General features: G+C 39.6%; 1 protein-coding gene across 2 annotated transcripts; it reads right to left on the bottom strand.

The window, feature by feature from the left end:
- Positions 1-29,756: 29,756 nt before the first annotated feature.
- Positions 29,757-133,434, bottom strand: LOC127572270 (transducin-like enhancer protein 1). Of its 2 annotated transcripts, none has more exons than XM_052019291.1 (21): positions 133,377-133,434; positions 132,934-133,008; positions 132,348-132,448; positions 131,703-131,766; positions 131,491-131,535; positions 105,099-105,161; positions 103,660-103,764; positions 85,999-86,203; positions 82,563-82,579; positions 59,348-59,467; positions 57,854-57,907; positions 53,948-54,100; positions 50,479-50,611; positions 49,984-50,162; positions 45,029-45,105; positions 43,876-44,125; positions 42,040-42,287; positions 40,228-40,375; positions 36,232-36,382; positions 33,112-33,188; positions 29,757-30,359 (listed from the first exon to the last, which is right to left on the bottom strand). In XM_052019291.1, the coding sequence occupies exons 2-21, from the start codon at positions 132,955-132,957 to the stop codon at positions 30,252-30,254; spliced, it is 2,322 nt and encodes a 773-aa protein (XP_051875251.1). In that variant the 5' UTR covers positions 132,958-133,008; positions 133,377-133,434; the 3' UTR covers positions 29,757-30,251. The 2 variants fall into 2 exon arrangements, with proteins under 2 accessions (XP_051875251.1, XP_051875252.1); XM_052019292.1 differs by having other exon boundaries at positions 29,761-30,359; positions 103,690-103,764.
- Between the last annotated feature and the right edge of the window lie 10,745 nt (positions 133,435-144,179).

Here is a 144,179-nt window from a genome sequence, read left to right as displayed (position 1 = left end):
TTCAGTACAATTTCTATATTATCCTTGGATATTTCTTGTAATTAAACTGCTGCAAAATGTTTGGTGCACCATCGGAAGGATTAAAGCCTCTTCAAACTGAAATTATCCTCTTAAGGTAATACTCCTCCAATTTATCAAGTTTATAAAGTGCTTAAACTTTACATAAACAATGAAAGCAGAGAAAAGATATAAGCTATTTTGCTAAGATATTCTCTTCTTAAGAGACACTGTTACTACATGAGTGGAGGTGCAACCTTGCAGTTTTAGGGTTTGATACAATCTACAATTTAATGCAAGCTGCCAACTGCTGAATGTGTCAAATAATTTCCCTGCTGAAGTAACAAGAAGCACACTTAGGCAATAACAAATTTGAGAATCTTAGTCCCTTTGCTCATTCAGTTGAATGAAGCTTCAGTATGTCACATTTGTTTCACACAACAGATCCTTAGAAATAATAATCAATCTCTCTTTTGTGTAGCAGATTTGGCACATGTTCAGTTTAGTCCATTTCTGTTAAAAGAAACTGTTTAGCAGTTAAGCTGAAGATTATGTGCTCCATACATGCTCAGGACCAAAGGAATTAGTGACTAATTGTGAGCAATGACATAATGAATCTGGAGATTTCAGAAAAGAAAAAATCAGGAGTATTAAAGGTTCAGAACTGTTTGTGACTGCCACCTCATACTGATGCACTTCAGCACAAGGCACAGCTCTGTGTGAGCTGGAGTTTACTGGAAAGTGGTGTCAGTAAAGCAAAGAAGCTGTCACTGAATTGTGCTACTTGATGTAGGACAATCTGTAACAGAGGTCAACAAGAGCAACAACACTCTCAGAGGAGATCAGGAACAGTGCTGGTCTGAATGCTGATGCCCAGTACCTTTAAGGAGCTCACCAACCCCGAATGAAATCAGTTGCTATAAACCATGAGCATGGGTTCATTTCTGTGCAGGAAGTATACACTACTCATTCAAGTCAGCATAGACAATGTGATAAATTTGTGTACATCCCATCCAAAGCAAAATATGGCAGATGCTGGAATGTGAAATAAACAGTAAGTGTTGGAAATGCTCAGCTTCAGTGGAGAGAGAAAAACAGTGGTAATGTTCCAGTCTTTCTCAAAAGCACCTCCCAAACTTTCAACTTCTACTCCCTAGAAGGAAAAGGTCAGCAGGCACATGGGCTTGTATCACCTACACTTTCCCCTCCCATCGCACATTGGAATCCTATTGCCATCTTACTACTGGTTGAAATTCTGGAATGCCATATCTGAATACTTTCAGAATATGTCCAATACTTGAGCAGAAGTTATTCAAAAAGCTGTCTAACTCTCTTCCAAAGGGCAAGTAGGAATGGGCCATACATGCCGACCTTGCTCATATTGAATAGCGGGACAGGCTTAAGGGGTATGGCGGCCTACTCCTGCTCCTACTTTGAGTTCTTGAGTCCCCCATTGTCAATTGGATAAACTCACAGAGCCATCAAGAGAGAACGTTTTGCTTATTGCTTACGTTTAATGAGATTTACTGAAGTAGGATAGGAATCATGTTTTAATGAAGGTATCAGGAAACTGATGTCAGAATGTTCAGCAGCGTAAAGAAAAAAAGGGCATAATAGATCTATTACAGTTTTCTTGCCTCTATTATTTTTCTAAAATTCAGCTTTCATAAAGAACAATTATTTACTGGACGAGAAATAAGGTGGAGACTGCCACCCAACACCCAATCCTTCATGACTCTGGCTCATAAACATGTCTTGTTCATTTGCTAACCTCACCAGCATTGGTGCTACTGGGAAGGTTATAGAAGGGGAGGCCAAAGTGTGAAATAGCCAAAGATTATGCTGCTTCCCTTTGCCTTGTCTCCATTGATGCAGCACGGACTGGATGGAAATCTGATAAAGATGGATTCCACCCCAGTGGCTTTCTTTGCCACACAAGAGGTATCTGAAGTATTCCTTAATGCATGTTTCTACATACTAATGGGCTGAGATCATGTGTCAAACAGAGCAAAGTTAATGTTTTGCATTGCTTCAATATACTGTGTAATCACAATGTCTTTACTATTAATTCTGAAAATCCTTTACACCTTATCTTTTGATTCATCTAACAGCACATATTAGTCATTTAACACGGAGGTACTGAGGTAAAGATTAATTTTAATGTGCTGTACTAATAGTTTCAGTGCAAGGGTGTCACACTCAGGAGAGTTTTTAAAAGTGTGCAGATACCATTTCCTGCAATCTGAAGGCAATTTTCCACCAATCATCCTGGGTACCTAATAGGCTGTGACAAGAGATAGAGCAAAGGAGCAGAAGTAGCAAGCAGCAGGCAGTCGTCAGAAAGAAAAATTAGTTGCCTGCCACCTGACTGGTCATGAATAGATAACACATACAGCCTCAGAGGACACTGCCATCCCACCCCACAGCACATTATTCACCAGCATGGCCCATGCAATGCACATATTCTGATATACTCTGTAATTGTTAGCACTGTATCACTTTACCATCAACACTAAAATCAGCAGCTGTGACATACATATTATGAATCTAACTCATAAGGAGATGTTGTAATAATTACACAAAAAAATCATGGATTAAGAGGAAACCATGGAGCATATAAAAACAAATATATTTGCCAATTTAACCATCTTACAAAATAACCTGGTAGCTTGATGCTTAGCTTCATTTTACTTTGTGAAACTGAAATCAAACAACTCATTTCTTTGATTTCATGTGAATTGAAAGAGAAAGGTCTGCACTTCTTTGGCCAAACTACAATAAACAAAGATCTAAGGTAACAATAATCAAACAATGATACTGGTCTCTTTCACAAATTTCCAGAGAAGAGGATAAATGATGCTGAACCAGAACATTGAAAAAAAAGTGGGTGATAGGGGACTGTATAACCCACAAGACCCAAAGTGTTGAGGACGTTTTGTCACACAGATATTCAAAGTAGTTAGCCGTCATTTATTCAGTTTATACCCTACACTTTGGCAACATTAATGGGCCAGAGAATTTTAATTTTACCAGAGAAATAATCCATCTGATTAAAGTGCTCATGGATGCGAGTTGAGACAAGATGAAGAGGAAGAGTAGAGTCTGGCTGTAATAAGAATCAGATACTCTGTAGTTTGAGTTCAACATGAACTTGTGCTATTGTGCACAAAGTTCACATGATGTCTGGTTTGCAGCAAGTACATCCAGATCTTTATCTGAATTGACCTTAGGTATTCGCATATGAAAGCTATTGCTAGAAACTAAGAAACAATATTATAATTTCCTGTGCTAGAAACTATGCAATTCTGTTGCTGGGAATTTTCAAAGGGTTTTTATGGTGTTACTAAAAAGGTTGTTTCCGAATAAACTAAATTGTGTTCCTTCTTAGAGCACACACTCACTCATACCTTGTTTAGTTTAAACCATTGGCTTACTTACCATCAATTCTGTAACTACAAAGAAAAATGATGCAAGTGGTCATTGGAAGGAAGAATCCTTGGGTGCCTCCGAACATTAGACCCCATTTGCAGATTAATGGAGTGCCTGGGCATCAGCTGTCTGAATCTGGCACATGTGTGGAATGCACACTGCTGCAGATTTCACCAGGCAGAGTAAACAGGAAACAGGTAATATTATTGACCTATGTTAGATTCTGTGGCATCAAGGAAAGAGAGTATTACACATCACAGTCAAGAAAGGAGGCTTATGATTATCTATTGTGATCATCCTATTCCTGTGGGTATGGCAACAGTGTTCATTTGTTTGTTTCCATGTGAGCGGATGACAGAGTGTGAGATATTGCATTCTAAATGCATTGTTGCATGAGTGGCAACAAGAGATAAACAGAATCCCTAGTCCAAAAAGAAAAAAAATAATTCGAGAGTTGTTCTGCCTTGGCTCCATCCAATGACCTCCCTTGAGGAAGTGGTTTTACAGATTGTGGAGGGTGTTGTCCTCTTTGGAGCAGACCCACACTCTCACAGGGGTAACTCAGATCTTCATTAACTCTGCTGGTGCAAAACACCTCAGGGGTACATGAAAGCCACGGTAGAGGGGCATCTCCAGACCCTCACCTGTGGAGGGGAACATTGCTGCATTCCTGCATTCCTGGAGCAAGGTAAAATATAGTCAGAACAATGAGCCCACGATCTGTCTCATTGTCTGAATTATCCTTCTTTGCTCATCTATAATAAATTACTGGAGTGCAACAAATGACAGAAATCAGACTCCAATAATCCCGTCAGGTTTAGAAGAAAATAAACTGGGGGTGAGGGTGGTGTGGGGAAATGTGTCAGTGTTGAGGGAAAGAGTAAGTCACTCATGAGAATGGAGTGTTGAATATCTAAGAGACTTAAATAAAGTTTCCTCATGTGCACACAGTTTGCAGAAAGAAAACCACTTTAATGTTAGCTTGATCTTTTCCACTGAATGGTAAATGGGCAAGGATCTACATTTATGTAAAGAGTTATTTCACTCCAAGGACATGAAAGATCATTTCACTGCTCAAGGTCCAGAATGTAATAATTCGGTTCAGTGAAATTAAAAATGATAATTCACTACAGTTCACTGCACTACAATTACCAGTAGATAGATTATCCTGGAAGAGACATCGGAGCATTAATGTATGACAAAAGCTTGCATTCCTAGGACGAGCTCAACTGCCACAGCTTAGTGGTCATGACACAATTAATTGCAACTGTCTACTAATGATTGGAATAGATGCGGCAGCCAGGCAAAAAGGGATCTCCAGCAAATTAAAGCACTTGGCTGAGCCTCATGCTTCAATTATTTCCCTGTCCCCAATTCTAGCGCAGAACACACTTCAGCTTTCATTATTCGCACGATGGTCTGATTCAAGAACATGTGGAAAACTTAATAAAACTGAATAAATAGAGTGTTATTTCTTTGGTAGCCAGCAATTCTTCAGGTCATGACATTCACACTCCTGCAGAACTGAGCTCCAATGAAATTGTATTTTCTTTCTGCAATATTTATTTATTCATTAATAGTGTAATTTCCATATGATCTGCCTGTGATGTTGCAATTGTGAAATTAACCAATGGCATGAGTACAAAACAGCCTGGTAATGAGCATCTAGTTTTAGCAGAAATGGCAGCAATGAATGAGCCACTCCTTTGCCCAATATTGGTCAAAAGTTGCATGGCATAATGAATGGACAGCCAAATAAAATTCACTCCACTTAGGTGCTTTTGTATTGTTGAGTGCAGCAACTTTCTGAAGCACAGCCATCTGCAAACCAGTAACAACACTGTTGTTCTTAATGAGCCCAACTCTAACTTTTGGCTTGTAGTTGATGCATGCACCAGGAACCAACAGCAGCACAAAAAAGCACACACTATATAAACAGGCAACAATATAATTCATTGAGGAAGTGTTTTTACAGATTGTAGGGGGTGTCATCTCGTCTTTTACAGGCAACAATATAGTTCATTGGATCATGTAGTGGTAATGTACAGGTTCATTCCCAAGCGTCTCCTACTGGTATACTACAAACTTCAATGGCCACAGGAGGAGCAAAGAACCCTTTATTCGGCTGCTGTCAAAAGGTAGCTGAAGGCAAGAGAGGAGACATACCAGGAAAGGAAGAATTTCATCCCAACAAGAAATGAAGATCACCAGACAATTGGGAGGTCATTAGCCTGCAAATCAGGGTTAGGAGTGGGTAGGGGAGTTGCGTGTGGCTGGCTGTGATCACACACTGGAGATCATGCCTCAAGATCAAGAGGGAGGGCTCAATTTGCAGGAGAAATAGTAAGTTTCCTTCAGGAACTGAGGGAGAACTCAGCTCCTCTTAATCCTCAAAGTATATGACCCACAATCATAAAATTGGCAGCAGGCTCAGATATATTTGTGGGCAGTGAGCTTCTCGTTTTCGTGAAATCAACACCCCCATGACCTGCTCTTGCCCACTCTGGGGCAGTTATATCAAACCATTCAGTAAGAAATGGAAAACCTTCCATGGTGTACCTTCCATTAATCTGGGATGGTTGTCCACTTATCTTACATATTGTGCTCCATGACAGATTCAAATACAAAACAAATTACCGGATATGCATCTACATACCAATATATTCCCCTCTTCACAGAATTTTTATTTCTGTTCTCTCACTCCACCTTCTCCCATAATCCTGATTTCCTCATAACAGTCCTGCTTTTCCCCTTTTAGGCACAGTAGTGTAGCGGTTAACGTAACGCTATTACAGTGCCACTGACCCAGGTTCAATTCCCGCTGCTGTCTGTAAGGAGTTTGTACGTTCTCCCCATGACTGCGTGGGTTAGCTCTGGGTGCTCCAGTTTCCTCCCACATTCCAAAGACGTACAGGTTAGGAAGTTGTGGGCATGCCACGTTGGCACCGGAAGCCTGGTAACAATTGCAGGCTGCCTCCAGAACATCCTAAACAAAGGTGCATTTCACAGTGTGTTTCAATGTACATGTGACTAATAAAGAAATCTTAATCCTATCTTAATGTTAAACCATTACAGATCATTATAATTATAACAAAATCAGATTATGAAACAACGCCTTTTGGTACTAGTCATGTTGATGTGACATTAGAAGTTTATTTGCAAGGTCCACTGATAGTTTTACCACTGGAAATTTTAACTTTACAAAACTTGTAAGAAACAATACAATCAAAATAAATCCTAAATCTTTTGTTTTTGTACAGACAAACAAGAGCCATTTTTTAAACAGAGATTTAGGTCTTGTTTGCTTGGAGCTCCCAATGCTTCAGTGGGTAAATACAATCCAAAGCGAATGCCAGAATTGGACTTAGCAATGTCCAGTTAAGGAAGGGTACACTGAACAGGGTTTTTGATCACTACCCATTTAGCTCTACTGCAGTTACAAATGCCAAGAGGTCATGATGACTTTAGAGCAAACAATGGTCAGGACACATCTAAGCCCTTGGAAGAGAATCTGATATAACCTACCAGGTGAAAGCACCCCAAAAATGGTAGGTATCGATTTAACGCCCCATTCACAATTACAAATGAGGAGGGCACACTGTGTACACGAAAAGTACTTTTAAGTCTTGATCTTCCAATAGCCACTAAACCAGGCAAACACCTTGACACTTTTCCAGAAGGCGAGGTGCCAATGAGCAATACTGCCTGTTTCTGATATAAAATCAACCTGCTTTATAAGGGGAAATGGCAAAGACCTAGAAATTGCTCCACACCATTTTTTGGATCTTGAAGCAATATTGCAGGTTATTGTAACACTGTTTGCATAAAGAGTTTGAATTTCGCATACAGGATTTGCAGAACACTATTGATGGTTTTCCTGTAATAACATGACACAGGAACTGACATTTTTTCAGCATAATGTTCTCTGCTGATGTATTGCAAGGTCTCACAATCAGTACAATGTGACACAGTAGGTGTCATCTTTCCCACCAGCTCTTAAATAGACACATTATGTGCTACACTCTTCCAACTTAAAGAGATGGGTGCCAATGAAAGGATGGATGTTTCAGTGATGGGCAGGAGGTTGGAGAATGCTCCCAGGGGATATGAGGAACCTGGATAAACTGATAAACACTACCCACAAGAACTATGGAGAACGTCTAAGGCTACAGCCAGCTGCTCCTAGTAGAGAAACTGCAAAAAACTACAGATGCTGGAAATCTGAAAAAAAGACAGAAACTGCTGGAAATATTCAGCAGGTCAGACAACAAATGCGGTGTGGGAAAGAAGGTTAACATTTCATGGCAACAATGCACAAGATGTTGTACAAGACATTGGTGAGACCACACTTGGATTATTGTGTACAGTTTTGGTCACCCTGTTACAGGAAAGACATCATTAAACTGGAAAGAGTGTAAAGAAGATTTACCAGGATGTTGCCTGGACTTGAGTTATAGGGAGAGACTGGGCAGGCTAGGACTTTATTCCTTGGAGCACAGGAGTTTGAGGAGTGACCTCAGAGGTGTACAAGTCATGAGGGGTATCAATAGGGTGAATGCACATAGTCTTTTTCTCAGGGAAGGGGAATGAATAACTACAGGGCATAGGTTTAGGGTGAATAGGTGAAATATTTAAAAGGGACCTGAGGGGCATCTTCTTCAATGTAGAGGGTTGGTGCATACATAGAATGAGCTGCCAGAGGAAGTGGTTCAGGCAGGTACAATAACAACACTTAAAAGACAATTGGATAAGTACATGGATAGGAGGGGCTTTGAGAGATATGGGCCAAATGTAGGCAAATGGGACTAGCTTGGTGGGCACCATGGTTGGTAAGGACAAGTTGGGTCAAAGGGCCTGTTTCTATGCTGCATTACTCTGTGACTCTATTGCTTCATCAACAATGGAAAAGTGAGAAAGTCTCATTTTCCTTACTTTTTCATTTCTGATGAAGGGTAATTGACCTGAAAGATCAAATCTGCTTTTCTCTCCACAGATACTGCCTGGCCTGTTGAGTATCTTTGATATTTTCTGTTCTTACGTTGCCTGGGAGGTCCCTTTAAGGATATAAGTGGAGTGTCTGAACATCAGTGCTTTAAAAAGCCTGCAATGGAGCAGAAGCCTTGCTTCTGTGGCCAGAAGGATAAGGAAATGAAGTCTCCTCTCCTTGAGTATCAGGTTTGAATGATCTTTCTAATGCAGTAGTGAGCAGCAAATAGTGTGATGTGTCAGCAACAGAGCCTGGACTGATCTTGAAACTAGAAGGCAAGAATGATCTCCATAGGCAAAACAGTTAAGGCACAATTGTGAGGTTCTGTTTGAAGCTTTTGGAAGTCACAGACCTCAGTGACAACAAAAAATACAGTTTGAGTACTGGCTCTTTAAGTAGCACAAGGAAACAATGTCAGTAACCTGAACCATTAATTCTGTTTCTCTTTCCACCTGACCTGCTGAATATTTTCAACATTTTCTGTTTTTACATTAGTAAAACGGGTTTTCTGTGAATAAACAAGAACAGCCATTTTTCAGATCAGAGAGGTTTAGAATTTCACAGTAGGGGAATTTTCTGCTTTTTACACTAGTGCTGATGCCATTTGGAGGAGCTTTACGCTGGAAAAAAAAGTGCTGGAGAGCACATACATCCTGCTTATATACGAGGAAGTGAATTTCCCAACAGACACCAAGGCACCCAGATGTGTGCACAGAGTTGCTCTACTGCAGGTTTACATTTTCAATAGTTTTATATATCTATATATACTGTATCTATCTATATCTATATATATATTTTGGGTTGTGGAATGAATTTCTAGAAGATGTTTCAACGGTAACAACATTAATATATTTACAAATTAAAGATTTTCCAAAATGGACACTGCCTGAAGACATTCTGGTCCAAATGTTTCACAAAATGCCAGACTTGATTTCTCAAATATCAAGATCAGAAACGGAACAAGGGCAAGGTTCAAATAACTTGCATCAGTGAATCCGTGGAACAGAGAAATCAGCAAAGTTGCCAGCCCCTAATTACCATGAGTAACTCCTGCTGCATAAAAGGCAAGAGTAAATGTCAGCCAAGAAAGGGATTAGACTTGGCCGTGGTGTTACTACAGCTAAATAGCCTGCTTACCTGGTGATGCAAAGGTTGCCAAATTTGGTCATGCAGTATTGTGCTATTTCCCAATCTGGAAGTTACCCAATACTATCACCTGATGGAAATATGCAGAATGGGCAGATCACACAATGATGTTGACTTAATGCTCAGTGAGGGACCTAAAATACAAGTAACAAGCAATAATGCTAACCTTTTATTTCTTTTATTTAAGCCATCCTCCTATCCTTTCTCTTCCTGTCCTCTTAATCTATACACGTACTTCATCTGTTCTTAAATCATGTGCCTGAACATTTGCAACATGCTTTCTATGAAATATCATATTGGATGCCTTCATAACGTATCAGAAAGGAGTTCTCAAGCTCATTGAAATGGTTAAAAAATATTTCATATACACTTACACATTTTTTTACACACATAATACAACTACAATCCTCAATGTTTGCAGTTAAGGTTTTTCATGATATGACACATTTTAATGCAATTGAGTTAATATCAATAAACCAATCAGATATAAAAGCAATCAGTTTTGCAAAATGTATCAAGCTTAATTTATATGCAGTTAATTCTGTAATAAACACTTTTCAAGTCATAATATAGGAAATTATATATGGTAGGTATCTGGATGTATTTAACCACAAAACACAGAGTGACTAGGCTCATCATAATTGCAGCTGTTTTTCAAACTAATAGAGTAGTCCTCTGGGGCAATCAGAAGGAAATGGAAGGAAGACATTGAAATATAGCAGATGGATTTTATTTTAAGCCAATTAGGCCTTTGGCCACTGCTGTAACAGACAAGTATTGGTTTTCCTGATACTGCAGCCCAGCATTGACCCTTAATCTTCTGTACATGTTGGACAGTTTCCTCCTGACCCAGCCACAATTCCTGAAGGAATTCTGATGAACCTCCTGTTTTATTTTAAATCTGCCTCACGTGTTTCCTGAAGTACCTGGAGCATAAGCATCATTCCTGCTGTTATATAAACACATTTCATGGACAAGATGACAAGAGGGAGATTTTTGGAAAGTTAATTATCTCATTGATTTATGGATTGCTAAATAAAGCTCCAAAGTTGGCCAAACAAACATATGTGTTTTTATCCTTTGGAGTTTGGGGAAAGTCATATTATGTTAAACTAGCTGACTTACTTTCTGCTCCCACATTCCAGTTTATATTTACTATTGCATTGATTAAGCACAAGCATCAGACAAAGAGTTATTATTGAAATAATAAGCAGAAAATAATAAGTTATGAACCTTAACCACAATTCCATACTGTCACCAACATTCCTGGCCCGTGGAAAAAAAATCAACCAGGCTTTCTATTAAAGTTCATAATCCAGAGATTTTACACAAAATATACCTATGTCTGTGTGTGCACGTGTTGCGAGCATGTTTGTGCATGTTGAATGAGAAAATTAATCAGCTACACTATTGTACTGCTTCACACCCTTCAGCACAATCCCTCATAATTCCTGTCATACTTTAAGTCCCAAAAAAGAATGGATCGTCAAAATTTGTGCCCACATGAAAAACTCACGCAAGAGCCAAATAGACTCCAAAAGTTTAAGTTGCCCATTTGTATCTTTAGGATGGGATGGGGTTGGGGGAGGGAGCAGAGAGAAAAAAAGTTCAAACAGACTAAACTTTATTTTAATGTATGTTCATAAGTATTTTCTGAATAGTTCATTTCAGGTACTGGGATGGTTACTTTGCTCAAAAAAGAAGTATTTTTGAAAAAAGTCTTCTGGACACAAAATTAGCTTGGTGGTAGGAGGCAAAGGGTGGTAGTGGAGGATTGTTTTTCAGATTGGAGACCTGTAATCATTTATGTGCTGCAGGGATTGGTGTTGGGTCCTTTATTGTTAGTAACACATATTTATGATTTGGAAGAGAACATAAAGTTATATGATTAGTAAGTTTGCAGATGGCACCGAAACTGGTGGCATAGTGGACAGAGAAGAAGGTTACCTAAGATTGCAACAGGATCTAGATCAACTGAGCTTACCTACTTACACAGTAGCGTAGCGGTTAGCGCGACGCTATTATAGCGCCAGCGATCGTGGTTCAATTCCCATCGTTGTCTGTAAGGAGTTTGTACATTCTCCCGTGTCTGCGTGGGTTTCCTCCGGGTGCTCCGGTTTCCTCCCACGTTCTAAAGATGTACAGGTAGGTCAATTTGGGGTTTAAAATGGGCGGCGCGGACTCATTGGGCCGAAAGGGCCTGTTACCACGCTGTAAATAAAATTTAATTTAATTTTAAACAATTTAATTTAAAATGGGCAAGGGAATGGCTCTTGGAATTTAACAGACTCAAGTACAAAGTAGGATAAACCAGACCATTTTGGGAAGTTAAACCAGGCCAGGACATACACAATAAATGGCAGAACCCTGGGGAGTGTTACTGAACAGCTAGATCTTGGGGTACAAGTACATAGCTCCCAGGAAGTGGCAACACATGCAGTCAGAGTAGTGAAGGTGGTGTATGCTATGCTTGCTTTTATCAGCGGAGACATTGAGTACAGTTGTACTATTGCACTATTACAGTTACACTATTACAGTTGTACAAGATGTTGGTTAGGCCACACTTGGAGCATTGTGTGCAGTTTTGGTCGCCACGCTATAGGAAGGATGTGGTTAAGCTAGAGAGGGTGCAGAAAAGATCCATAGGAATGTTGCCTGTACTGAAGGGCTTGAGTTATAAGGAGAGATTTAAAGACCGGCAGAATTTTCCTTGTGTCAAAGGAGGCTGAGGGATGACCTTATAGAGATTTATAAAATTATGAGGGGCATAGATAGAGTAAATAGTCACCATCTTTTTCCCAGGTTAGCAGAGTCTAAAACTAGAGGGCATACATTTAAGGTGAAGGGTGAAAGATTTAAAGGGGACTTGAGGGCAAGCTTTTCTACACAGAAGGTGGTGGGTGTATGGAATGAGATGACAGAGGGGTGGTAAAGGCAGGTACAAATACAATGTTTAATAGAAATTTGTACAGATACATGGATAGGAAAGGTTTAGAGGATTAATGTAGATAGGCATTAATCTACATTAATCCTCTAGACCTTGGTTGGCATAGAGAAGGTGGGCTGAAGGGCCTGTTTCCATGCTGTATTGCTCTATGAATCTAAAATGTCTGCTCAATATACATAAGAAGAAAAACACATTAGTTTACAAAAGCCCAAAACCGTTATAAGCCAATAAACATTAAGATATTTTTCACAACAAAGTTCTTTGGACCAATTTTCCTCTTTGTTGTATCCAGGAGACATTCATTTCCTGGAGAAAATTCCCAGGTAAGACCTACTTATGTTTTCCTTATTTTTTCATGATGTAATAGGAGACCATTTAACCCCTTGAGTTTATTCTGGGTTTCAAAGCAATCCTACCAATTCCATTCCACCACTTGTTTCCCTGTAAACTATTCTATATCTCATGCCCCTTAACACCACTCTCCGCTCTTAATTTTCCTACCACCTACTAACACAGTGGGTAATTTACAGCAGATAATTAACCCCCCAACCAGAATGCCTTTGGGATGTTGGAGGAAACCGGAGCATCTAGGGCAAACCCACCTGTCCACAAGAAGAACATGCAGACTCCACACAAACAGAAACAGAGGTTAGAATCAAGCTCTACCCATCCCTAGACATATGTTTGTATGTGTCCATCTCCTTTGCAAAGCCTGGGGTTTCCAGCTCTACACCAAGCAACATCTCCTATGCAAATGACGTATAAAGCACAGGGCAAAACCTCCTACCTCTTTTTGCTTATACTATACTGGGAAGAAGCCATATATAAGGAATGCCAGTAAGGCCAGTTGGTCTTTAGTCACTGACCCGAGCCCCAGTGCAATTTGAAGTTGGAGGTGGGGAAAGCCAAGTTGCAGGTATACCTTCAGTAGTAAGAAAGTTCCAATTACCATTTTTGCACAGTATCCCAATGTTTGCAGGCATTTGCCAATACTGTTTGATTGCTCCCCATGTTTCTAGGTATAATGTCCTGATAATTGGTAGGCCTCCATCAGCTGAATGCTGAACAAGAAGATACAACTATGGGGAACTTAGATCAGTTAAAGCATACATCAGGTGGAACGGTGAGTGAGAAGAGATATTGGTCAGCAAGAAGGCCAAGTAGGTAACAAGGTACAAAAGCATTTGGGGGCAATTTCAGATGCAATGTCCGATGCAACGTCATCCCAGTCTCTGCAGTCAAGCAGCAGGGTGCAGGGGACAGTTGTGTTTGTTTGTGCCTGGAGGCCGAGCTCTAAGCCGCAGTGAACTCATTCACTGAAGTGTATGGGAGGATGCTTACACTAAACATCTGCAAGACAAAGGTCCTCACCAACCTAATCCTGCAGTACGACACCCTCCATAAATAAAGACCCTGGAAAACTTGGACCACTTCCCACATCACAGAAGCCAACTCTCAACAAAGGCAAATCCACCTTCATTACAGCAGCATAGCCTTTCGTCGATTGAGGAAAAGGGTATTTGAAGACCAAGGTCTCAGATCTGGCACAGAACTAATAGTCTACTGGGCAACAGTGATTTCTGCCCTCCTGTACACTTGTGAGACTTAAGACTAGCTACAGCATTAAGACTAGCAAGGCACTGAAAAGAGAACACCAGTGCTATCGCCATGAAAACCTCCACTGAAAGGAAAAGTAAAACAACATTCCTAGCATTGAGGTCCTAATTACACTCAGTTGGTTACATAGGACTGGCCATTTTGTGTGCATATCTGACAATGGACTCCCAAGACAGATACTCTATTCTGAACTCTGTCATGGGAACAGATTACCAGGGGAAAAGAGGAAGATACAGGGATATAGAAACAAAGGACTGTAGATGCTGGAATCTACATGACAAAAACAAGATGCTGGAGAAACTCAGCAGGTCAGGCAGCATCTGTGGAGGAAAGCAGACAGTCGACAGTTCAGGTCAGGACCCTTCTTCAGGACTGAAGATAGGAAAAGGGGAAGCCCAATATATAGGAGGGAAAAACAGAGCAGTGATAGGTGGACAAAAGAGGGGGAGGCGGGGTGGGCACAAGGTGGTGATAGGTAGATGCAGGTAAGAGATGACGATAGGCAGGTGCGGTGGAGGAGGGGAGAGCAGATCCACCAGGGGATGGGTCAAAGGTATGGAGGCAGGCGACATGGGGAGAGGGGAGGAGAGGAAAAGGAGAGGGGAAAAAATGGCGATGAGAAAAAAAGAGAGGTAGGCTAGGAAAGGGAAGCAAAGAAGAAGCGGGGGGCAGGGCGGGGGGAGGTTCGTTTACTTAAAGTGGGAGAATTCGATGTTCATCCCGTTAGGCTGGAAGGTCCCAAGATGGAAAATGAGGTGTTGTTCCTCCAGTTTGTGTTTGGATTTCTCCCGGCAGTGGAAGAGGCAGAGGACTGACATCAGGGGGAAGATACACGGATATACTTGTGGCATCCCTGAAAAGGTACAACATGTCCACAGTCTCCTGGGAAACTCTGGCCCATGATAGCTCAGAACTGACAAGGAGCACTTGGGATGGTATTGAGAACCTTTGGCCATACATCACGAGAACATAGAATCCTGACATAAACAGAGGAAGGAGCGCATCACCTCCCAAACCACCTACCTGTCCATCCCATCAGGCACCTCCTGCCCATCTATGGAAGAGTGTGCCTCATCAGTTTCTTCAGAACCACAAAACTAGAGTGGAAACAAGTCATCCTTGATCCCGATGAACGACCTAAAATCATGAAGAGGAGCGAAAACAATGGCTTCGGTCTTCCCAATTTTTAGCTGGAGGTATGAGCAGCTCATTCAAAACGGCATCAATCATACCGGTGCCCAAGAAGAGGAGGGTGAGTTGCCTCAATGACTATTGCCCGGTAGCACTCACATTGACTGTGATGAGGTGCTTTGAGAGGTTGGTGATGGCTAGAATTAACTCCTGCCTGAGCAAGGACCTGGACCCACTGCAATTTGCCTACCACCACAACAGGTCTACAGCGAATGCAATCTCACAGGCTCTCCACCTGGCTTTGGAGCACCTAGACAACAGCAAAACATGTCAGGCTGCTGCTTATTGATTACAGCTCAGTGTTCAACACCATCATCCCCTCAGTATTATTAAACAATCTTCAAAACCTTGGCCTCTGTACCTCCCTCTGCAACTGGATCCTCAACTTCCTTATCGGGAGACCACAGTCAGTGCGGATTGGTAGTAACAGCTCCTCCTCGCTGACGATCAACACAGGTGCACCTCAAGGATGCGTGCTTAGCCCACTGCTCTACTCTGTCTACGCTCATGACAGTGTGGCTAGGCACAGCTCAAACGCCATCTATAAATTCGCAGATGACACCACAGTTGTTGGCAGAATTTTAGATGACAATGAGGAGGCGTAAAGGAGTGAGATAGATCAGCTGGTTGAGTGATGTCGCAATAACGACCTCGCACTCAACGTCAACAAGACCAAGGAATTGATTGTGGCCTTCAGGAAGGGGAAGTTGCGAGAACACACACTAGTCTTCATTGAGGGGTCAACAGTGGAAAGGGTGAGCAGCTTCAAGTTCCTGGGTGTCGACATCTCAGAGGATCTATCCCGGGCCCAACACATGACAGGATTTTGATAAGCAAAAGTGACAGAACTTGAGGACAGGGAAGCATTTACAAAGCCAGCTAGCAAAGAGGTCAGGAAGGCAGATTCGACATTAAAGGAAAGAGAAACAGACTTAAAGGGTAAAGAAACAAGACAAAGGGCCTTTGACCCAAAATATTAAATCTGTTTCTCTTTCCAGAGCTGCAAAGTGTTTCCAGCACCTTATGCTTTTATTTCAGACTTCCAGCAAGATTTTTTAAGTTAAGCATGAAGCAGTTTATTAGGCAATATTTAACAATGCATTATCCAATTATTTGCACAGATTTAACATCATCTCTGCTATACAAACTATGGGATCCCAAGTATTTTTACATCCATATAGCCTTTATCAATACCTCCCAATTTCAACAATTTGCATTTCTGATTGCCTGTTATTCAAAGTCAATTACTGTCTTCTCATTTTCCCCCAATAAAATCCTTGTCACCCCTCTGCCAAATGAAGTATGGCCTCAGTTCCAGACCCCAATGGTGTATCCAGCATCAGTGAGGGGCAATGTAAGTAGCACAGAAGTGAAGTGTATGTGTATCACCACTGGTGTAGAGTACCTTAGGATAACTACCATGGTAATAAGAATGATACCAAGTAGTCACTCAGTAATCAACAGCAAGGAAGTGAATAACAGCACATAAGATCCATTGAAAAAAAACTTTCATCCCAATTTTTTTCTCCTCCAAAATTAGTTTAGATCTTAAGTGACGAGGTGGGCAAAAATGAGAAGAAGTTAATACAGCAGGTTCTTCCAGCAACAGCTCGTTCTTCCTCATATTACCCAATAGGTTGGCTTGTATATGGTTGTCATATTCTTCAAGCCCTGACTAGAATATAGTGTCTCCCTCATAGCAGAAATGATAACCACACCTGCTATTGCAGGTGAGATGCTAATGGCTGTGTAGAATCATTAAATAAGTCATTCCAATTTCACATGAATCAAGCAATGTCAATCAGATTTTGTGGTTTTTACCTAAACATTTTTTGGGACTCAGACCACACAAGTCATTTAGGGCTTTGCATCATTCAATACATCAATGCACCTCTCATTGTAATAACAGAAAAGGCAGACAATGCAAGGATTACTGATGGGAATACCATTGGATGTAAACAGAAATGAGTAATGTGAAGATGTGCTTCACATGTGCCTCAAGCCTTTTAGGGCTATAAACATGTAAGAGACCAAGAACAACTTTCAGGAGTAACTCTTTGATAATCTTGTGCCTCAGAGGTACTGTTCTATTGTCTTTGTCAGACATCCTATGGCTTACTTGTCAAAACATTTGTTAACACTTTCTTGAAAATATGAATTTGATTTCACAACACTCTACTTGTTTCTTTTTCTTTCAAGTTTTAGTTTATACAAACTTGCTAAATGATCCTGTTTAACAAGGTGTGTGCACACAACCAATTTTTCTTCAGTTTTTACCTGAAGGGAGAGATATTGATAATGTGAATCACTGTGTAGACCTACAACAGAATGCTGGGCTTGTTCAAGTCATTTAATTCAGACTCAGTGGGAATTGGAAACAGCTAAGATGAGGCCAAACATAATCTACCCTGCTATATAGTGTAGTGGTTAGCGTAACGCTTTACAGCACCAGCAACCCGGCCGCTGTCTGTAAGGAGTTTGTATGTTTTCCCCGTATCTGCCTGGGTTTCCTCTGGGTGCTCCGGTTTCCTCCCACATTCCAAAGGTGTACAGGCTAGGAAGTTGTGGGCATGCTATGTTGGCGCCAGAAGCGTGGCGACACTTACGGGCTGCCCCCAGATCACTACGCAAAAAAATGCATTTCACTGTGTGTTTCTCGATGTACATGTGACTAATAAAGATATCTTATATCATCCCTATAATCAGTGATCCTCTGTTTGATAGAGTTTTACATGATTATTTGAGTCACACATGTAACAATACATGTGACATCAGCACACATGATAGTACTTGCTAGTCTTCAATAAATAATTAATTTGTTCTAAACCTCAAGGTGTCTTCTTGAGATTAATTAAGGCAATACTCAGCAGCTAGACAATAATAGTGGCCCACAGACCATCACCGATGCACTGTAACCAGCAGAGCAGAGTCCAAACAACCAAAGGTCTGAAAAATAAAAGCATTTTGAAAAAACACTGCAAAGAAGCTCTTGATTATTGATTATTATCAACACTAAACAAAAAGCCTCAAAACCCTACAGCTGTAAAAAAGAAATTGGCTGGGGTGCCAAAGGTTTCATTAGTGCACTGTGAGTCAGTAAACCTGCATCTGGTGAAAATAATAAAAAAAACTGTCGATACTGGAAATCTGAAATAAAAACAGAAACATGTTGAAATAAACTCAACAGGTCAGGCAGCATCTGAGGAAAGGGAAACAGTTAACACTTCAGGTCTGGGACCCTTCATCAGAACCTTCATTACTTCTGATGAAGGGTCCTGAATGGAAATATTAACTGTTTCTCTTTCCAAAGATGCTGCCTGACCTGCTGAGTTTATCCAGTGCTTTCTGTTTTTAAACCTGCATCTAGTGCTTAGCAGAAGTCAGTAATACTATGAGAGAGAATAACAGGAAAACTAACAATAACATAGAGAAGCAATGAATGCAACATGACTGTTCTAATGGGAAATGGGACAAAATGGTAGCTTCTGCACGAACACAACAATATAGCCAGCTTAGGAGTGTACAGTTGTGCATGTAGATCTTCTACAGCATTATGGTAACTTTGGCTTCTTTCACCTGTCATGGATTTGAATTGGCCAGTTTGTTATTACTCTGAACTCACCTGCCTTTAATAAAATGTGGAAACTATTAATATTATTCATACTTCCTGAGTACTTGAGAACAGCAAAAGGGAGGTTTCCTCCCTCCTGCTTCCCACTTACTTGGAGCCTCTGGTGAGTGGTGTCTCATCAATTACTACCAACGAGGGAAGAAAAGTCACACAGAATTAAGAGAAGGCATGAGAGACTCTGGATCGTGGATCATGAGTTTGGCCAGTAATCCCTGGAGCCCTGGTAAATTTTCTAAATCATTGGAGACTCGGAGTCAAGTCTGGAGAGTTCCCAGGTATGAATTAGTGGCTCTCTTACTGCTATGCTATTTGATATCTGCTCTCCTAACCAACAATTGATTTGAATGACTAGAATATCAGGGAGTGCTATAAATCTGGTTTGCCGACTTGAACATGTATCAAGGGACACTTTGCAATGGACTTCAGCCTCATGATTTTGAATCTTTAGAACAAAACTGAGTGCATTCCATTTACTCCCCTAACTCAGCCATATGGCTCAGCAGCTGGATTTGGACCTGCCAATTTATTGCAACCCTGAAGCTTATTTATCAAAATGCACAGAGCTAATCATAGGTTCTTACCTTTCGCTGGTGTTTCAGGAAAATTCAGCAACACATGAAACCAACTCCTTCATTTGAACATTAAACCAGGTGTGCTTGTCCCAAACTGAACATGATAATAAGCTCAAATAAAGCACCTTCAGAACACATGGGGAATTAACATTAGCTTTTCCCCCAATCAGCCACACACTGAATTTACCATCAGGGCAGCTTTATTTCTAATATGTTTCCCACAAAATTTATCAGACTACTTAAACATCTACCAATAATAAGAAAGCAAATTGTGATTTAGGTGTTCTTGTATTAAGTTAATTCCTTGCAATTGATTTTGAGTTGAATAAGCATTTCTGAAATCTGGCTTGAACGAATAAAAGAGCTGACAACAGGAGGGAGCTGAATTTATATTATCTGACAGAGTCTTGAACCCAAGGTGCAAGCACTGTGCAACTTCTAGCTGGCTGTGTTAATACAGTTCCCTTACACTGTCTGTCATACTAACGGCATGTCATTACCCTAGAGGTCATGCATTTCTCCATCCTCTGCTTTCATCATAACTATTCATTAGCTACAGTGTGCTACCATACTCCTTGTGTATAATATGCAGCATATATATGATCCCCTGGTTCTCCGGGTAAAATCTCCTGGGCATTGTTGTAGGCAATATGGAAGAAAAAGCACACAGGTGTCTTCTTTTTCCATTTTCTTTGAACATCTTTGTTTATTAGTTGTAAAATCATTGAAGCCATGGGAAAACTGATGTTTAAAAGCAGATGATCGAAGGAGAACAGGAGTGCATTCAGAAACCCAGGAATACATCCAACCACAGAAGGGAACCCTGTCCTACATGGAAGGTTTCTTTCCGTATGTGATCCGCTGCTGTTGGTGCCTGGAGTTATTTTGGCTTATCTTTGCCTAACATTTTGGTGAGCATTTGGTGTAAACATATAGGGCCACTGGAGCTACGTGCAATAGTTCGGTGAGGACAGACAGGAAGATGTTGATGTGTCGTCCTTTTCTGGTTGAAGGTTCAAATGAGAGCAACTGGCTTTGAAGATACAAAACTCTTAAAAGTGTTAAAAGATAAGTCATGGCCCAGTTAGTAGTGCACTCACCTCAGGGCACAGGCACCACTCCAAAGATGTCACTCCTCCCTGCCAGCCCAGTACCTGCTGAACAGTTAGAGCTGCTGGCTTTTGGATACCACATTGAGCAGGGTCGTGTTGATCCCGCCCACTCCTTGCAGTCGCTGTTCACACCAAATGTTTGCGCCCACACACTGCCACCAGGGTCCTTCCACTAGTGGTGATCAGGCTGCAGCAACTAAGACTCTGCTCAAGGGCTGCCCTGATGACCTCCTGACAGCCTAGACTGACTGGAAACCTTTTCACTCTTTCCAAATGTCTCTGAAAGGAGGAACATTCAGAAGCAGTTGAAGAATAACATATAATTAAAAACCTATTAACAAACAAAATATTTAATAAACAATAACCTATAGATTGAGGGTCAGTGACCCCTTTCAAATGAATGGGTGTGCATAAGATCCCCAGCTATGGCTGGTGTATAACCGGGAGGGGTACTCAGATACCCAGTGCATCCTGCCCCTCAGCTCAGTGACTTATGGAACTCTCTGGATTCGAGTCCAGGGATAGAGCAAGAGGTCAGATGGGGCCAGTTGGCCCTAGCCCCAATAATCAAGGCTGCACCTGCCCTTGTAGTCAAATCTGCCCTTTCAGGTGGGGATAACAGATTCTTTGGTATTACTTGGAGAAGGACAAGGGAACTTGTCTCAATATCCCGATCATTATTCATTCCTCAACTAACACCTGGCCTCTAATTTCATTGCTGTCTGTGGGTCTTTGCCATGAACAAATTGACTGCTATGTCTTCTACATTATAGCAGAGACTAATTTTTTAAAAATATTTCATTAGCTGAAGTATATTAATTATTGTTTTACCTATTTTCTCCATTTTGTACTTACTTGGTTAAGACAATACCTATTGTTATACTGCTATTGTTTTATGCAACAGCATTGACTGGAAGTTGCTTTTTTTACAATTTGCCTCAGGAGTGAAAAACAAAAGAAGTTCAAGAGTCAGCTTTACAAACTCCAAATGAGTTCAAATTGCTGGTGGCTTAAAGAAAAGTATAGAGTTTAAATAAAGTTCTTAGTTGCCAGACATACAAACTTCTTAAACAGCAACATTAACCAAAGTATAAGGCCAAGAATGAGCTGCCTGGACATGCTCTAATACTACAATTACAGCAAATATCATCAGCACAAACAGGTTCCCGCAGCAATCAAAACTAATTACATGCCCGGGCTTAGTTTTTCCAAGTGCTTTACAGGAAACGTATTTGCTTTTAAAAAAGCTTCGTACTAACAGATAAATTCCACAGTGTACTTAAAATGTGTAAGGATAGAGAAGAGCATTAGTCACGGTACACTGGAGCACTATTTACTATCTGGCTACAAGCCATGGAGAATATTTATAGAGAGTTACACTGAGCCTGTTATACAAATCTCTAAATCGCCATCAGATCAGGCATCTTTCACTTTCAACAGATGTCTTTTGTCTGAAGGTGGTCCAGAAAAACAAGACAGCTTTCACCTGCCATGGAGGGCAGAACCACACAAAAGACTGCATATGTTTTCAGCCAAGGACGTTCCTTTTAATTGCTCAGTAGAGGCTCATAATTCACAATCCAACCAAATGCTCAGTCATTCTCTGTCTTATAACCTTCATCACAGCCTTGTCTTAATAACAATAATTGGTAATTAAAGGGGAATAGAAGGGAAAAGTAACATGTCTTCAATTATTTTAAATGGCTTGACAGCAAGAATTAATTTCCCTAATTATGTTTGAGAAAGTAAAATGATTTTCTCTTCTCTTAACATTCCATGTAAATTTTGGATTACTTCGCTGAGAACCATGTATGTTAAAAGAATGAGGCCTCCATTTCAAGGCATCCTCACATTGATAGTTTTCAAACAGCAACATGTCCTAATAAAGTCCCAAAAATACATCACTTGGAGCCCTAGGAAATTTAAAAGACAAGTGCTGATTCTCTGATAAGCCTGTTAACAGGTACTAAGTCACCGCTAAATATTAGTGTGTTTGGTGGTCATGGCCTACTAATTTAATGGTGCCAATCAATCTTTTTCCAGTTCACCACTTCTTTCCCAATATCATTCTCCTGACTGCTCTCCCATCTCCTTTAACAACCCTCTCAAGGGTCAGTGTTGGCCTTGCAGTGACTGGAAATCAGAAGCCTTCGTTTAAGAAAAGCCCAATCTTGAGCTGATCTATTCAGGCACAGAAACCATAATATGTACTCTCTTTGTGCAGAGTGCTGCAAAGTACAAGTCTCCCAGTATCAATATAAAATTTCTCTAAACACCTTGGAGTCTGTTTAATCCTTGACTGGCCTCCATTGGTGAGGTAGCAAGACTTTTAAAATGTAATAAGCATTACCATCCTGCTAATGCTGGGTTATAGCCACCTCCATCTCAAAAAGGGGCTTTTGCTGTGTGTCCAAAACCACCTTCTCTTTCAAGCACTAGGTTATGTTTATTGTGGAGAAAGTACCACAGTTGCAATTTTGGATTGGAAATAGATTAGAGACTGGGGATAACCAATGGAACTACCTAAAGTGTGTGATGAAACTGAAGAGGCCCAACTAAAGTGTTAAATTACTTTTGGGAACCTGGAGGAGCTGCCCCAGGCCTTTATACCCCAGGCCTTTATACCCCTGGCATCAGTTCAATGTCTTGGAGCCTTGCAACTCATCAGACAGATTTAAAGATGCTTGGGTAGATGGGGAAAGGGTGGAAACAGAAGGGAGAGAGAAACAATTGATTCTCCAGTAATACAGAAAGTTAGCGAACTGAACGCCTTACAGGCAGTACCTTGGCTTGAAGACTGCAGTCTTTCCTCCAAAACAGAAGAAATCATCTTCAAATCCCACCCCAGTGATTTGAGCATTTAATCCAGACTGCTAATTCAATCCAAATCTGATGAAAAGATGCATTTGGAGGCCCTGCTTTTTGAATGAGGCAGGACCTCCAAATGCCCTACCTCATTCAAAAGGCAGAGGCTCCAAAGGTGAGGTCCCTGTCCACCCACCCAGGTGGACTATTTGGAAAAGGGCAAAACAGTTCTCTTAGTGACTTGATCAATGCTTTCCATCAAGCAATTATCTAGTTATCATATCACTGTGGCTCGAGGGACCTTGCTGGAATGCAAATTGACTGCCAAAATTCCTGCAGTCCACCAACAGCTGTACTTCAAAATTACTTCACTAGCTGTAAAGTGCTTGGGGCATCCCAACTGCATGAGAGGTGCTGTAATAGCAGGTTGTTTTACTTTGCGTCCTCTTAATAAGAAAGCAGCAGCCTGTCAGAGGTATAAATGAGGCAATGGAAAAAAAATGAAAAAGGTAAGTGTGAAAACATTCAAGTTTGCTAGTAAATGGAATAAAGATCATAATTACAGAAAATCTTGCAAGTGATTTGTTTTGGGATAAAACTATCTTCTGTTCTTTTAACAATGTTTTTTGCCTCATTAGGATGAGTATTCATATCATCTAATGTATTATGTTTCAGTGTTGGATTTAACCCTTTTATTGACCTTTTAAACATGGGTTCTGTACAGTACTAACACTCAGTCAGAACTCTGCATTAAATTAATAACTTGGCCAAAAGTCCTTTGGAAACAGTGCTTTGCATCCACAAATTGTGATAAAGGGGCCTACATTCTCCTAGGTGGGATCTCAGTCAATTTAGTGGGCCGTTAGGGGCTTTTTTGCTGCACAGTATTCAGAGAGGGGCATCAGTCCCTCATGCTATATTTCCATGATGGCCAAATAGCAACAAATACACATATGGCCACCCTGGAAGAGAGGGAGGCCGCAGGGGAAGGGAGGTAGCTCTTCGGTTCACTCAGAGAGACTTCGAAGTTCTGGTTACTGATATCAAGGGCAGGAAGAAGATTAGTGCACTGAAGAGCCAGGAAATTTGTCAAGGCTACCATTCAAAGACAGGGACACAGGGCTGCAACAGTAGTCTACCCGTGGAGTGAGAACCCCTACAACTGGGACCAGCAACAAAAGAACTTCATGATCTTACAATATCTTACAAGCAAGCTCTAGACCAAGCAAAATACTATGCTTTCAACTGGTGCAAAACACAAACTGCTGGAGGAACTGAGGCCAAATACAAACTAGAAGAACAACACCTCGTATACTGCCTGCATAGTCTATAACCCAATGGTATAAACATTGAATATTCCAGTTTCAAATAACCTGTACCCTTTGTGTTTCTTTCTCTCGCCTTCTGATCCACCCACCTTGTCACACCCCCCTTTTGCTAATCTCACCCCCCCCAGTTCCCCATCACCCTGTTTGGTTCCTTTCCCCCACCTAATTCCATCTGCCTATCACCCACACACTTAACCTCTTGGGTCTCTTATCCCATCTGCTCAGCAACCCCTCCCTTACCTGGTTTCACATCACCTTCCTTGTTTATCAGATTCTAGCATCTTGTGTCTCCACTTATCACCTTCCAAGTCTCAATCCTCCCTTCCCCTCAATCCTCCCCTCCCGTCCTTCATCTGCCCCCTTTTCTTTTCTCTCTTCTTAGCCATCTCTACCTATCACCCACCAACTACTATCTCCCAACTCCACCCTTCTCCTTTCCTCACCTACCTCCATCTGCCCATCATCCTGCTCCTCACTTGGTTCCACCTATCGCCTGCCAGCCCCTGCCTCACCCCTGCCTCTCACTTACTTATATTGGCCACCTCCCCTCTGCACTCTCAGTCCTGATGCAGGGTCTCGACCTGAAACGTTGACAACTCCTCTGCCTCCACAGATGCTGCCTGACCCACTGAATTCCTCCAGCTGTTTGTTTCTTTTTGCTCCAGATTACAGCGTCTTCAGTCTCGTGTCTCCTTTCATTCTGATGCTTGCTCAGGCACACGCAAGCTGTTAATCACACCATTTGTGATTCTCAGACTCACACCCCAGATCTTCCCCCGCCGCCATGTTCTATTCCCTAAAATGTTCATCTCTTGCAGTTAGAGAGGAATAGAGGACATCTCGTGGTTATAGTGCCTGGCCCAGATGCAGGAGTCTATGCTGCGATTCGTGGGCAGGAAGGCCACCTAAACCACCTCTACAGCAAGTGTAATGAGCAGTCTGCCAGGTATGCTCATTGACGACCCAGCAGATTTTATCTTGCACTTGCTGTTGAGGTAAAGCTTTTGATTGGCCAGGAGTAGACACCCTCATTACCATCCGTGTGATGACATCACCACAAAGATGTTTTGGCAGCATCTAACAAATGAAACTTTCCTGTTTTATCTTAGTATTGGTAATTGGTTTATCATTGTCACATGTACTGAGATACAGTGAAAAACTTTGCACTGTCTTGGGATAATCCATCCCCAGGAGAGGAGGCGATGGAACAGGAAGGACGGGAGGAGCAGGAGGGAACACTGGAAGGAGTGGAGTGTTGGAGTTTTGGAAGGGCACAGTGCGTTACCCAGCCTGACAACCCATGGCACCATCCCTGAGACTGGCACCACGGGGAACAAGCAAAACTGGACAGAGGGTCATATATCACAGGAGGATGCACCTGGCCCATGATGGCTGCAGTCTGGCAGGAGTTGTAGAGAATACGGTGCAAGGGCTTGCCAGAGAAAAGGTCTTCGTATCTAATCCTGCCACCAAGGACCCAGCTGAGGGCCACAGTTAGGATGCTTTCATGTCAAGACTGATGCAGATGCACAGGACGATGGTTAGTGAGCCTCCCAGCCCATCTCACTGAATGTTGGAGACAAGCAACATGGAGATGTCCATCTGCAAGCTTTTGCAGGAAGTTGTGCAGGAGACCATGTGTGAATTCCTTCCTGGGGATCAGCAGTAACTCCATCACACTGTGCTTATTGGTGCAGGGGAACCACGCAGGAATTCACAGAGGCCACACTAAGTTTTCCATGCTGCCTCACCCTGATCCATTGAGGTCTGGTCTCTGTTGCACCACAGCAGCTTTAAGCTCTTCAGGAACTGGAATGTACCACCAAGGAGCAGCTCAATGTCCCCAGTGCACGGAAGAATGTCATTGGTGAGCAGATTGTCGCTCTCAGTAGATACAGGCATGCTGTTCATGAGCAGATCACACTTCTCCTGGAGTAGCAGCTGTCCATCACCAATAGAGTGATGCTGCACATCAGCAGTTTATTCTGCTGTCAACAGAAACAGAGAGACGCCATGAATGAGTAGATCACTCCTCTACTGCAGGGAGTATGGCATAATGTCTCTTTTCTGTAGGAACATGGAAATGGCTCTAACCACCACCAACACCCCTTCCCCACTCACTGCCTCCATCATAACCAAACTTGTACTTAGACTGGGCAGAGAATAGTCTCATGGGACATTGTAGACAACAGGTATTAGACCCCAGTGATTCAGGATCTGTCAGCTGTCTCAACTTCAGGTTGTAGCTGTGACACTTTACTCTGTACTATTATTGTTTTTCCCTTACTACATCAATGCACTCTGTACTGACTCAATGTAACTGCACTGTGTAATGAATTGACCTGGATGATCGGTATGCAAGACAAGTTTTTCACTGTACCTCGGTACAAGTGACAATAATAAATCAATACCAAACAATAGTGGAGCAGACCGAGTGCAGGCAGGTTGTCTACCCAAGCCCCTAAGGGGTTGTCCAGTGTGGAGGTTCAAGCCTTTGATATCCCCTCTCATGAGAGCATCACCTATACCTCAAACCCAGCCATCCCAGACTGCTCCAACAACTGGCCACGTGCAACCAGCCTATCCAAGGCAATAGCTTCTGTTGAATCATCAAGGATATCTGTGGGGACTCACATAAAAGGGAGCAGTCACACAGGGGTCACTGGATTTCAAAACCCACACACAGGCATCATACTGTTCACAAACGTTCAGTTTACAAGGTTTTGCTTTAACACAATTGACACTTTGAATAAATCGATTTTTCACTCTAACACCACTCTTCATACATATTGTACCAAAGTTTCCATAAAGAATTTTGCCCAGCTTTTCTGATTTACAAAATGTTTTTCAGGAACAGATCTCTTTTCTAAATCAAGGTTGTGAAACATCAAAAGCACCCGTTCATGTGATTTTATTGAAGAATTTTATGATATTTTATGTATTAATTTTTTTCTGCTATAAATGATTCTAAACACAGTGGCAGTGTTGAAAGCATCCTAATCTGTGAAAAATAGCATCCTTGACTCTGCAGTGATTTGTGGCAGGGGCCAACATTGCTGCAGTCCCCACCAGTCTCAGCCAGGAATGTTGCTTAGAGTGCTGCCAGTGGTGTTACTACTGAGGCACCCATGGAATGAGTATGTCAGCGGCTAAATGCTGAAACATAAACATTCCCTGTTAATTTAAGCGCACTCTGTGGACTTTGGAAGGTGTTTAGCAGTCTGTAACAAGTTCTGTCCAGTTTGATCCCCATCAGCAGAGCGTTCCTTTAAAAAGACAACTGCCATGAAGTAGCACAATGTACTTGGAGCTGTACTGTGCATAGTCAACAAAAGTCACGGGTTGCACCGAGAAACATCAACTTATGGAGGCAAGGGAGGAAAGGTGTGTTGCGTGATTGGTAATGTCAGTAGTATGATTGGCCCAGGGAAATCTGCAATTACCTGAGGGCGAACTGTGCAAGCTAATTTCCTGACTGGTGCAATTTCACTCAGAAATGGTCGCTGGCAACATCTAACCCAAGTGAAAACTGCTTTAGTGTGATGTTTGGCATTGATGGATCCAGTTTCTAAGCTTTGATTTTCTATTATGCTGTTTGCAGCGGTTGTAGGTTGTTGAGCATGACTTCTACAAATTTTCCCCTCAGCAAACCTTGATACCGTATCTTGTACACTATCCATTTGTGTATCGTGGCTGCAGTGTGTACCATCAACAAAACACACTACCATTGTTCACTTAGGCTATTCTGACAGCACCTCCCAAAATTGCAACACCTACTGGCTGGCAGGATGAGGTTTGCAGGTGCGTGGGAACACCACCACAGCAGGTTCCTCTCCAAGTCACACACCACCTCGATTTGGAAATATACTGGCATTCCTTCATTGTTGGGTAGTCTAAATCCTAGAATCTCCTTCCCATGACCATTGTGGGGAATACCCTCACTAGAGGGACAAGCAATGATTCTTAGAAGGTGGCTCAACCCCATCCTAATTAGAGATAGGCAATAAATGTTGGCCTTAACATTGCTGCCCAGGCTTGAAAAATGAAGAAATGACTTAAGCATGAAAACAATTTAAGAGGTCACAATAGTAAGCATACTGATTATCTGAGAAGTAATTAAATATATGAATCCTCTCTGTATTTAACATTTTTTGTTCTTTGAATATCCAGCGTATTAGACAGTCTTATTCAACTAGCCCAGAATATCAGTCTTACTCCTACATCATCCATAGGACAGTATTCCTTGTATTTGTGTTGAATAAAATTATTAAAAAGTGAGTAAGAGATACTGCTAGGAGACAATGTATTTTGCACAGAACCAATCGGTCCCTTGACATACTGTCGATCTCTGTACCAACGTTGCAAAACAATTGAGAATCTTAAAAAATGTTTGAGGTTAAACTTTAACAAAGTTACAAAAGAGCCAAGTCAGTTTGTAGACTACTAGAATACATGGGGCACTGCCTGGAGCACAGATGGTTCTCAGCAAAGCAATTTTCAAAAGGAGTCAAGGAGTGATTTTGGTCAAAATCCAAGAGAGCATTATGGAAGTTACAAAATGGTGACTAATCAATGTTGAAGGAGGCAGAGTTTATGGGCATTCCACCAAGCTGCAGATGGTTCTCAGCACGCCTGCTTCCAAGAGAGCCCACAGGCAGAGGATAGGAAGTTAATTCCAAAATCTGGTGATAATCCAGAAAGTATTTTAAACCACTGATGTGTGAAGTAACACTATGCTCTAATGGTGGACAAAAATCCTAAAACAAAATTTACTGCAACTGTTGCCCACATTTAGTGACACAGGAGTTACAACTAGTCTTGCAAACGTAGTATCATGAAATGCACTTATTTTTGCCTGTGCCTATTTGGAGACTAATTTCATTTTTCTTCTTTCCAGCTCAAACACTTAATTGAATAAGGGCACTCATTAGTTTAACACAAAGGCAATACTAATTATAACTGCTGATTTAAAAAAGTGTTCAAAACCCCGATTTGTTTCAATACTGTCTTTACTGTATTAAACGGAATATTTACAATTTGTACAAATGTTTGAGCTCCGACAAGATACAAAATACATTTCACAAGATGCAAAAGCAGAAACCAGGTTTACCTGGAACACCATTGCACTACAAAAGGACAGAATGTTTTTCAAAGAACAAATGAACACCTGGTTAGGCAACTCCACAAATGCAGCAATTCAGGCAATAACAAAAATACAATGTGAGGTCAGAGAGGATTCAAATGCTCTTCTAATAATCCAGGGTTCTACAAAGCAGGGTCCTGGAATTTTCTTGGTACTACCAAAACAGCTAATTGCGCCCAGTTCAATGGTGTTTTCTTTTAATCCAGTCGATCATTGGTGTGGTGATCATCAGTCCTCAAGTATCAATGGTAAGATTCACCTTAAAGAACAAGGCCAGGAGGATGCCATCTTGTTTTTTTATATTTAAAAAAAAACAGTTCTAAACACACTTTTTCAGTAATAGATTTTAGTAAATAACTTCGTAAACCGATGCCTTCTTATCTCCAGAGCCGGTGACTATATATTTATCATCCACTGAGATATCGCAGCTCAGCACTGATGAGGACTCCTTAGACTGTAGAAAGAGAGAGAGGGAGAGAAAAAAAAGACAATAAGAATGACTTCACAGTGATATGAACACAATGAGAGGACATGAAAAATTTTAATTTTACTTACCAAAGTTATCTTATAATTGCAAAAGCAATAAGAGGATAACAAGGGGAAAAGATGGGCTTATCAGGGACCAAAATGGTATTCTATATGTGGAGGTGAGGATGTGGGTAAGCTTCTTAAGGGCTGCCTCCACAAAAGAGGGCAATGCCATTGTTAAGGTGAAGATGAATTAGTGTGAAATATTGGAAGGATAAACATCGAAAAAGAGGAAGTATTAAGGGGTTTTGTATGTAGATAACGTTTCAGGCCTGGATGAAATATATCCTAGGCAGCAAAAAGAAGCAAGGGAGGAAATTGCTATGGCTCTATCATTCTTCATGACTCCCTGGCTATAGTAGTGGTGTCAGGGGTAAAAAGGGAGGAAGGGATAAACCAGTAATAAAAAGCCACTTAGTTTAACTTCAGTGGCGGGCAAATTATTGGAATTCTGAAGGAGAGTAGAGAAAGGGAGATTAATCATGGGTAGTTAGCACAGATTTGTTAAGAGGGTCACCTGTCTGACCAACTTGATTAAATTCTTTGAGGAGGTACCAAGGAGCCAATGAGAGCAGTGCACTTGATAGTCCACATGAATTTTAGCAAGGCTATTGACAAGTCTCACAAGATACAGGAGGCAAAATGTAGTGGTTGACAATTGTTTATTGCATTTGCACAGCTGCTTCCACTGGGGTTCCATAGGGTTTTGTAGTCAATCCCTTGTAGTCTGCAGTACATGGTAATGATTCACACTTAAATGTAGGGTATATTAATAAAAAGCAGTGGGCAAATCTTAGAAAGGCTGGCTGTGTTGTTGACAGAAAGGAGGAAAGCTTTGCTCTAGTCAATTGGCTGGTCAAGTAGAGAAGTATGAGATAATGCTTTAGTGGAGAAATCATGAGGCGCGGGAATACAAAAATACAGGAGGATGCTAAAAAATGTGGAAGAACTGAATGGTTTTGGAATACATGTCTGCAGATCTTTACAGGTAGCAGAATAGTCCAATAAGATAGTTAAAAAGGCATATTCCAGTTGAGGCAAAGAATATAAGAGCACAGAGGTAATATAAAACTGTATACAATGTTAGTTGGACCACTGCCTTTGTACCATGTACAGTTCAGTTCAATACATTACAGGGAAGACAGGATTACACCACAGAGGTTTAACAAGATGTTGCCAGATTGGAAAACTATAGCTATGAGAAAACATTAGATAAGCCAGGGCAAAAAACAAACTGCTGGAGGAACTCAGCAGGTCGAGCAGCATCTGTGGGGTGGGGGGTGGGGGGTGGGGGGGGGGGGGGAAGAATTATTGATGTTTCAGCTTGAGAACATGTTTCATGATGCAGGGTTTTGATCCAAAACGTCAATTCCTTCGCCACCCCCCCAGATGCTGCTTGATCTGCTGAGTTCCTCCAGCAGTTTGTTTTTTTACTTCAGATTCCAGCATCTGCAGTCTCTTGTGTTTCTTTTTGGATAAGCTAGGAGTGTTTTATTTGGAACAGAGGCTCTTGAATTAATTAAGGTATATAAAATTATGAGTTTCCAAGATTGGAGCAAATGGGAAAGAGTTATTTCTCTTAGCAGAAGGGTAAAAAACCTTAGAGGCATAAAGTAGTTAAGAGAAAGATGAGAGAGGAAATGAACTAAACTGTTTGTGCCCAAAGGGCACTGTGGGAACTCACTGTCTGAAAGGGTGCTAGAGAAAGAGACCCTCATTACATGAAAAAAGTACATGGATCAGCACTTGCAGAACCACAACCTGCAGAGCTATAGATCTGCTGCTGGAAGGTGGGAAGAAGCAGGATAGCTCTCTTTAATGTGGCACAGAGAAGATGGACTGTTGGCGTCCTTCATGACTTTTTTTTCTTGATTCATTTGGGTTTCAATTTCTATAATGTGGGTTCAAAGTTTACAGGACCTTTCTCATTGCATGGTCTATATTTTTTGCTAAATATATTCTTTCCCTATTTACTCTCTCCTTTTCCCTCCCCTTAATTCCAAAGCAACTATCTGAACATGAATAACAACACATTACAACTGTGGTTCACATGAGTCTATACTCTGAAGGTATTGCTGCCTCATAGATCAACACTGAGACACTGGTCCCTACATGCTCTGTAAATCTAATTTTAGTAAATCTTGAAACAGTGCCACTAAATGGTCAAAACCTGATTGGTTCTATCTTCTGTTCCTAAAAATCAGAACACAATATTTAAGCCATTTAAAATATCACGTTCTTTCTTTAAAAGAGCTAACTGTTCTCTTCTAACTAGATTTCCTTGGAAAGTTAAAAATGAGTTAGTTTCCACCACCTTCTCAGATTCCTGATCAGAACAACTCACTGCATAAATAATTTACATATCATCAACACCACCCCCTCTTGCATCTACCCACTTCAATCCCTTAAGTTCTTCAGAAAGGCTTTTACAGAAGAAAATAATATTAAGGTTGCTTTAGAATGTGAGTCGCATAAAGTTAAGACAAAAGAAGGATGACTGTTTTCCATCATAAAGGATAGTACTAAACCAGTTGCGCCTTTAGGACCATACCACAGTGATTACACTGGTACCGGTACAAATTTATCATAAAATCACATTTTTCGGATTCTATGATATTTTCCTTAACATTATTTTTCAGCAATTTTGAGTTTTGAACATAAGTTTTTCCATAGAATACCTGGAATATGCTTGCTCCATAAGGTGTTCTCCATGCATTAAGGAGGTTATCTTTTCCAGTGCTTACAAACCATTTACCTGTATAAATATAACAAAATTATTACATTTACAATGCAATATCTGGCCTAATTTTAATGTTAAACATTAACCTATCGCCCATGGTTCTATCCTCTATCCAACAGTTTCTCTTCTAGTCAATAAAATCAAACAGTTTAAAGTCTTTGTATTCCATATTCTAAATAAATGCTCTCAACTTGTCAATGAGTTCATATTGAATTTCTTGCCATGATGATTTCAGTAGTTATATGCTCATGAGCAGAGATTGCTGGTCGATTTTGAAAAGCTCTTCTCTGAAGTGAAGTATAGACAATAATACCCTGAACATGAGGAAATAGGGTTGCCTTACTTAATAGGTCACACTGAGTTAGACTCAGTCCAACCTCATCCAGACTCACAGCTCAAAGCTTCCCCCTTACCCTGTGCAAAATGTGGAGCGGGCAGGGGTGTAGGAGGCATAACCTTATTCCAAGCACCTAGGGGACACCTAGCCAAGCACAGCACGTGAGAACTTACCCATGGTGGGAAAATATAAGGCCCTGTCCTACGAATGCCCTGATGGGAGGGGAAGGGATAGGGGTGGTGGTGGTGGCGGGAGGTGGGGGGGGCAGGGGGGGGTGGGGGTGGGGTTGGTGGGCAGGGGGTGTTAGTGTGGGGGAGCCTCACCTTCTGTCAAATCTATCATGGCTTTGTAACACATTTTTAAATGTCTGGCAATAAGAGATACTTAAAAACTATTAAGATTACTTTAAATAATTAAATATAAACATTAGTAAAACGAAATTAAAAAATTAAAACATAAAATGATTAAAATAAAGCAAAATAAATTTTTAAAAAATAATTGAGCTATCCTTTTTAGAACATAGAACAGTACAGCACAGAACAGGCCCTTCAGCCCACAATGTTGTGCCGACATAGTTAATCCCTCCTACCTACAGAATGCCCTTATCCCTCCATTCCCCTCTCATTCACGTGCCCATCCAAGCCCCTCATAAAAGCCCCCAAGGAATTTGCCTCCACCACCCTATCAGGCAAGGCCATTTTCCATTTAATTTCCAGGCTGAGAATCCTCCTTTAAATCGGTGGGGTTTGCAGTCTTACATAAGGCCTGTCTGAAAGAGGTGGGTTAACCAATTCAATCAGATCAGCCATGTGACAACAACAAAACTCTGATAATCCGATATCCATGGGATTCTGGTGGTGCCAGAGTAGCAAATATTTTTGGACCATTCCTAAAACCCAGATGTATTTTTATTTTACTGTTTTTACATGTTATACAGTGGTGTAATAAATTTTCCAGTGAACCTGGTGTATTTAAAAGGAGTGGGAAATATACACTCCAGACCCTGGCTCCAGCCATAAATCCACCCACATTCCCAATCCTGAACCTAGATTCAGCTGCACACCTGGCCCATCGTCTGGCCCCTGACCCCGGCCACACTTTGGACCCCTGGCTTTGACCGCACATGTACCCTGCACTTTGTACCCTAGCTCATATTCCAAACCAATGGATGAGCCAAATGCCAGACCGCCAGCATTTCCAAGCAGTCAGATGCAGGTTTATCGCAATTTTGCTATAAATGGTAGAGCCGGATTGATGGGCAGAGTGGTCTACGCCTGCTCCTAATCTGTATGTTTGCAGTGGTGGTGGGGGGTGGAGTGGGGTGCGGTTCCTGGCATGATCACACTGTGCCACTGGGCTCTACATGGGCCTACGATGAGTCAACATAAGCATAAGACTTACTTACCTGGCAAAGGCTACATTTCCCAATAATAATATAATACAAAGATTTGTCAACTGCAGGGCAACAGTTATATACAGACACCTTCAAACAATTATCATGTTATACTAATTTGTGTATGTATTACTCTCATAATGGTACATTAAGACTAAGGTAAAAAGGTTTTATTCATTAAACTTTACATTCGTTCCTTTAATTAGTAACTATAAATTATATTGTTTCCTTCATATGACTTGAACAATATATAAATAAGTATCTAATTACATCACAAGAAAAGCTATCAGGCTTGAAGTTTTGATGCTAGATTATGCATGTCAAACCAGTAAGCATGCATGGTTCTTTCCCAAGTAAGTCTCACACTGGTCCAATATCTTAGCAGGGCTTACAACCTAGAATCAGCATTAAGCCAGCACGAGTATCGCTAAGGCTATTTTCATTTTGAATCCCAACCCCTCCCACCCCTCCTCTAACCAACTTCTTTCCTTGTCTGAAAGTTCAATTTTTAAAACAATACGATGAGATGAAGGATGGTCAGAGAATCACAGCCTAGTGTAAGCTACTCTCACTAACCCTTTAAGCTGCATACTTCAAATAGATATTTCTAAATAACAACAATGAAAAAAAGTCAGACTTTTCTTCTTCCTGATCCCAAAGTACGGAGATCATTCTCAATGTCAATGTGATTGGGATCAACTAACATGAGACAAGTCAAGGATCAAATGCGAAACCTTTAAGGTCAAAATGAAACAATACCACATCAATACCACACTGTGGCTGAGATATTCAATTGGAATAAATATTTCCCATAATGAATTTAATTCTTTTACGCAGAAGGCCCAAAATATTCAATGGGTAAAACAGCTCTTGAACACTGTGTCTATGAAGGCCTTTTTTCTGCTAGCTCCACCACCACGGATCTAGGAAGCTACAAGCGTTGATGGGACACGAGAGGACTGGGGTTGAGTTTGGTAGGATGCCGGGGGGGGCGGGGTTGCTGGTTGGAGGGGAAGTGTGGGGGAAGATGGTTAAGGTGGTTATGTCTCAGCACTGCACACAAGGCAATGTCATTGGTTCAACCTGCAGGACTCTGTGCATATGTGTGTCATACACACTGAGAACAAATTTCCAGATGTGTGGCTTGTATGCAGTGAACAAATGATCATATTTAACATCTAGCTTTTTTGACAAGTTCAATATTGCAAACAAATGCATTGCCCTGTGACATGGAATTTCAAGGCCAACCAACAGATTAATAAAAACTGGCTTATTAATAGAGACAGTAACCCATAAATGGGATAATTCAATTGTCACTGATGACTTACCACAGTAAGCAAATTTAAGAGAGAGCACACAGCTTTCATGGAGGTGCAACTGATATTTATCTGGTTTTGTTACATGTAGCACTTCTACATTGCTGCTCTCCATTCCCACAGCTAACCATTCACCGGTAGGACAGTATCCAAGAGAAAATATCTTCGGGAAAAAAAAATGAAAATGAAATTGGGGTTTCTGTTCGGGAACACTATGAAACAGTATTACAAAAATAGAGATAGCTATACAGTAGTGGTTATAATACCGAAGTTGTATTTACAACACTTCAACACTTTTCAATAGTTTCAATTCAGCTTCCCACATGCACAATGAAATTGTAATCTGTATAATTTAGATTATTAGAAACACTGCCATCAATAGATGGACTATTGCAATAAATTGTCAGCTGTAATGTGGACTGTAATGTTTGTCCAGAAATTATAGAAGTATTTTATTATTGTTTGTAAAAAAAGGTTCACATGAACCAGAGGTCTTCTAATTTCTTGTGCAGGCGATCCTTATTTTATTAGATGCTTGTATGTGGTAGGAACTAACTTATGACAGCTATGCATATTTTGTACTTGACCAGAATTCATAGGTATGCAGACAGCTCTGGATAATAACCAGGAATGGGAACACCGATTTAACTTCCTCTTCAATAGCCTGGGGAAACTGTCTATTTGTAGATCTGTTTGAGATTGATCAATGGTGGGCAAGGAACATCCATGTCTGCCTTTGAACCACACCACGTGGCACATATTATGATAACTCATCAAAGCAGTTTTATGGTCATCTAGTGTTTGTCAATTCTTCATTCTTGTAAGCAAACTTAGAGAAACAGAACAAGAAACAAAACATTCTTTATTGGCAGCAATGACTCTCGACTAAAGTGACTGAGTACAATGACGTATCAAATCTCATTCAGGTTACAGTAGCCAGTTCTTATAGGTACCCTGAAAATTTATAGACACACACAAATTTGTTAAATATTTACATCAAAATACTAGTTGTAAATTCAAGCAATTTTAAAGTTGCTCAATCTCTTGGTCTCTTCATTCACTAAATTTTTTTATTGCAAGCTGCACTTGACATCTCTGAAGTATCCACTCCAGGCAATAGTAATTTCAGTGGATCATTTCCCCAAGTAGGCCTCATGCACATCTGGTCCCGCATCCTGTTCTGCAATAGTTGCCTCAACAGAACTGCCTTCATGACTGTTAATATATTGTGTATGTATCCTGGATCACCATTTCCTTTGTATTGTCTATTTGCATTAATACTGCTCACATAAAACCTATATATTGTATGTGGTACATTACTGGACACCCGCAAACTCAATTGCAACAACCTTTGAGGCAAAATCAAGCTGCTGGAGGAACTCAGTGGGTTGTACTGTAAACTCTAGCACCTGTAGAGGCAAAGGGATAGTTGGCAAGATGCAGGATCTCAACTCAAAACATCAACTATCCCTTTGCCTCCACAGACACTGTCTGACCCACTGAATTCCTCCAGCAGCTTGGTTTTTGCTGAAGGTCCCAGCAACACGCAGTCTCTCGTGCCTTCAACAACCTCTGCTTTGGTTTCTTCTTTAAGCTCTCTGTCTTCACATCACCTTGTATCCTGGCTTCCAATCTGACTCTATGTAGACTTTGGATCTTTCCTCTCTCTTGCTGTCAACGCTGAAGTCACAAATTCGTCTCCTCTGACTTTCCCTCTCTGGACTGCTTCCAAGGCTTTCAACTCTGCCGTGACCATTGTCAGTCTCTCCATTGTGCTCTGGCTGTGCTGCATAGTCCTGACATTAGCAAGTCCATGACTACTGTAACAACCTTCAGAGCATTGGAATTGCCTCCGTCAAAGCATCTAACTCTATCTGTGCTTGGTTCAGCTCATTCAGCTTTATATAGCAAGTCCCATAGACATTGAATCCTTCCTAGAACTTGCACAAACCACTGTATCAGCTTTGCCAGACCCAATCATTATCACTTCACTGCAGCATCTTGTGGCGAGCCTGTTGCTTCTCACCTTGCTCGCAGGCTTTTGTAGTGACACAGCTGTTTTCCTAGAACTTCTATGAACTGGTTCTCATGCACTATTCAAAGGGATTACAGATTGTTACTGAGCTTAATGAATAGTTCCATTATTTTGAAATTGCCAAGCCACTGTCAAAGTGACACCCTCAGCAGGAGTTATTCACAATAGTCTGTCTTTCACTGGCCCTGGTATTGGGATATTTCCTCTGGGGCACCCAACCCTGGCCTAATTCTGTAGCCAATTTTTGCTTTACAGGTATATTTCTCTTCCTCACAGTGGCCTCCACTGACTCTTCTGTAATTATTACCTTCTTTCCTGGTATCTTATTGTCATCAAGGTGCAATTCCTGCTCCACTTGTTGACCTGTCTGAAACCTACATTTACCCAGCTGTTACCATCTGCCACACTGTGAATCAATGACTCTCAAAGAATGCTTTTGTGCTCTTTGGTTTACTCTCATTACAAACCCACATCTGGAGTCATCACTTTCCCATTCACTGCCATGCTGCTTTGCTAAAATCCTTTGGTTCTCTAACACATGACTTTTCTGAGTGCCCAACACTTGCACGCATCGGCTAAACCACTGTCTTTTCATGGTAACAGCTTGGCTTTTCAGCCCAACCTCGCCAGATGGACAGTCATTGAATTCTATTTGCAGCAGTGTGGTGCATCACTGCCTGCACTACAGTCACCAGGAAAAGAGCTGCCTGGATTCACTGCATTCTCAGTCTGGATTGTACTTTCTCTCACTGTTCCAGGTAGTTGCATGGTGGTCATCAAACTACCATTTTCTATAACCATTTTATTTGAGCCGCAGTCCATAACCCTGGCTTGCTAATGTCAGCTAAAGACACCTTGATGCCTCCCAAATCCATCTGATGAGTTGTGTGCTCAGGTGGGTGTCAGCTAAAGACTCCTTGATGCCTCCCAAATCCATCTGATATGTTGTGTGCTCAGGTGGGACCAATGTGCCCTGAACTGTGAGTGACTTCTGGATCTCCTCACTCCCCAATGCTACGATTATTATTGAAACCGAGTTCCTCAATCCAAGTCACTTGATCCAGTATATTCCCATGATCACTAGTGCACATTCTCATAGCCCCAACTCTACAAGCAACTGGATCAATATATCTCTTCCAGATTTGCAATGATATAACTCCCCAATAATTCAGAGGATCCCTTCTGAATATTTGCCAACTGTTTTAATGGTAAATGGTGCAGTATTTCAGATACACATCCTGGCCTTGCCTGACATGCCACAGTATGACGCTCATGTTTTCAGTTAACAAGGTCTCTTTAAACGAAGAGTCCTTCTCCTTAGGTGTGCAATAGAAACCATTCCGCATTCCCATCTCCTCATTGTCTAGTTCCATTATATGTACTGTACCCCAGAAGGACAGTTCCATAAACGTGTGTCTGGGCCACACAGAGATTACCTTTATTGGCTATTACCTTCTTCACAGACCTGCATCCAGTACAATAACCCTTATCACGTGACAAGTGAATCACTTGGCTTTCCTGGATGGGCAGCCTGAGGCCTAGTGGCTTCTATACATTGGTCACAGCTTAACAATTTGATATGCTGAAAACTCATAAAGCTCTCAAAAGAAAGTTCAAGTGAAGCTCAGTACTTCTTTCTCTTTATATATCTTTCACAAAAAGGCTGATGGCAGAGTCAAAAACATTCGCTGTATGTTTACACACATGCACTGTTTTATTAATTGCAGTTTTCTGCCCATCTGTTATTATGTCTTCGAAACTAATGTTAAAATTGGAAACATTAACTTATATTGTGCATGTTTCATGCAAACAATGAAGTTTATTCTTTTAGGTAATCATCTGTGTATTGGCTCATGAAGGCAATTGCTGAAAAATTGCAACTACTTTCTTGCAAGTGATTATTTTTCAGTTATAAATAGGATTTATCTCAAGACATGCAAATAAATTAAGGTTAGCTTCAGATCTCCAAATACCTGGGACGTGAAGTCATGCTGCTGCAGTTGCCTTCCTTCTCTGAGGTCCCAGGACCTTACAGTGTTGTCTAAACCTCCCGTCCAAAGTTTGGTGCCATCATTTGAGATGTCAATACAGCTGGCTCCATCTGTGTGACCTTGGAATTGCCTGATTAAATAAACAGAGCAGAATAAAGGTTTCCCACATAAGTCTCAAATAAATACAATTACATTGTTAGTTTTGGACTCCACATCAACATGTTTCTTCCATATCTGATTCTGCATTTGGTTAAACTAATTATGGTTGGACATGAGTTTCATGTGCAAATATTACCCAGGTGCAACAAGCCCATGCAAAATAACTGTATAATTACATCAGTCAAAACTCAGCTTTAACAAGCATATTGTTTCCTTTCACCACCCTTATCAAAGTTATTGACATACAGATTATTGCTGAATAACACACAAAGTGCTGGAGGAACTCAGCGGGTCAGATTATTGCTGAACTACTTCGCTTCTTCGAGGCTTTTCAAGAATTAGATCAAAGGTCCAAACCCAACTAAGTGAATTCTAAGGACCATAATCTGATCATGGCCCCCCCCCGAGAGCACAGTTCAAATATGATGGCCCGGAAGTTGAACTTTGCCTATTTAGTGTGCTAAACAGGTACTGTGTTTATTGCTAATGCGCAAATGGAGATCTCCCGCACCAATAAAGATAGCAACATTGGAATAAAGTACCTTAAAAAAATTAGCTTGGTGGTTTGGGCCCCAATTTATGCATTTAAACTGGACCTGTGTTGATCCCAAAGGGAATCGCCTGTAAAGGTTACAGTTACCACATCATTTTTGCTAGCAATCATGGGAAGAAAGTCTTAGTCTAATAGAACTTACTCCGCAGTGACCAGTATTACAGCAAAAAGACTACCTTGAAGGTGAGGGAAAATGCAGGTGGAGAAGGGAGCGTGTGACTTCAATCTGTGTGGCTACACTGCCCCACCATGATCTAAGGCTCAGATCGAGACCTGCGCATTGACTGACAGGATATGTTAAGCCACCTGCTCCTCACACTGCAGAGATTGCAGCATGTAGCTGCTGTGCATAGCTGTAGCAAATACTAAGTCTCAGCAACAATGTGGAAAACGTGCAGACGATTAAAAACTCAGGCCTGCTGATAGAGGCAACTACACATTTATGACTCAATGGGGACCATTGCCAACCTGCTGCAGGGTTGCTCCTCCTTGTTACAATAAGTTACAAATGAAGGTTATGGGTTGCACATTATTGTTCCATTTTCTGTTGGTAAAGTAGCTTTAGCCAAGCTGATGACTTCACTACGTGCACAGATGATGGCGGAAATACACGAAGTGCGGACCAATTTCAGGATTTCAATAGGAAATGGTCACTATTGAATTAATATGTATAAGGTTTTTGCTCATGCGAGATTTACCCACAAAAAACAGGCACAAAAGACTGAATTTCTACATTGATACGTTCATTTATGCACCATTCTTCATTACTACTGCTTCTAGTCAAGACCAGCTATATTTGATTCTCATAGTACAAAAGTAGGAAATAAAATCTGATTTCAGTGACTACTAGAGACAAAATAGCTGACATTCATCACTAAGCTACTTGCCTTCAAAGATGGAAGAGTTACATGACCAACGTGATAAAACTGCCAAATAGAGGAAAATATTATCTCCAAGTTGATAGCCATTTAAAGTTTTAGCTTAAAATAGTGACAGTTACAATCAATACATGAACGATCCTGAAAAATTACTTTTTAAACCTGCACATCAACAGAAATGTAGTTTCATGGTTAAACTCTTACCTGACCAGTGTCTGGTTGTGCAGATCCCAGACAGCAATATTTCCATCACTACAGCAGGAGAAACAGACCTTGGAGTCAGGGCTGATAGCTAAAGCATAGCAGGCTGGAGCAGAAGATGTCAACTCTGCTTTTATACGTGGAGTTGGAGCTGCCAAATCCCAAATGGATAACGTGCTGGCTTCACCACCAACAATCAGGGTGCATCCATCAGGAAGCAACTTGCACGATCGGATGTAATTGTCTCGGTTCTGTGCAGGAAATATAAGAAAAGCTATTTTCTGGTATTATTATTAAAATATTTTCATGCTTTTAATTTGGCTAAAAGCAATAACATAGAAAATCTGCAAATAAATCTCAAGATTAAAAGTATGGACAGGCATGAATTTTCTAAAGTGGACACATTCCAAGCAGATCCTATAGTGGATATCTGTCCATCATTTCACGGGTTTAATGCAGGGTATACCAAAAAAATACTCAGACACTGGTCCCAAATGTATCAGGGTATTTTGCACTGCAGCCATACTTGTGGTTTGAGCAAGAGTGGTACTTCAGTGCTGAGTTATGGCTAATGTGGATTTGCACTGTCTCCACAAGGTGACCATGAGACAAGGACTTTATCTGATCAGCCAGAATTAAATAGAGTTTCTACTGCACCTTAAACCATGTCGTCTTTATCCAATGATTTACCCACAAGTTTTCCTTGGAGTCCAATACATCCATAAAAATGTAATACCAGTCCAGCTCTCCATTTTTAAATGGTAACAATAAATCAAGTTGTAAAATTTACTTGGTTTTCTTTCTCTCAAGGGAAGAGTGAAAGTGTGTGTGCATTTGTGCATGCACACATGTCTCTGTGTGTATATGTGTGTTTTGTGGTGTTCCTCATCTGCACAAATGGTTCCAATGACAGTTAACCAAAGAAATGAAGAAATAGCTGTTGGAAGTACTGTTAACAGTGAAGTCTTTCGTTGTTTTATTCTTTTGTGTCTGTCATCAGTAATATGGGTTAATTCTGCAATGGAGTCGACCTTAAAATTTATCTGTCAACTGTAGAATATATTTAACTGATTTCTCCTGCAACAATCCTACAGTTAAATTGAAAAATTCAAATTTATTGATTATCATCTGCCATATTAACACAGAAAAACACACACACCTACTATTTACTTTAAAACTCGAAAACAGGTCTTTCACTGACCTCCCAACATACAAACACAAACACACATACATCATATTCCAAGAAGTTATGTTGAATTTGAATAAACCTATCAGTGTGCAACTAATCTTCTATCCCATAATTTGCAATCATACAACATCTCAAATTAGAAATACAAAAGTGTTTGAATGGCTTATATTCCACAATAAAACAGCCAGACTGAACATTGTCATAAAATGTTTTGCAGCCACAAATGGAACTATTGATGTATCTGACTGCCCCCTACTCCAGTGATGAGCTGGTTTATCCAAATCCTTGAGGACACTTTGTAAACATTTTAAAACTAAAATCAGGAGCCAGATACCTAGTCTATGAAAAAGGATTGCAACCCTTCTTCTGTAACTTAGACTTCACTCTTAATATATTTCAGGTGGGCAAATTTATATTAATATCCAACAAAACTTTTCACTAATATTAATTTCCCAGCTGAATCTGGCTCACCCATGGTTGTTGTGGGAAATGGGAACATTCCAAAGTCAGTGTTAAATATGTACATTTGGAAACAGAACTTGTTATTTATTTTTGAACTGATGAACAGCTACCTAGAATTGTTTCACAGTTTCCTGATTAAATCTCATAAGAGGGAACTGGAATTTCAACAGTAGTTTACATTCACTTACCAAGCAGTCCAGCTGGGACACTGGGCTCTTACTGCCAGGCTGGCTGATATCCCAGACCTTCACACAACCCTTCCCACCAGTGTACACATGTCTTGTGGGGTTGCTGATGGTAACAGCACACACAACTTCACCATGGCTCAGTGTGTTGATTTGCCGAGCATGTCGTGGGATGCCTGGTCCAATGAGGGCATCAGGAGGAAAAGGCACAGGCTGCATTTGTCCATCCGCAGTAACGTGGAATGAATAAGCTCTATTCATGAAAAAACATTTGAAAGAAAACAAACTGAAGTGTTTGGACTGACATTTACTGAAAACTATGTCTCTCGAGATTTTTTTTGCTCATTTTTTTTTCCTTATCTCCCAGTCACATGCTACAAGTTCACAGCTCACAAGACACTTATATTACCGAAAATTCTGTTGCTACATTTCCATTTTACATGGAAAGCTTAAAATATAGAAATCAGAAGAAATTATTACATAGTCAGAACACAAAATCTTGCCAATTTCTTTTACATGATTATTCCTCAAAACTCAATGCTACATTTGTACTAAACCACTTAAATTATTCAAATCTCGTATTTTGTATGGCTGTGCATTTTAACTATAGTGCAACTTCTATAATTTTACATTTTGATGTTGAATCCAGATAATTACACCCAGAGTGGAAGAGACTATCACTGTCACACCATCACATTTATGGTATGCACATTGAATTCCATCGTCTGTTCCCGAGGAATTTTTAATTTCCACTTCAGCATTAATTGGCCACATTTGCCATGTATTGTACAGAGGGTGACATTGTGATATTAGGTCATCTCTAATTATCCAATGTGCTTACAACACAATGACATGGGAATCTAATTATATAAAATGGAATTTTAAATAAATTGAATTATCAATGGTCCACATACCATTTAGATGCAAGGTAAACACCACATCAACAATTCTGAAGTTAAAAATATATACATTTCCTTCATACATTTAAATTAAAATTATTACAGTCGGTCACAAAAATGACTTATGAAGGTCTTACAGTTGCCAAAAAGGTAAAGCAACTAAATTTCGGTGTTTATAATCAGAAAAAAAAATATTAGCACTATACAAATATATCAAATGTTTCTATTTGGAAGAATTAGTTTCATTTGTTACTTACGGTTTTCCACCTGGGATGCCAGTCAAATTTGGAGGCATTGCAGATACACGCATATGAGGATGAGGGTCAAACCCAACCTGTGACCAAAAAACACTGGATAAACAAGTGTAGTGAAGTTGGCGAAGAGAATAAAATTACAACCTGCATGAGATGTAATCCTGGGTCCTGAAGTCAATTTATATCTCTAGTCCTATTGACTTTGTAAGTAATACTTCCTTTAAAAAACAAGCATACCACAGGAAAAAATAGTAGACTCGACATTAACTGTCTGTAATTGGCCATTGAGCACTACGCCATTCTGAGATTGTGTCAGGTGCTATTTGGTAATTGGTTTATTATTGTCACATGTACTGAGATACAGTGAAAAGCTTTTGTTTGCATGCCCTCCAGACAGATCATTCTGTACATAAGTACATCGAGGTAGTACAAAAGGAGAAAAAAAAACAGAATGCAGAATATAGTTTTACAGTTACGGATAAAGCGCAGCGCAGGTAGACAAATAAAGGGAAAGGGTCATGATGAGATAGATTGAGCGATCAAGAGTTCATCGTTATCGTATAAGAGATCTGTTCAAGAGTCTTAGAAAAGCAGGGTACAAGGATTTCTCCTTCTTTCACAATAATAGCATACATTATGCCTAGTTCACTTAATATATAAAAAGCCCCAAAGAGGATCAATGATGCTGAGCAAAGAGACTAAAAGTCTTGTCAAAATGATGGGTTTTATAGCAACTTTCAAAGATGAAATTTAAAGGAGAAAATGGAATTTGGTGATCAGGGGAAGCTGGTTAGTGATGCACCTCCAGAGAGTGGGTCCTCACCAATTGAAGGTGCAGTAAGCAAGTGGATGGCAGAGACCAGAGGTGCAGAGCTAAGTAAATGTAAGCCCAGTTAATTATTTAACTTCAACAATAACACTAAGAATTAACAGCAGGAGTGGGTCTTTCATGTCTGTTCTGCCATATAACAGGATCAGGGTTGATCATCTATCCCAAAGCATACATTTAAGTTTGAAGCTATCAGGGATGGTTTGATGGCTTGATGGGTGAATGAGAACTTGAATGGGATAGGATGTTAGAGCTGATTTTACAGTGAGTGGACGGTGGCCAGGATTCAATTGGTCTCAAACTGATTGCCTTGAATATGACATTACAGGTAACATGACTGCTATCTCTGGTAGTACCAAGAACAATTTGAAGAACCGAATTCTCCACTGCCTTGAGAGGCAGATCTCTTCACTACTGAGTTTGGCATCTTAGAAAATAACACAGAAAACTGTTTAAGGAACAGGATTTCTCTTCAAATGATGTGATAAAATCAATTTAAGTTTGAAATTCATATAGGAACGGGAGACTTTTATTCAAAGTATTCCCTAATATTTTACTATTGCCCTGTAGATCATACCCAAGGAATGAAAAATTGGGCAGTTGAGCTTTAACCTGAACAATGCAGTAACAGGGTCCAGTCCAACCCAAGTTCTTACAGACAAGAGTGTCCAATTATGGCATCATTGTAGAAGTGAAGTGCAAGGGAATGGGTGATTAATAAAGATTACGTGCAGGTGGAGTGGGGGTGGTATGGGGAGCTGGAGAAGGATCATCACAAATTCCTCCTCCATAGACTTAAGCAGTTACATTTCAAGATTTTAACACTGAGAACATTTTTATTCCAGCATAGCATTTATGATGCTGTTGAACAGATATTTTCACTGACTCTCTTGACCCACTGACACTTGTAATGAACATAAACAAAGTGGAGCAGGAAAAAACAAAAAAAAACATTCCTCACTTTTTATTTGGTGGAGATTTCATCTTTACTAGTAATATTTGTCATTTTGAATAGCCTGCATTCATGTGAAGCCATTTATTACTTTGAAATTGCTGTGTAATTCACTTTATGATCATCATTACAATAAAAGCCAGAGCAAAGTGCTAAAGATTTTTTAATACTCTGCTGTACAATTGCCAAGTTTTATTTCTTTTCCCAGTGTGTCTGGAATTTCTTTAACTAGTAGTGCTTCATAGGCAAATGCTCCTGTTTGTTATTGCTATTAAAATGCCTAGCCAAAAGAAAACTTTAGATCGAACATTATTAGATTGGGCAGGCACGGTAGTGTAGCGGTTAGCGTAACGCTATTACAGCTCCAGTGACCTGGGTTCAATTCCGGCCACTGTCTGTAAGGAGTTTGTACATTCTCCCCATGACTGTGTGGGTTTATTCCGGTTTCCTCCCACATTCCAAAGACGTATCAGTTAGGAAGTTGTGGACATGCTATGTTGCCGCCGGAAGCATGGCGACACTTGCCGGCTGCCCCCAGAACACTCTATGCAAAAGGTGTATTTCATGGTGTGTTTCAATGTACATGTGACTAATAAAGATATCTTATCTTAAACCTGCCAGGTGTCCATTCTGTTTTATGGAGTTAACAATTTCAAAATGTCAAAAACATACAATTAAATCTTGAACAATATTAAACAATAATACATTCTTCAAAAGGAATCCAAATTCATTTTTCCTCCTCCTATGTTTCTCATTTATCCCTAAATCTTTGTGTTTATATTGCATTCGTTTTCAGCTTGTTTACACTCATTGGATGGAACACCAATGTTCTTGACAGAAGACTTCTTAAAATACATGGCCATGGTGCTCTTCACCCCATAGATTAAAAATGCAATCGTTCAAGCATGAGCAACAATGACCTCATCCTAAACTTTTAAGTTAGTTGTAGATTGCCTTATAAAAGCGACATCCTGCTACTTTCAGATATCAGTGCAATGCCATACCATGGCCAACCAAACAGTATCAGAATACTCCAGGGACACTCCTTCTGCACTCTTTCATATACTCTGGTGAATTCAGAGTGCAACTTCCACATGATCCCTCGTGCAGGTAAAATTACAAGTAAATTACCTTCTCCTATCTGACAGGCAGAACCACCGAAAGCCAAGGATTTCTTGGCCTGGTTTTTCAAATTGTCTGCTTTCTAGTAATGATTGCTGTATTTCAGACTGCAGCTACTCTGTTCTTTAGTGCTAACTTAGAGTTGAACACAATTGGCTTCCATTTAGTGGCAATACTGAGAAGAACAAGAGCACTAAGTTTTTAATAAAAAGGTGTTTGATTTTATTTTGATTTCATTCCCATCTTATTTGCAATTGTTTTTCTTACATTTTCATTTATCTATCTGATTGTACATTTATTTTTTTATATTCTTGACCCCTATGTAGTTCCAGTTCAAGTGGTTTCAGTATCATGCTTTGGTGGGTGAGAGGTCTATCTTGAATAGAGAATTTTCTCCAAAGAGACTGAGGTGTGGAAGCACACAATGGAAGGCTAATGGAAGAAAGCACCTTCTCCCTAGCTAAATTTCTTTCCTTGCCTCTGCTGCTGAGCACCTTGACTCTGCTGGAATGCTAACTGTCTGACACTGAAGACCCCAAGAAAAAACGTGAAAGAGGCTATGTTTTTTCTGTGAACTTTAACAAAGAGTACTGGCTGGATACCATTTCAACTGTTTGAGAATACACCGCTGTTCATCTCAATCCTTCTCTTTCCCACATATCCAAGCATCTAGTGCGCAAGTCAGGCAGGGATCAGGAATTGAAATTTTAACTGATTTATCGCTCCTAACCCAGAGCACCGAGGTCAATTGTAACACTATCACTGACTTGGTATGTGTCAGAGGGCACAACAAGGACCACAGCTTAAATGGTTGGACAATATAAAGACATTGAGATTTGAAACACTTGTGGTTCAAGCTTCTTAATGTCCTTTTTTAACTGCACATTGCGTATTATGGTCAGTAAAACTCCATAACCAGTTGCCTGATGAAAGAAAAATTATTCATGTAACCGTAACAAAATAACTTGCACTGATTCTGAAGATAACTACAGTACAAAAATTCCCTACTTTCTCTATTCTCAAAACTTGCCATCTAGAAAGTGAGCATGCAACATTCTAGCTGTGTGTGTGCGCATGTGTGTAACACAGCTCGAGGTCCAGAAGGAAGAGGAGTTGGAGAAGGTCTTCTTGTTGTTCCAGCAAACAAACCTACCAATCACAGTCTCTGCTTGCTGTGTGATCAAGTTCTCACTCCTCCCAAACCCTGACCTTTGCCTGCCTTTCTTCTTCCTGCTTTTGGAGCTCTTCACCCCCTTCAGACTATTCTTTTCCTGTCTTCAGATTGCTGTCCTTTCTCCCCATTCAGCCCAATCCTTCTAACCAAACCCACATCTCCACTAAACCCTGATCTTTTCCCCCGAATCACTATGCTCTGACCTGAGCCTGCGTCCTCCCCAACCCAGCTCTGGCCCACAATTGGCTTCAATCTCTGATCTTTCAGATAAGCAGAATGTCAAGTTAGCTGACTGCTGGATAGAAAACAAATTAAGGAAAATGAAGAGGTCCTGTGATTTGGCAACATTTCCAGGATTCTCCTCATGAAAATCTGTTCCCCTTTGTACCTTTCCACAATTATCATGGCATTTACCTCTGGGTTTGGTTAAAATATTGGTAAAACCAAATCAAATTGAACAAAAGAACTAGACAAAAAAAAACTGATTTCAAGATAAATTGAACATAACCAGTCACATTTCTCTGCCCAAAATTAACTAGACTGCCTTTTAACAAGCATTCCATCTGGTCCACAATTGGTTCTTCCTGTCAGACAGCTTGTCAAATGTCAAATCTCAGAGAAGCAGCAAATTTTCCCTGGAGATTGAAACCATCATCCTTAATCCCCGTTGCAAACTTTATATCCCCGACACTAACTCCAAACATTCCTACCCACAGTTACAAACTGTGCACAGTATTTCAAATTGAATGTAATGAACATTTTTACGTAGCAAGATTATAACCTATTGATATATTCCTTCATTATTGCTATTTTATATATTATTGGCCTTTAATTTTAATAAAGAAAATGAACTGTAGGAATGTGGGTAGCTCATGGCTTACCATAGGGGGTCGTGCATAGGCAACTACTGCTGCTGCTGTGGCAGCACTCATCTGAGGCGGAATATTATGGAGGTTTGGATAACTTCCTGGACTGTTCAGATCTCCATTGATGCTAGGCATTATGCCAAAAGGTGAAGGATAAGGTCCTGGTACCGCCAAGGGTGCCCTTAATCCTGATGCTGTAAAGTAATTACAGGAAAATGTTACTTTACTTTTGTATTTACTCAGTCTGAGTTAAACTTCAGGTTCAAAGGCAAAACTACACATAAACCTATTAGTTACTTATATTTGCATTAGAGTTTGCAATTAATTATTTGTGATATATACCAAATATGCTTAAAGTGCTGATAATTTGTATTACCATAAGAAATAAGTAAATCTTCAGTTTTCCCTTTTCAAGCTGGTCTTTGGAAACCGACATGACTACTACTGGAATACACAACTTTACCATGCTTTATCCTTTATTAACAAAGAAAAAGATTTTAGATTGGTTACCTAATGGGTCCATAACTGGCGGTTTGCAAAGACTGGGGCGCAATCCTGAAGTAGCACTTGTACCCGGAGTTGGCACATCACCTCGGGGAGTTGGGGTACTGGACTTCATCACAGGAGTGCTGGCCTTTTCATGCTGCATTCAGATTACATTTATAGTAAACATCAGCATTTATTACAAATAATAAGAGTATAATACGTTATTTCAGTTACAAGGCCAACACTGACCAACAGCATCAAAAAACTATCTTTTGTTTAGAAGGACAAGAATTCTCAATAGGTTTATCAGTAGCTTGTTATTGTTCTCAGCATTCTTGGCTAGGGAGGAAAAAAATCAGCCTCGGTTCCCAATAGACTTGAACTATATAACAGCAACCATGCCCACTCTCAGGAAGGTCAGACCAGCTACAACCAGTCATTCCCACTGCAAAATTCCAGCCGCAATGGACAAAAGATATTAGATGAAGCTGCTGGTGCTTTAAGGATGGAACAATGCAGCAGCTTTCAATTGCCCATAGCAGCATCAGGTGAGAGTAATACAGGTAAGTCGCTCATGCAGCTCCTGAACAGGGTCTTTGAACAAACCAACATCAACTGGAATCAAGAGAAAGGACTGGAGGAGCCGCAAACATGGATGCCACAAGATATGGGATACAGGAAAATTTAAACAACTTTTTAAAAGTCAGATTTGACCACATGGTATGTCAGTACTTATATCCATAGTGACCTTCAGAGAATAGGGCAAAATGATAAAAAATTTAGAAACACAGAAATTTAAATTTCTAGCGTATTACATCCTGGGTTACCTGTGTGCATAACTAAATTAATGCATTGCAGCTGTTGTGAGTGGAAGATTGTGAAAGGACTCTATAAGGCTTGTTTATTCTGAAAATTTGGTAAAACTTGTGGTTATCAAACAAAACAAGATAATTTCATTTGTTCAGAATTTTGCTTTGATGGCTCACTGCTGCAGATGTTCTTCTTCATTTCAGGCCAGGCAAACAACATTCCCCTTGGCACACAGCTGCATGTTCCCAATCACGTGTATAAGTCATTAAATCCTACATTTGCGTGCAGCTTATGAACCACATTTTAGAATACACGCTGTAACCAGAACAGCAAAAAGGTAACTCATGCCCAGATAGCTTGGATAATAATGGTAACATATCTTACGTACTGTAAAATCCATTACAAAGCTAAGCCTAACTACCTGAACTAATGAGTGATATCAGCAAACAGAGTTAAATCTGGATCTGAAGCCATGTGAAACAGTCAAACCTATCTAAGCTATTAAAGACTCTATAACAATGGCCCATATGTAATAAAATACTTCTTATTTTAATATGAAATCAAGATTTCTAACAATGTCAACAGACATTCAAACAAATGTATGCATTTTTAATTTGTATTAATTCATGCTGTTGAATACGTTTTCTCCTCTGCATGACAGTATATAAATGCTTATGCCAGTGCAATTCATTTCAACAATTTCCAGAGCCAATATCAATAACAATTTAAATAATATTTATTCCCTGATCTAAATAGAACATGTTCATGTTACTTCTAGAATATTCAGGATGTAACTGTAAAATATAGATCTCATAAAAACTAAATACTGCAATTGCTGGAAATCTGATATAAAAACAGAAAATGTTGGAATTGGAAGTAGAAAGACAGAGTTAACATTTGGTCCACACTGCATGATCCCAAACTTTCAGTGGTTTGTCACTTCAATGCTCCTTCAGTTCAACAGTGAGTTCAATATTTTCAAATACTTGGCATTCCAGTATGATTATTCCAGATTTCCAGCATTCCTTCCAAAGTCCTTTGGTAGTTTCAGATAATCATTTTACGTTTTCACCTCCTGTGGCCTTCTGCAATCTTGCATTATCACTACCCCTTTCATTGTATAAACTTTCCTCCCTTCCACAGACCTTTTTTGTTCTTTCATCCACTCCACTTTATTTCTTCATAGAACAATACAGCACAATACAAGCCCTTCAGCCCACAATGTTGTGCCAACCTTTAAACCTCGCCTAAGACTATCTAACCCCTTCCTCCCACATATCCCTCTATTTTAAATTCCTCCACATGCTTATCTAGTAATCTCTTGAATTTGACCAATGTACCTGCCTCCACCACCACCCCAGGCAGCGCATTCCATGCCCCAACCACTCTCTGGGTAAAAAACCTCCCTCTGATATCTCCCTTGAACTTCCCACCCATTACTTTAAAAGCTGTGCCCTCTTGTATTGAGCATTGGTGCCCTGGGAAAGAGGCACTGGCTGTCCACTCTATCTGCTCCTCTTAATATTTTGTACACCTCTATCATGTCTCCTCTCATCCTCCTTCTCTCCAAAGAGTAAAACCCTAGCTCCCTTAATCTTTTCTCATAATGCATACTCTCTAAACCAGGCAACATCCTGGTAAATCACCTCTGCACCGTCTCCAATGCTTCCACATCCTTCCTATAATGAGGCGACCAGAACTGGACACAGTACTCTAAGTGTGGTCTAACCAGAGTTTTATAGAGCTGCATCATTACCTCATGGCTCTTACACTCAATCCCTCAACTGATGAAAGCTAACATCCCATAAGCTTTCTTATATACCCTATCTACCTGTGAGGCGACTTTCAGTGATCTGTGGATATGAACCCCCAGATCCCTCTGCTCCTCCACACTACCAAGAATCCTACCATTAACTTTGTACTCTGCTTTGGAGTTTGTCCTTCCAAAGTATACTACCTTACACTTCTCCAATTGAGCTCCATCTGCCACTTCTCAGCCCAGCTTTGCATCCTATCAATGTCCCTCTGCAATCTTCGACAATCCTCTACACCATCCACAACACCACCAACCTTTGTGTCATCCACAAACTTGCCAACCCACCCTTCTACCCCTTCATCCAAGTCATTAATAAAAATCATGAAAAGCAGAGGTCCCAGAACCAATCCTTGTGGGACACCACTAGTCACAGCCCTGCAATCTGAATGCATTCCCTCCACCACAACCCTCTGCTTTCTACAGGCAAGTCAATTCTGAATCCACATGGCCAAGCTGCCCTGGATCCCATGCCCTCTGACCTTCTGAAAAAGCCTACCATGTGGAACCTTGTCAAATACCTTACTAAAATCCATGTAGACCACATCTACTGCACTACCCTCATCAATTTGTCTGGTCACCTCCTCAAAGAACACTATCAGGCTTGTGAGATATGATCGGCCCTTCACAAAGCCATTTCTTAAAATCTATTCTTCCCTATTTCTGAAAAAAGGTCTTTGACTTGAAATGTTAATTCAGTTTTCCTCTTCACTGCGTCACTTGACGTGCAGAGTACTTTCAGCATTTTTCAGCCATGCAAATCCTTTCTGTTCCAAAGTACTTTGAGACAATGTTTAAATCTGCAAACTTTCTGGTGGAATACAACTGTGTTTAGGCACAATTAAATGAGAAAAATTATGCAATACTCACATGACTGAGTTCTTTGGATTTGAGAGATGAGGAGCTGCCAGAAGATGCCGTGGAAGCTGGACTGCTGGATGCATCCTTCTTGAGCAGGCGAGATTTATCCAAGCCATTCTCACGTGGGGAATGAGCAGGACTGCCTCGGGGCGATGATGGGTCCTGCACAAAGTTACAACATATTCTTATTACTTACACATTCACATTGTGAGTAGCTGGAATACTGTCTGAATCATTACAACATATCATTTGAAGTGATTATGAAGTCCTAAAGGGAAACAATACCAACAGCCCAAGGTCCAGGGACAGACTACATGATCTCTGTAGAGCATCTTCATGTTTGCACATACATTCGGTGAGAAGTACTCTTACATTAGACAGGGTAGATTTTGAAGTTAATGGAATTAAAATTCAAGGAAGATATAAACAGGCTGTCACCTATTTGCTGATTAGCTGTCACCCATTTTATGACATAAAATTAAAATCTTTGCCAATATCTTTTAATGTCTGGAACATGGATTGAAAATTAGCCTATCCCAAAGCAATTAAAGTCCCCTCTTTATAATGGGCATAAAGGGGCCATTTGGGTATTAATTTCCGTAAGTTTGGCTACTGGATGCTAATTAACAAGGAGAAATTGTCTGTAATATGGCATATTATGAATCCAAGTCAATGAATTTAAAGATAATTAACAAGGGAAAGGGAAATTTAATAATTCACATTGATATCGTTTTAGGGAAAGTTTTTTTTAAACTGTATTGAGGTTAAGGGAGATGAGGAAAAAAAACTAAATTTTGTGAAAATATCTCAACTGTTACTTGGAATTGTTTTCAATGACATATAGTGCAAAAAAAAAGTATCAGCATACATCTCTTGCTAACTTCCAGAAAAATAAAAATTCAACTTGTTAAACAAGACAATTAAGGGAGATTATTCAACCTCTCTAAATCATTTTCCATAGTAAGCTATGATAACTTCAGAAGCACTAAGTTCTGCTGCCTCACAGCACAAGAGATCTAGGTTCAATCCCTATCTCGGGTGTTGTCTATGTGGAGTTTGTATGTTGACCCAATGACCCTGTGGGTTTCTGCTGTGGTTTCTTCCCACATCCCAAAGACATGCTAGTAGGTTAATTGGCTACTGTAAATTTCTTTTTGTGTAAGCAAAAAAAGTTGATGGGCATGTGGAAAAGAATAAATTGCAGGGTTTTGGGGAAAGGGGAATGGAACTGATGAAATTGCTCTGTTGGGAGCCAGCAATGACCTGATAGGCTGAATGGCCTCCTTCTGTTCTGTAATAAAAAAGCTTCCCCCACCACAATGTAGCATGTTAAATGAGGTGCTGAAATGATTAATAGAAAACAGTTCCTTCTAAAATACTGCATACATACAGCCAAAAGGGACATCTCTGAACAACACAGTTCCTAGTTACACACACATGGTAAGAGCAATACCTCCATAAAATTACACAAAAGCCAATTAAGATTTCCAAGCTCTAATGATGATACAAAGCTAGGTGCATGCATTGTAGGCTATGTGGAGGATGCAGAGAGACTTCGTCAGGTTATGCACATGGACACAGACATGGCAGATGAAATATAATGTGGAAAATGTGAGGTCATCCACTTTGGTACAAAATCATAGAAAAGAAAGATTTCAAGGTGCAAGGTTGGAAGGTGTTGGTATTCAGAGGGACTTGAGTGTCGTACTCAAGTAACTGAACATTTATTTGCAGGTACAGTAAAAAAAAAGGAAAACTGTATTTTGTTGCTTTATTGTACCTGTACCTTTATTGCAATAGGATTTGAGTAAATATAATTAAATAGGTCCCAGCTGAGATTGCACCTGGAATACTGTGTGCAGGTTTGGTCTTCCTATCAAAGGAAGGGTATACTTGCAATGGAGAAATGCAATGAAGGTTCACCAGATTGTTTGCTAGGACAGGGTGGATTTGCTGTTAGAGGAGAAATTAGACACACTCAGACTGTACTGTCTTGATTTTAGAAGAACGAGAGGTAATCTTATTAAAACATACACAATCCTTATACGTTTCAATGGGATAGATGCAGGATTGATGTTTCCCCTGGGTGTTGGGGACTAGGGTCAGAGTCTCAAAATAAGGGATCGGCCACTCGGGACTGAGACAAGATTTGTTTTTCACCCAGAGGATAGGGAATCTTTGGAATTCAATATCCGGGGACTGTGGAGGCTCAGTTGCTTAGTGTACTTAGACAGAGATCAAGTTAATTTTGAATATCAAGTGAACCAAGGGATATGAAGTTAGTGTACAAAAGTGATGCTGAGGCAAAAGACCAACAATGATCTTATTCACTGGTGAGCAGGCACGAGCAGTTGGAAGGCCGAATCCGGCTTCTGTGTCTGTGGGTCACCAGTGGGTTGGTAAAACAAATGGAGACATACACTAGGACTTCCAGTAGTTAGCTGCTGCACTAATGCTGAATTGCTTGCTAATCTCAGCAAGTGCCAAGCTGGGAGCATATCGCATTTCGAGATCCTGCTCATGTAGCTACTGAGCGGTGATAAAATGCTACTGTGTTAGCAACAATTGAGAACAGGATCACCCTCAACTGCAAAGCTTTCATTGGTCAAACTACATTCTAACATTCAGTAAGTCTGGTTACTTGAGTTGCCAGTATCCATGAAAATATAACTTGCTATCAATCTTCAGAGGAGGTGAAAGTGGGAGAGGAAAATGAAGCAACAAATGATCTGCGGGAGGAACTCAACGGATCGAGCGGCATCTGTGCGAGGAAAGGAATTGTCGTGTTTTGGGTTTAAACCCCGCATCAGGACTGAGAGTGGAGAGGCAAGATGGCCAGCAAGGAGAGTGGAAGGAGTGTGGTGAGACAGGAGCTTGAGGTGAACTGAAGAGGGGTGTAAGATGATAGGCAGGTTGTGCCAGGTAAAAGGAGGGGGAGTGGGGAGGAGCTGGGAGACAGTGGCAGACAAAAAGAGAGGGAAAAAGAGTATATATTAAGAGGCAGATGGAGCGAGGTGGAGGAAGAGGAGTGTGAAGACGGGAGACAGCTGCTGGAGGGAGATAGGCAGGAACACAAAGGGTTATCAGTGCTGGACTCTAATGAGTAAAGGAGATGAGAATGGGAACTATTAGGGAGAGGTGAATGGCAGCTGGAACCAGAACTAGATAGGGGAGGTGGGGGGAGAAACTGTGTGAACTGTATGTGTAGAGGGTGGATGGAACCAGGAGGGGGAGGGGGACTAAGGAAAGGGGACAAAAAATGGGAGGATGGGAGGAGGATAGGAAGTGGGGGGAGAAAGTGGGGAAACAACCCACCGGAGGGGACGGTTACCTAAAATTGGAAAACTCCATGTTCATGCCATTGGGTTGTTGACTACCCAGGTGAAATATGAGGTGCTGCTCCTCTACTTTGCATTGGGTCTCATCCTGGCAGTAGAGAAGGCCGTGGATGGACAGGTCAGTGTAGGAATGAGAGGGGGAATTGAAATGGCATGCAACTGGGAGCTCAGGATGGCCATTGCGGACTGAGAATAGGTGTTCTGTGAAATGGTCACCCAGTCTGCACTTGGTATCGCCAATGCAGAGGAGGCCACATTGGGAGCACCAAATGCAGTAGATGAGGTTGGAGGAGGTGAATCTTTGCCTCACCTGGAAGGGCTGTTTGGGTCCCTGGATGGTGGCGAGGTTGGAGGTGAATTGGCCTTGAAAGCCTTGATATGATGCTTTGTGAAACTAACAAACAATAATGTTCCTTACACTCATTAAATTTCATTACCATTATTTTCAAGACGATGCTAAATAACTTGAATTTTATATCTAGTCTCCTTCAAATATTAAATATTTCAACATTGCATCCAGGTCATTAATTTGAATGAAATATCAAACAACATGCAACACACAACAAGAAGTACAAACCTCATTAGAAACATCCACTACTAAATTGTCGTCACTCTTATCCCCATCACTGTCCTTTAAAACAAGATAAATATTTTCAGATAATCTTACGACAAAAGTGGGTCAGTTACCTTCCAAGATGATCAGAATAATGAAATAAAAACAGAAAGTGCTCAAAATACTCAGCAGGTCAGGCAGCATCCATGGAGAGAGAAACAGAGTTCATGTTTCAGCTTGAGGACTATTCATCAGACCTGAAACATTGATCCCATTTCTCTCACCACAGCTGTTGCCAAACTTGCTGAGTATTTCAAATATATTCTGTTTTTATTTCAAATTTCCAGCATCTGCAGTATTTTGCTTTACTTAGGAAAATAGCTTCATCAGCCTGTATATTGTAGAATAATATGTATTTATTACATGTAAAAAGAACTGCTTAATTCAAAACTCTAGGCAGGCACTGGGGTCCAAGATTAGGATATTACTTTAGCACCCATCCCTTCCTTTCCCTATAACTCAGTCCAAAAGAAGATTTACCTTGTTCCTCAAAGGTCCATATAATTGATTACATTTTGCTCATTGCTTGAAATTTATCATCTGCATATCTGATACACTACTTATATAATTTGAAATTAGGATAAAGAGAAGTTGAAAGCAACTTCTAAAAGAAATTTTATGTACACTTAAGGTTCTTGGATCTTCTTACCAGCAACTACATCACAACCTTCTTATGTTGAGCAGGTATGGGGCATTGAGGAAGGGAGGGGGTTTTGGTGAATGGAAAGTAACCGTACTTCTTTTGTTGGAGAGTGGGTAATTATAGCAGCATTTGATGAGGCGGTGGTAGAGGAGATTGAGGATGAGGGCCCACATCAAGCTGTGGGGACTTGGTGTTTAACATTGGCAATAGAATGGGAGAGTGAAGAAAAGTGAAGGATTGGAGGTCACACACCAGGGGTGGGGGGGTGAGCTGTTGTTTGGGAGATCAGGGGCATTGAGGAAACTGTTCAGCGCAGTAGGAGTCAGGGGGTAGAGAAGGATAGTCTCAGGACTGAGCTAAGTATTTCACTTACCCACAGGTCTCACAGTTTGGTGCTGTAGGATTAAGACCCTGTTCATTATTGTGGGATTAAGATCATGTTGTCCCTGGAATGCCCAACCACAGGTACCAAATGGACAACATGGTCCAAGTCCCCTGGAAATAGCTGAGAGCCCAAATTACTATGGGTTAAATTAAGTTTCAATCACTTAATACTGAAAAAAGTGCTATGCAATTGAATTTGTAAACACCTAATTCTAGGAAATTAGCACATGAAATTAACCAAATGTTTCATTAAATTTAACATTTAAGTTCTATGGTTTCATTTTGTTTAAATTTCAAGACTGCATTTTATCTTAACAATTACTAACCTTCTATCCTCGTAAATGTTCTCAAAAGAAAAAAAACAAGCTTCTGAATGACTGCACTTGATGGTGAACCCTTATACTTCTAAACCCTAACCCACATGTTCTTACATAGTGACTCATGGAGTCCTTATCGTCAACCTTCCTCTTCTTCACATCATTGGAATAATCAGGTCCATTCCTGCGTTTATCTGTACCTCGCAGGCCATCAGGTACCAGCAGGGAATTACTCTGTGAAGACAGAACAGCTGCTTTCAAAAGAAAATTCCTTTTTATTTCCCAATGCAGCCCCTGAATAATTATGATTCTGAATGCAAAGTGATTATGAATTTACTACTTACAGTGTCCTTAGCAAATTCATGATTTTCTAAAGGTATTAAAGAAAACAGTTGTTTATAAATAGACCCATTACTCCATACTTACTGAACTTTCAACACTGTGTTTTAAAAGTGTGACCTGCAGACTGCACTCCTGTCAAATACTCATGGGCGACAAGCATTTAACATTACACTAAGATTTTACTACCTAGCCCATAAGGTCTGACAACATGTTTACAGTAGCTTTTTGCCAAACACAAACTATTCAACAGATAAGAGCCAAGATTTCCCATCTAAATCTGCAGTTACATGGCCACTTCAATGCTTCACAATGAAGAAAAGATGAGAGTCCAGAATCAGATGACTAATTAAAGAAAGCACCATAGTCTCAACAGTGAGGATTTCAAATCAGTCTTCCAATTTAAAGGTGTAGAGCAAGGTGCTGGATTACCATAACACATCTTTATGCAATGACAACTGCAGTAGAAATACCAAGTTTCAGTCGAAAAGGACCAAGTACCCACCCTAAAATCACTCAAGCTTGTACAACCAGCATGCACACAAAAGGCAGGTTGACCTCAAATTGCTACGTGCAACTACAAACAAGGTTTATTTCCTACAATAATAAAAAGGACTTAATACTACTTTTTTTCTTAAAAAAAAGCATGTGCTAATTCAAACTTTTGGAGCCTTACTGGTGTGTTTACACTAGTTAATCCAGCTCCTTTAAACTGACAACTAACTTCCAGACCCACAAATACAAAATGTACAGGAGAACCCAATTTACTTCCATAAATACCAATAGCAGGTTCACATTCGCTGCTGCCCTGGAACTTGAACTAAGAGCAACAGGAACAGGATTAGTCTATTCATCAGAATTTAAAAGAAAATGAATACAAAAACAGTCCATAAATACATTTCCACGAGTGCAGAGCAAGGATAAAATGGATTGATGCCCAGTTTTAATAAGCATTTATTAGTACACACATACCTTCTGAGGCATTTTACACCTAATTGCTGACCCATATGGTAAGCAATTTCAATGTTTCAGGGTCACATGGTACAAATTAATAGACTTACTGTTCTCACCCACCTCCACGTAACAATGAGCCATTTAACTAACTGGATATCCATGGGGGCAATTTGTTCAGTGATGTGTTAAAGAACATGAACAATGCAAACTAAGTTGTGCGAAGAAAGCCTTTTAAATACAAAGGTAATTCACGAGAAGTTAAAACAAGAAAATGATCTGCAGCTAAATGACAATCACAGAGGTATCTTCACTGCTGTAAGAAGTTGATACCTCTCTAATTTTCTATTATACTCAGACAGTAAATGTAGTAGAAATATTTCACTCTTTAGCTAGAGGACAGAGTTCTCGCCCATAAGCTACGTCCTCGTGAAAATAAAAGCTTTTGTTTAATGTATAAAACTACCACTGCAGTCTTCCAGTACAACTAAAATGATATAGAGTTACAAGCACAAAAAACAACAAGAGTGCAGAACACTTCAAGTCCCATTTTGTCAACTTCTGCTTACTTCAGCGAATGCTCCTCCAAGGCTAATACTAAGCTGTCTTTTATTCACGGTCAGTCAAGCTAAAGAACAGCCAGAGGTCTCAAGTAAATTATACAAGACGCCAATGAAATTTAATCCAGTGTAACCTCCTGTGTAACCTTTACTACTGGTTTGCAGCCAAAAGGCACAGCCTTCTGGAATCCTGACAACACTTCATTTCCAGTGGCAGTCATTTGTGGATTTAGCTCTCCAACCAGTACGATATTGCTCATGAACTTCAATCCTACTACCCCTCCCCATCCCCCACTCCACAGACGCACAAACAACAGGACAGCTCGTTTGAAGTCACACGATGCAAATGCAAGTCCTTATATATTTTGTACAAAACACAGAGGATAATGATGCCTGGAAGCTATTATGAGGTATTAATCTAATCGAGAGATTTATACCACAAGATTGAAGCTTCAGAAGTTTAGAATTGTCATCTGAATCCAATGATTAGATTTCTGGCTTGAAATCATTCCAGGGCTTTAATTTTATTGATATAAGTGTGGTTTTGTTTGGTTTTCATGTTGACAGCATATGAGCTGTTGGTAGATGTTGACTGCCAATATGTTCACCCTCACCGGAGCTCGATGATGTTCACTGTAAGATTAACAATAGTGACATTATTGCAAGTATAGTGCAGAATAATTTGCTGCTGATAACTGGCAGGTTCTAAGGCCAGTATCTATAATTTACCAACTGGAGCTGAAACACCCTCAGTAAGAAGCTTCAATGGCATAAATTCTAAAGACTATCTCAAGGGGCAATGCAAGAGGAAGTGCTGTGGGCTAAGTGTATATTACAATTATCTTTATCCCATCAAATGATCTACCCCCTCCATTCCCAAGGTATTACAGATTTTGAACTTCAAATAGTAGCAAAATAATTAGTCTGGCACAAAAATTGGACTGAGCTTTTGATGCAGCTCACAATTTCACCTCTGAACCATTTTTAGTTATAAAAAGTTTATTAAGTGCTCTGGCATTTTATAGCACATTACAGCTGAGTACTTTAAGAAGGCTGCTTTAGGCCTATTTTGTTAATGTAACAACTTTGACCTTAGGATTAACAAGATTTAGAGCCCAGCTTATAAAATTCCCTGCAGTCATTCAAAATCATGCAGCTGTGGCAGGCTTTGGCAGCAACTACACTTAATCTTCAAGACCAGACATCTTCTCATTTCATGCTAGGTCAGAGTATTTTGGAATAGGCCAGGCAATGATCCGATGGCATTAATTCCATTCGCAATGTCAGATAGGCATAACTTCAAAATCACACAGCTCAGAGTTATTGTGTAAAGCACTTCATTAAAACTGGGCTGTTCTATTGTAGTGTTAATAGCCTGATCAGAGTTTTAAAAAAATCTAACCAAAGTATTCAACTTGCATTGTCCTTACAGTCCTGGAGTGGCTGTTCTAAATGACAAGGGCCAAATTGTACTGATTTTCAGTCACAGTTCCCTGCAGTGTGTAAGTACGGAACAAGCTGGGGGTCAGACAGTGGCAAATCTGACCTCCTGCTCTGCCCCTGGACTCAGTCCAACAGCAGTTCTGTAATGTACTGAGCTGAGTACACTTCATATTTGGCCCCTCAGCTCTTAACAGAACCCCATTCATGGGGTCGCCAGCTTTCAGTGAAAGTGTAAGTGAAGTTAAGTGGTTTGCTTTAAATACATTCATCATTCAATCTATTTCCTTAATTACTTTTTTTCACCTGATTCTAAACATTGCCAATCAGACACATTTAGTTACTGTGCAAAACAACTTTGACAACACACGTTGCCAGAAGGCCACCAGGGGCAACACTTCAAGATCTGCTCACACAATGGCCACTGTACAACAAGGGCTCCAGAACATGGGCCACACAGATGTAACAAAAGTTAATGAGACTTGAAGCACAAGCTGGGTCAAGCACAATCTGACCAAATGAAATGGCTGAGATTTGCCCTCTTTTGAGAATGTCAGGTATAGACTGAGCGCACCTTGTTGCATGACACCACTATTGTTCCTGATTAGCCTTCTGCTTCTAGTTTAGCATACTGCTTGACCAATGTTAGAAGAGCAAAAATTTCCTTCAAAAATCAAGCTGCTGTATTCAGCACCTATCAGAATCTCCAGACAATGATTTGATTCCATTTCCCTGACCATTATTTGAAGCTGAAGCCTTTTGTAGTATTGTCATCTTTTTGTTTTATCCTGAGTTGAGTTTCTGATTCCATACTCTCTCCTGTCCTAAGTTTTGCATTTCATCTCCATAACAATGTCCATCTGCAAACATGTTTTAACTCATCTGTTCACAAAACCCTCATGTTTGCATTTATTATCTCTAGACTCTAATATTACATTGTGCTCCTGGATGTCTTCCCGCCTTCTGTAAACTAGCATTCATCCAAAACCATGCTGCCCATATCCTGACTTGCACAAAGTTCAAGTTATGCTTCATCTACATAATTTGGCTGATAACATTCCAATTTTAAAATTTTCATCCTTGTATTCAAATTGCTCCATGACCTCCAAACATGTGAATTAGGAACAGGAGAAGGCCAATCAGTCAATAGAGCTTGCCTCACCATTCAACTAAATCATAGCTTATCTGATTCTAACCTCAGCTCTACATTATTATTCACCCATTCTGACCTTTCATTCCCTCGTTTAGAATATATCCAACCTTGCCTTAAAGATTCTGGTTCTTCCAACCTTTGTGGAAGGCAGTTCCAAAGGCTCATGATCCACTGAGAGAAAAAAAATCACCTCATCTCTGCCTTAAGTAGTATTCCCTTTTTTTTTAAAAAAAAGTGACCCCCTAGTTCTCGAGCAACACACACAAAGTGCTGGAGGAATTCAGTAGGTCAGGCAGCACCTATGGAGGGAAGTAAACAGTCGACGTTTCGAGTCGAGACCCTTCATCAGGACTGGAGAGGAAGAGGCCAGAAGCCAGAATAAAAAGGTAAGGTGAGGGGGAGGAGCACAAGCTGGAAGGTGATAGGTGAGTCCAGGTGAGGCGGGGGGGGGGGGGGGGGCAGGGTGGTGTGGGGAAGGTAGGTGAGTGGAGGAGGGGTGATGAAAAGGAATGATGCGAGAAGCTGGGAGGTGGAAGAGGCAAAGGGTTAGAGAAGAAGGATTCCGATAGAGGACAGTAGACCGTGGAATAAAGGGAAGGAGGTGGGGAACCCCTTTATTCCATGGACTACTATCCTCTCCTATTGGATTCCTTCTCTAACCCTTTGCCTCTTCCACCTATCAGCTCCCAGCTTCTCACATCATTCCCTTTCATCCCCCTCCTCCACCCACCTACTTCCTACCAACCCCCCCCCCCCCCCTCGCCCCCTCACCTGGACTCACCTATCCATTGCCAGCTTGCGCTCCTCCCCCTCCCCCCACTTTTCTATTCTGGATTCTGCCCTCTTCCTCACCTGTACTGATGAAAGGTTTCGACCCAAAACGTCGACTGTCCATTTCCCTCCAATAGACGCTGCCTGACCTGCTGAGTTCCTCCAGCATTTTGTGTGTTGCTCCAGATTCCAGCATCTGCCAAATCTCGTGTGACCCCTAGTTCCAGATTCTCTTTCAAGAGGAAATATTCTCTTCACATTCACCATGTCAAAACCTATCAGGATCTTATATTTCAATCATCCCCTCTCACTCTTACCTCCCTATCTCTGTAACCTTCTCCAGATTTGCAACACTCCCAGATATCAGCGCTTCACCATTTCTCCAATTTTCATTGGAGTTAATAGCCGTGCATTCAGTTACCTCAGTCCCAAGCTCTGGAATTTCCTCCCCAAGACACTCTCTCCTCGTTAAGATAATTCGTCAAAACCAACCCCCTTGACTGAGCTTTTGGTGACCTGTTTTCATTTTCTTTATGTAATAGGTTGTCAAATTTAGTCTGATAACACTCCCCGAAAGCTGTTTGGAACAGTTTCATCAAGTTAAGTGTGCTTTATTAAGAAAGTTTTTGTTATTAATCTCATATGTAATGGATTCATTAAACTATAAGCTAAAATTTTCTTCTCTCCCAGCCTGTGATTGTTTTTCGCTTTTGTTCAACTTGCTAGCCTAGCGCTAATTGCGAAGAAACAACTCAGGAGATTATGCCAAAACAAACAGATAGGAACAGCAAAACTAATTAGTTTATCACAAAATCTGACACCACCCGTATACAAATTCTGTTCACGAGCTATCATGTCTCACTCACACGCCTAACCACGCACTTTGAGCGATTATACAAACAATATAATTTTGTTACTTCACACAGCTCAAATGCAAACTCTTTCTGCACAATCCACAATGTTCTCCCACTTCATCCTGAAGGTGTACATTCATAATTTGGTCTATGGTTCCACAAGCACCAGCTGTCATTTGGAATTTACCTTCATGGTGTTGCTAATTAGTGAGATGGTAGTATTTCAACCAGCAATCCCTCAACGGGGAATCTTACAACCAGACTTGAATGTTTTGAAAACCTAGCAAGCCAATAATGCAACTTGTCCAGAACAAGCAAGTAGATAACTGATTATAAATTTAACTGCCCTGTAGTTAGGGCCACAGCACACCAAGATCCAAATTCTGGCTTCCAAAGTTTGTTCTGTTAAAACAGGATCCCCAATCACAACAACACAGCTGCGACACCTGAAAATGTGAAGTGTCAGTGCAGGGACACCACTGTCAACTTGAGACATTCTTATAATTGTAGTTATCAAATATAAGAATGTCTCAAGTTGACAGTACTCCTCTCTTTTTATTCCTTTTTCAGAACCTGGGCATCGCCAGCAAGGCAAGCATTTATGCTGAGTTGTCTTCTCGAATTGCTGTAGTCCTTCTGGTGAGGGTTCTCTCACAGTGCTGTTGGGGGAAGTTCTAGGATTTAGACCCTATGATGATGAAGGAACAGCAATATATTTCCAAGCCAGAATGCTGTGTATCTCGGAAAAGAATGCAAAGGCCACGAGCCTGAAGACTTTTACTTTCTTGCTAGTGGAGTTGCAGGTTTTGAAGGTGCTGACAGCATAACCTGGGTGAGTAAATATAGCGTATTATGTACATAGCACACATTGCAGCCATGCTAGTGGATAAGTTGCCAATCGAATGCTTCTTGAGCATTTTTTAAAGCTGCACTGATCCAAGTGGCAAGTGGAGGATATTCTATTACAGTCCTGACTTGTCTCTTCTAAATGGACAAAGGGCTTTGGAGAGTCAGGAGACAAGTTATTCATTGCAGGATTTCTACCCCTAACTTGCTCTTGTACCCACAGGATTTATGTGGCTGGTCCAGTTGAACATCTGCTTGATGGTGAACCTCAAGATCATGATGGTAGGGGTCTCAGTGATAGTAATGCCATTGAATGCCAAGGGTACATGGTTAAACTTTGTTATTGAAGACAGCCACGGCCTGCCACTTTTATGTCACTTAACATCCCATGCCTAAATTTTGTCTTGGTCTTGTTATATGTGGACATTGCCTGCCTTAATGAACATTATGAAATCAACAACAAATACGCCCACTTTTGATCTTAAGATGGAATAGCTATTGATGAAGCTGCTGAAGATGGCAGTGTGCTAGGCTCAGCCCCGAGGAATTCCTGCAGGGGCTGGGAAGACTGAACTCCACCACAACCATTTTTCTTTGGGCAAGGTGTAACTCCAACCATTGGAGTGTTTTCCTCCAGATATATATTAACTTCACTTTTATTGGGGAGCCTTAATGCCACTTTCGGGCAGTGATAAGGGCTGTCATAAACTGTGGAACTGAGTGGTCCTGGTGAAACCCACACTGCCATCAGTAAGGAGGTCACTGGTGAATATATAATGCCAACCACACCTTCCAGCACTTTGCTGATGACTAAGATTAGACTGGGCAATAGTTAACCAGATTGGATTTGTCCTTCTTTTTGTGAACAGGACACACCTGGGCAATTTTCCACATTGTCAGGTAGATGCCAGTTTGTAACTATACTGGAATTTTGGCTAGAGGTGCAGCTGGTTCTGGAGCACTGGTTATAATTACTACGGCTGAGATATTCACTAGTCCCACAGCTTCTGCTTTATCTGGAGCTCCCAGCCATTTCTAGATATCTCATGGAATGAATCAAATTGACAGAAGACTGGCTTCCACGAAGGTGGATATCTCAGGAGGAAGCAGAAAGGGATCATCCACCTTGCAATTCTGGCCGTACATCCTTGCCTTCAGCACCTACCTACCTGTTGGGTCTTGCTACCTGAGGATGGAGATGTGGAGATGTTCTTGTTCAGCACTCACCTGTTGGGCTTCCTTCTCCCATTAGCTAACCAGTACTAACTAGATCTCCTAGTCTTACGATATCAGGACCAGCTGCATAAATACATTTCCTCCTGGTTGAAATATCCTAACTCAACATCAACCAGGATCAAAATGTTACACTTCTCAATGGATCCTCAGAAAATTCCTTTTCTCAATTAAATTAAACTGACCAACACTTTTCCCTTAACTCAGAGTCAGGGAAGTTTCAGGATTGAAGGTGTACTTGAAACATCATCGCTTCATGAAGGATCTCAACCCAAAACATCTACTGTTCATTTCCCTCCATGGATGCTGGCTGACCTACTGAGTTCCTCCAGCATTTTGTGTGTTGCTTCAGATTTCCAGCATCTGCAATCTTTTTTGTGTCCCTAGGGATGCAGATTTGCTTGTACTTAAGTTAACGTTACAGTTAAATTAAAACCTGAAGTAACAACCTTGTATCTACCTTTATTCAAAGCTGCCCATTATCACACTTGGAGAAGGGAAGAACAGGATACAAGGAGAAAACATCATATTTTAAAAATCTCCAGTAACAAGCACACCAAGAAGAACAAGAATCCACACTTGAAACAGTTAATTTTTCCATCCCAAAATAGTTGACTGGCAGCATTTAAAACCTAGTGCATCATTGAAAGTGTATCAAAATGGATTGCATAAGTTCTTGCAGCAAACTCAATATCAATCTACCATAAACTACAACGAGTTTACGCTATTCAATTAATTTCAATAGCAGGGCAGATACTGAAATGTCAATTTGAGCAAAGATAATGGTAGCATAGCACATTTCAGTTTTTTAGTCTAACTGCTCAAATGTCCTTCACCATATGTGCATAAATAACAATGAGAACATCAGACTCATCATTAACTTGACATTAAAGTATGCACCAATAAACACCATAGTTAATGCCGATCATGATAACTTGTTAACTATTCCAGCAATCAGACATGGCTTAACTCAGTATCAAATAGCAATGAAGTTGAGGTCAACTGGGATATTGCCCATGTGAGCCAGAACTATATATGCACTCCAGTTTAATGCAAATTAGGCAAAACTCAGAGCAGGAAAAAAACACCACCACAAAATAATTTTATTTCTTATTCATTTCAGTTGATTCTAAGCAACAATTGATTGCAGACAACAGGTCCTTGGCCTAGAATTTGCTGTTAGCAGTAAGCTGCTAGTGCTTGCTAGTGACCTACATCAAAGTTAAGGTTTACCTTATGCAGATCCCCGAGTAGGAACTAGAAGAGTAACGCTGACTCCATCAGTCATGGGAAAGTCCTGTTGACAAATACCACAGCCTGGAGAAGTCAAAACCATCGTCATCCATAAATCAGCTAACAACTATGGACAACCAGTCAAGCCATGGTTCCTGGCTTGGCCAGCTATCAAAACTCCAGCTTCCATAGAGTATAGTCTTTGGTGAATAAGGGACTCCAATGAGTTAAGGGTAATAAAGTGGGTATATATTTGAAAACATTAAGCAAATTCATCCTTTTTGTTTCTGCTTGGAGCACTAATCTAGGCAGAAAGAGGCAAGGCAAATGTGGAATGCAAGTCCTGTGTCATATGGGAGCTTCAAGATATTCCTCATGTGTAGAAAATATGATCATGTAGAGGAGCTTCAGCTCCAGGTTTTGGAAGCTTGAGCAACAACAGACAACCTCATGGGTAGACCACAGTGAGATTTTACGGACAGGTTTCAAAAGGTGGACACTCTTCAAACTAATTAAATGCAGTCAGAAAGTATCTGCCAGGCTGACAAAAAAAATACATACAGATAGTTCAGGAGACCCCTGATGGTCTCTCACCATTATTTGGTTCTGAATAGTGATCAGGGAGAGGGTTACCATGGAGACTAAAACTAAAGCCAAGACAATAGCTGTACAGGAAAGGAGGAGGAAGTTCAAGTGAGCAATAATCATGTGGGTTTCTAAAGAACAAATAGTGGCAATCACACTGTTGGGAGTGGAGTGAACTACTGATTTCCAAACAGTCCAATAGAGAGAGAACAAATTTCTGACAAATGCAAAAGCCCTGTGGTGGTAATAGTGAAAATTTTCAATTATGCCTACATTAATTGGAATATGGTCAGTGTAAAAAATTCCTAAATTGCACTCAGGGCAGCTTTTTCCGTCAGTATATAGCAAGCCTCACTGGGGGAAAGGGTAGGGTTAGTGAATGATGGAAGGGCAGTCCTGGATTTATTTTTAGGAAATGGAGCTGAGCAGGTGGAGAGATCATCAACAGGAGAACACTTTCTGTGACAGTGATCACAAGTCAGTTAGATTTAGAATAGGTATGGAAAATAAAAGAGGAATAAAAGTTCTAGAACTGGTTGAGACCAATCTTCCTAGACTGAGAAATAATTTAGCAACAGTGGACTGAAACAGCAACTTGAAGGAAATCAGTCTCGGAGCAATGGGAGGAGATTCAAAAGGTTTAAGGTGAACAAGTTCCCTCAAAGAAAAAGGATGGGACTGCCAAATCCAGAGCAGTTAGATGGTAAGGTACATAAATGGAGGCAACACATCAAGAGCTTAATGCACAGAAAGCCAAGAAAAATATAGAAAGTAGGAGTGAAATTAAAAGTCAATTTGGAAGAGCAAGGAGAGCATATAAAAGAGCAAGAGGATAATGAAGGGTAGGGCCTGTTAGGAACTAAGATGACTGTGCAAAGGCTGAGGAAGTGGGAAGGGCTCTTAATGAATATTTTGTATTGTTTTCACAGAAGTAGGAAATATGAGGTTGGTCCAGTTAAGGCAACTGAGCATGAAATATTGGATGTGATGAATATAGTAAAAGAGTAAGTGTTACTGGCTTTAGTATTAACATATCTGTTAGAGAATAGATAAGTTGCCAAGCCCCAGATGAAATATATCCCAGGCTATTAAGAAGTGCAAGGATACAAGTTATGGAGGCTCGGACTACAATTTTTCTTGGCTATAGGAATGCTGCTGGAGAAATGGACTGAAGATATTGTTCAAAAGCTTAAAAAGGGAGGTAGTGTTAAACCATGTAATTACAGGCCTATTTAACTTCAGTGGTGGGCAAATTGTTGGGATCCATTCCAAAGGAATGAATAAATCCAGGGCTGTCAGTACAGACTTAAGGAAATATGATGTCTCATTACCATGAATTAATTCCTTAAGAACAAGTTGGATTGAAGGGGTAATGTATTTGATACAACCTTCATGAATTTGGCAAGGCTTTAGAAAGGTCTTGCAGGGACAAAAGGAGGGGTGCAAATTGGATCCAAAACTGGCTAAGTGTCAACAGGCAAAGGGGAATGATTCATGGGTAATTTTGTGACAGAAAGGCTGCTACCTGTGTAGTTCCAGTGGGCTCACTATTTGGGCACTGCTGTGTGGTTGACAGTGAGGTGTCAAGAACTGGGCATAGACTAAAATGGTGGAAGGATTAGAAAGATGAGCAAAGCTTCTGCATCTGAAAAGGTGATAGAGGCATAAACTGTCAGCACATTTACTGGATGTGTACATGAAAAACTGTGATTTGTAGGGCTTCAGATTTAATGCTGGATTATGAGATTAGGCTGGAGAGCTCTTTTTTTTGAACAACAAAGGCATAAAGTGCCAAATAGCCTCATCTGTGTCATAAATTTTCTACAATTCTATACAATGGGCCCCAAAGGGACACCATATTGAAAAGATTTTTATTTGAAGGGAATGTACTGCTGTTAGTTCCTAGAACCATGGAAAACAAACTGCATGGGCAAGTCCCCTTTAAAATATCCCAAAGAAAGTCTGAATTTGTGGTGAGGTCCTGCTTCAGCAGAAGTGATCTGCATGCTCACACGTTATGCAGATGTGTGCAGAAATCACAGAAGTGGTGCCCAGATGTCTACTACCCACTATTAGAGTCAGAGTTATACAGTATGGAAACAGGTCCTTCGGCCCAACTCATCCATGCTGGCCAAGATCCCTACCTCTGCTAACCCCATCTGTCTGCATTTGGCTCATATCACTCTAATCTTTTCCTATGCATGTACCAGTCCAAATGTCTTTTAAACATTGTAATTATATCTGCTACTACCACTTCTTCTGGCAGCTCACTCCACATACCCACCACCCTCTGTGTGGAAAAACTTGTCCCTCAGGTCCCCTTTAAATCTTTCCCCTATGATCTTAAATCCTCTAATTTTTGACTCCCTTACCCTGGGAATAAGACTGTGACCATTACCCTTTCAATGCCCCTCATGATTTTAAACACCTCTATAAGGTCAATTTCTTCCCTTGCTTCCCACAATGTCCCAGGATATACCTGGTCAGGCCCCAAGGATTTAACCACCTTCCAGCACTTCAAGACTGCCAACACCTCCTCTTTTGTAATATTCATGTTTAGGACATTGCTGTTTTCTTTCTTAAACTCACTAGATTTCATGTCCTTCTCCATAGTAAGTACAGATGAGAAGTATTCATTTAAGACCTCACCCATCTCCCATGTCTTCACACATAGATGGCCACACTGATCATTAGGTCCACGGACTATTAAATGCAACTGTGCACATCTGAGTAACTTCATGTTTTCAGGTGTCATCCACACTTTAGATCCAGCAGTAAAAAAAAGCAAACTACATGATAGTAGCAGCAAAGGATCATTTTTACAATGAAATGCTAATGAATAGACCACATAAACATTGTATTCCATGACAGAATTCCTGGGCCAATATCCCTATCCACGTGATCCTAGAATGGCATTACATACCGATTCAGGAAACCAAGGTTCCAATCACAATCTTGATGCAATGTTTAATATTCCATTCACTTGAAATGATTATCGTCTTACAGTGATGACATTGTCTGATGGAGGAACTTTGCCAGTTGCCTCCAAATTCAGAAATTCACACTGGGTGCACATTTTTGCTCTGGCTGTTTCTAGGCACATGCATTTATCTGAAGATCCATTTTGAAATTCTTGAGCAAATAGATGCACACAGAGTAGTTTTGGTTTTGCTTTAGCTTTAGCTTACCTTAGCTCAGGAAGCAAAGATGAAGTAGGAAAAAAAACTATTTCTCTAATACACAGGGGATATAAAATACAGTTCTTTTTAAACTATTGTGGGCAAAGATAAAGAGGACCTTTCACACTACATTCTGCCAGGAGCTTGAGGTGAAAAGAGAATAGGAAAAAGTGGGACAGGGTTTATCTGATGCTACTGATGAAGTGGCCATCTATGGCCTGGACTTGGACCATACTGCTGACCAGCTGAAAGTAAAATGGGGAAAATAAACTCTTTCATTCTTCTCTATAATGTGGGGGAAAAATAGCAATCCAGGGAATAAGTGACATCCGGTTGTTATGAATTCATTTACACAAAAGAACTGGTAAAAAAATTATTGCTATTTCTCTATTATTTAGTAATGTGTCAAGATGATTTGCTGTGTAACACAGACAGGAGACTTTTCCCAAACACTGATGCATGCTATATTTTGTTTTCATTCTGTTAATGCAAAGTTTACATTTGCTTAAAGTACCTCAATGTTTCCGTTACTAAATTAGCCAAGGAGACCAAATACAGTTTTTCCAACTATTACTTTAAAACCATTTTAATGCTTATCATAGCATTACTTCCTGTCATTATGAACTATGTGGTTTGAAGTCTGCATAACGGCTAATCTGGGCCCTCAAGCTGACTCTCTTGCCAACAGAATTCAAAAGGAAAACCTCAAGAGGCAAATGCAAATCATCTTTTGAAAGGAAAACCCAATCGTGCATCACAAGCAAGATGGCAGGCTCCCTAATGTGAAAATAATGCCTATTATTCAGCTATGTTTCCTCAGCTGCCAAACCAATCCCCATGGGACCAATAATTTGCAGGCTGTAAGAAATAAAGGAAGCATGTCTGAAAAACAGACCTGAAGCCCATGACAACTCATTTATCCTCACTAGCCTAAACTCAAGCATAATGTGGTTAATGCACGAATAACCTCATAGTGTTGATAAATAACTTGGTGTGCTGTGCATTTAAACAATTAGATAGTCATTAAGCGCCAAATAATATTATATGATAATTCCATGCTGCACCTGGTGCAAATTATGACATTTTAATTCACCTACAAACTCATTATGATACACTTTATGCATGTGTGGCTAACTGCATCTTAATGAAAAAAACATAATAGGGGAAAGAACAAAGTATGTTCAAGCGTTAAAAAGATGTAATTTTCAAAGATGACCTCTATACACATGAGGAGAGCAATTAGCAGAGTACAATGCAAGCTAAGGATCTCTACTGGTTCATCAAGGCCATATTACAGTATGAAAAACTGAATGTTGTCAGAATATAAGAGAGGTAAATTATAAAACGTCATGGACAATTTGTTACAAAGGCACAGAACTATAGAGCTCAAACAACGGCAAATTAAAGTGCTTCCTCCATAAAAGCAGAAATATGTTAATTTCTATTACATTCTAAAATGGCAATAGACTATCCATGTTGGACAGGAAAATGAGTTATGCCATCCAGAAACACTGGGATAAAATTGCTAGCTGTTTTCTAGACACAAAATGTGCATTTTGGGTGTGCCAATCAATCAGTATAAGTACCAGGCAGGATCCAGACTAGTTCCCGTGCCTCACTTGAATGGATAAGCAAGTTACCAGCACTCTCCACTGTATTGAGTGGTGGCTTACATAATTAGTAGAATTGTGCAAGATGGAGAAGAAATAGATATAATTACAGGAGCAAAGTATGCTTGAAATAGTTGATAATGGGGATAGCTGGCAATGGGAGGTTGCCCTGCCCCACCACCTGCCTGACTCCCCTCTCCTCGCCTTCTTTAACATTTTCAGATATCACTCAAAAGCACAAATAGAGGAAATTGGGAGCAGGAAACATTATTCCATCCAGCAGAAAGACAGCCTCTGATAGAACTTAGTTAAAACTTAAAAGCTTAAATTCCAACTATCTTCTGCTGCTTCATCAATGATTGTCCTGCATTACAAGGTCAGAAATTGAGTTGTTGGCAAGTTTATACAATGTGCAAAGTGGAACTTAAGAAATAAGAGCAGATGGAGGCTATCCAGCTTCTTTGAACCTGCTCTACCATTCATCAAGATCATGGCTGATCTTCCACCTCAGTGCCATTCTCCTGAACTATCCCCATATCCTGAGGCTTCCTTTATATCTAGAAATCTGTTGATCTCTATTTTGAAGCCTGAAGTCCCACACCATCAGGTTCAAGAACAGCTACTTCCCTTCAACCATTTGGTTCTTGAACCAACTGGCAAAACCCTAATCACTACAGTTTGGCAACACTATGACCACTTTGCACCAAAATGGACTTTTTTAGTTTGTTCTAATTGTGTTCTTTCTTGTAAAAATTGTGTATAATTTGTTTATGTTTTTCTTGTGAATGCTGCTTATATGATGCTATGCGTCTTTGATGCTGCTGCAAGTAAGTTTTTCATTGCACCTGTGCATACATGTACTTGTGTATATGACAATAAACTCGACTATGACTTTAAATGAATTTAACAACAACCTCCACAGTCCTCCAGGATAGAGAGTTCCAAAAATTCACTACCCTCTGAGTGAAGAAATAATTCTCAATTCAGCCTTCATCTGCCTACCTCTTGTACTTGTAATGCCTTCCATTGTAGAAAATTCCACAGGTTCACTACCCTCTGGGTGAATAAATTTCTTCTAATCTATGTTCTAAATGGTGTACCCTGTAATCTGAAGCCATGACTCCTGATTCTGGACTTTCCAGCCAATGGGAACATTCTCCCTGCATCTAATCTGTCTAGACATGTTAACATTTCTATTAGAGATTCTTCTCATTCTAAACTTCAGTGAATAGAAAGCTTTCTGACCCAATCTCTCCTCTTGCCATCCCAGGAATCAGTCTAATAAATCTTTTTTGTACTTCCTCCACATCCAGAACATTCTTCCTCAGATAATCGTAGACTAATTATACCACAGGAGACCCTTCAGCCCTTTATGTTTGTGCACAATCTCTACTGGAGCAACTCATTAATTCCAGTCCCCAGCCCCTTCTCCAAAGCCTTGCAAATTTTTCCTCATTGTATTTTATTAATTTCCCTTTTGAAGGTCACAATGGAAGCAGTCTTTAGCAATCTGTGGGCACTGCATTCCAGATTCCAACCATATCTGCATAAAAGTTTTCCCCCCATTCCCTAATTCTATTTTCCTTTACTTTATACTTGTGACCTCTAGCCCTCAACACCTTCACCAATGGGAATGGCCTCCCACTATTGAAGGAGACCAAAGCTGCACACAAATCTCTCAATGTGGGCTCAGCAAGGCCATGTACAACTTCAGTAAGATATCCTTGCTACTGTACCATACAATAAAGGACAGCATACCATTTACCTTCCTAACTGCTTGCTGCACCTTAATGTTTGCTTTCAGCCACTGGTGTACAAGGGCTCCCATTCTCACTGCACCCTATTCCTAAAACTATTATTATTCAGATAATAATTTGTCTTTCTAGAACTAAAGTGGATAATCTCACATTTATCCATTTTCAACTGCATCTGCCATGCATTTGCCCAATTACCCAACTTGTCTAAATCACAATGGAGCATTTTTGCACCTCATTACATCTCACAGCACTACCTAACATCCAGCTTTGTATCATGCACAAGCAATATTTAGTTCTCTCATTTAAGTCATTGCAAATAGTTGGGTTTAAGCACTGATCCCAGTAGCATCCAGCCCACCACTGCCTGCCACCTGGAAAAAGACCCATTTATTCAAACTCTGTTTCCTGCCTGTGAACTAATTCTCAATCCACATCAGTGTATTACTCCCAATCCCATGTGCTGTAATTTTACACACTAACCTCTGACCTGGGATATTATCAAAAGTCTTTGAAATGACTAATTGCACCACATCCACTATTCTAAACTTGAGAGAATATTCAATCCCTCCTCATATGACAGATATGCCATCCCTGGAACCAGTCTAATAAAATTTTGCTGCACTTCCCCTATGGCATATACATCTAAAACAGCACACAACACTCCAGGCGTTGCCTTACCAAAGCCCTATAAAAAAACAGTAGGACTTTTACATTCAATTCTCCTATAATAAAGGCTAATGCACCCTTTGCCTTCCCAATCATTTGTTGCACTTGTTTGTTGGCTTTCAGTGACCAGTGTACCCTAGTCCATTTGAAAATCAACACTAACCAACCTCTCACTGATTAAAAATGCTCTGCTTTTTTGTTTGATGTTCCAAGTAGATTACCTCTCATTTCTCCATACTATATTGCACTTGCCATGTTCTCTCTGATTCACTTAGCTTGCCCAAATCCCCAGTACATCTCACAGTCCACACTGCAAATACCAAGATCTGGCAAGTAACGCTGCCATGTGCCAGATAATGACCACGATCAGCATGAAACTGTCTAAGTACTTCAATAAATCTCCTACAATCACTAAAGTTCAGTTCAGCTGGATCAGCCACACAAGCATTGCAGCTAATGGTGCAGCTCAGAGGCTGTGTATTCTGCTGTCTGACTCACCTCCTGACTCCACAAATTCCTCACCAACACACATCAGGTAAGGTCAAGTGACATATTTTCAACTTGCTGGGAGCAACACCAAGGAGCTTGATTCCACTCAAGGCAAAGCATCACGCTTTGACTGGCATGCCATCTATTCCCTCCAGTATCAGTATCAGTAAACAGCAACAGTCTGTGCCACTTACAAGACACTTTGCAAAAACCCACCCAACACTTCTTGGCAGCATCTCACAAACCTAGGACTATCCCACTGTGATGAGACTACTGAACGGTTCCTGTATACGATGAGATGGACTCTTGACCTCACCTTGTTATGACCTTGCACCTTACTGTCCACCTGCAATGCACTTCCCCTTAGCTGTGACACTTGACTCTGTACTCTGTTATTGTTTTTATCTGTACTACCTCAATGCACTCTGTACTAACTCAATGTATCTGCACTGTGTAATGAATTGATCTGTACGAACAGTATGCATGACAAGTTTTTCCACTGTACCTCAGTACAAGTGACAATAATAAACCAATACCTAATAATATAAAGCAGTGGGCACATGGGAAATCCATCACATCCAGGCTTCCTTCACAATTCAAACTTAGATGTATAATTATCATCCCTACATTCTGGAAGAACCTTTATTATAAAGGTTCAAAAAAAGTTTCAACTTTGAGGGAAATTAGAGTGAGCTAGTGAACCCCAACCTTGCTAGCAACACATGTCGGAAAACCTGACCGACACAAGAAAACAAAGGTGGGTGAGCGACAGGAACTGAGTGAAATGCAGAAAATAAAGACCAATCTCAAACTCCATTCCCTAGTAACTGAAACCAAACCAGTCAAATTGTGTTTATGCATTATTTTGGTCCTAGCAAAGAACAGCTCTAAAGCCACCTTGAGAGCTGAACATTTGCTTGAAAATGGCAACCATCTTCTCACAAGATCTTGTCTTGCATTTTTTGTCCAGTTATCACTATTCTGTGTCTGTAGCTCGGCTCCTGACAGTGACCATGAACCTAGGGAGCCAGTCTTCCACCCACCTGTCCAAGCGGCAGAGTATTGGAAGGCTAGCACAGGATAAAAGCAGCATTGCTGCCTCCTGTCATTCGGATATGGACCTGCAGACCTCTTTGCTTCTGGCCAAGATTGACTGGATACAACAATGGAACTTACTGCTCTTTAAAAAGAACATGCAAGGTTGTCATGAGCTTGCTTGTATAATCCAGCAATTTAACCAAATAAGGCAGCTGAATGTTGGGAAGATGTACTCATTTTACCTTTTTATATAATTGTTTTAAAACTGAACTGCATAGCTGCCTGAAAAAAGGACATCCTGGAGTGTGTGAGAAGTTAGCAGTTTAACTTGACTGAGAAATGCAGTACAGGTGTCTTGACTAATGGTTATCCCTCACTTAAAATTACCACACAAAAAGGTAAATGGCTATTATCACTCTTTGTGCTTGTGAGAGCCTGCTATATCCAAATTGGTTGCTGAATTTCCCCATGGTAAAACAAAGACCATATTTCCAAAATTCTTCACTGACTGTAATGCACCTTAGGAGATCTTAATATGCATTGAAAGTAGTTTTATAAATGCACTTTTTGTTTTATTACACAAAGTGACCTCATTGTGGCTGCTTCCCATCACCACAGGGATAGCAGATGTCTGCAAAGGATGTTCATCATCAGCTCGAAATCTGACCAATTTATAACAGTTGTGTTCCACTAAGTGTTACCACAATCTGAGAGAGCTAGCTGTGGGGCAAAGAGAAATACACTGCCTGAACCACAGAAAATGCATAAGTGCCAACCTCCTGAGGGGGGGCAGCACTCTCACACTTCCCCAATAGCATCTGACATTGGTATTGGTTTATTATTGTCACATGTACCGAGACACATCAAAAACTTTTGTTCTTGCATGCCATCCAGTCAGATCATGCCACATATGATTACATAAAGGTAGTAAAAAGAAAACAGAATGCAGGATATAGTGTTGAAGTTACAGAAAGTAACTGCAGGTAGGCACACAAAGTGCTTGGCCACAATGAGTTAGATTTGGAGATCAAGAGTTGGAGAATTCATCTTTTGGAGTATGAGAGGTCCTTCAAGAGTCTGATAACAGTGGGATAGAAGTTGTCCTCGAGTCAGGTGGTACGTGCTCTCAAGCTTTTGTATCTTCTGCCTGACGGGAGAGGGGAGAAGAGAGAGAGTGACCAGGGTGGGAAGGGACTTGGATTATACTGGTTGCTTTCCCAAGGCAGCAAGAAGTGTAGATGGAGTCAGTGGAGAGGAGGCTGGTTTGCATGATGGACTGGACTGCATTCACAACTCTGCAATTTCTTGCAGTCTTGGGCAGAGCAGTTGCCATACCAAGCTGTGATGCATCTGGATAGGATGCTTTCTCTAGTGCATCGATAAAAATTGGTAAGAGTCATTTGGGACATGCTGAATTTCCTCAGTCTTCTGAGGAAGCAGAGGCATTAGTGTGCTTTCTTGGCCATAATGTCCATGTGGCTGGACTGGGACAAATTGTTGAAGATATTTACACCTAGAAACTTGAAGCTCTCAACTGTCTCCATCTCAGCACCATTGATACAGACAATGCTCCACCCTGCTTCCTGACCAGCTCCTTCATTTTGCAGGCATTGAGGGAAAGGTTGTTGTCTTGATACCATGTCACTAGACTCACTACCTCCTTCCTGTACTCCCCCTTGTCGTTTGAGATCTTACCCACTACGGTGGTGTCATCAGCAAACTTATAGATTTTATGCAGAATTTAGCCCCACAGTCGTGAGTGTATTGGGAGTATAGTAAGGGGGTGAGGACGCAGCCTCGCAGGGCACTGGTATGGAGGGTAATTGTGGAGGAGGTGTTGTTGCCTATCTTTACTGATTGTGGTCTGCTGGTCAGGAAGTAAGGGTCCAGTTGTAGACAGGGGTGCAAAGTCTTAGGTCTAAGAATTGGAAGACGAGTTTGCTTGGAATTATGGTGTTGAAATCAACAAATACAATTATACAGAGAAGCGTGAATGTACTGTGAGCCAGCTAACGTATGCAGCATCATATACACTGGACCCACAAAGCTTATCCCAGTTAAAAGCAATTTGTTTCTTGAAAGTGTCATTCACTGTTGGGAGTCATTCACTGCTGAAGCAGAACAGCAACTTGGACCCAATGGAGACCATTCGGACCCTGGATAGTATCTCTGCTCCTGGGATTAAATTAGTGGAGCTCAGTCTGAGAATCTGAGGCATGTAAACCTTGGATGGCCTCAGCCTCTGCCTCACAGGAAGCTAAAGCACAGCGCTTCAGCTGCTTCTGAACGCAAGTGTAGCTGGGCCTTGGCAAAGAAGTCATGTCACCTGTAGAAAGAAAGTGAAGCCTCCCAGCTCCACACAACCTCCTCCATGCAAATAGTGTCTTGTATGTTCAGTTGGTCAGGAAAATCATTCCAATGCACACATGCTTTCTCATGAATTGTCCCCTATCATGGTCTTCACCAGAGCTCACGTAGACACACCTCTAGGGTGTGGAGGATACATTCCCTTTTGCCTCTCGTCCAGCCCACTGATTGCACAAGAGAGATAATTGGCACAAGTCTTGTCGCCCAGGTTTTCTACCCTTATGGTGTCAGTATGAGCTGATGCTTAGCAGTGTTAAGCAGAATGAAGCAGTGTGTTCGTCCTCCTCCTGTTCTCCCTATCTTGGCCAGTTGATCTGGGGTTGAGAATTGTCTAAACATTTCTAGTATAGCCTGAGGCAGAGTCATGCTTTGTGCATGGTCCTGCCTCAGAGTATTCTAGAAATGCATCCACGATGTAGATATGTACAGAGAGGACTCCTGATAAGGAAATGACAAAATGAAGCTGGTACAAGAGGTAGGTACACATGGAGTACACATTGGCCTCAAGTTGTCTCAATGGCCACGCGGAGGACCTTCTCCTCCAATCTGGGAGATACATTTGAGCCTAAAAGAACTCCCACCTCCTGTCTAATGCACCAGCTGGTGGATCCTTGCAATTTCAAGGAGGTAGTTGAGGTACCAGAGCTCTCACTATGACATATCTTGTGAAGTTGTGATACTATTTATGGCATTGCTCCATATTACTCTGGAGCTTGTTCTATGTGGCGAGCTCAGCCGTCACTTCCCGCCAGCATCTCCTTGGCCCTTGAAGGATGCCTGGCACACACTATGGATTTTATCTACCAGGAACACACAAGGCAGTAAGGCCTGTCATGTCTTCTCTCATGTCTTTCTGTCAGTCATGGGAACCATTAAAGTTTGTGGCAGAAGTAGTTTGCTAATATTTAAAGTATCTCTTAAGCAATGGAGCCCTGATGCAAGTGCAGCACAGCTTAGTGTTGGAAGGTACATGAAATTTAAGCAGGAAGTCTCAGAACCTGTACAACTTCCCTTATATACCAGAAAATAAAAGTGCTTACATTGATGGACTGGGATGGTGATTTAAGTTCGCAATAATAAAGTGGCAAAATGGTTCAACATGGATGCACCATACAAAGAAGTTTTAAACTCACCAAACAAAAAAGACTAATGAATTTCTAGGTTAGTTGTTCTCCATTGTGGAAACTTATCCACAATACAAAATGAATTAGCAGTCTCAGATAGTGCTATTTCTTCTTGAAATGGGTGTGTGGTGACAAAAGGCACAAGGAAATTACTCAGCATAACACAAAGTACGGACAACATCAAAAACTTCTTTTATATAACTGTGGAATGGCTTTCAATGTTTGTCTTCAGATCAAAACTTGCTGCTAGAGTCTTCAAGATTCTAAAACATGCCTGATTTTTATGATGCCATAATTCAAATTTCATTAATCAGCACAGAAAAGGCCAACCACAACCAAACTAGTGATAAGGCACAAGCATATCTGAATTTGCAATTACACAAATGGTGAAAAGTTAGAACTGCCATCCTATTTTGCCAGCAGGTTAAACCTTCATGAACTGACCCTAATAAAGTAAAATGTTTTTGAGTAATATTTTTGTAAGCTTTCAACCAAAGTGCCCAACTAATGAAATAACACTTAATTATACAACACTTTCAAAAAAAAAAACTGCTGCCAAAGAAATAGCTATTGAGAACAGCAAATGAATCACCAGTTTGGTCCTTTTGCATTTTTTTTTTAAGGAATGCATTTAATTGCAAAATTTAAATAGATTTGTAATGGGGGGAACCAATGATCAATGAAGCTGTTAGAACCTGGTCATGAGTTTATACATCTTGCCAAATGTCAACTCAGATGGTACAGATATGGGAAGAACGCCCACAAGTGTATGCAGCATGAAGCAAGTTCTTCCTCCCAGTAGCGCTTTTTTTTAAAAAATGATTAGAAGAACTAATGATCATGTAATGGCCAGGTAATTTGAAGTACTCAGTTATCAAGGATAATTCAGAAAACAATGAGATACAAAGTACAGGAAGAGCACAAATATCCCCCAGTTGTCTTCTGAGATCCAATGCAAAATATTTAATAATCATTTAGCTATAGTAGTAATTATTTCATGGACAGGGAGAATACAGGTAAATATCATAAAGAATTTATGTTTTTACCTCCATTTGAAAAGAAATATTTTGTCTTACTACCTCCTCGTTTTAAAAATGAAAAGATAGTGGAAGTGGGATATTTGTTAGTACTTACTGTGCCTGGGTCCCTCTCTGTTTCCACAGTAATCACAAAATGCATAGATATGGTGGTTCAGATACAAAGGCAAAAAAAGAAACAAAGAAAAAAGAAATTAGAACGCAAGCAGACAGATGCTTTCACAACAGCTTTTATTCTTTCATTTCATTGCACATTCCTAATACATTTTCTTTTAAAAGTTCCGCTTGTACTTTAACATTATTAGGTATAACAGTTCTTTGCATACAACCCCTGGCCTCAGAACCACTGACAGAATAAATTACTGCTGGGTTATTAAATTAAAATGGCAACAAGAGAATTATTTGACAAGTGCAATTCTTATTCATTAAATTATATGGATTCACAGCACATTGATTCTCAATACAAGATTTTTTTTTAATATATAAAGAAAAAACTGTTGAATTTAACAGAGCAAAAGTATTTGACATGATTACAAACTGAAAACCCAGCAACATCAAGTACTTTTTTCCCTTGCTCCGTACACATTTCAAAAAAGGTAAGCACTATGGATGGTTTTCATTGACCATCAAAATCATTTTGGTTATCAGTAGTTGTAAAAATGCAGTGAGCAATAGAAAGATGAATAAACTTCAGTAAGAAAATGAACAGTTCCCTTCTGCTTTTGCCAGTGTAACAATCCACTAAACAAGGTTAGGTGAACTGAAGAAAATTGCACAGTAGGGCCCATTAAAGCTCAGACCAATTCTCTTTAGGCTCAGAACAGTTTTTCTTTTACATTAAAAAAAATCCACATTTATAGATCCTGTCCATCTTAATGTCACTATGTGACTAATGTCTTAAGTGTTTCTGGATATTTCTTTTAAAATAAAGATTTTTTTTTAAAACAGGACCAAGAAATGGAGAGAAATAAAACTGAAGTTGGTATTTGTTTTAGTTTAGATTAGTGGAGAGTGGAGAGAACTAATATTTCATTTGGTCCATGGCACAAAATGTACTTCCCCCACACCATTTTAGCATCTCTTCATCTTTAATAAACATTACAGAAATAGTATTCTCATGATACAAATTGCACTATTATCATCACTCCATCTGCAAGGATTGTACAAAAATTGAAAGCATAATTCAACAATTCTCAAAATCATTATCCGAGGAAACAAGGATTTTTAGATAGGCTTGGTTTTTGATTTTTTTTAAAATGGGGGCTGCCAAGGAGACAAGAGAAAGAATAGGGTTAAGAGAATGCAGAGTTTTAGGTATTTGGCTATGCTAAAAACACTGCTTACAAACAAGGTCCAAACCTTCTGCAGGAATGATGGGTTGCGTGCATGGACCAAGAAGTTTTGGACATTTTTAATCAGACACATGGATTGTGCGCATACCTGCCAAAACACATGCAGCCTACTTAGTTTGTCTCTTGACTACTTTGGATCTAGGTGGTGTGAAAACTGACCTAATTCACATGGCTGAGGTTTGTTCAAAATATTTAGATTTAAAAAAAACCCTATATCTGGCATTGCACACAAAAGAAAACCAAATAATTTGTGCTTGTTTATCATATTATTTATAAAATCAAATATTCATGGTGATTACCTATTAACTTTCAACTATTAAGATTATAGCCAATTAATAAAACAAAACTGTTAACGACATGGCAAACCAAATTTGATTACAATTGACAAAGTCACTGTGCATCATTTTAGATAAATACTTAATCCAATTTTTTAAAAATCTCATTGGTTATGTAACCATTAAAGCTCCCTTAAAAATAAAGAGACAAAAGTATATTGCACTTCAACTTGCCAAGTTCTCTTTTTAAAATATAGTTAATAGGTTCTGGAAAGTTTGCATAGATATGTGGTGAAAAAGATGCACTATAATTTGCCATACTCTCAGGAGGATATGTTCATGCATCATGTTGATTAAATGGTAACATTTGAACCTTACTCCTCAAGAGAAGCAAGGCAGTCTGGTAGCAAAAGACTACTTGGGACAAGTACGAAAGGGGGTAATTCTGTATTGATTTTGAGGAATAGCTCTCATACAAGAGGTATGGAGAAGAAAGATCAGAATCATGACCCACCATCTGCAGTTAAAATGTTCACACAAGGCAGACATTTATTAAACAAAAAAAAGCATATGAATAGAAGTTACGTCACATTATTTTGATGCTGTTAGCAAGAATTATACTTGCCATCTCCAGGACCTGTGGCCAATGGGGCAAGGTAGGGCCATTTGGTGCAAATGAGGATCAACAGTCATCTGCAATCCACAACTCCAATCAAAAGCCTCTCACTTAAGGCAAAGGTTCTATGCATTAGCTAACAAGACATTTGGATTAAGACACCTGAAATCACTTCAAAAATGTGTAAAGATTGTTTAAGACAGAAGTGCCTCTGTCTCACCCGTTTTAAATTTGCAACTTTAACAGTTTTGAAAGCAAACTAGATACATAAAAGGGGAAGAAAAAGGAGTGGCTGTTTATGCGGGCATCAGTGCAATTGACTCCTAAACCCAATCATACAGTTAGAAATGAAGATGGTGCAACCACCAGTTCTCACCAGAATAGGTCCACTGAACAAATAGCAAATGTTGCAGGAAGTAGATAGAGTTAAAAAAATTCAACTGCTTTAAGATTTACTAATTTCATTGACATATATTAATTAGACTTGAGAACAATTAGGATGACATAAAAGCAAGCAATCTTGTATTATTTCCATACAAATCATACACCATTAATTGCTGCTACATTTCTCAAAACATGCTCTCCCCCAGGTGAAACAGTTTTTAATGAAGCAGCTGTATTGTAATAATGTGGTGAGGGGATTGCCGCATTTCCATTCTACATCACTTCATTTGTGTGGTGTCTAATTTGCATGTGGATTTGGGTCTTTGTCTAGCCATTCGGCACTTGAAACACATTTACAAATGCTCAGTAGCAACCAGCAACTAAGAAACTTGAGATCAGTCTACAGACTGTAAACATTACAAATTAATTGCCATGGATGCTGCGGAATGCAATCCTCTTGGCCCATGTAATTACAACATGAGCTGCATTAAAGTGGGATGGCACTCATCATATTAAAAGCCAACTTTAGAGCATGGCCCAACAGCACATCCTTACCCCTCAAATTCCCACTTAATCATGGATTTTACACCCAATTTTTTTTTAAATGGGTACAATACACCTATTTAAAAGTTATGCTGCCCATTTTAATAGACAGCCAACAAAGCAGATACAATTATAATCTGGGTCATAATATATCACAGAAAACTATATAAAAATTCTTCAGAAAATAATAGGCTCATAGTTTTACTAAGCCAAAACTTAAACTGATTGTTTGGGCAATTGCTTAATTACATTTTTTTTTGCATTTTGTAGTATTGATTTTGAAAACCGTACAAACACAAAATTTAACTGTGACAGAACTGAAATTCACAAAACATTTTCAATCAGGCCTGCCTTGCTTCTCACCTCTATGGTGGTCCGATTCATGATGCTTCTTATCATCTTTCATTGAAAGGTGGGACTGTCCACCCAAAGCACTTGATAAGGCCAGAAGACCTGCACTGCTACCAAGTGAGGGGATTGACGGAGGCTGAAGTCCTGAAGGATGAGGGGTGAGAGGCACTGGAGGTCCATGACCATGAGAGAGATGCTGAGCCTGAAGTTGCTGTTGCTGTCCATGTTAACGTCACCACGAGTTCACCAACAAAATAAAAAGAAAACAAAAATGTAGTTATTTCAGAAAGAAATTCCCCGTGCAAAGTTTAGCACCAAATGTAGTAGAAAAAGTGTGACAGCAAGTAGAAAATATCCCAGTTTTATCTCCTTCATGTCAATGAATATGCAGATTAAGGGGAAGCAGTTGTGGCAGAATTTGATTGACTTGCAGTCTCTTAGAAGTCATTGCATATTAGATGCAGAGTCTTTACAAGTCTTCTTAGTCTGTCATGAAATTGTATATGCTTTATTTAAAAGGTTGCCATTACTGAAGTTCAAATCTTCTCACTTCTAGAACCAGAAGGCTAAACTCATTTCAGTCATCTTATTCTGCTTACAAATTGAAGGCTCAAATAGATTCTTCCTGCCAGCGATTTTCCAGAGCAGAATCCCAACCAAAGGAAAAGGGGAAAGCAGAAGGAAAAGGGTCCTGGTAAAACTGGTGGGTGTGGGGAAGTTGGAAATAAGCAGTCGTGGGGAAAAAGTAGTAGGAGTGGTGTGGTGGTTCAAGGTGAAATTAGGTTAAGTGCAATACAAAGTGTGGTGTAGGGAGTATAGGAGATGGAATTAGACTGGGTTGGATATTAAAAGGGTGGGAAGGAAGGGAGAGCAAGATTAGACTTCTATTTATTCCATTCTTGGGATATGGTCATTGTCTTTCCTTAATTATCCCCCAAACTGAGTGGTTTACCAGGCCATTGCCTTTAAGAGTTGACCATATTCTTTGATGTAGAGCCATATATAGGCCAGACTGGGTAATATTCTGACTTGGGTAGTATCCTGATTAATAGTCCACAGGTCTGAAGTGACAGCAGGCCTGTAGCTGGAATGGCAGCGTGGGGCTGGAGGCAGCAACAGGGAAAGCCGATGGCAAGGATCCATCATTCACCTTGCTTTAACCTGAGTACTCACAGTACACGTTTGGTCTGTTTTGATTAACTGCTGCAGTATCAGGCCAGTCACTTGGCGCAACCATCACTGAGTGAAATGTTCCTGCTGTATGACTAAGGCCTACACACTACCAGCAATAAGAATCTGCCAACAAGAGTACTCACAGCCACATTGCCACTGTAAATGTCATTGCCAGTAGAGTTTGAACAGGAAAAAAACAATTTGCAAAAGTATATTAATACCTACAGCCAGCTTGATCTTTCCTACTGAGGCCCTATCACGTAGGTGGAACCAAAACAAGCCGTGCCCATTGAACTGGTAGACCTCCCCAACATATTCTTTTTTTAAAAAAAAATTCCATGTATTCCACTTAATTGTTCTGAAAATGTGGTCACCTTATGAATTGTTCCCATGTTTGTGGAAGCAAATTTGAAAATGACTGAATCAAACTTAGGAACAAATGCTAAGATCCCATTTACTGATTTAAGACTACTAAATCATGGTATCAAGTTATAAGAGTGGTCAGTAAACTTTGATAATAATATCTAAACTCAACACAGCACAGCTCATATGTAAACTATAAAATCATAGTCTATAATGCAGCAAGAGGCAACATAATAATGCTGAATGCAGCTGATCAAACAGATCCATTTTCAGCACTTGCAAAACATAATTTGTTAACAAGAAAATATACTTGCAGGGTAGTGATAATATCCTGCTTAGTTCCAAATTTGAAAGAGCACGTCTGTGATACAAACAGCTTTAAGACTAGGAAGACTAATAGCTACATCCATACATTGGACAGCCATTGACAATGGAAGTTAATAGACCAGCTTAATTCAGATTTGATACAAGAAACTTAGTTATTTATGATTTCTGCAAGGCCATGCTGAATTTTTTATTAAATGGATGAAGATATTTAATTGAATTTTACATACAAGATTTAACAAAGTCATAATGGCTTCACTCATTAAGTATACAGATATAAAATTGCATTATCAGAACTCTACAAATTACAGTTTCTCCAGTTCAATTTTTTCCACTTAACCTCCTAAAAGTACTTTTAAGTTTGTTGCTCCTAATGTCATGTCTGATCACTGTCGGAGAGGAAAGGAAAAGAAAGCATCACAAGCAAACAGTCTGCTAAGCTATACATAGCGGTACTAGCTGGTTAGCAAATTAATATTGGAAAACCATGTATGTGTCTCCATGCCCCAGATTTTGCTCCAGGCAATGCTAGATAATAAAGCACAAAAATCTGGGGTCAGCCGGCGCCTTCCTATGATATTAACCATTCAGCTATACCTCTTGCTGTAGTGAATGCCAGATGTTTATCTAGAAGTTGCAGTTGGCTACAGAAGATTAGTGTTATAAGGAGCCAATTGAGCAAAGATGTCTTATTCAAAAACAGTTTCAGATGTTGACAGTAGCAACTAGAGACCAAGGACTTTTTTTTGAAGTAATAGCTGAGACAGGAATAGCAAGAACAAATAATCGCCACCCCTCCCCACTCAAAAATGGAACAAATTAGTAAATTCAACATAAAGGACTAGATTTGCAGTATCAAGCATATAGAAAGCAAAGGTTAAAAAGCAATTCATTTCTATTTTGAAGAGGCACATTTTTGCTTTCCACATTTGAATATTGAGTATTTAATTACACCTGATGAAAAACACGATGATGCTGGAGGAACTCAGCAGGCCAGGCAGCATCCGTGGAGAACAGCAGGTGGTCAATGTTTTGGGTCAGGACCCTTCTTCAGGACTGAAGATAGGAAAAGGGGAAGCCCAATATATAGGAGGGAAAAGCAGAGCAGTGATAGGTGGACAAAAGAGGGGAGGTGGGGTGGGCACAGGGTGGTGATAGGTAGATGCAGGTGAGAGATAGTGATAGGCAGGTGTGGGGGAGGAGGGGAGAGCAGATCCACCGGGGGATGGGTCAAAGGTAAGAAGAGAAGAAAGAGGCTAGGAAAGGGAAGAAGAGAAGAAGCATGTGTGGGGGGGGGGGGGGGGGGGGGGGAAGGGGTGGAGGGGGTTTGTGGGGAAGGGGGGGAAGGAAGGGGATCTTTCTATAAACCCACTGATGCCCACAGCTACTATTCACTTGGACTATCTCTGACACTTCTCTCTCCTTCCTCGATCTTTTTGTCTCCATCTCAGGAGGTTCCTTATCCACTGACATCTTCTACAAACCCACTGATGCCACAGCTACTACCTGGACACTATCCTGTCGCCCCCCGCCCAAGTCCAATCCCTTCCCACCTACATCCATGACACATCACACGCTCTCCAGCTCTTCAATAGATTTAAGTTCAGCAGCATGCACAACCTCATCTTCACCATGGACATCTAAACCTCCATTCCCCATCATGATGGCCTCATCGCCTTCTGCTTCTTTCTTGAAAGAGTCCCCTTCCACTAACACTCTCCTCCGCCTGGCTGAACTTGTCCTCACCCTTAACAACTTTACTTTCGATTCCTCTCACTTTCTACAGATCAAGGGCATAGCTATGGGCACTCGTATGGGCCCCAGCTATGCCTGCCTCTTCACTGGCTACATTGAACAGTCTCTGTTCCAAGCCTACTCTGGCCCCATTCCTCAACTCTTTCTCCACTATATCGACGACTGCATTTGTACCATCTCTTGTACCCGTGCGGAACTCAGTTTCATAGATTTCGTCACTAATTTTCACCCAGCTCTCCAATTCACTTGGACTATCTCTGACACCTCTCTCTCCTTCCTTGATCTTTCCATTTCCATCTCAGGAGATTCTTTATCCACTGACATCTTCTACAAACCTACTGATGCCCACAGCTACCCCATTCCCCGGTGGATCTGTCTCCCCTCCTCCCCATCACTCTCTTACCTGTATCTACCTATCACCACTTTGTGCACACCCCACCTCCCCTCTTTCGTCCACCTATCACTGCTCTGCTTTTCCTATCTTCAGTCCTGAAGAAGGATCCTGACCCAAAACTTTGACTGACTGCTTTTCTCCATGGATACTGCCTGAGTTCCTCCAGCATCATCATGTTTTTCATCTAGATTCCAGCACCTGCAGTCCCTTGCTTCTCCATTTAATTACACCTGATCAGTTTAGCAAACTGAGCCGCCTCTACTATTGATGAAAACATATGTACTGCATTCCATATTACTACCTGTGTAAAAAAAATTGGGAAAAAAAAATAACAGAAGTTAGAAGAAACAAAAGGTTAAGAAATGAAATATAGCGAAAGGGTAAAAACAAAATCAGTGTCTAGAGCATGCAATTAGATTTGCTAGGAATTATGCTGTCTTTTACTAGCACAATGTCCCCTATTACAGCAAAAATATCCTGTCAAGTTTTGCACCAGTTAAATGCAAATTACCTTTAGCACAACCTGATCTATTACAATCTCTCATGATAGATTTTAAAATATTAGGCACAAAGCAGCTATGCCCTTAGGAGAAATTAATCAACATTACAAATTGTGCGTGTTTTCAAGCTTTTGAGGAGATTCCAAATATCTAACTGGTTTTAAAAAGGTTTTAAACCACTTCTTTTTTTTTATTATTGAAGAGCTTGCTGTACCCCAAATTAAACAGAAAAGAGTTGCACATTTCTTAAAATTCATTTTCAGTAACACAAAAATTGGGTTACTCAAATAGTAAAACAACACTGAAGTTATTGTTTTCATTGATAAACCCATATCAGTTATTAAATCAGTTGTTATCATTCAAAAGTATCAACAAATTTTTGTTAAGTCATATTTCAAAATAATACCCAGCTATGCAGGTCCCTGGTAGATAATTACTATTTGAAAAGTAATCAAAATTTGGGAAGGGCAGAGATACATGAATACTTTACAAATTAGGTACAATTTTCTTTGTAACTAGCAGCTATGCCCCAAAGGAAATGTTATCCTATTATTATAACATGCGATACAAGTGCAGCATGGCACAAATTCAGTTGCCTTGAACAATGCAACTATAAAATACAGCCCTATATTCCAAACCTATCTGTACAGGCGACTGAGCATGCCACAAACTATTTTCCAAAAGTCTTCACTTTAAAAACTACATACTATTCATTTTAAAAGCAGTGATTGTTTTCTTAATGAACTATAATGGGACTGCCAACACTATTTTACTGCACAAGTTTTCTAACGAAGGTTAATACACTACTTTTGGCACCCCATTTGATTGAGAATTTTAATGATAGGCTGCAACTACAAAATAAAAAAAAATCTAAACTCATCCTGATATCAGCACGAAGAATGCTTATTAGCACTTAATTAAAAGCTGAACACTTGCCATTAGAAGCATGTTCACTGCAACACAAGTAACAAGTTTGTCCTTTCCCAATAATTACCACTGCTCACTCCTTAAATGTTGCATCCAATTTCTTTGAGAGAAGCAGTGATGCATATTCCAGCAAAAACAAAAATGGATGGCAATTAACAACACTTCATAAAAGCAGCCAAAATGTGAATATATAACCCTTCATCACCAGAACTCAAGCAGCAGAACATTTGCCAACTGGTTCTACACAGCTAATTCATCTCCCCAGTTGAACTCTAGATCATAATAGGATTAATCCTACAGACCAGCATTTGGATTTCTCTGGGTAGAGGTAGATAATCATTCATGCCATCCAGATCCAAATTCAATATAGGTGGCAAGTTTCTACTTGAACTATCAAACAAAGAGCAAAAATAAGGCTATTTGACTTTAATACAACAGTTGAAGGCAACTGATTAGTTTTTTTTAAATCAAACTCCAAATATTTTTTACGTTTATACTGTAGAACCAACTTTTGTATGTAGTCTTGCATTACCAACTTGGATAATGGGTGGAATTGGCATTTCATAACTGCCTTTGCAGTGTACTTGATAAGGCATAGGGTTCAACAGATACCAGGATATAGGTTTTATAAAGCTGACAGCAGCCTCGAAATAAGTTTGTGGATTTTTTTTTAAAAAAAGGCAGCCACTGGGAATAACAAGTTTCTTTTAAAAAAATGCCAAGACATAAAAGCTGTACATTCTACATTTCCAATCAACAGAAACATTACAAGTATAGCAGTCTGATAGCAATGCTCAGGATTAGTAACCCAAATCTTCTAAATTCAAATACTGCCATGCAAACTATGAAATATGTCTGATAAATTGCAAGTTAGTACCAGAAAATGGCCATGAAGCATGTAAATTATTTTCTAAATGTTCCAGTGGTCCACCAACGAATAGTCTTCAGGAACAGGGATTTCTCTATACCAGCCAGACTTTCCAGCATCATCCACACACGAAAACCAAGAAAAGAAATCCTAGTCAAAGGACTAACCTAACACCCAAAACAGAATCATCCAAGTTTCTATATCCACACTAATTTTGTTGCAGCCCAAAGTCAGGAGCTTGATGAACATAAATGACCCAACTGAATCTGGCCATACATTTTAAATGAATTAAATTTAAATTATAATACAATATGGCCAGCACCACTGAGCTAGCAGCAAGGATATAGAAAGGGGGCAGGGAAAGGAAAATGACAAACAAAAGCAATCTTGCACGAGCAGATGGTGGTGGCCAGCAGGATCCAAATCGGTAGGGACGCAGAGCTCCGTCATTTGAACGCTAAAAGAAACAAGTCTGTCCACACTCATCAGCAAGGAAAGTAGACAGATTAAGAAAAAGTATGGTGTTACTTTGCACTGGTGAACAGTAGCCAAGACTATAAAATACATCAACAAATTTCCTCAGAAGCTTGTTATGAGAATGGTACCAAAATAAAAACTCCTGCTCAGTTTGTTTTAAATGAAAAAGATTCCAACACATGCAAGATTTGCTCTCATCATATATTGCACTAACTTTCACAAGAGACTCACACTGGAGCTTAATAGACGGCAATAAAGAACAACATATTCTTTATGTAATTGAAGATCAAAGATTGCAGATACTGGAAATCTGAAATAAAATCAGAAAATGCTAGTAACACTCAGCAGGTCAAGTAGCATTGGTGGGCAGAGAAAATGCATCAACATTCAAGGTCCATACAGGTGAAAAGTCTTTGACCTGAAACATTATCTCTGTTTCTCTTTCCACTGATGCTGTCTGACCTGCTAAGTGTTTACAGCAAATTCTTCAAGTAACCAGCATTCTGTATGTCCACAGGAGGAGATTCCACACTGAGACTATTATCATATCAAAAACAGTTTGAAACAGGATTAGAACAGAAAGCGTAAAATCTCAACTCTGAGGCTGACCATCTCTCAAGATCGGTAAGTTAATTGACCATGGTAAAATGTTTTGTGTGTGGAATCTGGGTTAGGGGGTGGTGGTTTGAGGGGAAGGCGAGAGAATAAAATAGGATTTGTGCTTTATGGTCAGCATGGACTCGATGGGACAAAGGGCCTGTTTTCAGGCCATATGACTCCATAATCCTGTTTCATGGCTCATGAATTTGTTATTTTATATGGGACAATTGAGCAATTTGGGCCAACACCGATTGGAGTTTAAAACAATGAAAGATAATCTTACTGACACAGTAGATCCTATAACATGTGACAGGATACATACTGAGAAGTCAGTTCCCCTTGTGGGGGAATATTGAATTGGGGTAGAGGGGAGAAATAGCTTCAGAATAAGGAGTCACCCTTTTAAGATGGCAAAGAGAAATTTCTTTTAAATTCTCTGAACCTTCGGAAGTTTCTATCACAAAAGCTGTGGAGCTTAAGTCACTGAATATATTCAAGGCTGGGTTAGATAGATTTTTGGATGATAGGGAGTTGAGGACTATGTGGCAGCATGGTGGATCTCAGGCTAATATCAAATCATTACGTTCTTATTAAATGGTGGAGCAGGCTGGAAGGATTGAATGGCCAACCTCTGCTCCTATCTCATACTCCTATTGGTCAGAGTATTTATAATAACTCACAAGTGAAGATCATCTATCTTCTTCATAAATCACTGCAGATATATCTAGTTGGTATCGTATTAGATACTCATAAGCACATTCTAACATCATGTGTTATTAAGTCCAGTCCACCTGCAACTTTCACTCAGTCCTCTACTATTATACTGGGGTTACATTGTCTGTCATCCGTTGGATGCAGGTGGTAAATGGGCTAAATCTCCTTTAACATTTCTCGATCCCGAGGCCTCTATGACCCAGAAGTTCAAGGGCAGCAGGGACATAGGAACATAGGCATCATCTATTAATTTCTCCTGGAAGTTGCACATTATCCTAACTTGTGAACATAATACTGTTGCTTCATTGCTTTAGAGAGTCAAGATTCTGAAATTCCCAACCAGTGGGATTACCTTCCACACACAGCAGTGCAGCAGTTTCTCAACTGGAGATAGATAATAAATACTGGCCTGGCCAAGAATGAATAACAGAAGTGGGTCTGCAATATCTCTTAATTTAATTTCTCTTTCTCCTTCCTTCTGTTTCACTCTTCCCCATCTCTCAAAAACTTGCATGCATTCTCAAGTAGGTACTTAAAAGCTATAAGCTTTTCGTTAAACAAATATAATCTGTCAAGCAGAACTGCAGCTATTATCACAACCACTTGGCTTTTCCTGTCCCATCAGATATCTTCAGTCAAACTGTTTAGCAAGATATTATTGGATTGGCCAATTACTCTGAAAAAATACACTTTCAAAAGGTTAATTCCCTCCTGTGAAGCTGATAAAAGGAGAGATGGAAAACTACAAGCAAACACAGCTGAAGTTGGGGAAGGTGACAGGGACAGAAGATACACCAACATATTAATACTCCATCAAACGATGTTGAAAGCACAGCTCAATTACCTCAGCTTTTCAGATGCAGTAACACTTAAATCTGTACACATTTCATTTAGGCGGGGTTTTTCACCATATGTTCACGTTTTTTCTACTTTCATGAGCAAATGACTAGAAACTGCATTATATAGTGCCGTGGTTTTGTGCATTACACAATCCAATTTGCAATAAAAATCAAATGGAAATGAAATTTGGGTATTTAATGCACAAATCGTGGTCCACAGTTTTTACTCCTGAATATACCTGTTGCACTACCATATGAAAGACCCAAATAGTGCGTGGTATCCAATGACATACAACACATGCCAGGAAAACTCTGATGGACAAATGCATGACTTCTTAAATATGGATGGAAGCTTGCTCCAGTATGAATAGCCCAATTTCTGCATGATATAAACCATCCAGGGAACTTGACACAGGTAGGTCCCTTTTAAGTGACTTACTTAGCCAGCTCTTGCCCTGGTCCACAGCCTCGCAAGGCAAGGACCTGAATCTCCTCCATTTGCTTGCAATCATCACCTAACCATCCTTTCCCTACCCACATATCTTCTGCCCTAACACCTGCACACCCCCAATCATCAATCACACAAACCATCCTGATGCAACGACCACCATCCCCTACTCAAACAGCAGAGGCTGTTGAGGAAAGGCTTTCCTCATTCAGGGTGAATCTCTTGCATTACTGAATTTTCAAACAGCACACACTTGAACAAAAGCATTTGATGGGCGCAGCATCTGTCTAATGCACCTCTGGCAAGCACCAACCAAATCCTAGGCCAAAATTTTCCATTGCATATCACTAATTGTTTTATTAAACTTCAAAAATTTCATAAAGTACTCTCCTAAAAATTAGCACTTTGTAAGGGCAACCAATCTATCTGGCACATCAATAGCAGTAATCGACATACAAAAACAATCTGATAACAGAAATGAGTAAAACTACTCCATAAGGAAGTGCACTTTAAAGAACTTTTTTTCCCTGATAATCTAAACAGACTTTTGGTTCTTCAAAATAAAACTTTACCAGAACTTAGCCTTCATCTGTTCTTAGTTTAATTCTCAGCATTTAGTACATGACCCCCATTGTCCTTTACATGTCCCTTCACGATGCAGGCAGCTGCCATAAAATGGGTCAGCATTTATTCATACTGCAGCTGTTGTTAGTACGAATAGATAGACTTCTGTTGTCTGCTTCCCCATGGGAGACAGGTTGACACACTGCACGTTTAATGATGGAGCAAAGGTCTCAAGATTTGTCAGCCCAATTTTATGCTGCTCCGGTTTGTCAAGATACACCAGTGTCTTTCATGCAAAATGATGCATGTGTCAGAGCACGAAACCAATTGTCCTACACATGATAATTATGAAAATGGGCAATGGATGTATGAAAGAAAAGACAGGCAGAGTGACAGGAGATGACTAGAACAAAAATGGAAGAATAGAATTTATGATATCCACAGCCTAGTCAGGGGACAATATTGTTATTTTTGGAAATTGTATTAATAAGTGTTCAGAGCTTAATAGATATTTCAGTTTGCTGAATTAAGATCAATGGTGTTCAAGCATCTTCAGAGATTAAGAGTGAATATGTAGATGCAGTTGGATTTCAGGCACAATACTGAAACAATTAAATAACTAATGAAAGAGTAGGACCTCTTAAGGAACCAGTCCTAAAAAGTAATCCATGAATGTAGGTGGAGGATATGACATGTTATGAATGAATAGCTTTCAGCAGCCTTAACAAGTAAAGAATGAATCGGAATCAGATTTATTATCACTGATTTAAATGACATTAAATTTGTTGTTTTATGGCAGCAGCAGAAAGATGGCAGCATTGTAATTAAGGAGGAAGAATGGGAAATGGATGGGATGAACATGGTAAGGGAGAAAGTTTAAAAGGATTCAGCATCTCTAAATGAAGACACAAGACACTGCCAAAGCTGTAATCTGGAGCAAAAATCAAACTGCTGGAGGAACTTAGCAGGTCAGGCAGCATCTGTGGAGATGGAGACAGTCGACATTTCAGGGTGACATTCTGCGTCAGGACTCTGGTGCCTGACCCGCTGAGTTCTCCAGCAGTTTGTGTTTTGCTTCAGCAGCTTTAAAACTGGAACAATTGCCAGGCCAAGACGAACTATTTCCCAGGCTGTTAAAATAGGACATGAAGACTCTTAACATCACTTTTCCAAACTTTTCCTGGGTACAAGGCTGATCCCAGAGAACTGGAAGACAGCTAAAGCAGTTTTTTTTTTAAATCAATAAAGGGAATTTAATTTCACTCATGGATAAATTATGGGAAACAATTCTGAGGGACAGAATAGACGTTTACAGAAAACAGAGATTAATTAAGAACAGTCAGTATGAATTTAAAGGGTGTTGTCTATCTTGACTGAACTGTTTTTTTTAAAGCAAGTAATAAAGGGGAGAAGTCAATAAGCACAGTGTGATTGGATTTTTTAGCGTGGCTTTTGACAAGATCCCAAGATAGATTGGTCAAAAAAAAAGTATTTTGTATCCATGAAAGAGTACAAAATTAGACCCAAAATCATCTCAGAGGCAGGATGCAAAGGACAATGGTCATGCATGTTTTTCTGACTGGAAAGTCTTTACCAGCTGTGTTCCACAGGGTTTTGTACTTGATCCCTTGTATTTTTTTAGTCTGTGCATTAAAAGACTTACATTTACACATAGTGGGCATAATAAAATTTGCACATGATACCAAAGCTGACCATTAGTTAAATAGCAAGGAGGAAAACTTTAGTTGAGCAAGATATGGATGCTCTGGTAAGTTGGGTAGAAGAAAGGCAAATAGAATTTAATCCAGTGAATTGTGAAGTAAATATTGGTGGAGATGCAACAAGACAAAGGAATAAACAATAAAGGGAAGGATACCGAGTAGTGTGGAGGAACAGATTGACCTTCAAGGGCATGTCCAGAAATCCTTAAGAGAAAAAAAATCAACCGAATAGGTGATCAAAAAGGATGCATTCCTTTATCAGCCAATACTAAAGCAAGGACATTATCTGAGAACTGAAACCACAGCTTAAGTACTGCATGCAGTTCTGATCAACACATTACAGGAAAGATGCAAATACTGGGGACAATACAGAGAAGATTTATGAGGATGTTTCCAGGATTGAAATTTATACCTGTAATGAAATAATGGTTAGGTTGGGGCTCTTTGCTCTGGAACAGAGGAGGCTGATGGGAGACAAATGAGCCATGACTTAACTGAGGTGCATAAAATTGTGAAGGACCTAAATTGGAAAGAATATTTCCTGTTGCAAAAGGATCAAAAAACAGGGACATAAATTTAAAGTAAATGTTAGAAGGATTACAGGAGAGATGAAGAAAAATGGTTTTCACGAAGAGGGTAGTAGGGGTCTGAAACTCAATGTGTGAAAGAGTGGTGGGTAGAAATTACATTGAAAAAGCATTTGAATGTGTTCATGAAAAGCTGTGACCTGCAAGCTACCGACCTAAAAGGTAGGTGGTGGATTAGGCTTGACAGTTCTTATGACTAACATGGCACAATGGACTGAATGGTTTCCTTGTGTCATAAATTATTTACAATTTCAATGATTATCAGGTATATTTAAATCACCAGGCTCAAGTACTATTTCTTTCTTAAAAAAAGAACGTGCCAATTTAACCCATTTTGAATAAACCTGTCTTGTCATTCATATTAATGACAATTATTTAAACTTGGAGGTAGAGATTTACAGAACTTACATTTCAGTGTATGTAGAATTTTCAAGCATCAAGATATAGCTTTTCCTTGCCTTTTGTCCATATACAGAGACAATAAAAACTGAACAGAAGGGGCACATATTGATGGTAGATTGATTTTCAAACACCAGGCCAGATCTTCCAGAGTCAAGATCACCAGTTGCCTGCAGCATGGACACACAGTTTCTTCTAGCATGGTGCAGGGCACAGCTTGCTATTGGCTTTCAGCATTGCAGGGTCTTTCCCAATGCAAGCAACCTTCTGCATTGACAAGAGGAGGTTTGGCTGCAGCGAGGCCAGTTCACTGCTTGCCAACCCCACTGTCTAACCTGAATGATTAGGAATGAATTCAACTCAAACATTCAAAATTGCTCAGGACTTGGCAAAAATGTATATTTAAAAAAAAAATTTAATCTAGTGCTAGAACAATTAAAAACATTTAAATAACCTCAATTAAATCAAAAAGAAACCTTTACTTGTCTTTCTCCAAACAATTAATTTCTCCCACTGATTTTAATGGTCTCTTTGTATTCATGCTGGGTTAACCAGCCAGATAGCCCCAACCTGAGAGCTAAGAAACGCCACTGGACTCCATGAGCAGTTCACCAGCAAAATCCCAAGGAAAGGAAATTCTTTCTTCCTGAAGCATCTGTTACCCAAAGATTCCACAATACCTCTAAGTAGATGTTGCGAGTTGGTCCAACAGGAGAGCTATCTATATAAATTAAGAGGAACTTCCCAAGTCAGGTTTCAAATACTGGACTAGGAACTCTTAAGGAAGGCTCCCTTTAAAATTGCACAGCCACAGATCAAGCAGCTCTATGAGTACCTTGGTGGGTTGTAGACACCCAAGGAAAGGCAGACTTTGGATCAATATGATCTATTTTCCCCTGGCAATTATCTAAATGAGAATTGCACTTGGAATGTTGTAATATTATGAAAAATGGTTCATCCTTGCAAGCATATTCTTAATATGAAAATGCCCAGTCAGATATTCCAAATTTGACCAGAAACCAACAATGTATTCTGAGAAACATTGATTTTTGTACGTGTAGTGCTGAAGGAGGCAGCAGAATATCAAGGCAAGAACATAACAAAATAAAAAATAGGAGCAGGAGTAGGCCATCTGGCCGGTCGAGCCTGCTCTGCCATTCAATAAGATTTTGGCTGATCTGGCCAAGGACTCCGATCCACCTACTTGCCTTTTCTCATAACTCGTAATTCCCCTACTATGCAAAAATCTATGTCTTAAATATATTTAATGAGGTAGCCTCTACTGCTTCCCTGGACAGAGAATTCCACAGATTCACTGCTCTCTGGGAAAAGCAGTTTCTCCTCATCTCCATCCTAAATCTATTCCTCCGAATCTTGAGGCTATGTCCCCTAGTTCTAGTCTCAACTACCAGTGGGAACAACTTTCCGGTCTCTGTCTTATCTACCCCTTTCATAATTTTATGTGTTTCTATGAGATCTCCTCTCATTCTTCTGAATTCCAGTGAGTAAAGTCCCAGGCGACTCACTCTCTCCTCATAAGCTAATCCCCTCATCTCTGGAATCAACCTGATGAAACTCCTCTGCACCACCTCCAAAGCTAGTCTATCTTTCCTCAAGTAAGGAGACCAGAACGGCACGCAGTAGTCCAGGTGCTGCCTCACCAGCACCTTGTACAGTTGCAGTACAACCTCCCTGCTCTTAAATTCAATCCCTCTAGCAATGAAGGCCAACATTCCATTTGCCTTCTTGATAACCTGTTGTACCTGCAAACAAACCTTTTGTGATTCATGCACAAGCACTCAAAAGTCCCTCTGCACAACAGCACACTGCAATCTTTCACCATTTAAATAATAATTTGATTTTCTATTTTTCCTTCCAAAGTGGATAACCTCGCATTTACTAACATCGTACCCTATCTGCCAGACCCTTGCCCACTCGCTTAACTGATCTATATCTCTCTGCAGACTCTCCACATCCTCTGCACAATTTGCTTTTCCACTCAATTTTGTGTCATCAGCAAACTTGGATACGCTACACTCGGTCCCCTCTTCCAAATCTTGAACAGTTGCCGGCCCAGCACTGACCCCTGTGGCACCCCACTCACCACTGATTGCCAACCAGAGAAACATCCATTTATCCCAACTCTCTGCTTTTTATTGGTTAACCAATCCTCTATCCATGCTAATACATCACTCCCAACTCCATGCATCCTTATCTTATGGATAAGTCTTTTATGTGGCACCTTATTAAACACCTTCTAGGTGTCCATGTATAGAATATCCACCTGTTCCCATCTATTCACTGCATTCATTATATCCTCAAAGAACTCCAGCAAGTTTATCAAACAGGACCTGCCCTTCCTGAATCCATACTGTGTCAGCCTGATGGAACCACTTCCATGCAGATATCTCGCTATTTGGAACATAGAACATTACAGCACAGTACAGGTCCTTTGGTCCACGGTGTTGTACCGACATTTTATCCTGCTTTAAGATCTATCTAACCTTTCCTTCCCACATAACCCTCCATTTTTCTATCATTCATGTCTAAGAGTCTCTTAAATATCCCTAATATATCTGCCTCCACCACCTCTGCCGGCAGTGTGTTCCATGCACTCACCACTCTGTGTAAAAAAACATCTCTGACATACCCCTTATACCTTTCTCCAATTATCTTAAAATTATGCCCCTCGTGTTAGCCATTTTCACCCTGGGAAAAAGTCTCTGACTGTCCACTCAATCCATGCATCTTATCATCATATACTCCTCTATCGAGTCACCTTTCATCTTCCTTTGCTCCAAAGAGAAAAGTCCCAGCTCGTTCAACCTATCCTCATAAGACATGGTCTCCAATCTGGGCAGCATCTTCCTTAATAATAGCTTCAAGCATTTTCCCAACTACAGACGTTAAGCAAATTGGCCTATAGTTACCTCCCTTTTGCCTACATCCTTTTTTTAAACAGTGGTGTGACATTTGCTGTCTACCAATCCACCGGGACCTGCCCAGAGTCCAGAGAATTTAGGTAAGTTATCACAAACGCCTCTACTATAACTTCATCCATTTCCTTCAGTATCCTGGGATGCATCCCATCAGGACCGGGGGACTTGTCTACCTTTAGGCCCACTAGTTTTCTAATCACTACCTCTTTAGTGACAGTGATTATATCGAGGTCCTCACCTCCCATTGCATCATGATGTTTCTCTTTGGCATGTCAGACGTGTCCTCCACCATGAAGACAGACACAAAATAATCATTCAAGGCCTCGGCCGTTTCCACATTACCTAATATTAATTCCCCCTTCTCATCTTACAAGGGATCTACGTTCATTTTAGTCACCCTTTTCCGCTTTATACAATCATAAAAACTTTTACTGTCTATTTTTAGATTATGAAAGTAAACTAACACAAAATATATCTTCCCTTTCCTTATTGCTTGCTTAGTGGTCCTTTGTTGCTTTTTAAAAAGTTTTCCCAATCTTCCAGTTTCCCCACTACTCTTGGCTACTTTGTATACATGAGCTTTTAGCTTGATGCCTTTTTTTATTTCCTTAGTTATCCAAGGCTGGCTCTCCCTACCCTTACTGTCCTTGCTTTTAACTGGAATATACTTCCGTTGAGCACCGTGAAAAATCACTTCGAAGGTCTTCCACTGTTCCTCAACTGTCCCACTATATAGCCTGTGTTCCCAGTCTATGCTACCCAACTCCTCCCTCATCCCATTGTAGTCTCCCTTGTTTAGGCATAATACACTGGTTTTAGATCGAACTATTGCACCCTTCATTTGTATGAGAAATTCAATCATACTATGGTCACTCTTTCCAAGAGGATCCCTAACTACAAGATTGTTAATTTTACCTGTCTCATTACACAGGACCAGATCCACAATAGTTTTCAGCAATTGTGGAATAACAAAGATTTATTGATCAATGAAGTCGATCAATTTAGTTAAAGGGGGAAGGTTGATGAGAATAGAGAAGAAAAGGAAGCACAGAAAGAGGAGGGCTAAAGGGTAAGAGAGTGAAGAGAAAATCTATTAGAATCAGTTTATGTTGTAAATTTATGCAAGGCTCAATAATCATGTATAGATAAAGCAGCATGAAAAATGTATTCTTGAACATTACTATGCAATTGTTTCAGGACAAAAACCATGAGAACAAAAATGAAAGTCACCATACTCGTGTCGTTCACCTCATTGACTACCAATAGTTTACCAGAGGCAAACTGACAGTAGATCTGCAATTGAGAAACTGAAGTAAAAAAAAGGAACGTTTTCAAGCTGTGTCCAATTCTTTTATCAGCAATAATCCAGAGCTTTTAATTTTCAATCTCCAATTGGGATGTAATTTTGTACACAGATGGATTAACTGGTCTCTTTGTCCTGAGACGTCATTGGTCTTTGCGAATGCTAATCCTTACAGCGGTATGTCTAATTATCATTACAAAAAGTGTCTATGAGAACCATAAAAATCAGCAGGGAATCTTCACATGAGCAATTAACATAAACTGATAAACAAGTAATCTGAATTTTCCAGATCTTCTCATGTATGAATAAAATTGAGAAAGGACACCCTCTATGAGAGTAGATTTTTTTCAACAAGACAGAAACATGCAAATGTTATCCATTTATTTTTGATTGCTAATATATTGTAAGAAGGGAGTGAAGCAGAAACCAGATGTATCAGCACTCACATGGATCAGAATAGCATACATGGCTCATTTAACAAAAATTGTGGGTGATTGACAATCTGGATACGATTCTCCAGTCAAAAAAAAGAGGCCAACCATAATGTCAGACTATGTTTGATAGGCCATTTGAATACGTGCATGACATTCAGTCACAGATGTCCATACACCTTGTAAACATTTTAGAAAGCATGTAAAAATAAAGTTTCTTAAACATGGAATCTTTGCAAGGATTGAAGATTTATAACTACTCTTAAGTACATAAAGAACATTACCCTAAAATACCAACACACAAAGTTATACAAATAAAAGTAAGTGAATAAGATAGGTATACACACTGTAAGAGGCAGACTGGGAAGCCCACGTACCCCGATGATGCCGTTCAACTCCGCCATGGTCACTTGCTTTGCACGTTCCACAGCCTGTGCCACCTGTTGTTGATGCTCGTTCACAGAAAGAAGATTCTTGTGTTAAATCACTAACCTTCATAACTAAATCCTGCTGCATTTAAAAAAAAACAAATATATGAAGATTGCTTCATTTATCACATACTGCAGGTGGACCAAATTCAAACTGTGTAGATTGAAACACTTGTAAAACACTTGTAAAAAAAAACCTAATTCAATGTTGTGCCGCAAATTAAAGCTCCAGAATGCATACCAAGAAAAAGAACTGCACCAAGATGCCTATCCTACCTCAACAGTGTGTAAACATATCTGAACCAGATTGTGCCCTCAATTACTATATTCATTCACAAACTTCCTGCGAGAGTCACTGGATAGGGATCAACAGGTAAAAACACACTGTCTCTTTACACCATTTCCTCAACTATAACAAAATTCAATAGTTTAGGCCATTGTAACTCTCCCCAATTGAAATCTGCTATTTCAACATAAATCGGGAATCAAAGCTATGATCTCTTTTTGGTTTGCCTTCTTGGTGCCATACAAGGAGAATTGACTTACAAATAAGTATGAAAGGGACAAACAAACAAGGGAAATTTGACAAACACATTTATGGACAAAAACTGTTCTCAACAATAGCTGCATTTTGGGAATGAAGATCAATAAAATGAAGAACTATAGCTATAATTCCTTGAAAACAAATTCATAAATTAAAATAAAAACATTAACTACAATCATAGAAACTTGGTTATCCAGTGTGCCATGCCTGTGCTCTTCAAGCTCAGACCAATATTCTTGCTTTCCATCCATAACACAAGTTCCTTACCCACAAGTACCTGTCCAACTTCTCTTTAATTATTCACATAATCAGCTTCCACTACATCACTTAAAATCCCCACAACTAAGTAAAAAACAATATAATATTCACCCTGAATTATACATTTATTGACTCACTTCCCAGAGGGAATTAATTTATATTTATCTACTACCAAAATGCATTAACTCTTGAATCACTTACTGAAGTAAACTGCCCTATTTCCCCCCCACCCCCCAATCTCTCCTCATAGCAAATATCCCTTACCCATGGCAAGATCCTGGTACTGTGCACCCTTTCTAATGTTTGGACAACAAATGGAGAAACTGCAAGTAAAACCAACACAAGCACTTTGTATTAAAATTTGCTGTACTTTTTCCATTGTATTGAGGTTGCACACTGCAGTACAAACATCTCGATATCAGAACTGTTTGAAAACATGCTTCCCTAAAACAGTAACAGATGTTCACAACATTCATCAGTGCTGATAACTACCTAATTTACAAATGCAGAACATAATTGCACTTTAACAGCTGAACAGTTCAATGAGTTCACTTACTTCCTGAGACAGAAAGGGAATCACTTGCGCACAAATCGTATTCAGTCTTTTCGCTATTTCTGTCTGGAAAAGTAGATGACAATTGATTAGTGGCAAAAACAAAAGCTCGACATTCACAGGTCAAAATCCTCAGTGAATACTGTTACATTACAAGAAAATAAATTAATTTGTATTGAGCTTCTGAATCCAAAGCAGCAGCAATAACTTAATTCCACTAACAATTGTGCACATTAGAACGGAAAAAAAAATACAGTGTATTTTGTCATTTTCAGAGGATAAATTAAATCCTGAGCATAATGTCTCACCTAGAAACCTCTGACAGTGCAGCAACACCCCCTCCAACACCCATATTGTACCTAAAGTATCAGCAAAGATTGTCTGCTCAGAATTCTACAGCAAGACTTAAACCCACAACAGCTATCGACTCAGCCATTACCATTTTTAATTAAACATTTGCCATTTGAAAATCATCATGCAAGAAAAAGTTTGCAATCAAACAACATAATTCACAGAAATCAATTCATATTTCACATAAGTTCCCTGGTAGGGCCCAATTTCATTAAACCATTATATACAAAATGCCAAGAATTCTTTCCTTTTCACAGAACTGGATTAACCAGTATATTTGCAGCATTTTCAAATGTTGCCGGAATTTTCCATTATGGCTTATTGGGGTAAATGCTATGACTGAGACATGCACACACACACCCCAACACTTATGCACATTAAAAGATATTTTGGAAAGCTGGAACAAAATTGGATTGTACAATAATTGCCAGTAGTTTTATAAGCCCACTCATCTCTAATATTTGCAGAGAACAACTCAAAACTTGAAATATTATGCTGTTATATGGCATTATGCTAATTAAGTGTTAATTTTTGAAACAAAAGGGTTTTATTTAAAGGTTATTGATAAAATCCTTAATTCTGATTTGATACAATTCAAAGGCTACAAACCAAAATATTGCTGATGCTAGAACTCTGAAAAATGGAAATCCTGCAAATACTCTGCAGATCAGACAGCATCTGTGGTGAGAGATAAACTGTTGAGAGGTTGACCTATAAATCAGAATATGGGGCATTAATTGTTTCCCTCTCCACAGACAGTACTTTATATGCTGAGTATTTCCAGCCTTCTCAGATAAAAGGTTGAAGTTCGATTTTTCCATTTGGAATCAGACCTTATAAAAGGAAGGAAGTGTTGATGAGGCTCTATGGGGTACTGGTGAGACCTCATTTGGAATACTGTGTGCAGTTTTGGGCCCCTTATCTTAGGAAGGACGTACTAATGTTGGAGAGGGTTCAGAAAACATTTACAAGGATGATTCCCAGAATGAAAGGGCTAACATACAATGAGCGTTTGTCAGCTCTTGAACTGTACTCACTGGAGTACAGAAGAATGAGAGGGGACCTCAGAAATATTTTGAATGTTGAAAGGACTGGACAGAGTAGATGTGGCTAAGCTGTTTCCCTTGGTGGGTGAGTCCAGGACTAGAGGGCACAGTCTTAGAATTAGAGGGTACCATTTAGAACAGAAATGAGAAGAAATTTCTTTAACCAGAGGGTCGTGGATTTGTGGAATTCATTGTCACACACAGCTGTGGAGGCCCGATCATTGGGGGCGTTTAAGGAGGAGATTATAGGTATCTAATTAGTCAAGGTATCAAGGGATATGGGGAAAAAGCCAGAAATTGGGGCTAGATGGGAATAGTTTAGCTTATGGTGAGGTAGCAGAGCAGACTCGATGGGCCGAATGGCCTACCTCTGCTCCTTTGTCTTGTGATCTTGTCTTAAGTAGGAGATGTAGTGAAACTGGACTCAGTGGTTCTGGATTAGGTAAGATAAAAGGCAAAGTCCTTGTTCCTCATTATTGTCTATTGAACGTTGATGTAAAGCACAAATGTGCAGATGCCAGACAAGTGCAAAAATTAGGTTTAAATACCCAACCACTCATTATCTAAGCTCTCATCAACTAACTTCTACAAACAAGCAGTGGTACGTAGTACCAGCAGAACTTTTCTCAAATGGACTTGGTAGAAGCAGAAGAGGGCAGAAAACAAGAACACTGGTTTTATAAATGTCCTTGATTGAACCATATCTTTTATTTTTAAATAAGCATGACTAGCAATAGTGCAACACCTTTTCTGTCAAGACATCCTAAAGGATTGCTTTTAAAGTGTGGTCACTATTTTGTAGGGCACAGAGAGCAATCTGTGCATATTCTTGCCATTGGATAAATTATGCTAGTAGACTGTAGAACAGTGATTTAAAAAAAAATCACAGGAGAACTGAAAACTAAGTACAATTCTTGTTTTATATTTTGCATATTAAGTCATGCCTACAAATTCTTATATGATGCATTATCAGATTATCTTTAACTAAAAATCTGTTACAGTGCTGTTAAACAATGCTGCTTGTGTCTTAAGGTTCACAATAGTTTTGAAATGTCAAACTAGTTAGAAATATGCTAATGTTGGTGGTAGCTCTCTTGTCTCTCACTCTGCAAGTTGTTGGAAAAGTTCCATTAGAGACTTGATTACAAAAAAATTAGGCCAACGTGCTAATGTACAATAACAGAAGTAATATGCAGTAGGAACTGCTGCATTTCAAATGAGATATTGATCTGCACATCTAGGAGGATACAAAAGAGCCTGCAGTACTATTCTGAAAAAGAAGAAGGGTTTTTGAAGAGAGAGGGGTATAATTATTCCTCAATCAGCATCACTCTAAAACTTCAGGTTTAATCATACAGCTACTTGTAGGAGCTTGCTTCGTGCAAATGGACTGCTGTCTTGCCTATGATAGGTTTAGCCTCAGTGGTGGCACAAGGGCTCAGTCAAAGATCATATTAGGTATGTTCATTCAAGCCCAATAATAGTGTGAAATTTTCTGCTTCATGGTACAGATAGCAAGATAACAGCTAGTAAAAATAGTTCATAGAATCATGGACAGGTGGAGGCCGTTAGATCCAAAAGGTCTATGCCAACTCCCTATTTCTACCTGTTCCTTCTCCGTAGCTATGCAAGTTTTTCCTCACTATATATTCACCAAATCCCTCCAAGGTTACAGATGTCAACTGTACACTATAAAACAAAAAATCCCCATGTCATTCTTAACTTTCTTCCCCTTTATATCTGTGATCCCTCGTCTTTGACCCTTCCACCAATGGGAACAGCTCCCATCCTAGCTTGGTGCTATACAAACTAGAAACTCCTATCAAGTTATGAGAGGCAGAAAACAAGAGTCTGCCAATTACCATCAGAATGATCAAAGCTATTTTAAGTTGCTATCAATGCTATATGGCTTTGAATAGTGCTAAAAGACCTCAGCAAGGACTTCTAACAATGTGACAGTCATGAAGTAATGAGAGGTTCCAGCTCGAAGAAGTGCCCACGTCCTGGATCAGATTTTGAATGCATAATCTCAACTCAAGTGAGATGTAGTCACTACATAAAGCTGATAATAAGACTGAGCACTATTCTACTCCTCACATTTTCATCATCATCTTCTACTTAGCAGTTCTTCAGAATTCCACTCTGGTTTTATGGGTTCAAAGCTGACTAATGAAGCAGACTCTTCCACAGATGGAGCAGCAGGTGCTTGAGGGGGTGAGTGGATGGGCAGTGTGCAAGATGGTGTACTCTTATCACCCCAAAGGTCTTTCGCAAACTTAGAGCAGACATGGCCCTGGAGGTTCCCAGGAGTCAGTGGGGATGTTGTATTTTCAAGAAAGCTTTGAGCATATCCTTGATTCTTCTCCTCCATCTGCTTGTAATCTCTTCAAGACAGAGGTTGGATGGAGGGTTTATTTTGGGAGCCTGTTTTCAGTCATGCAAACAAAATGGCTTGCCCAATGTAAACAAGTATGTGTAATTTGGTCCTCAGTGCTCGGATTGTTGGTCTGGAAGATGACACACACATTGGTTTGCTTACCATTCCAGAGAGGTTCACCAAGATAAATAATAGCTCACAAGAAACAGTGGGCCGGTAGGTAGCCGAATTAGTGGAGTGGTTTACTGATTGCTGAACCAGCCACCTTTGATCATCTTCTGGCTGATAAGGCCACTCCTTCTCCTTGCTGCTAGGAGTTAGAATCACCCACGATTCAGTGATCAAAGCAGCCAGATTGCTGCATGGCAGGAGACTTTGGGCCAAGCAAAACATCAGACATTTTAGGGTCTCTGGCTCAGTCTGGGACTCGAGGCTTTGAAAGGGGAATAGTGAATTTTGTGAAAGTTGTGGACCAGATAACTGTTCATCCAAAATGCCAGCCATCAAGGCAGAAATATATTGAACAAACAATTATCTGGTCTTTTAATTTTTTTAAATTACTACTTCCTAGTGGTGGGCAAATGACAATTAGGTTATTTGGTCTCTGACCATAACCTACAAGCTCTCACTTCAGCTTAAGAATTCAATGAACATCTACACAGCTTAACCAAAATCTAAGCCTAACATTTAAAACAGTAGATTTGTAACAAAAGCCAAAAATCACCACATTACCAATTTACCATATATTTATGTCACTTCAAGCTGCATTTTCATTCCATGTAAACCAAAGTACCTCAGACCTAAAACTCAAATAGCTGATGCTACCTTGGAAAAAGACAATACTTAATGTCTAATGAAAGCCTTTCCTTTGCAGTTTGAAACATTTATCAGTGATGCATAATTCACAGTTGATATACACATATCAAAAACAAAAGTGAATTTGATTGACAAAATATCAGTGCAAAAGAGATGAAAATAATAGCTGTATCCAATTGAGCAATAAACAGAACAGAATCATCCAACAATCCTCCAGTTCTTCATTCATTAAAGTGAATATTCAGTTTGTAACCTACTTTGCACAAGGGATCAAGGATAAACTCTGCCCAGAATTCAGCATTCAAGATTGTGGAGGAGGAAATTTTAAAACATTTAGTATGGATCATCATGACTAAAATGAGTAATAATTTTTGTTACATTCAAATAACACAGACTTCTCGTGCTGGTCAATAAAACAACTTCAAGCAATGCTCCTATCAACTGCAGACTTGTTTCTTCTTTAAAATAAACAAATTTGATCTGTCTTAACAATCACATCTCTGTATCACTTTCCCCTTACGCCACCATCCAAAAAGGAACGAGTTAGCAACTTGCACTCTCACAAAGCAATGTCCCATTATATTCATGTAAATAAAGAACAGTCCATCCCTAGCTGCTCTTAAGGACTTCAGAAGTCAATCAGGTAGCCAGGGCCCAGATCTGCATGCAGATCAAATCAGGATTGCTCATCTATTCCCTGTAGGCCTTTGATAAATCAGTCATCCAGCAGCTTTGATAACCTTTTTGCCAGTGGCTGTCCACAGGTTTGGACAGACCAATACCTAGTCAATAATATAGGAAGTTGGTCATTTCAGGAAGATCAGAACAAATCCAACCCACTTAAATATGGCTCAACTATCCTGCTCTTAATCAAACATTGGCAAAATGATGGATGGACTGAGTAATATATCTAACTAGTACTTATTCACCAATAAATTGCTTCCTGATACTTTATTTCTACTCAAAGCACTTGGATCCACACTTCACCGTACAAACAAAATATTTGTTCATTGGCAGAATAGACAGGTGTAAATCAAGGTGTCTAGCTGCCTTAAAACTAACAATAGTTGGTAATGGCAGTGGGAAGTAAAAAAAATGTGAAAATATTTGATATACAAAATATTCCTAACATTCTACAAAAATTATGCAATGATTATTTAGCATAGATAATTAATGCTAGTAATTACATAATATTGATTGTTCAAATATAAACAGGAGCACTTTGGTATGAGGAATAGAAGGCACTATATTACTGAAAAGATGCAGATCCAAATGGGATAGACAAACAACATAATCTTTGGCTACAAATACACCAATCATTAAAAATTGTGCCCTTGGTTAGCAAGGGCATTAAAAGAAAAAAAGTTTATTTCTAGGACTGAAATGAACAGCAAGGGAGTTGATGAAACCTGTAACAAAAACTTTATTAAACCACACTTCCAAGTAGTGTATGCAAGTTGAGCATCAGATTATCAAACAAGGATATATAGGTACTAAAGATGGTGCAGAGAAGATTTACAAAGATGTTATGCGAAATGCAAAGATGGACAGGCTAGGTGACTTTTCTCTTCTGTAATGAGGACCGAGAAGGTGACTTAATAAAATTATGAAAGGTGTTAACAGAGTTGATTCAGGGAGAATATTTGTGGGAAAGAATATAGTGAGAATCCATCTGTCTATTATAAAATCCAGTCTGGGGATTGAGAAGGAATTTCCTTACCCACAATGTGGAACTGACTGCTGCACAGAGTGGTTAAAGCTGTATTTAAATATGAGACATTCAAATGACAGAGAAGAATATAAAGTGTTATAATGATAGATTTAGATGAGGAAAAACTAGAATATGTTCAAGTGGAATAAAGACTCCAACATGAATTGGATGAGCTGAATGGTCAGTTTCCGTGTCATTTATCCACTGCAATCCTTAATATTAAAGCACCTTCAACCAAGAATAGCATTCAAAGAAAAACTAATGACTGGAGACATGTCAAGCAAAGAGGAAGGTAGAGGTCAATCATCGTTACCCCAGGACACCACTGCAGGAGCCAAACTTGAGCTATCTTCAATTTCCATCATTGTGAGATCAGGAGTTTCTACAGCACTACACTGAAGACCAGCAAAAACAGCTAAAGTATCCCAACCAAAATTTATCACTCAACCAGCATTACTAAAAACAAAATTGTTATTGTCATTTTGCTGTCTGTGGGAGTTTGTTGTTGCAAATCAATTGCCTAGTATCTTTGTTCAAAAACAAAATCACTAATTACATATTAAAGGCATTTCATTCACTGCAAAATGCTTTGGAACCCAGGTCATGAACAGCACTATTCATATTCTGGTCTTTCATCTGAAAGTATAGGATGTTTGGCAATGAGTGCATTATTTATCCTCATTCTCAATTCCTCAGGCATTGAAACATTTCATGTCTGATTGCAGAAAGACCAGAACAGCATTCAGTCTCCTGAGTGGCAAACAACATACGACACTCAAGTACCAGGCAATGACCAACTCCAACAAAAGAGTCTAACCACTCCCAACAGTCAATAGGATTAATATCTTTTAACTTCCCTCCTTCATCACTGACCACCCAAACAACCAATTGAATGCTGTGGAAATGAACTGATCAGAGGCTGGATACTCTCTATCCAATAATTCACCTGTAACTTCCCAAAGTCTTTCCACCTCCTGCAAGTATATCAGAAGTGTGATGGATCACTTTCAAGTTGCCTAGTGGGTACTGCTCTGAAAACACTCAAGGAGGTCAGCACAAACCAGGCTAAATGGCACCTCATCTCCACCTTAGAACATTTACACCCTCCACTATCAGCACCTCACACCTGTATTATTTGTAGGATTCACTGCAGCAATTCACCAAGGCTTCTTCAGCAGAATATCACAAATCCAAGGCCTCTTCTAACTGGTTTGGGAACAACCTCTAGGTTCCCTTCCAAGCTAAACAACAAGTCAACTTAATAATATTTTGCCATTCCTTCATCACTTCTGGGTTAAAATCTGGAATTCCCCATCAAAAATGCTCATCTTGCTCATGATGCCCATAATGCCAAGAATTTTAAAAATAAATTCTGTCTACTAACAATCAGAAAAGATGGAAGCCTGCTGTTCCACAGGCTGGAAGAAACTAGCACTTAAATTATATCACAAACACTATCATGACCTGGAAGACGCCAGAAGAGTGAGGAGCCAAAAGGTGAACTAAATGTGACTTTGACCACTGATGCAATACCTTCTGATACATTCTGTAGATAACAATGTGCAATACGAATACTTTTTTTAAAGAAAAATTAAAGAGGCAGTTTTTTTTAAAATGTAATCATGAGAAGTTATATGCAAAATTTGTCAACACCAAGGGAGTTCTAGGTTACTTGCTAATCTCAAGTTAAAAAGAGGCCTATAAAAATTACACAAACATATTAGCCTTAAAAATCCATGCAATCCATGCCACATCCATTTCTTTATGTATGAATATAAAAAGCTTTTAATCCATTCAATCTCTATTAATACTTATTAGGTACAAGTTTAAGGACTCAATTGTTAACTCAATTCAATCTGATTCCATAAAAATATACTTAAAGAAACAGTTCATGTTTCAGTAAGGACTTTTGCAATAAAATTTAATAACTGTTTCCTGCTGCACTAAACTTCACGGTGTAATTTTACAGCCATTTCAAGGCAGTGCAATTTCAGAAAAAAAATCTGTGCAATACTTCGCCATGGGTGTCGGGAGTGAAAAGGGGAAGACAGCATAATAAGCCAAAGTGCATTTGGGTGTTTGCCAAAAAAGGGCTGAAATTTTCCCTTATAAAATGTTAGCTAGAGTTGTAGTTCATAGAATTGAAGGCAAATTATTGAACCGTTTAGGAAACCAGCTAAGCGGCAGGAGACAGAGTTGAGATAATGATGAGGTAGTCTAACTGGCAATATGTGACTAAAGCATCCCAAAGGGATCAGAGTTGGAGCTTCATTCACTGTATCTATTAACTACTTAGATGATGGGGCAGAGAGCCACATATGCTTAAAAATGTGGCACTGAAAGCAATGCAGATAGAAACATAAAACCACAAATATTAATAGGATTGAGTGCATGGAAAAAGCTGTAGTAAATAGATTGCAATGAAAGCAAGTGTGAAGACCAAAAATGGAGAGATTAAATGGTGAAAAGCTAGAAACAGCTAAAACTGAGGTTGCAGGTTTGTGCATGCAAATTAAAATGGCAAACTTCAACAGAAAATATCAGGATCACAAGCAGATTGCCAGCCTTTATATCTAGGGGACCATAATACAGGGGACCAAAAGCACTGCTAGTTATACACAGCCCTCGTCCAATCAGACCCAATTACTTCAGATCAATACACCCAAAGAAGAATATATTATCCTTGCAGGAAGTAGAACGCAGACTTACAGCAATGATACCCTATCAAAAAATAGAAGTACAAAAAAATTATGCAAACCTTGTTTGCATTCCCCAGAAGTTATCACTTTAAACAGTGATTTGCACCATTTTCTAGGCATTATGGGGAATTGACAAGGTAAATCAAAATAAATTACTTCTGGTCATTGGCAGAATCTAGAGTCAAGGAAGAGAGTCTAAAAGTTACAACTAAGGCTTTCAAGAGCAAAGCTGGAGAACACATTTACTGCAATGTGTGGTAGAGGTATAGAACTCTTCTAAAACAATTAATAAATCAGTTGTTAATTTTAAATTGGAGAATTATGTACTTGTCAGGTGAAATAATAGTAAGAAGTATGGGCAAAAGTGCAGATAAGCAGTTCTGTCAGATACAAGTCATGATCTTAATACTTCATGGAAGAGGCTTGAGGTGCTAGCTCCCCCACTCTTTATCACATAAAAGGATATGTATGAAGTATTAAGCTTAAAGTACTCAATTCAAATGAAATTACCCAGAAACTGTATTACATTTTTGTGCAATTCCCTGATCAATTTCTATGAATAGTGAAATACAATTGTAAGAGGGCACTCACTGCAAAGATTGCAGCCTGCAATTTTTGTTCCAGGTCCTTCATCTGCCTGAAGTAGTAACGTACAGAGAGACCCCTGACATGTGCAGTAGTATGCAATACACATTTGGATGCCACTTCCATAATTTTCAATGAGACATGCATGCCCTGCCAGCCCACAGGCTAGACATGCAGTATCAGATTTTCCAGCATCTATGAAGCCTGTTTATGCACGATTTAAACAGGGCCTTCCAGTGCAGTTCCCAGGCTGGCACCAGGAATCCAATACAGGTAGATTCAATTTCAATTTACTGATCAGTTATCCCCATCTCACTTTGTGATCCTCACCCTATTCCCTTCACATCCACCAATTCACAACCCAACCACCCCTAATACTTCTTTTGCACGAGCCAAATAACTTCATCACATCAATGGTTTAAAAAAAAGGATAAGTAAGAGCAATCCTTCAGCAAAATGGCGAAGCTACTGTTCCAGCAACTCAAGGTTTTTAATTTTATAGCATTTGGTGGGTTCTCTCGTCTTGTTCAATGACAGGAGGACATGAAATTCCTGTGAAGTCTTTTTTGAGTGGTGAGGAATAATAACAAAAATGTCACAGTTATTGTAGGATTTTTGTACAATACACTATTGGGTACTTGCAACATAAATCAATGAAGGAGGGAAGTATACACAAGGCAAGTCCTCATTTTAACAACTCAACAAATGTAATCAGTAAACCTGAATTCTGACTTGCAATTCAAAGAGAGAATTACATCACACTTCAAACTTCAAATTAATTGCATACATCTGTCATGGAGTCATTAACCTCATTCCCACACAATTCTTGGTTATCCAATTTACCTTTCTTTTCCAATTGTAACTGATTCTATTCACTCAAGCTTCAACCTTGCCCCCTTTCATAAGGGCCAACAGCACCTCTCTGCATATCAAAGACCTGTTGCTATGGAGGCTATTTGATAGTAAAACTGGAAAGAAAGAATTTATAGATCATTTATTACCAATGTCAATTATTTTAACTAGTGGCATTAGTGGAAGAAGGTGAATAGCATCGTTCCCAAGAACCAGTGTTGCTTTTTGTGATGTACAACAATGTCCTAGAAATGAGAGTTTCTTAATTTCTGGAAGACACAATACTTCACAATATTGTGAACTGTGAGGATGACAGTTCACACTGTGAGGATGACAGTTCACAATATTGTGAACTGTGAGGATGACAGTGGAAGTTTGCAGCAGGATGGACTGACATGTGACAGATAAATTTTATCAGAGAGAAATGTGAGGTAATGCATTTTATTAGGTAGAATTAGGAGAGGGAATAAAGAATAAAAGAGACTGGTTTTAAGAGTTGCAGAAGCACAGGAATCAGGGGCAGATGCAGAAGTCATTGAAATTGACAGGACAGGTTGAGAAAGTAAATAACAAAGCATAACAAAATTCTGCACTCTCTCTCCAGAGGCACATAACATAAAAGCAGGGAAGTCATACTGAATCTTTATAAAACACTGGACCGGCCTCAAGTGGAGTATTGCATGCAATTCTGGTCACCTCATTATCAGAAGGAAGGATGTGAAGGCATTGGAGATGGTCCAGAAAAGATTTATGAAAATGTTTCGTAGTATGAGAGACTACAGTTACAAGGGTAGATTAGAGAGGCTGGCACTGTTTCCTTTAGAGAAGAGCAAGGAGAAAATTGATTAAAAAAATATACAAAATAATGATAGATCTGGGCAGAGTAGATAGTAGGAGTCTGTTTCCTTTGTTGGGGACTAAAGGTAACAAATATAAAGAGGAAAGAAAATTAACAGTGACACAATGAAAAACCTTTAATGCAGATTGTGGCTGAAATCTGGAATGCACCGCCTGTAGATGTGATGGAGCCAGTTTCTATTTTAGTCTTCAAGAGGGAATTAGATAAAAAAGAAAATGAGGAAAAATTTGCAAGGCTATGGAGAAGGGGTCAGGTGGAGGACCTGAATGAGCAAGTTGGTAAAGATCCAGAATGGATATGACTGGCTGAATGAACTCCTTCTGTGCTATAACCGTTCCTTAATTACCCAATTCTATAATGGCCCAATCTGCCATCAACAGTAACCTAGCCGTCCTGCGACAAAGTACATACTTATCCTGGTAGGTGTTTTGGGACCACCTTATTACAGAGTCCTCTGCACTCTCCAGCACAACCACAACGTTCCCATGGGGTGGGGACCTGAACTGCACACAATATTCCAAGTGCAGTCTAGCCAGTGCTTTGTAAAGTTGCAACATAGTGTCTTAACTTTTATATTCTATTCCCCAACCTATGAAGACAAGCATTCAATTTGCCCTTTACACCACCCATTCTACCCATGTTGCTACTTTCAGGGAACCATGTACTTGAACCCCAAGGTCCCCCTGTTCAACATTCCTTAGCATGCTACCATTTACTGTAAGTGCCCTACTGTACTGTGGAGGGTCGTGGCTGTCACGTGACAGCACTGCCCATTACCTGGTCGAAAGACACACCACTGCCAATCAAGGTTTGGCTCCACCCCACCCATCAGCACATACCTGACCATTGGTCCCTTTAAGCACCTTTGTACTTGGCCTTGGGCCATTGGCCTTTGTGACTGATTAGTCCTCGCTGGCACTGGGCCATTGGCCTTTGTAAATTACCTGGGCTGGACCCCCCCAGCCCTACAAGTGCTCAGCTCTTCCTCTTTGCGACCTTCGAGGGATCACCCTGCTTCACTGCAGGCTGATGACCATGGGACAGCGCTAAAGAAATCATTGCTGAGGTGTGCGCTGTTTTTAAGGGTTGGGACCATCTTAGTCAGTGTCCCTAGTAGCATAGGGCTATGCCTGCACTGAGTCAAGGGGTTGTGGGTATCGTATTGTTTTTCCTTGATTGTCTGTACCTAGGTGTGTGTGGCGTGTGTGTATTTGTGTATTTTACCCCCGTTACCATTTTCCCACATTTGTCTTTTGTAAATAAATCATTCATCTCCAGACTGTGTTCAGAGTCCTTGCTTCCGAGACCCTGAATCTGTTTCACAACACCTACCCCTACTTTACTTCCCAAAAGGCATCACTTGGGATTAACAACCACCTGCCAACACTCTGCTCAACTTTCCATGTCCTGCTGTAAACTAAGACAACCTTCTTGCTATCCACAACACCAACAACTTTTGTATCAATCTGCAAACTGTATTCACATCCAAGCCATTAATATGCATCACAAACAACAAGGGTTCCACCACCAATCCCTGCTGTACACCAGTGGTCACAGACATCCAATCAGAGAAGTATCCTTCCACCATTACCCTGTGCCTCCTATCACCAAGCCAATTTTGGATCCAGTTAGCCAGTTTGTCTTGGATCCCATGTGCCTCAACCTTCTGGATCAGCCTACCATGCAGGACTTGTCAAATGCCTTACTAATGGCAGGTTGTTACCTGGCTTATCCCTGCTGTCCTTCTTATATAATGGAACAACATTAGCTATCCTGCAATCTCCTGGAACTTCACCTGTGGCTAACAAACATGTAAAAATCTCTGTCGGGACCACAATTATTTCCTCCCTTGCTTCCCACAACAATTTGTGATAATTCCCAAGGGTCATATAAGAACTATCAATTCTTATGCATCGCATGATAGCTAACACCTCCTCCATCTTAAATACCAAACTACTCCAGATTATCCACATACCCTTCCCTGAACTCACCATCTTCCATGTTCTTTTCCTTGGTGAATACAGATAGACTCATACAGCATGGAAAGAGGCCCTTCAGCCCAACAGGTCCATGCCAACCAAGATACCCACCTAAGCTAGTCCCGATTTGTCCACACTTGGCCCATAACCTTCTAAACCTTTCCTATCCATGTATCTGTCCAACTCTTTTAAAAGTTGTTATTGTACTTGCCTCAATTACTTCCTCTTAGAGTTCATTCCACATACATACTGCCTTTAGTGTAAAAAAAAGTTGCCCTTCAAGTTCCTCTTAAATCTTTCCCCTCTCACCTTAAACCCATGCCCTCTAGTTCTTGATTCCCCAACCCTGGGGAAAAAGACTGAGCGCATTCACCCTACCTATGCCTCTTATGATTTTATACACCTCTAGAAGGTCATCTGTCAGTCTCTTACACTCCAAGGAACAAAGTCCTAGCCTGTCCAACCTCTCCCTATAGCTCAGTCCCTCAAGTCCTGGCAGCATCCTTGTAAAATCTTTCCAGTTTAATAACATCTTTCCCATAGCAGGGCAACCAAAACTGAACACAATACTCCAAATGCAGTCTCACCAGCATCTTGTCCATAAACATACCAACTGCTAATGTTCAATGCCTGACTGATGATGGCCAGTGTGCCAAAAGCTTTTTTCCCCCCACCCTGGCTACCTGTACCTCCACTTTCAGGGAACCATGTACTTGAACTCGAAAGTCCCGCTGTTCTACAACACTCCCCAGGGCCCTATCATTCACTATGAAAGTCTCATTTTGTTTTGACTTTCCATGTGGAACACCTCACACTTATCAGAATTAAACTCCATTTGCCATTCCTCAGCCCACTTACCCAGCTGATCAAGATCCTCATGTAATTTTGATAACCTTCTTCACTGTCCACTATACCAGCTATTTTAGTGTCATCTGCAAACACACTAACCATGCTTTGTACATTCTTGTCCAAATCGTTGGTATCAATGACAAACATCGACAACAAGATGAGAAGTGTTCATTCAGAACTTCACCCACATCATCTGGCTCCACACATACATTACCCCTTCCCTGGTAACCCTCTTGTTCCTGATATACTTACAGAATGTCTTGGAAAGCAAATCAATTGAAGCCAAAATTAGGTTTAAAAACTGTATACTGGGCACAACAAGACTTTACAACATAATGTCCCAACTTTTGCAAGAGGATTTTTATTGCCTTGAAATAATTTAGGAATTTCACAGAAAAAGAAATAGGAAAGTGAAAGTTTTTTTTAAAAAGAAGACATTCTATTTCATCCAAAGAATTTTATATGCAACATTGAATATAATATTCAGCAGGATATGTGCCATACTTTGGCCAGTTGTGCAGATAACTCAGCATTTATCTAAGCTTAAGTGGATAATGTAAAGTAGTTTCAATGATGAAAATGGTCCATTTTTGGTGGGAACTACCATCAGAAGTGATGAATAAAAGACAGAAACCATTAGTGTAAATTCATTAAATTGCATTAATCCAATAGCATATCCATACTTGAAGCAGAGATAAAGCTTTAATGGTAAGGATTGAAATCATAGAGCATAATGTTTATCCTGCATATCAGAAGATTACTGGATGATCATACAGTACGAGCCTGATATCCAGACCACTGTGTGGAGATTGTAGTCCTGAAGGCTTTGTATTTTACCACCTTTGCTTTCTTGGGCCACCAAGAGAACACATTGAGTTATTCAATATCACATGTTGAACAAGACAGGTTTTTGCACATACTCATTATATAACGTTTTGAGATTTTCAACAAACATTGAATCATTATTCCAGAATTTGATAAAATTATTATATAGAAATGACAGGCATTATAACTTTTGAATATAAAGAAATTTTTGAACATTCTAATATGTACAAATTTGCAGGGTCTTCCTCCAAATTTTCCTAAACCAAAGGGTCAGTCATGATCACAATCATGCTACCTACTGTCACTGGAAATGAGTTCAAGTCCCACTCTACATTCTGAAGCATATCAGCCGGGCTGACATTTCACTGCAACACTGAGGGAGTGCCGCACTGATGAATTATTAAGGCAGATGGAGCAGTCTCTTGTATGGACAAAATGAATACCATGGTACTGGTCAAAGAGAAGCAGGCAACTTCTCCAGATTTGCTTACTAATATTTATCACTCAGCACATCAGTTCTGGTTATTATCACACTGGTATTTGAAAGATTATGAACTGCCACGTTTCCTATATTATTCTAGTGACTACACTTCATAAGTACTTAACTGACTGAATAGCACTTCAGAACATCCAAGATTGTGAAAGACACAATATAAATCCAAGTTCTTTGTTTATTCTCATAACTTAATACATTCCATTATAAAAATGCACAGGATAGGATCTAGATCTGGTTGTGGCACCAACCATATCTCATGCCTGAGATACATATCAGGTTTCAGGACTTTCAATAATACTTATCTTTTATCTCCAAAAGAAAAGCTTTGAAATCAAACAAAAGTGGCTAGTTATACATTTAATTCTGCCTCTTGAATGCTTCTTGTTGCAAAGATAACTGACATAAAAATTAATCACCCACTTTATGGCTGTTTTAGCAGCACAAGGTTGGTCCAGTGGTTAAGGACCATGTCTGCACCACTAAAAAAACAGATCAAGATAAACATCTAATGGCACTCTTTTGGAGGAAAGGAGGGAGAGAATCATTGATGGTATTAAAAGAGCAGAATAGAAAAAAAATCTAAATACCATACTACCAGATTTCAAATCACTTTGTAGCAATGAAAACTTCACAAGCATACATGTTTATTTACTGTTTCTTTTGCATATATAAACTTTATCTTGAAAGCAGGATGACCCGGCTTGGCAACTATAAATGCATTGCCCTCCTTCATTCTCAAGGCAGACTGAGCCCATCAACAAGAGGAAGCTCTTGTATCTGTCTGGCAGCAGCTCTTAGGCCAGCATCTTAAGTGTCCTTCATTGTTTACATTCCTAATGCAGAGCTCTTGAAACACACCAGAATGTTTGCATTCATTTTTAATAGCAAGCTTAAGAGCAGGGTCTATCAAAAGAATGAAAAAGCAATTCCATTCATCAATTCTTGCAAAAGTGATGATGGCCTTTTGACTTAATCACAAATGACAAGCTTGGCAAGCCCCTTACTGAAGTACTTTCCTCCTTTTCAGAATCATCAGAATTAACATGAAGGAATTCTGCTGCATTTTACATGGTGAACCAGTATATGATATTTTGCATTCTTGCTTTGATTTTCACTAATTAACAGCTTGGAGCACTGACCTGGAGTTTTTCAACCAAGCTTAAATTATTTACTTTGTTTATACTCAACATGCAGTTGAAAGAATTTTAAAAAAAGGTAGCCATAAACAGCAACACTTAAAATCTGACATTTTAATAGGAACTAGGAATACCTCAAGCACGATGTTTATGCACATGACAAAAATCTGACAATTAATAGCAAACTTGCTCTTTTGGAAATAATATTAACTGTTGTTGCATACTTCTCTGCTAAACAGACTTAAAACTCTGACAAAAACACTCTTCAAGGCGCCTTCCAAAACGCTTTAACATCAGGTTTATTACTTCCACCTTTTAGAATGTTTAACTGCTGGAATATTCTAGAAATTCACAACTTAGTGACTAAAGGTGCATAGAGCTCAGGCAAGCTCTTCATTCTTTCTCCAGCCAGAGAAGCCCTACCAGTTGCAGAACTGCCCAAAAGAGTGATCTGGTGTTGACTGGATTCCAATCTCCAGTGGGATTCACCCCACATACTTCAGTAATGAGATATGTCACTTAATAAATCAAAACAACCCCAAAAAGGCATCCATTGATCTCCTTATTCAGATATTAACCTTGCTATGGAGCATTGATGTAGCACAATGTTTCAATCACAGGCATCATAGTTTGAACTCAGCTCAAATTTGAAGACCCTGTTTATCTCTGTTTATTTCCTCCAAGAATTATAATTATGTATAAATGTCATAGCAACACCCAAAGGTTTCTCAGAACCAGAATTTTATGTATAAAACATTGCACCAACTAAATGGAATGTGAGAATCATCCATTAACACCAAAAATGACCAATTTTATAAATATGACTGAGAACAGATTTATCCAAGAAATAGTAAAAGAAAATCATACATATAAATAATAGTTGGCAATGATATCCTTGAGCTGATTGCTTCAAAGAATGATATGCAAGATTATACTGCTAAATGAAGCATTGCATGTCAATAAACAGCAGGTTAAATTTACATTCTCATTTACACAAACTACTGCCTATACTCAGCAATACAAATAACATTCCAAATACATTAAGCATCAGTGCCATTTTAAAGGGATCAATAATATCTTCTTCTAAAAACAATGGTTATACATCCAAGTCCAGCTGCAAGCCCTAACTGTACCCTATGGACTATGTGCCACTTTTGAAATTGAGAGTAGATGTATAAATAGATGTTTATTACCTTGCTATGGTAACTGGCAATTTTAAATATGCCACAATGCAAATATGTAAATCATTACTAGTACTTAATACTGAGAGTGGGTTGTAGATTTCTGTATTAGCAGGAAAAATAATAATTAAACGTGATTCTAACTGACATATAAAGTAGTTGTTAATAATGCTGCATAATGCCATTTGAGATCAAATCCAGAAGTTTGGTACTCAGAAGAGAGAAAATTCTAGCTTATGCACATAGCACAGTTCATTGCTAAGAACAAAATTGTGTTGGGTAGACAAGGTTAAATAATATTGATTGCCTTTGTAACTATGAACAAACAAAACACAATCATTTACAAAACACACAGAATACAATTTTGGTCACACTGTCACAATTATTTAGATATTGTCCATTAGTAACATGAAGCTAAAAGTACACTAATTATTTCTTACAGTAAAAACAATTCCATGTTGACTTTGAATTGAATTTCTCCTGATTTAATTATTATGAAATATATGGTACTTAATGCAGTTTTTGGTAAATATTTGCTGCCCTTAGAGTTTGTTCTTGGTTACTCAATATTCCAGCATGACATTTGGGAGATCATCAGATGAACAGAAATTACCTTCATATTTGTGAAAATCAAAAACTGCAGATACTGGAAATTTAAACTAAAAACAGAAAATGCTGGGAATAATCAGCAGGTCAGGCTACATCCGTGGGAAGAGAAACAGAGCTGTTGGCTCAGGTTGAAGACCCTTTGTAAGACTTGTATTCTTCAATGTGGAAATTATAGAATTGTTACAACATGCAAGGAGGCCATTCAGCATCATGGCCTACATAAAATTTCAGCATCTTCAGATATTTGCTACTCCTGTAAATACTGTTATTAAAATATTATATCTTCCAAGAAACCTTTGAATGTTCATAGGAACTAGTGTAAAGTTGGTAGGAAGTACCATCTACCACATAGTGAGATGTATATATTACCACCATTTGATGGCAAGTCAAATTCAGGAATATTTTTCAATGCTCATTGATCAACCATCTTTACGCAGAGAAATGTTTTCATAAGCATACAATTAAATTTCCAAGCACGGTCATGACAGATATCCTTTAATTTGTATACGGTAACACAATAATACACAAGGGGAAGCTCAATATGGCAGTTCTGCTAATTATTGAACCATTTGAAATGATCTGTGCCAAGCACAAGGGGGAAAATGCAAAAGGTTATCAAGCCACCACAAAAAGATCTTATTGACATCAAGCCAATTTTCATCTCCATTTATATTTTAGCAATCACGTGACTGGAAAGCATTCCATCTGGGGCTTTTAACTTTTAAAACAAAATCCATGTTGCTCAATTAAACAGTCAGTACACTAATATATTCTAATGTTCCATTAATTGATTGGTTTATAAATGAGCAGCCTGAACTAAAAATGTTCTGAATATAGCACATCAAACGCTGTCCGTCAGTACTCTGTTTGAGAAAGCAAATTTCACAAAAGGAATTTAAACCTTCACATTCAGGATTTTGCAGTGCTTTTTAGGTCAGATTTTAAAAAGGAAACATACTGTGGTCTATGTCAGTTCTTGTTACAAAGATGATCTCTGGGACACAAATGTTATACAATAGCTCGTCAACCCAAATTTAATCCATGTAAGTGCTACTGCCAAAATTTGTGCTCCCAGAAGCACTTAAAGATTATTTCATTCCTTAAAATTTAATTTGTTCCAGCCACAGTCTCCATAGCAACACAAGCTAATCCCCAAATCATTCAGTAATTGGAGATCTTGTCTTTCTATCACTCTCAAATGCAGTGATTTGTTTCAACAGCACTGCCACAATCAAATTTACAAGTCTCTGATGTAATATTCCTTTAAGAATCCTTATTCACTTCCACTTTGCAGAACCATTAACAAGGACAGAATCAAAATTTTGTATTTAAAGCTATATGTAGACAATAGGCTCATTCATGCTTTTGTTACCTCCAGGCTCAGCTATTCCAATGCTTCAGTGACTAACCATCATTCTTCCATCAGATATTAAAGCCCATACAAAATTCTGCTTCGCTTGTAATGCATCAGTGCTATTCATCCATCACCTTTGTACTTGCTGACTTACAGTGGCCTAGGGTCTGGCAACACTTCTATTTTAAAATTTTCATCCTTGTGTTCAAGCCCCTCCTTGTTTTTGCTCTTCTCCTATGTAATCACATCCAGCCTTGTAACTCTCCAGTTTCTGTGCACTTTCCTCTTGCTTTGCCCCACCACTGGCAGCTGTGCCTTCAGCTGTCTGGTATGATATGCATTACACTAGTAACTACACTTCAGAAGGACCTAATTGGACACGAAGTGCTTTGGGAAATCCTGGAGGTCATGAACGTTCTACCAAAATGTGAGTCTTTCAGCATGGGAATCCCTTTCCCACACCCAATTCTCCTTTCAAATTCTCCTTAAAACCTATTTGTTTGACCAAGCTTTTAAATAACTTGTTTTAGTGTCTCCTCTTTTGGCTTAATGTCTTTTTCTTGGTTATGTTCCTGTGCACTACTGTAAGGTGCCAAACTAGGCCAAAGGGGTGTACATAAATGTGAAGTGTTATGGTCTGACAAAGCAAATGGTGCAATGTTGCCATCATAGCTCTAAACAGCCATCTCTAACTGAGCCACAAACAAACATTGCGATTGCCAACAGGGAAATTTATTAGTTATAACTAGGACTTGGTACTTAGCAGCAAAAACAGGATTTTATTGCAGCCTAAACATTTTATATTTTAAACACAAGATTTAGTCCACATCCCACTGGAATACTATGCAAATTTGAAATGGCTACAATTTGACCACGAAAATTTGCAGATACATAATCTGGAACAAATTGCATCAGAAAACTCTTCACTGTTCCATCTGCAGACTGGACCGGTCTAGGGGAAAAATGAAACTCAAACTTAAAAAAAACTACAAAACACATTTTCCTACCCCCCACATTCCCTTAATACCACTACTCTTATTATGGAAGTAAGCCTCTGCTAGCCACTCACTCCGCAATGTAAATAAGATTATTGCACAGCTGCAGCTGGGAATCTCTCTGAACCACAGCCAACAGACAGAAACCAAGCTGTCGTCAAGAAGCTGGGAGTTTCTTTCTCACATCTTTAGCATGTCATGACACTCCGTGGCTTGAATGCATTAACTCTGTTATCAGCAGTTCTGGCCTCATTTCACCACATCCCAATACATTCTAATCCGTTCGCCACAATGAAGTAGGAACACGGAGTACTGAATTTGGCATCACATGGAAACTAATGACTTGGTGCTCTATCCAAGTTATGTTCATTGGTGAGGTGCCTTACATTTGATGTTGGGTGGCAGACTCTCCAGCTGCTCCTTTGTGGAAAAAAAAGGAACCTATTTGCTCTCTTTTAGGAGCCAGAGCTTTTGTGCCAATGTACTTCAGGAAGAAAATCCAAGCCTACTATAAATCTTCACTGTTCTTTACGAAACAGAAGCCATGGGTTGATAGGCCCAAATAATCATGGCACATCTAAATAACCCACATCTAAAATAGTGCCAATTAGCTGCCAATTAGCAAATGTATCCATATATTTTTTGGCTCCTCACTCCTAATCTTATTTCTGTGATCCTGCTTTTTTCTGGCTGGTAGTATACAGGTTGATTACACAGCAAAGATACAGGAAAACAGAATCTAATGAGCAAACACTCAACTTGCACTCCCACCCCTACAATACCACTGTGCCCACACACACAGAACAAACTCTTACACAATCCACAGACAATTTTCAAGATTCAAGCAAAAGACAGCAGCAGGATCATGAAGTCAATTTCTCCTCGGCCATCACCAATTCTTCCTAACAGCCCTTCCCCTCTAATGCAAAAATCCATACTACCATTGCCCTTGCAAAATGCTAAACAAACAGTATTGGCAATTCACTTGAGTGCTGTAATATATTTACAGCAAATCCCTATGGCAGGTCTCCTAATACAGTTTTTATTCTGTCTGCACTTGTCAATACAGTGACTGGTCACCGTCTAGATAATCTGCCAAGTGCAACTATTTACCCAAGACAGCAATAGGATACACAGGCACTGCGAGCTTTAACTGTCAAGAATCCCTGGCTCTTGTCAATACCCTTTAATTAACGCTTCACTTTAGCAACTTTAGACTTATCAGTAACATCTTCCAAAAAAATCCAGGTAGTGTCTGGCATTCCAGTCAGTTATGATGGTCAGTTTATATAAAAAATACACAAATGAAATATTCCTTTGTTCAGATGAACCAGCTTCAAGGTAATACCCAGATTTAGTTTACTGTTTAAACTGTTCCATACAAATTTTCAACAAAAGAAATTGGATTCAAAACTCCTTAAAAGCAATTTACAAACACATTGATACAGCAACAAAGATTATCAATGCATACAACTTTCAACTTCTCCAAATAATCCAATAATGTATTTACATTTTCTGGATCCCACTCAAACTGTATCACATTCAAAAGTCGGCAAAATAGGCAACAATTAGCATCTAATGAAAGTATCTGAAAGGCTCCTTTAAAAGGAGGCCTCTCAACAACAAGATCTTCATGTAAGTAAACAAGTGCAATGGCTTTGAATAACAATTCACAAAACAAAATTCAATTATGTCATCCAGCTAGTTACTGAAAACTTAAAAGCTGCTGCAATGTTAATGGCTCACCAAATGCAAGATTCAGTCTGGGCACTACGTCAGAAAAATTAAATACACCAGTCACCTACAGCACCCTCAAGCAATTCAATTGAACCTAATGAAAAAAGGGAGATTAAAATCTCCAGTATCAGCACTAGCAATTATTTGGCCACTTTGGAGAACCCAAGGGATCCCCATCAAGGGCCACAGAGATGAAAATCTAATAAAGTGAACAGACCCGAAGATACAAGAGATATGACCTACTCTGTAATTAAATGGGCCTTACAGATATCTGCACACAAATTGAGATATCAGCATGAGACTAGACAAATTAAAGAAGTGACAAGACTTTATTGCGTCAACTATTATGTCAACAAACGCGTGAGGTCTCAAATGGCAGTTAGAAATAGTTGGCATTTTCCTTAAAATATGAATTTTTATACAGGTGTAGGATCTGTTCCATTCATTTATTACTTAATTAAATGAGGATGAAAATATATGTCTTAAATCTGAGATTATTTGCAAGATCAGATGGCTCAATTCAGTGAAGCAATTTGAAACTATTCCTCTGACACAAGTCGCTTTATGTACAGTTGACAATGTTAGATTATAACCCTAATGTATGCACTGCAATGGCGGCAAAAGGAATCTGGACATGGGAATTTTCCCATTCTTAGGAGAATTCCTTCATTTGCAACTGAACTTATAGTACTACCTCAAAGCACTGATGTAATGAAATGATGTGTATGGACGGCATGCAAAACAAACTTTTTCCACTGTACTTTGGTACATGTGACAATAATAAACCAATTTACCAATATAGAACACTGTACAACTTCTGAGCCTTTAATTACATACTATAGCTAAACTCGGCAAACCTTTGCATGTGAAGCAATGATTGCTCCTCTCATTAACATGTGTCATTAGAACTATGAGATGGAGAAGCCAAAAACCCTAATATCTGTCCAAGATCAAGTACAAGAGGAAAATAAAAATCAGATTAGTCAAACTGCCTGCAGGAAAAAAAAGGTCATCTCTCATTGCAAGTATGCAAATTTGCAATTACCAATTTAAAAATATCAGTTTTGTCAATAAATTTAACAACGGCAAATTTTCTTCGGCATTTGCCATTAAGAGTCAATTTTATTTCTAAATAAAGTCTGCCTCAAGTATAACAGCTGTATCGGTGGAATTATTTTGAAAAGCCCAATCAACAAGCAAGCACATTTGTTACTCTCAAGCATTATAGTCAGTCATGAAAACAGACAAGTAGTGTCACAATAACAATTGGCAGGCATGATCACCAACTCCATTGCTCAAGCACAGATACCACCCTCATCTAACTTTCAATTAAATTTGATAATAGTCAGAAAATAAAATAATAGTAGAACATACAGCATTCAGTATTGACCTCAAACCACCCTCTTTCCCCGTCCCATCCCTAGCACAACCATTTCCTGACCAAAACGTCAACTGAGCATTTTAAGTGTACAATTAAAAGCTCAATGCTAAAACCAACATAATAGGACAAATGTTAAGTCTATTCCACCATGACACCATAATCTCATAATGAAAAGTTATATTCAGGCTGACAACGCCACAAGTCAATGCCTCATCTCTACTAGGGGTTATAGAAAAATAAGTACAAACTAGGTATTTCCAATGGGTGAATATGCCTCACTGGGACAACAAAGTAATTTTTTTTCAGCACAGCAAAACAAATTCAAATTCAAATCCACTGCCAGATAAGTTGTATGACTGCAACCAACATACCATCCTCTTCCACTTAATTATTGGCCCCACCTTATAGTAGGAAATCATTTAGCTCTGGAACATTCTGCAGGCCAAGGTTAAGAGCCAAAGTAAAATTTAAAACTACAGTCTTGAGTTGTTCTCAATTTTTCAGTGTATTGCTTTCCAGTAACAAACCATAATTCCACTTACATAAACATAATCATTAGAGTAAAAAAAACCCATATATAAAACCTTTAGTTGTATCATTATGATGAATTTAAACATTAAGATAATTCAAGAGGAGGACATGAATCTTAACTGAGAATACTGGAGTTTCTCAAGTAAAGGAAGAAAAACCACTCTCTTCACAAATTAAAAAAACCTCCTAACCATAATCAATACCCATCTATTTCCTTATGACACTTGTTTCTGCATATGCTAAAATCCCTGCCTTATAAAAGAAACAATGGAAAAGCAACTTCTCTTTTCTCATGACTTGGGTATTACACCATGAATGAAAAGCACTGAAGCCTGAATAAAAAGCATTTGCTCACAACTCTATAACCCTGCAGGTGGTATTCACAAAAAGCAAGCAGAATGTCTACTCAGAAGACAAACCATGAGAAGGATGGATGCTTTGCCCTGGAGATACGTCAACTTATGCATTTTCAACTAACAAAGCCATGATAAAATGACAATTCCCTCACCTCCCACTTTTAATACAGTATTCACTTGCCATCTAGGAGTATGAGCCATAAAAAGGGAGAATAATTTGAGCCTGCTAGGAGCCTAGCTAATGCCCAGTTTTACCCCAGAGAGAATTCTTGTCAAACGTAATGAGACTGCATAGGCCCTCTCTACAACATAATGAGCACTTAGGCTGCACTGGTGATCAGTCAGCAAAATGCATCAGTTTCAGCCAAGTTACACCCAAGGGCCTACACGTCATCAATTTTTTTTTAAGATTATCATCAGATAACACTGTCAATCTACATGGTAACAATGGTGTTTGAAATTTGCAGCTATAAAAAGTCAGCATGCATTAAAAACATCTTTAAAAAATGCAACTCAATGTAACCTACAAATTCAATTCTCCAGTGGGATGAAATTCAGCACTTACGACAATCCATCTGCATGCTGAAGAAAGTGTTGTACTTAGAAAGCTTCATTTATGCACATAAATATCACTGCAGCATTTGACAGCCAAGAAATTACACAGGAACTCAATTTTTTTCAAAAAAAAAACAAGATTACTAAAGCAAAGTGCACAGTACACTGACAGACAATTACCACAGTTATAGCAATGCATCAAGCCATAATTTTTCAGTTCTTGTTAAATGTCAAGAACATAACCAACAAAGGAACACCTCAAACTAAAACCTGTTTGCATTCTTTTAGGCTTAAATGTGCTATCTGTGGCTTAATTTAAAGATAAATCTCTGCAAAAGGAGTAAATCAGTGTTATAAAAACTTATTGTCAACAGTACCTTAAGGATTAGAAACTCCAAGTCAACAACACTTCTTTTGAATTGCTTACATGTTGTAATTAATGCTCCTAGTAAACAAAAACCGACATCAAAATACCTTTATCTATTGCTCTCTTGGCTTCCTATGCCTTGTTATGGTCAGCCCAGCTTTCCTCAGCCTTGTTTTATTATTTATTAAAATGGCTCCACCTGAGTATATACAGAACTTCAGATACATAATAAATGCTTCAAGTATTATTTAAAAATATACCAGCTTATGAACCTCACCTAAAAGCACAATAAGCCATTTTCTCTTTACATTCAATATATATGCATAGGGAGAATCAGATGAAGCTGCTCATCTTAAATCAGGTCCTTTGTACTTATAGCAACATTAATTACAATACACTATTTTCTCTGCACATTACATGAGATCTCCTACAGTAGTAATCAAGCATTATATGACAAGATCATGCAAAATTGAGCAAAATTTAGAGTTTAATAAAATTATACAAGATTTGCAAATTTATATCTTGTAATCTAGATTGACTTTAGTACAATGATTAAAAATGCTGAAAATTAAATACTTGTTAGACATCTGCATCTGGAAACGAGACAGTTCTTGGTAAAGATGCTTCAGGTCAGAGGTCTGATAGAGGCTTAAATCAACATATTAAAGACATTTCTCCTTTCATATGTCAATGTTTTCTTTATTACCTCAAGAATGCTTTGGAAAAAAAACTATGTAAATAATCTTACCTGTTTGTGCATTTCAATATTCAATCCATAGGACATTTCATAATACTGTAAAAGAAAGAATATTAAAATTCACAAACTAACCTATAATTTCAGGTAGTTGTCACATAACATCAAACATAAATAACTAATATCCCCAGCTCATCTTGGGAAACATCACTAGCTAAAAAACACATGGTTTGCTTTCAATTTCACAAGGTACTTGGTAAACTCACCATGACATAGTGTCGCTGCATTTCTGTCTTTTCACTTGCCAGTTTTTCACATTCCAACTTGAGACTGTAAAATACACAAGATAAGATTTCTTTCATCTTAAGGGAGCAGAATAAATGAATAATAATGCTTTAATATAAAACAGTGCACAAGGCAACCTGAATAAATCTTCAAGAGTGCAATGGTGAGAGGTTGCAGAAGTGACAAAATTAAAACTAACAATCAAAGGAGAACACAGCTCCATTATTAAATGTGACTAGATATTAAATACGAATGTAAAGATCAGAATCCATAAGCCATCGAATAGAACTGCTATGGCTCGGATTGCTTAGTTATTTTCTTAAACGGAGTTTTATAATTGGAGCCAATTGTTGTAATTTATGAATTACATTTGAAAAGGTAGGTGCAAAAAGCTGCAAGCCATCGGGTCCAGACCTGAATAGCTGTTGTTTTTTCTTAACATTTGTGGTTTGTTTGGAGCCTTTTGAAACAAACCCAAATCTATCCGCAGCCAGAGCGCCGCTCTGTGGCTGAGGGAAAGTAACCATTGACTACCTACCGCAGACAAACCAATAACACTGGCGACGGGGCTGACCGGCAGAAAATAAACATACTTTCCCAAGCAGAGAATGGGGGGCTTATTTCACCTGTGATACTGAGCCTGCAAAAACTGGAACTCTTCCTTGATACGGTCCAGCGATTCGGGGATGGTGAACTTGAAAGGTTGGGCTGCAGCCTGGTGCGGCGTCTGAGTAAAGAAACAAGTATCACACACACATACACACACACACAAACACCAGACTGCGTACGATGCAACTCGCATCCTAGACATATTTATACTAGAAACTTTCCTACAGACTTTTTGAAGCAAACACATGGTGCTGAAAGAGGGCAAGGTCAATTCACGGAACCAAACACTGGAGCTTTTGTTGGTTTGCGTAAGCTTCACAGAACTACGAGCCTTTATCCCAACTTTCAGCAGGACGATCGTTAAAAGGATGACATTTTTAAAAGCGAACTGAACAGATCCGCGCTTTAGTTGGGGGCAATTGGGATCTGACTTTCCGCTGAATTAAATATATATAAAAAGAAGATAGCATTCGACCCTTGGCTGGTGGTGCGGGGACACAACATTTGGCAAAAGGTTCTTTACTTTCTTTGAATACAGATCATACAATGAATCAACAAAGGCCCAGCCCGGTCCGGCACGGCGGCGATGCGTTCCTTACTTACAGGATGCCTGCTCTGAGGAAACATCGCTCGACCCGACAACACTCGGCTCCGTTGCTCCGATAGTCGCTCGATTTCCTTTAAGAAACGCACATTAAGTAAGAGCCCGGTCCGAAAACAGAAAAAAATAAACACAATGTTTACTGGAAGCGCATCCTGGATTCTGGTCCCAAAAATAAGGTGATTTATATTTAAACCCCTCACTCTGCGAGAGACTGCGAGATTCGGCTGCCCCGGCTTAACTCCTCTCGGTGTTTAAGAGAAAACCTCCTTTTAAAAAAAATCAGTTGGCACTTTTGTAAGAAGGAGACCAAATTCCTACGGCGCCCCAGGTAATCTTCTTGAATTCTTTTTTTTCGCTTGCAGAATATCCACCAGAATAAACATACAAAATACACCATGCGAAGTTTAAATGGATATAATTGATACAATAGAAAACAATGTACCAGCTTTCCGTACACACTGGTTACATTAACACGCGGTTTCCATCCCCTCCTCACACTGATAACTAACCAAATTTAGACACGCGCAGTCGGAGTCTTCCTCCGGCCCATTTTACACCAATCAGAATCCGGCGATGTTCATCTGGCACACGTGGGATCATGTTGTCATCGAAAGACTCCGTCCAATCGAGAACGGCGAACACATACGCCCGCTGTCAATCAGACGCAGCGGTGACAGAACAGAGCAATTGCGAGCCTGCCTGGTGTTTTTGTCTTTCTTCCAGAGTTCCCAGTGGTAACTGCGGGACGTCAATCATGATGATGGATTGGGAATCAGGCCAATAGATTGCAAAAACACTCAGGCTGTATTTGTTTGGCTGTCTCTGGCTGGTCTAATTTCACCTCCATTCCCCATCCCGCCCCGCCCACTACTGTTCCTCCCGGGCTGAGCTGAAAGGGCTCGAATGAGAAAAAAGGGGAACGTCAGTCAGACGGAGAGTGACAATGGAGCGGCGATCCCAGCTGTCACTCAAAGTAACGTGGGTTCAAAACTCCAACTGAGCGAGAAAAAACAGACAAGTCTTTGTCCCACCCACAAGTAGGAGAGCCAGAGCTGGAATGTTAACTAATTATAACTCTGTGGCAAAGCTTCGGGTTTGCATCTTGTTGGGCTGTTACTGTAGAGGTCGATTTCTAATTGTCAAAAGAAATATATAACGTCGGGAAAGACAACAGAACAGAATCCCTTGAACGAATGTATTTCATAGCCAGTTAGCTTTTATGCCAGAAGGTAATGCAATATATATGGCGTGTGAAATTAAATAAATTGGGATTTGTTTTGCTTGTGGTCCCCACCTACCCGCTCGCAATCTACCAAAATCAACTTCACTTTAGGACCTGGGGTTGCTGAAAGCGCGAACACATCACCAGCGTCTGCGCTGAAACCAGAATCAAAGCGGCCCGCGTCTGTTTTCATTTCGCTACTCTGGAAAATTGCATCCAGATGTTTAACAGGTATTATGCTGGGTTTTCCGATCTTGATTAGATCTGTTTGTTCTGTTTGTTTACAACTCTCGAGGCTTGTTAGCTAACACAACATAAATATTCATGTCGAATTTCCAATTCTTCATTTCAAAATGATGCGCGCCGAGGAACAGATCACCCCACTCAAATAGATACAATCTTCTCCAAATCTCGGCAATATTTTCGCTATAGAGGGTAACCTTCGGGGTGATGATCTACAGACAAAGCCTTCTTTGCAGACAGGACCCCAGTGAACTGAAATTCTGGGATGTGAAGGGACTGCGGACCACACACACGATACCTTGCGGACGCCTTTATTTGTTTCAACGGTTTAATTGGAACTTTTAGGCCAGCACAACATTCTAATTTTCCATTCCTCTGTAATGTATAGTGCCTCTCATCTCAAGGCGTTCTTAGAATTAAAATGAAACCTAATCCTCCTTTGCCCAGGGTGAGTGTAAATAGCTACCTCCCGACCCACCCCTCCGAAAAAAAGCAAGGTTTTAATATATATTCCGAATATTTTATAGGTGGTTTGCGCAAGATGTGAGCAGTGGAAACAGTTAGAGATTAACAATAAATCTGACTCGGTCTGATTAAGGATATATATGTTTTGTTCTGCTGTGACATTGCACATTTGATTCAATGTGTCTTCAGATGGACCAGAATAAAAGACGGTGGGGTGGGGAGGGCGAATCAGGACAAGTGGATGTAATTTCGTCTCCATTTTAAAATCATATTTTTACGTAATGGCTTTATGTCAGGTTTCATCGAATCATACAAAATTATTGATAAAGTAGGAGTCCATTTGGCCCGTCATGTCAGGCCCATTATGTCATGTTTGCAAAAGAACTTTCCTCTCTAATCCCACCTTTCAGCACTTGGTCCTTAGATCTGCAGATCACTGCATTTGCACATCCAAGTACTGTTCAAAAGTGCTTAGAATTTCTGCAGCTACCACCCTATTACACAGCGAGTTTCAGACCCCCTACCATGCTCCAGGTGAAAAGGTTTTTCCTCATCTTTCCTCAAATCCTTCGACCTATTATGTAAAGTATATGACCCTTCAGCTAAGGGAAATGGTTTCTTCCTATTTATTAAGGTTCTTATAATTTTATACACCTCATTAAGTCTCCCACAGCCTCTGTTCCAAACAAAACAATCCTATTTCATCCAGTATTTCCTCAAAGTTACAATTTTTCAGTCCCGGAAACATCTATGTAAATCTTCTCTGCATGCTCTCCAATTACATCTTTCCTGTATTGTGGTATGCATTATGGTATGCATATTCAAGCTGTGGCCTAACCAGTGATGTATACACTTCTACCATAACCTTCCTGCTCTTACGTTCCATACCTCAGCTGTTAAAGGAAATCACACTATGTGTCTTTTGAATCACCTTATTGATCTCTTATATTATCTTTAGAATTTGTTCACTCCATCCATCTGTTCTTCCACAGCACCCACTATCTTCCCATTTGTTGTACATTCCTTGCATCGTTGCACTTCTCCACATGCATTACCACGCACTTCCCATGGTTAAGTACCATTTCCCATTTTTCTGCTCCGCTGGCCAGACCAATATATTCTCTTGCTTCCTTTAACAGCCCAAGATTTATTTCGTCTGGGCCTAGTGATTAAACCATTTTCAAAGATAATAAAATCCTTAATACTTCCTCTTTTACCATGTTTACCCCATCAGTTACGAAACACTCATTCACCTTAACTACAACATTAGCAGCATCCTTCTCTTTTGTGTATACAGTCACAAAAACATCATGAAGAACATTACCTGTATCCACCCCTTCCACATTGGTATTGGTATTGGTTTACTATTTTAATGCAAGTTACCATTTTAATTCCTAACAAGCCCTACTCTTTTCTTCGTTATCCTCTTGCCATTTATGTACTTATAAAACTTCTTTGGAGTTTCTTTGACTTTACTTGCCAATTTCTTTCATACCATCTCTTTGCTTTCTTAATTTCACTTTCTATGCTCTTCCAGGCCACTGCTGTATTAAGCTCTCAGTGTGTGACTAGAGCATACTTTTTTTGCTGTATCCTTTCCAAGGGGCTCTAGATTTGGCAGTCTCACCTTTTTACTTTCTGAACTCCTTGAATCTTCACAAATACCTCCTTCTGCTCCAAGATTGATTTACCTTCAAGTATCTCTTTCCAGTCACATTTTGCTGAATAGCCTAGTAAATTTACTCAGCCTAGTAAATTTGCTCTCACTTTTAGTCTGATATTATCTTGATCCATAACAAAACTAAATTTAACTGAATTATGATCACCATCCCAATACTGCTGTCCTACAGATGTTCCTTCCACCTGCCCAGATTCATTTCCCAAATTTAAATCCAGGATTGTCCCTCTGAAGTTGGGCTTTTGGTGACCTTGATTATACTCTCCGAAAAGCCATTTAGGAATTACACTAAGTGCATCCCAGGTATAATAGGGCAATTGAATTCTCCCACTATTACTTCCCTAATGCATTTGCATTTGTCTGAAATTTGCTTACAAATTTGCTCTTCTATCTTACTGTCAGTATTTGAGGCAGGCAGGTAGTTCAGAAGACCCCTGAGGGCCTATCGTTGTCTCAATTGTGTTGTTGCCCCCATTTTGTTGTTTAGTTCAGCCCACATTGCTTTATTTGCTGCTTTTACCATATTATTTCTTCTTAGAAATGTGATTATTTCTTTAGCACATAATGTCACTCCTTAACTTTTTATCCCCCTCTCAATTTCATCTGTGAACCCTGTAATCAGGAATGTTAAACTTCCATTCCTGCCCCTCTAAGGCCACATTTCTATAAAGGCTACAATATCATCCTTGCATGGTTTATCCCATTAGAAACTCATCTCCCTTATTTACAATATCCATTGCATTTAACTATAAGCCATTAAGTGTTGCCAAACTCCTTGTCTCTTTTCTAATTTCTGTGTTCTCCGCCTTCCATTCCCAGTTCTCCTTTTCTTCCACCTGAATTTGGTTTCCCATCAACCTGCCAAGTTATTTTAACCCTCCCACCCCCCTTCCCACTACCAACAGCACCAGCAAATCTACCCATAAGGACATTGATCCTAGTTCTGTCACGGTGGAAATAGGTCTCATCTTTCCCGATTCAGCCCTATGCCATGGGAATGTAACGTTCTCCCTCTACCACCATCTCTCCAACCACTCATTCATCTGCATTATTATCCTAGTTTTATACTCACTGGCATATGGCACTGGGAGTAATCTGGAGAGTACTGTCTTTGAGGTCCTTCTTTTTGTCTATCCTAAATCTTTAAAATCTGCCTTCTGCACCTCTTCCTTTTTTTTCCCACCTTTGTTGTTGATACCAGCATAGATTACAACCTCTGACTGTTCACCCTCCTCTCCAGCCATTCAGTGGCATCCTTGATCCCGAAACCAGGCAGTCAACATACTGCCCTGGAAGCACATGACCACACAAACGCCTGTCCGCTCCCCTAACCCATCAAATCTTTTACAGCTATTTCTCTCTTGATCTTTCTCCTCCCTCCTTGCACAGTTGAACCACCTGTGGTGCTGCGATCTTGGGTCTGCTTGCACTGACCAGGGGAACCCGTCTCCCATCAGTATTTAGAACCAAATACTAGTTAGTCAGCAAAGTTCCCTCAGGGGTCTTCTGAATTACTTGCCTGCTCTTTATGTCTGTCTGTCTTTCTTGCATGCAAAAACTTCAGGATCAGATTTATTATCACTGATTTATATGATGTGCTGCTTGGCAGCAGCATTAGAGTGCATTCCTCATTTTTATTGTACTTTTGTGTGATTTTTCATTATTAGTTTCAATACTCATATTTATAATGCAAACAACCGATGTTGCAATCATGCTGTAATTAGATCTGTTCACTCAACAGTTGTGGTAACGCACTGCCTCACTTTTGCACTTCATGTTTCTCACCTGGGCCAGTGAGAGATCCGCTTCTATTCTTTGTTTCCCAAAATGCTATTTTGCAATTCACCCCTGAAAAAATATAAAATCAAAATATAATACAAAAATAAAAGCAGAATAAATGACTTTAAAAAGAAACTACGTTACATTGAATGGCCTTGTCCAATTATTCCCTGCACAGTAACCCTACTTTACCTTAGGACAACACTTAAATGTGTCTCCTAGAGGGTGCTATTCAATTGCGAGCCACACGAAAAGTAATCAACAATTGTAAATCAATGGGTGGGATGGGATTATGGCAATGCAGTTTCACTCATTTAAGCCACCCCCCGACAACTGTGGCCAACCGGACAGAGGTTTTGCATGGACCTGTAAGTAGGTGAGTAGTTGATATACATGAATCAGGTACTTTCCTTAGGATGAAGAATGACTTGTTTCCACTCCAATTTTGTGGGTTCTGAGATGGAAAATGAGGCCAAGTTGAAAGCGCTGACTCTTTCACAGATGGGACAGGAGTGGCTGATGAGGTAGTCAAGTGGATAGTTTGTTAGGTGGTGTGCTTCTGCTGCTGATGCAGGACTTCTGAGTTCTTCTGTTGCATTGACCTGATGTTCTCAATACCATCCTGAATAGTCCTTCTCCACTTTGAGCAGTCATGGGCCAGAGATTCCCAGGAATCTGAATCAGAATCAGGTCTATTATCACTGACTTTTGCAGCAGCAGTTCAGTATAAAGACATAAAATTACTACAAATTACAAAATAAATAAAGAGTGCAAAAACGGAATAATGAAGTGGTGTTCATGGGTTCATGGGCTTTTCAGAAATCTGATGGTGCAAAGGAAGAAGCTGTTTCTAAATCATTGAGTGTGGGTCTTCAGGCTCATGTACCTCCTCCCTGATGGTGGTAACAAGAAGAGGGCATGTCCCAGATGGTGATGGTCTTTAGTGATAGATGCTGCCTTCTTGAGGCACCACCTCTGGAAAATGTCCTAGATGGTGGGAAGAGTTGTGCCCATGAAGGAGCTGGCTGAGCTTACAACCTTCTGGAGCCTCTTGCGATCCTGTGCATTGGAGCCTCCATACCAGGCAGTGATGCAACCAGTCAGAATGCTCTTCACTGAACATCTATAGAAATTTGCAAGAGTCTTTGGTGAAATACTAAATCTCCTCAAACTCCGGATGAAGTAGAGCTGCTGGCATGCATTCTTTGTGATTGCATCAATGTGTTGGGCCCAGGATGGCTCCTTCAAGATGTTGATGCCCAAGAACTTAAAGCTGCTCACCCTTTCCACCACTGACCCCTCAACGAGGACTGGTGTGTGTTCTCCCGACTTCCCCTTCCTGAAGTCCACAATCAGTTCCTTGGTCTTGCTGATGTTGTGTTTAATTTCATTTTTTTCAAGATTTTTGAGCAAATGTCAGTAGAGCCAACTAATTGAAACTTTCTGATACAAATGAGAAGCAATGAGGCTAGGCTAGATTGAGGTGCAACCAATCTGCTTTTCCCGTCTGTATTAGACATTGACTGCCAAGCATTCTGATCATGGTTAAATTCTGATGACTGAGCTCAATGCATTTGGAACATCTTCGGCTCTATCTGGCATTTTAGAATTTTTCAAAGTTTGGCTCACGTTCCAACTTGACCTTATTTTCTACCTCAGAACCCAAAAAACTGGATTGGAAGTAAGTCATCCTTCATTACTGCTAATTATTCTAATCTTACACATATAAATACACAGAAGAAGGTCCACTGGATCAATGCCAGCTCCTGGGGAGCAATTGTATTAGTGTAATTCCCTTTCTCCTTATTTCTTTGTACCTCGGTGTTAGTGCCCATCAATTTGCTCTTGATTCTTTTTCCTATTAACCTACACTAAGGGTTATTTACAGTAGCCAATTCATCTATCAGCATGCCTTTGGGACATTGGAGAAAATCAAAGCACCCGGAGGAAACCCGTGTAGTCACGGTGAGAATGTGCAACCTCTGCAAAGACAGCACCTGAGGTCAGGATCAGTTTTCTGCTACTCAGTGTAACAAGAAGGGAGGACTATTTTGCAACAATATAATGCTGAAATGAGGTTGCAATGCAGTCAGCTAATAAAGTTTACTGAGACTGTTTTAGGGAGATTAAAATCAAAAACTGCACATTTTTTAAAATATTCTGTGTTGAATCTATCTGAAGGTCCATTATACTTTGTAAGTATGATCAGCCCTGCATAAAGTGAATCACCATTTGTTCAGGTCATGGTGACAAGATTTTACTATAAAATAAGTTAACTGATTTTATCTGGTTAAAACAAAACAGATGGCTCATTAACAGTGGGATGTTATACAATGTCACATGTAATCTATAACATAAATAGGTACATTGCAGACTGGTCACCTACTCTTTAAGATCTCAAGTGGGTCATTTATATATGCCTGTGCATAAAGAAATGCACAATGATTATTGCTTTGTTGACTTCTTTATGGCAAATAAATGAGCAAATTTCAACATGACACATCCCAAGCATCATTTGTTATTATGCTAATTCTCCTTAATCCTCAGCAACCTATACATAGCATAGAGGTTTTTTTTAACTACATCTTGTGCAAGGAATTTGTTTTACCCGAAACTCCTCTGCATCAGAACATTTCCTTAAGAAGTTCATCTTTTTTTTTACAAGGGTTTGGTGTCTTTCAAATAAAATACTTCCAAGAAAATGTGGATGTAGCAATTCTGAGATGTTTGCAAATGTTGCTGTGAAATCACAGGAGAAAAGGTTAAAGAAGATGAAATGGTATACAAGGTAAAAATCAAAAAAACTGCAGATGCTAAAAATCTGAAATAAAAATAGAAAATGCTAGAAATGCTCAGCAAATCAGGCAGCATCTATTGAAATGACAACAGAATTAATGTATCAGGTCCAAGACTCTTTGCTAGAAGTGGGGAAGAAAACAAACAGGGTAATTTTCAGTAGCAGAGAAGGTGGGGAAGGAACTTTCATGACTTCATTAGAAAAGCTTTACATAGGAGACTAACCATCTCCAGTACATAGGTCTTCAGTAATATACTATCAAGCCCGTGTAGTATCCAATGAACATCATCATTTAATTTGGAGTGGACTCAGTTAATTGGACCCTAGCATCTCAACTGCTGGGCTCTTGGGAGTGGCCAAGTAACCGTCAATACATCCTTTTACTGATGATATTTGCAGATATTTCGGGTTTATTCCTTTACATTACCTGCTGAGCTCCATCTTCTTCCTCCAGATGAAATCCCACCATCTTCGTTGACTAATTATGTTGAGGAAGACAGAGCTTTGCAACATTTAGCTTCATCTACATCCTGCTTCTCTTTATGTTTGCATGTATATAGTTTTGCATTGTAGCTTCAAGTAGGTTTCTGCTTCCTGCTTTGTTATATTTAGTGTTCTCTTGGTACAATCTCTATAGTCTTCAAAGAAGCTGCGTTGATCTTTGGGTATGATGGTAATAAAAGTATGGGTAATATGTTGGGCCATGAGGTGTACAATTTGTAACTGATGATGGCCAACAGAGTATCATTGGTGCCAATTTATTGACTGATGGATCCACATTTACTTCACTCCATTCAATGTAATAGTAGAACCAAGTAATATAAGAAAGGGTATCCTCAAGGTGAAGGTAAAGTTTTTTCAACAGGCACTATACAGAAGTCATTTTTACCACTGGTCTCATGAAGACATGTGGGAATAATTGGTTGCTTCTTTGTATTGGTTCAAATGCCACATAATACAGATCTAGTTCTGTAGCTGTACCCTCCAGGACCCCACCTGTTCAGACACTGACGGCAACTAACCAAAATAAATTCTGTGCCTTGGCTTCCATTAGTGCTTCTTCCAAGTGACATACAATTTGGAAAAGTACTGACTTATCCATATGAAAGGGCGGATCACTATATTAAAATCAACAGATTTTGCTGAGGAGAATAAGTGCCCAATAAAGAACTACCTATCATCTAAAGAAAGTTTATTAAGCCACAAGCAATTCATATGCATTGTAATTTATTTCTTCGGGAAACTGGGATGAACTTATCAAAGGCTAATTAAAGGAGAGATAACTAAGGCTGTTGCTTCATTACATTACTGCACTTTTGTAACACATGAGAGACAGGGTTGAGACTGTGTTCTTCAATTTTGTATTGATTTTATAGTGAAGGAGGGAGAGAAGGTGGAACCGGAGTGGAATGTCAACTAGTTTGCATAATCCACTGGGGTAGGTGGAAGTACATTCAAGTAAATCACATAGCCACTTTGGCTTTAACAGTAATAGTTTCAGGCATTTATCATAAATCCTATCTTGAATTTTAATTTACATTACCTGAGAAAATAGTTTAAATCTGATAAGCATGCAGTTGAAGGCATTAACAGGATGGAATCTGGTATTTACATGACCCTGTAACTATGTTATTTATCCATCAAGCATCCAATATAAACACTTCAATTGTATAATGAAGCAAGCTTCTGTTTCAACCCTTCAGTGACATTGCATGCAAGGCAGAGTAAATTTACATGTTTACTCTGTAATCAGAGAAGGCATTCAAGGTGAAATCTGGTCATTACTGATGCAGGTCTCCTCAGTGTTTAGAAAGAAGCTGCCAGAAAGTCTGGCAATCTCTGCATCTTTTTTAACTGTCACAGGTGTGAGGATCTGAATATGTATACATTTTGCAGAGTACAATTAAATCTTATTGTGAAGCAAGAGTTCATGACTGTAACTCACTATAAATTGGAAAATAGCTTTAAAGTAAGGATTTTGAATTAAAATTAAAAAAGGTTTTTGAAGATGAACTGATATATGAATTTGGTCTGTAATTAGAACCAATTTGCTTTGCACAATAATTTACTTAAACCCTTTATTGTAGACTTGGTAAGCAGTGAAGTATGCTTTGAAATCAAATTAGGCATTACTCTTCGTGATAGCTCAAGTTTTGAGATTTTATGCTAGTTAAGTTTTTAATAAACAAGGATGCTTAAAGAAAATATAAGTATCAGTGGATGAAGAAAGAGAGTGGTGTGCAGAATAAATCAAATTCTTAACATATTTAGCAGGAGAGCAAAATAAAAGCAAAATGTGTCTGTTGAGGAGAAATCGTATCTATTTTGCTGAATGCTCTTGTAAAAATGATTATGTTTAGTTGTTTAACAGGTATAAAAATCTTATCCTCTGTAACCAATTTATGTTCAACAATATCCCATCAAAAGAATGTTGTTTATTTACAAAACCTATGGAAGAACTTCTTTCTCCTTTATTTTCCTGCTACGCCATAAGGGATGGTGTAGGGAGACAATGCACTGAAATGGCATTGGCTATTTAGCTCAGATGTTTCACACTTATTTACTCTCATTAAGTGCCTCATTAACTCCTTGAAATTTTTTAAGATCTACTGCTACAGGTGCACGGTGTGTGTCTATTACTCTTTTGCTCTTAACAATAAAATTGGAATTAGATATTTCAGAAACCTTTGTTCCCATGGTTTTATTGGAAGGTCAACATTAATAAAGGAAAACAAATATTTTTCCCACTATTTTTTTCCAACATGGAAAATTATATTTTTATGTGCACTGTATTTTTTGTTTCTTGATTTATTTGTGAAATTAACACTTTTAGTATCCAGGGAAACAAAATCATTGCACCATAATCTGAAAATTACCATTCTTAAAGGAATACGATTTAAATTATCAACATTTCTCCAATCGATGTGTATTGCATAACAGTTTCGAATGTTATTAGCAATTTCATTTTTCTCTGAATACAATCTGGTTACAAAACACGACTATGTTTCCTGAGGGTTTTTCTGTCATGAATGCATTTATTTACTCATTTTAAGTGTAAGGT

Source organism: Pristis pectinata, chromosome 7 (genome assembly GCF_009764475.1).
Source record: "Pristis pectinata isolate sPriPec2 chromosome 7, sPriPec2.1.pri, whole genome shotgun sequence".
In the NCBI taxonomy this organism is placed as follows: domain Eukaryota; kingdom Metazoa; phylum Chordata; class Chondrichthyes; order Rhinopristiformes; family Pristidae; genus Pristis; species Pristis pectinata.
This window is presented reverse-complemented; position numbering and strand designations above follow the sequence as displayed.

Bases quoted from the DNA above. Each gene is read 5' to 3' on its own strand.
- LOC127572270 (XM_052019291.1), bottom strand. From the start codon at position 132,957: ATGTTTCCTCAGAGCAGGCATCCT. The intron at 54,101-57,853 runs GTTTGTACTTCT...AACTTTGTGCAG, and splicing joins TAGTGGATGTTTCTAATGAG to GACCCATCATCGCCCCGAGG. The intron at 50,612-53,947 runs GTGAGTATTGCA...ATCTGAATGCAG, and splicing joins AATCCAAAGAACTCAGTCAT to CATGAAAAGGCCAGCACTCC.